The following is a 144,179-nucleotide window of genomic DNA, read 5'->3' as shown; positions in this document are numbered from 1 at the left end:
GGGCATATGATTATTATTTTTTCTGAGATACATCATACAGATAGATGCTTTCCTTTTAATTGAATATACGTAGTATTAATATGATCTTATTGATTGAAGTTGAAGTTGGTGGTTTTGTAGGGTGGAGATCCCAACTTTAAAAGGGTGAAGGGTGAGTCAGATTTTGGGAGTTTAGAGCAGCCTGGGAGTGCTAGATCTGTAAAGATGTCTGCCAGCGCATCATTTGCTAGACCTGGAAAGTCTGACTATGACAAGCTCCCAAAAGAAATGAATGGAATGAAAATTATGGAAGATAATGCTGATGACAAGGTAATAAATACAATCATAATATTCTAATGTTGACTATATGACATGTCGATACTCATGAATGGTGATTTGTGAGCAGGATTTCGAGGCGACTCTTGTAAATGGTAATGGTACTGAAACAGGTCAAATCATTGTCACTTCAATTGGTGGTCGAAATGGAAAACCAAAACAGGTACCTCATTTATTTACATCTGACATCTGCTGGAAGAATTTAAAAAATTTAAACAGTATGGCTTATGATATACTCCATTTTTAATTTTTTTGTGGTGGTGGTGGTGCAGACTTTGTCTTACATAGCGGAGAGGGTTGTGGGTACCGGTTCATTTGGTGTGGTCTTTCAAGCCAAATGTCTTGAAACAGGGGAAGCTGTTGCTATAAAGAAAGTGCTACAGGATAAAAGATACAAGAACAGAGAGCTACAAATCATGCGTTTATTGGAACATCCAAACGTTGTTCCACTGAAAAATTGTTTCTATTCAACAACCGACAAAAATGAAGTGTATTTGAATGTTGTATTGGAATATGTACCTGAAACAGTCTACAGGATGTCAAGGCATTATGTTAGGATGAATCAACACATGCCCATGTTGTATGTACAATTGTACACATATCAGGTCAGCTCACTCTCTTACTAATCTCTTTTCATCAACTTAATTAATCTTGTAATCTCATTTTATATATGTCTTTGTCTTTGTTGATCAGATCTGTCGTTCGCTTAACTACATTCATAATGTGATTGGTGTATGCCATCGTGATATTAAGCCACAAAACTTATTGGTAAGAATGGAAACCTGCTTGTTTACATTGATGCGTATTGGTGATGTGTTAAGTTTGTTAATAATAATAATAATTATATAACCCTTTTGCTTTTTCCAGGTTAATCCACAAACTCATCAGCTGAAACTATGTGATTTCGGGAGTGCAAAAATGTTGGTAAGTTTACAAAGTCTCTTTATTACGATGGAATCAGGAATGGAATGGGCAATTCCGGCACCCGTTCCATTCCATTTAATATGATGATGATGATGTGAGGTATTGAGATTTTATTGTGGGAATGTAGGTACCTGGTGAACCAAATATTTCATACATTTGCTCAAGATATTACAGGGCTCCAGAATTGATCTTTGGAGCAACAGAATACACAAATGCAATTGACATGTGGTCTGCTGGTTGTGTTTTGGCTGAGCTGCTCCTTGGACAGGTGCCACCTAACAAGTTATTTGATGTTTTTATATAATTGTTATTTCTAGTTCACTAAATTCCACTATCACACTTGTTCTAATACATACAAATAAATCAAAATATGCATTGCAGCCTCTTTTCCCTGGTGAAAGTGGTGTGGATCAGCTGGTGGAGATAATCAAGGTACCAAACTTCTCTTCTGTCTAATAAATTTTATATTTGAAACTCATTTTTAACAACCATTTTTTTTTTTATAGATTTTGGGAACCCCAACACGTGAGGAAATCAAGTGTATGAATCCTCACTACACCGAGTTTAAATTCCCACAAATCAAGGCTCATCCATGGCATAAGGTTTGTTCATAGATATAATCTTTATACTAAACAATCAATCAAATCATATTAACATTATTTAAATTCTTTTTATATATATTTTAGAAATGATAACAAAAATTTACTTTTTGGGAATGGTTTTTATCAGATATTTTACAAGCGCATGCCATCCGAAGCAGTCGATCTTGTCTCTCGCCTGCTACAATACTCACCAAAGCTGCGTTGTACAGCTGTAAGTCAAAATCTAGTTTTGGACTTGGTTGGGACAAAAAGTTACCTAAAGTATTTGAGAGTATTACTTTTTTGGTCTCTCAGTGTAGCTGGTTTTTTAGTTTTGGTCCTAAAAAGTTTTATCTTGCAAATTTGATCATTATTTGAAATCAGCTTCATTTACTTGATAAGAACCTCAAATCAGGAGGGTAAAAATTGTAAGAGGAAACTTTTTGGGCCCAAATTGTGAAATTTAGTTTTACTTGGGGACAAATTAAGGACCAAAATTAGGAGAGGTTTTTGTTTTTGAAACCAAAAATAAAAAAATCATTTATACTCAAGGACCAAAGTTGTAAATTACTCTAAATGTTGAGAAAAAACAAGGGATACTTATATGCGTTTTGTTTTGTTTTGTGTACAGTTGGAGGCGTGCACTCACCCGTTCTTTGACAACTTAAGGGATCCGACCACGACTCTACCAAATGGCGATCCTCTCCCTCCCCTTTTTAACTTCACACCACAAGGTACAAAAATACCATATATACTATTTTTTATTTAAATTTTTACAAGTTATACCGACAAATACTTATATAAATGTTTGATTTACAGAACTTGCTCACGCATCACCCGAACTACTTCAACGGTTGATACCCGAACATGCACATGCTAGAAAATAAAAATGTGATAAAAGGCGTTCCAAAAAAAAATTGGGTTTTTGAATACATACTAATTGCCCATAAAAAAAAAACATAGTCATTAATTAATTATACTTTTCTCTTTCTGTCTTTTGCTGCTACACTACAACACAATATCTAATCAAGTTATCGGCCTCGATCAAAGGGTGCAAATGGAGGTCAGATCAGGTCGGATCTGGTTCATATAAATATATTTATATATGACTCTTAACAACAACGATATGGTGTAGCTAAAGTTCGATTCATGATGGGTTGGTTGCTTACAACATGAAGAATTTATTTCTAATCAATTCATTTTTTTATTTCTTAGTTTCATTATCTTATGTTATGTTATGTGTGCTCCTTCATCCTTGTGCTCATGCTAATGGTTATATAGTAATTATTCTTGAGACTGCACAAACATGCAAATAAATCTTATAACATTGGATTTTTTCCTTTCTGTTCATCGTTGCTCTCTTTTGACACGTCACATCCAAATTAATCATTAAATCTCAACCTACATTTAATTTAATAAGTTATTAATGAATGCGAATTAGAGAAGGTCTAAATATACAAGTATCAAATTAATCAAATACGTATGTGTATGAGTATATCCAACTCTAAATCATATCAAACAAGAATATTGGTTTTCAATCGAGTGTAATCATCCATACCCGAATAACGAAAGATGAAAACATAAAAAATTGTAACTTAATTATAGTTTTATGGTATATTTTTTTCAAGTTTCTTTTAAGTTGTCATGTATTCCAGTAAATTTGCTTTAGGTCTGAGTCTAAACCTACATGGATGAATCAACAAGAATTGATCTCTTTTTAGATGAAAAACTAAAAATGTATTCCATTATTTACACAATTAAGTCAACATTATGTTAAACCAACAATATCAATCAAATGAATTTTTATAAAAAGATTGCTACAAAACAAAATTCATCTTTGCTTACCAATAATCTCCACAAGAACAAATTCCATCTTTAAAATGATGAAACCGATTCGAATCCCTCAAAATTATAACCCGCCCATAAAGACTCGATATAAACTTCATGGCGGTATGACAATCACCACAGACTCGCAAATTCTTAAAAATCCTTATCTCCCTTTCATGTGGCAACTCCAAAAGCCCAAAAGCCACAGCCAACTTCTCACTATGATAAGCAAGACCCAATTGTTTACCTTCTTCATCAATATTATGCAATGCAAAATTCATATCCGCAACATAACCCGCTTCTTTAATCGCCATCATAATCTCATCAATCTTTCCATAAATAGCATCCCACTTTTCATGCCTTCTATCTTCCGACATAAATGTATAAACTTTACTATTAATTTCCATCCAGCTTTTCCCCGGTTCCTTATTTACCCCTCTAGCTTTCATTAACCTCCGAATCCTTGCGGATTCTTCCCATTTACCCATTGAAGAGTACAAATTAGAAAGCACAATGTACGGGACAGCATCCTGAGGTGCCAATTCAAAAAGGGTATTCGCCGTCTTTTCCGCAAGCTCGACTTTTCCGTGGATTTTACACCCCGAAAGCAATGCTTTTAAAACCGTTGCATCCGGTTCGATAACCATTTCATTTAAAAGCTTTTCAGCCTCGTCTATCTTCCCGGATCGACTTAGTAGATCGATCATACACGCATAGTGATCCGGGCCGGGGGTAATTTGGTAAATTTTCATCATCGAGTCGAAGTATTCGCGGGCCTGATCCACGAATCCAGCGTGACTACATGCGAATAGTATCTCGATGAAAGTTATGAAATCTGGTTTTATTCCATTTTTTATCATTTCATTGTACAACTTTAAAGATTCGGTTGATTTACCGTTTTTAGCATACCCCTTGATTATCGCAGTCCATGTTATCACGTTTTTTGTATTCATTGAATTGAAGACTTTGTTGGCTTCTTCTATGGAACCACAGTCTGTGTAGAATGAAACAAGAGAGTTATCCACTGATAATGATGAATGAAAACCTGATTTGATGAAATCGGCTTGAACTTGTTGTCCGAAACCAAGAACAGTTAATTCTGCACATGAACTCAAGATGTTGGCTATTACAACTTGATCCGGTTTGATCCCAGAAATTCTCATTTCACAGAATAATTTTAGAGATTCTTCATGGGTATTATTGCAAGCATAGCCAGTCATCAATGAAGTCCATGAGACCACATCCCTTTCAGGCATTTTATCAAACACATTGCGTGCACATTGTAACTCGCCTTGTTTTGCATACATGTCAACAAGAGCATTGCCTATGAGAATGTATCCGTCAAATCCCGTTTTCATAGCCAAACAATGTATGGATTTTGAAGAATTTGAAGTATTGGGGTCGAGTAAGGAAGCAAAACAGTTTAGCACAGATGGGTAAGTGAAATCATCGATTTTCATGTTCTTGGTGTGCATTTTCTTGAATAAAAGAAGCGCATCTTGTTTAAAACCTTGCCTTACACAGCCCGAAATCATGGCGTTCAAAGAAACAACATCATCAACCTCCATTGATTCTAATGCGATTCTAGCATTATCAAAACTCCCACATTTTGCATACATGTTTACTAATGCACTTTCTACAAACACATTACCACTAAAACCGCCCTTCACAATGCAACCATGGACCTGTAAACCGAATTTAAAAGCCAAGCTATCACCACAAGCGGTTAAAACACTAGGAAAAGTATACTGATTTGCTTCAACTCCTTCAGCTCTCATATCACGAAAACACTCAATAGCTCCTATTTGATCTTGGTTTCGTGAAAATCCAGTGATCATTGCAGTCCATGTGACATGATTCTTTCCATAAGTCATCGATTTGAACAAATATTTAGCTTTAGACATCTGTCTGCATTGTGCATACATGTCAACAAGTCCAGTAACAACAAAAACATTTGCATCAAACTGAGTCTTGATTGCATACCCGTGAACCTGCTCCCCTCTTGATAACAATCGGTATATCGAACACATTCTAAGAACACTCCCTAATGTAAACTGACTCGGTTTATACCCTAAACACTGCATTTGGGAAAACAGGCTCAATGATTCATATTCGTATCCCAAATTACAATAACCGGAAATTAGTGAAGACCATGTAACGGAACTCTTATTTGGAGTATCATGGAATAACTTTTGTGCCTCACTTACTTTCCCTGAATTTCCGTAACCAGCAATCATGGTATTCCAAGTAAACTCATCTTTCTCAGGCATTTCATCGAACAGGTGTTGTGCTTCATTGATTCGACCTGATTTCCAGAGCTCATTCAGCTTCTGATTCGAGTAGTAAACAGGTTCTGTTATGGGTATGCGTGAAGTAGCAGCTTTGTAAAAGCTCCGCGCGGATTCTACACAAACATGTCGATGATGCCAAGCTTTGTGTGGAATAAACATGTATATGAGTTTATACTTGAAAATAACGGATGACGCCGCTCCAAATTTAAATCTTTTGGATAATATTCCCCCGCACAAGAAAGAACACAAATCGAAATCTTGAATAGTCAAAGAATAATTGTTTCGCAAAAACGCTTAAAATCGGTTTGTCAACAAAAAAAAGCTGTTATGTAAAATATAAATGGGGATAATCACTTTGAAAAACAAAGAACTTTGTATTTTGTTAATATTTACTCATTATTTTTTTTTCTACTTCGTTTATTCATAAATTATTTAAAATTATTTATATTTTACCTTTACGGCGGCTTACAACCAGTCATAGAGGTAAAATATAAACAAATTCAAATAAAACAGGAGTAACTTAAAGCACTAAAAAAATATTCACCGACTAAATGTAAACAAAATTAAAAATCTGTTATCCTTTTAAGTTATTATCCTTTTTATATTCATCCCTTAATAACAAAATTAAAAATCTGTTATCCTTTTAAGTTATCCCTTAATTATTTTGTCTATTAGCAGCAATTATTTAGATTAATGATTTTAATTTTAATTTGTTTTTTGTTGTGTTTACAAGGAGTAACATAAAATAGAAGGTAGCACATAAGCATGTTATAGATTATGCTTTTAATCCTACTCCATAACATAAACTTTTAGCTAAAGTTTTTTTTATTCCTTCCATGTTTTATGTTTTTATTTATAGTTATAATTAGACATCCTTTATCAAGCATGCAATTATATATATATATATATATATATATATATATATATATATATATATATATATATATATATATACTACATAAATTAATAAAAATTAACATGATTCATAAAAAAAATCCGAAAAAACATCTCAATAATTCATATTTACGATGATTTTGTTGATATTCACTAAAATTGTTTAAAAAATAAATTTGTTCTTGATTTACTTAAAAATAAATCATGATAGTGTTTTTTCGAAAAGAAAAATCTTATGAATCATCTTACTCTTAAATCATCTATGATTCATTTTGTTTGTTTCTAAAAGATATGTATACAAAAAATTTGTTATATTCCTATCAAAAATTTCGTTTTCATTTTATCTTGATTATATATATATATATATATATATATATATATATATATATATATATATATATTACAAACTGTTATGCTATTTTCGACGAAGTGTTCTACAACATTATTTGTGCGCATTATATACAAAACATCTGTTTCAAACTATATCAAAAGATATAAGGATGAGAGAGTTCAAACAAAGCAACATGAATGACATATTAAGTGCGACATGTCATTTGTAAAGGTAACTACGACAACTCTTGATATCTTTGGCGGCGACATATGTCGCTCGTTTATGCCCTTAAATATTGAGACAAACAAAATATCTAATCGTAATAAGTTATTTATTTTATTTTTTTGAAATTTTAGAAAATTATTGCCTATTTAAAAAATGGATAACGAATTAGAAAGGTTATATATATATATATATATATATATATATATATATATATATATATATATATATATATATATTGTTTATTTGTACACATCTGATTACTGAGTTTTTTTTCCACATTTTACCATTTAACTTGTTTTTTTATACATATTTAGTACTTATAACCGATTACTCCAAGTTAAGCCGAAAAAAAAACTATATAATAGGGTAATATAATTTTCAGTTTGTACACATTTAGTCTTTAATGTTTTTGTACAAATTTAGTCCTTATGACCGGTGTCTTCAGATTTTGCTCACGACATCCTACATGAGACAATCATTAATGAGGAATTCTCATTCGTGACTCGTGCTTCACTTATATCAGTAATCTAACTCATGAAGCGATCGAATAATGTTAGTACCCTAGTTTTCTCCAATCAGGAGATATCTTTACTTTAATTTCATCTATCTCCATAGGAGAAAACGAGATTCTTTGTCTTGGAAGTGCAAATTCAAGTTGGGAGGAGGCAATCACAAAGAATCTTGTTGTCTGCTATAGAGATAGAAGAAACTTTTTGCTAAAGTGTTTTTTGTCTTGGAAGTGAAAATTCGAGTTAGGAGGAAGTAATCACAAATAATCTCGTTGTCTTCTATGGAGATAGATGAAATCGAAGTCGGAGACATCTTCTGCTTGGAGAAAACTAGGGCACCAACATCATTTGACCGATTCGTAAATTAGGTTACGGATATAAGTGAAGGACAAACCGTGTATGAGAAAACATCGTTAATTATTGTCCCATGCAGGATGTCGTGAGAAAAATCTAAAGAAACCAGTCATAAGGACTAAATGTATACAAAAACATTAAGGAATAAATGTGTACAAATTAGAAAATATATTACCATATTAAGTCATTTTTCCGGGTTTCCCTGGAGTAGCCGGTTATAATGATTGGATGTGGATAAAAAACAAGTTAAATGGTCAAACATGGACAAAAAATGACAGCTATGAAATAATCACCTGCGAAAACGTTAGACGTGGCTTACGAAGTTATACGTTTTATCTGCATTGACAAATTCCCAAGCATCGTCGGCGAAATGGTCAAAATTACATGTGGACATGGCTTAATATTTTTATAAATTCTCTTACATAACTCCACCTAAAAGAATAAATTTGTAACACCGTAAAAATTTGAAACAATTTTTCACTTTTGAAAACCATAAAATATCATTCACATTCATTTTAAAAACATTGTATCAACATTGTATCAATACAAAACCCCAAGATCAGAATATATATATAAACTCCAATGTGTGTGTGTGTGTACGAATCATACCGACGCCTTCCCGTGCTCATCACTGGTACCTGAAACACATAACACAACAATTATAAGCATAAATGCTTAGTGTGTTCCTCAAAATACCACATACAACACATACGCCACTCGAGGCTATAATGCGACCCTCCGGTCGATGTGTCTCAGCGGGACCCTCCAGTCCCGTAGCTCGTTGGACCCTCTGGTCCGGTCATAGCTCGTTGGACCCTCCGGTACGGTCTATATCATCATACAACATACATATATCACACAGCACATAATCTCATACATAACACATAAGACCCTCTGGTCATCGCATAATACCACTCTAGGTAACGTATAGTGAGAATGCTCACCTCGGTGTCTCGGTAAATATCTGACTCGGAAGAAATGTGATCTAGCCTCCGCCTAATCACATAAAGTAATACTCTCATAAATACAATTGTACTCAACCCTAAAAGTCAACAAGGTCAACGGTCAAACTTTGACCCGACTCGTCGAGTGCACTAGGGCGACTTGGCGAGTCTACACGTGTCCACTGACTCTCTTAGTCCCTCTCTTCGCACGTCAAGTACTTCCCTTAACTCGACGAGTTCCACCTGGCATGAATCGCGGGGCCACCCCGACTCAACTCGCCGAGTCTCAAGAACAACTCAGCGAGTTCCGCCTTAAACTCCAGTCTCCCTGACTCTCCCTGACTCACCGAGTTATTTCCCAACTCGGCAAGTCCACTCACTGAGTGATTTACGGGAAACCCTCATCCTACTCGCCAAGTCTGTTCTTCGGACTCGGCGAGTTCATGCCATGCACAAACTCCATAGGCCTCCTGAGGTCAAATCTGTTCCATACATTCATAGATCTGGCCTTCCTAAGCATGATAATCACGTAAAGTTCATACCTTGACACTCATATAACATCTAAATGGTCTAACTTGGTGATTTAGCCCCAAAAATGACATCCCAAGCTCATGGCTCCTAAAATAACTCATAAAGCTCCAAGGGTTAAGGTCTCTGGAACTCTTTGGGTCCAGATCCAGAACATAGACTCGAGAAGGGACCAAATGTTCCACTTATTCATCCTCTAAAAGGGTTAGAGAACCCTAACACTAAGAATCAACATCAAAACTGAAGAAGTCCCGAGCAAAATACCTCAATATGATATCTAAGAACTCAGAAATCACCACAATCGCTCCTCCTTCAGCCTCCTCTTGCCTTGGTCACCTCCTTCTTGTAAAAACACCCACAAAAGGATCAAGAATGGCCTCTCCTTCCTCACAAACGCTCTAGATCTCTTAGGGTTTCTCTTTGGGGGTTGGTGGCCGCAAATGACGGCCCTAAGGGCCTTTAAATAGGTCTCAAACCCTGGAAATTAGGGTTTCATTAAACAGAGTGTACTCGCCGAGTCCACTCATGAACTCGCTGAGTCCAGCTGTGAACTCGCATACGAATCCGCGACCATACTCGGCGAGTTTAGACGCCAACTCCCCGAGTCTCCTCACAACTCCCAAAAATAAAAGAACAAATTAGGATACCTGGGAATCCGGACGTTACAATTCTCCCCCACTAGAATCAGACTTCGCCCTCGAAGTCTCATTCTGCAAACAACTCTGGATGCTGCTCCCGCATCTCATACTCTGGTTCCCAAGTCAACTCTGACCCTTTCCGATGCTGCCATTGGACCTGAACCAGAGGCACCTCCTTGTTCCTCAAACCTTGACCTTCTGATCCCTAATCGCTATTGGTCTCTCAACATAATTCAGGCTCGCATTCACCTGAATATCTTCTAATGGCACCACTGCCGACTCGTCGGCTATACACTTTCGTAGCTGCGACACGTGGAACGTGTCATGAATCTGACCCAACTCTGCTGGTAACTCCAAACGGTAGGCTACCCTGCCTACCCTCACGATCACCCTGAAAGGACCAATATATTGGGGCCCCAACTTGCCCCTCTTCCTGAAGCGAATCACTCCTTTCCAAGGAGAGACCTTCAGGAGCACGAAGTCGCTGACCTGAAACTCGAGCTCAAATCGGCGTCTGTCCGCATAACTCTTCTGACGACTCTGAGCGGTCAACAACCTCTGTCTGACCTGCTGGATCTGCTCTGTCGTCTGGAGCACAATCTCGGTACTACCCATCACATGCTGCCCTACTTCTCCCCATCAAATGGGGGTCCGACATCTCCTCCCATACAACAGCTCAAAGGGCGGCATGCCAATGCTCGAATAAAGGTGATTGTTATAAGAAAACTCCGCCAAAGGCAAATACGTGTCCCAACTCCCGCCGAAATCCAACACACATGCTCGGAGCATGTCCTCGAGCATTTGAATCGTCCGCTCGCTCTGCCCGTCAGTCTGTGGGTGGTATGCGGTACTAAAATGCAGTTTCGTACCTAATTCCTCATGAAAATTCTTCCATAACCTGGAAGTGAAACGTACATCTCGATCTGAGTCAATCGATATCGGCACTCCATGCCGCGATACCACCTCTCTCACGTACAATTCTGCCAACCTCTTCGCGGAAGAGCTCTCACTGATGGCCAGGAAGTGAGCACTCTTCGTCAACCTGTCCACAATCACCCAAATTGCATTGACACCCCTCGCGGTCCTTGGCAATTTGGTGATGAAATCCATGGTAATCTGTTCCCATTTCCACTTGGTAATCTCTAATGGCTGCAGCTTACCATGTGGACACTGGTGCTCGGCCTTAACCCTGCGACAGGTCAAGCATCTCTCTACAAACCATGCGACATCTCTCTTCATACAGGGCCACCAATATTCCTTTTTCAGATCCAAATACATCTTAGTGGCCCCGGGATGGATCAAGAATTTCGATCGATGAGCCTCTTCCATCAAAATGGTACGTGTTCCGCCCACGGACGGTACCCATATCCGACCTTGAAATGTCATAAGCCCCCGGCTATCGGTAACAAATTCCGATACTATCCCGACAACTCGCTCTCTCTTCTGGCTTTCTGGCCTCACAGCCTTAGCCTGGGCCCCACGGATAACATCCAACACCGGGGTCATCACTGTCAATCTCAAACAAACATCCCGCAATGGGGAACCCTCCGCCCTTCGGCTCAGTGCATCGACTACAACATTAGCCTTGCCCGGGTGGTACATGATCTCACAATCATAATCCATGACCACGTCCAACCACCTCCTATGGGCATATTCAGGTTGGGCTGATCCATCAAATACTTCAAGCTCTTGTGGTCCGTGTATATCGTACACTGAACCCCATATATATAATGTCGCCAAATCTTGAGGGCGAACACTACCGCTCCCAGTTCCAAATCATGAGTGGGATATCTCGACTCATGAGGCTTAAGCTGCCTCGATGCATACGCTATCACATGCCCCCTCTGCATAAGCACCGCTCCTAATCCGGATATCGATGCATCACAATATACCACAAAATCCTCCATCACTTCTGGAAGGGCTAATACTGGGGCCTCACATAATTTTTGGCGAAGTGTCTCGAATGAGGTCTGCTGCTTCGGTCCCCAAGAAAACACAGCACCCTTCCGGGTCAACTTGGTGAGTGGCACAACGATCTTGGAGAAATCCTTAATAAATCTCCAACAATAGCCGGCCAATCCCAGAAAGCTCCTGATCTCGGTGGGTGATCTCGGCACCTCCCACCTCATGACTGCCTCAATCTTGGCCGAATCGACCAATATCCCATTCTGGTTAACGAGATGCCCCAAAAATTGAACCTCTCACGGCCAGAACTCACATTTGGAAAACTTGACATAAATCCTCTCCGATCTCAGAACTCTGAGGATCTCCCTCAAATGCTCCTCATGCTGCTCTCTGGATCTCGAATACACCAATATGTCGTCGATGAACACGATCACTGAGCGATCCAACATCGGTCTACACACTCTATTCATGAGATCCATGAACACCGCCGGTGCGTTGGTGAGTCCGAAAGGCATCTCCACGAACTCGTAATGCCCATAACGAGTCTAGAATGTTGTCTTCTGGACGTCCTCCTCTCGCACCCTCACCTGATGATACCCAAACCTCAAATCGATCTTGGAGAACCAAGATGCTCCCTGAAACTGATCGAACAAATCGTCGATCCTCGGCAACGGGTAACGGTTCTTGATCGTTAGCTTGTTCAACTCCCGGTAATCAATGCACATCCGGTGTGAACCATCCTTCTTCTTGACAAAAAGAATAGGCGCTCCCCATGGCGAACTGCTCGGCCGAATAAACCCCCTCCCCAGCAGCTCTTGGAGCTGCGAGGATAACTCCTGCATCTCTGGAGGCGCAAGGCGATAAGGCGCCTTGGCGATAGGCGCAACTCCCAGAACCAATTCAATACCGAACTCTACTTGCCTATCCGGAGGCACACCCGACAACTCCTCTGGAAACACATCCGGAAACTCACGCACTATCGGAACCTCATCAACTGACCTCGGTCTCTCTGAATCGACCCTCGCATCCATCACATATGCCACAAATCCCTTACAGCCCTGCTGTAGACTCTGTCTCGCTCTGGCGGCCGAGCAAAATGCTGAACCCGTACGTGTACCCTCGCCGTACACCGTAAGGACTAGGGATGAGATTTAGAACCGGAAAACCGGACCGGAACCGGACCCATTAGAACCGGAATATATAGAACCGGGCCCGGTTCCGGGTTTAAAAGTTGGCTTTATCCGGGTTCCGAGTAATCCGGGTTTGGGTCCATTGGGTCCGGGTAAACCGGGTCTAAAATCCGGAACCGGTTTTTGGAACCGGGACCACTTTTAGGGCCGGAACCGGTTTTTGTGATACGTTTACAAGATGCATATCTTATTCGTTTCAACTCCAATTGACATACGGTTTTTTCCAACATGTAGTTTAGAGTTTGTACATGATTCTAAACTATAAATTTGTCATTTTTAGTTTTATATTCATTGACTTACAGTCCTCAAAAGTCGAGATATCAAAGCTAGAAGTTTTTAGTTTTTTAGTTTTTTTGTATTCGGTGAAAGTTTTAAAACATGCATATCTAATTCGTTTGAAGTCGGATTGACATGTGGTTTTTTCCAACTTCTAGTTTACAGTTTGTACATGAGTTTAGACTATAATTTTTTCATTTTTGGTTTAACATTCAATGATTTACAGTCCTCCGAAGTCGGGATATCAAAACTGAAAATTTTCAACTTTTCAGCTATTTGTTTTTGTACTTTGTATTATGTGAAAATATTAACACAAACATATCTCATTCGTTTAAAGTCGGATTGACATGCGGGTTTTTTCAGAGTGTATTTTAGAGTTTGTACATGATTTTAGACTCTAATTTTGTTAATTGTGGTTTTGTATTCAATAAGTTACAGCCCCCCAAAGTCGGGATATCAATATGAAAATTTTCAAAGTTCAACCCACTAAGTAGTAAGTAATTACCAAAAAATTCTGGTTTTTTCGGGTTTTCCGGTTCTAAACCCACTTTATCCGGTTCCAACCTACCCACTTTGATGTTTCCGGGTTTTCCGGTTCTAGACCCACTTTACCCGGAACCATACCCGGAACCGGTTCCTATATACCGGTCCGGTTTCCGGTTCTATAAAATCCCGTTAACCGGTTCCGGGTTTTCCGGGTCCGGGTCCATCCGGTCCGGGTTTGGACCCACTTTCATCCCTAGTAAGGACTCCCCCACTAGGGTCTCGAATTGTCACCAATTGACGCTCGCAGTCTATCACAACTCCATATCGGCTCAACCAATCCATACCCACTATAACATACACGTCCCCCATCGCGATCGGAACCAGATCTATCAGAAACTCCACACCGAAGATCTCAAGAACACATCCTCGAATCACATCTGAAGCATACACTGCTCGCTCATCAGCTATAGAAACTCGTAGAGGTCGATCCAACGCCTCTCGACGGATACTAATGTGCTGACTAAAAGCTACTGAAACGAACGAACGACTCGCACCCGAGTCAAATAATACCAAAGCAGGCACATAACTCACAAGAAAAGTACCTACGCACATCATCATATAAGCATAAAAACTCAACTCAAATAAAAGATGAAAAGAGAATACATACCAGCCACAACATCGGGCGCCGCGCGGACCTCCTCCGCGGTCAACTGAAATGCTCTCCCACGAGCCTTCGAGGTCTCGGCCTTCACCAGCCGAACCTCGGTAGCCCTAGCAGCAGGCACAGATCCCTGCGCTGACCCCTGAAGAAGCTGAGGGCACTCGGCCTTCCGATGGCCGGTCTGGTTGCAATGAAAGCAAACCGAAAATCCCTTGGGGCAATCCCTCGCGATATGCCCCTCCTTCCCACAGTTGTAGCATACTCTAGCCCTGTACGACCCCTCATGACTCTTACCGCACTTCCCACAAGTGCGGCCCTTCGCGCCCCCAGATCTCGAATCAGCGGGCTAGTGCCGGCTGAGACTGAGCCGGTCGTCGATCCGCCCTCTGTGACTCGGCCTCCTCCCTGGACTGAGTCTCCAACTCAATCTCCCTCTTTCGAGCATTTGCCTAGAGCTCAGCAAATGTCCTGTAAGTCGAGTTCGCCACGAACTCCCGAATGTCTCTCCTCAGCACACTCAAATAACAACTCATACGAGCCTGCTCAGATGACACCTGCTCAGGGCGGAAACGTTCTATATAAACAAGAGCTCTGATACCAATCTGTCACACCCCCAAACCAGAACGGCGGAATCGTTCGGCCGTGGATGACATCATGTGTAGTATCACAACAATTGCATCATAGTAATCATAGTAAACATAACCATTACACTAAATACATATATGAAAGGTATTTACATCTGTTTGACTCTTGTCTTTATACATCAAAAGTATAATCAAAAGAAAAAGACGTGGCACAATACGCTTTGTCTTCTCAAAACTCCAGGAGGTACCTGTCTACTGATTTCCTGAGAATACAAGCAGTTTTGAAAGAGTATCAGCATAAAGCTGGTGAGTTCATAAGATTGTTTTTGTAGTGAAAAACCATTGTTATCAAGTTCTGAAAAGTGTATGCATGCTTCCCAAGAAAATCCAATATTTTCTAACATGTTTGTTTGTTACTGTATATATAGTATGTTCTGTTTGAAAACCCTGGATACCACCAGTATGTATAGTAGTTTTATTAATTAAAATAAAACCGAGTAATGTATCCCTGAAATCCTCCAGTGTAACGTATGGTAGTTATATTAATTAAAATAAAACTAACGAAGAATGAAATCCCGTAAACAAAGGTTAGTTTATACTATTGTGAGTTCGTATAACCATGCTTGATATGACCTAGAGACCTTTACAACGTTCTTCGAGTGTCGGTTAAATGAGATTTGTCACCCTAGGCATGCCTACCTAACTGTAGCTAGTCGTTCAGTTGTGGGATTGTCAATCCCGAATAGATATATTCACAAATCTCATGCTCTCCCTCCAGGAGACTCAGGTTATACCAGGATAGGATTTAATTCAATACCCTGGGGGTACAGTTTTGAAGTAGAGCCTCACAATGTTGCACAATTTAGTTTACATGCAATCCTAAAGTGTTTTCTTGTATTAGAATCCGTTGAATGCAGTATACGGTAATAATTATACTTAAATAATTATCAAATGTCATGCCCTTGTAGTAAACAATACCATAAACTAAATCTGCCATAGTTTATATGTTTAGTGGCGAATAACTTTGAATTCGTAAAAGTTATTGTGACATCCCCAAAATCTCGGCCAGAAAGGACCGGTTTCATTTATGCTTTTTAAACATTTTCAGAGTAAATCCTTTTGATTTGAAAGAGTTCCAGAATTTGTTCCCAAAAACAAAATATGATAAAATAATATTTACCAAAGCATTTCATAAAGAAATGTATTTTCATTATGTAATCAAAACTTGGGATGTCATGTTCCGATACAGACCATAAAGCATAAACGATAACATTACAAGTCATTCAACAAATATATACATATACAGACTTGTAAACAAAATAACTTGATGGTTCATCCATCCTATGCCCTTGCGCCATTACTTGTAATACAAATAAACTGAGTGGGTCAGGCTTGGGAGCCTGGTGAGCATATAGGGTTTTCAACCCACAATAAATAATTATATTTAATTTCCACCAACCAACAATAACCCAATTACCCATTCACGTTATTCTCACTTCACGTCCCTAAGACAACTAGCATAAGGGACCTAGTCTAAGAATATTTCATCGGGGCGACGACACATGCTTCGGGGGTTCCTCAACAATATAAGTCAAATAAGGCAACCATGAGGGGGATGGAGTACAACGAATGAACACCCAAGTTCATTAACACCTACAGTTGGCGAACCTGCTAGCGTTCCACAGGACTGTCTAGAAAAGTCTGCGGTCGTCATCTAAACTCCGCTAGATGACTGAATCAAAAACAACATCGAGGCCCCTCATCTGTTTATCACACAACTATCTACCCATGTTCTACCCGACATATTAGTAGATAAAAATATATTTTTTTATACATAGTTTAAAACCTGTATAGCATTCTCATTCAATACATATTCCACATACCAGATGAGGCACACCCACATAACACGTATTTCATAGAGAATAAATCAGATCTATGAGATAGAAGAAAGTGAATATACATTCACACATATAACAACAAAATACTTCATAATTATGCGTTAGAAGAAGGTAACTACACACTCACTTGATCAGAAGATGATCAGACAGCACTACGGCTTGTCGAAGTACTATTCTTCGGCAGATCTGGAAGATCTCCACAAAAATCGAACTCCTCGCGGGCAGAGCTTCGGCTCGGGAATCGCACTTCTCGGGATCTCGGGAGCGTAAAACTTCCTTCTTAACTTGGATATGAGATCCGGGGTGTCGGGATGGCTTTGGGGGTTTACACGCAGAGCTTCGGCACGAAAAAGAGAAGAAATGAGCAAGAATACCCGGAACCCTCGCATCCTATTTATAGGAGGTTGCGGCCTCGCAGTACGCTGGGCGTACAGCCTTACGCGGGGCGTACGCCTTCGAAATCTTCACTGCATGCGTCATCCGAAGAACTCGAGTGCGAGACGTGTCATGCTTCGCTGTACGTTGGGCATACTTCGGATAAGTCCGGTGACTCTTCTTCGGATAATGTCGGACATAATAAATAAATTTAAATATTAATTATTTAATAAACTTTGAAAACTCATATCTTCGTCATACGAACTCCGTTTTCGATGTTCTTTATATCCACGCGTAGGTGAGACTACGGTCTACAACTTTCGTTTAGACTCCGTCGGCTAATTTTGAATTTATTTTATTATTATTTATTTTTAGTAGGCCCGGACAGGAAAACTTCGTTATAAATTCTTAACTTCTTCGTCTTACGTCCGTTCTCGCCTAAATTTTCATCGTTTTGCTACTAACAACGAGATCTTCGATTCTCGTTTAGATTGTTTCGGCTATAAACCGCTCGATCTCAAATCGAGTATTTCGGGCTGCATACCGCTAAGTCGAAACTTCATAAATTCATAACTTCCTCATACGAAGTCAGATTTGGGCGTTCTATATATATTCGGAAACCTCGTTTCGGTCGCTACAACTTTATGCAAAGATATCGGGCTTATCTCATACTTTAATTTTGACGCTTAATTTATTCTTAATTCATTAAATTATAATAATTAAGTAAATAAACACATAATTCACATCTTTCACATAATACTCAAATATTTCATCATTAATACTTCATAAGAGTTACAATGGTTAACCTAGACTATTACATCAACGAAAACTCCTAGCCTAGAAACGCGGGCGTTACAGTTATGTTTTGAAAACCTCAAACTATACCTATTATAGTTTACATGTATATGATGTGAATGTTGAATCTGAAAACTATGCAATTTTGGTTGTAAGTTGAATACGTCCCTTTTGCTCAACATAGTACAAAAGGGATAAGATATCTAAATATATGCAAATTGTTGTCTGAATCAATTGCATGATTTTTATACTTGTTAAAAGTTCTTTTGTATTAGTTCACAAAAACATTTGTGTTTGGCTTGTATTCCCCCCTAAAAAACGTTTAGAAATCGAAAAAGCGTAGGGGTATGAACTCACCTCGAGCGAGTGGTTTGTATGAAAGATCGATTTGAGATATTGAGTGTCAAGTGAAGCCTTGAACACAATTGGATCCTAATTATCATGTAATAACACATATATGATTCAAATTAGGGTATTTCACGACTAGACATGATAGAAAACCACCCTAAGGACTTGGAAACACTTGAACTAGGTGTTTAAACCATATGTGATTGAGTGAGAGAGGTGTACGACCATCCTAATGGTGTGTACGGCCATGGGTGCGCGGCCCATGAGTGTACGGCCGTGCACTCATGATGATATGTGCTTTTTAGGCGTTTCCAAGGTTCTAACTAGCATCCAAGGAGTGTTCTAGGTCCCATGCTTAGTTGTAATGCAAGTTTGAGCCCTAAAATGATCATCAAAGTGGGTTTACGACCCTAAGAGGTGTGTGCGGTCGTACACTCTAGGGTTTCTAGTCGTTTTTGGGCAGCCTCCTTTCTTCTCCTCTTCATCTAAGTTGCATAAGGTGTTTGTGACTCCATTAGAGGTGCAGCACTTGAGGCACTAAGCTTTTGAAGCCAATCCAAGCAAGGAATTGATTGTTATTGCAATATAACAATCAAAGGTAATTCTCTAAACCCTAATTCAGTTTATAATATGTTAGATCTAAGTTTATTAGTCTTGGATTCAAAGCATGTACAATAGAGAAACCTAGATCCAAGCATTAGGGTTTGTATGAGCACATAGGATTGTTCTTATGTCTAAAACCCATCAGTGGTATCAAATCCTTGATTGGTTTCAGTTGTATGTGATGCTATGTTGAATTATTACTGAAAAACGAATTTTTGGCCTCTGTCCGACCTGACTCGGCGAGTCAGTGGATGAACTCGGCGAGTCCAGGGGTCAGACAGAGGGTATTTCGGGATTTAGCTGCTGTTTTGACTTGGATTTGATGCCTAATTCGTTTTTTGAAGCTAAAATCCGAATTTTATCTTAATTAAATGTTTATCCTTGCCAAAACAATAGATAATTTCAAATCTTTTAAATATTGGTTGTTTATGTGATAAATATGGATTATTTAAAGTTATTTGGTAATTATCTAATGACTAAAATAAGATTAGGTCAAATGTAGATAATTATGAAATTAATTGTTTAATTTGAATTATTTGTTATTTGATCCCTAATGTTTTGAAATGTTTCAAAACTTGCCCTCAAGTTTTGGAATTTAAAAGTTGATTATAAGTTTAATTTTGAAATGTTAAATTCTAAAACCCTAGTAATTTGAAAAGTTCGAATCACACCCTTATGGTTTTGTTAATTAATTAAAGTGTATAATTAAAAGTGATTTAATAAACCCATAAAGTTTTTGGTTTACATTTAATTAAATTAAAAGTATAATTTACTAAGTTAAACCACCTAGTATTTTAAAAGTGTAAAATACACCCTATACTATATATAACATTAAAAGTCTAGTATTATATATGAGTAAACAGTCAATCTTACCGTTAGTAGGCCCCATTCACGAAACTGGTCTATAAGGGGTGTTTAAGGAAATTGCCTATAAAATGGCGATTGAATGGGTATCCACTCTTACCCACCGCACTCTTGACTAGTGGAGGGTCGTTAGCCGAACGGGTAGGATAGGACAGAAACCTTCCATTATAAGTATAATGAAGTACAAAGTAACTAAATGCTTTTTCAAATTCCCAAATCATAGTTACTTTAGGAAAAATGTGAAATTGTATGCTAATCCATAGAATTACACTTCGTACCCCTGTAAAACGTTAGTGGAGCGTGTGTGGTTAACCGACACACTAATTTGGGGATGACATTGGTAGCGAAGGGTGACTCGATGTTTGTCATAGATCAATGGAGCGTGTGTGGCTAACCGGCACATTGATTAGGTGATAGTAGCATTGGGTGCACCACGTGATTCGTATGGTTATTCACACCTTGTTTGTGATCCTCGGCATCCCAGTCACAAATAGTAGGGCATAATCGAGATTAAACATGTCATTGAAGAGTTCAATGAATCTCAAAAGATCTAGGAGTTTCAATTCATGTAAAACTTAATCTTCCTTTTCGTTTTTCATGGTGGAAATTGGTAAATCGTCATTTACCTACCTTCAAATATTTTGCAACTAGATTACGGCATCCCTTTTCTAGGTTGTAGAATATTGTGTTGGATCCTAGCTTGATGTTTCATTTGGGTGTTACATCAAGAATTCTAATCAACATAACTTGAATTTTCTCCCGTTTTGTAGATGTCTGAATCTTACAATGGTCTTCCTAAATCCTTTGGAACAAGCTTTCCAAATGAAGATGACGTTCCAAGATACGATTAAGGAAATGAGAGTCATGCTTCACTTCCTCCACCTCCTCCAATCGTTCTCCCTGACCCACAAGTTCAAAGGCTTGAAAAGTTCAAGCTCACTCAAGCCCTTTTGGCAAGTAAACACGAAGATGGGAAACCTGTGTGTGCACACGTCTTAGAGATGAAGTCACACATTGATAGGTTAAGCATGTTGGGTGTCGAGATTTCAAGCGAGTTGGCTGCTGACTGGGTTCTTCAGTCACTTCCTGAATCATATAGTGAGTTCGTTACAGAGTACTATATGATGGATCACGACGTGACCCTCATTAATCTCACCTATTTGCTTATAGCTGCTGAATCAGCAATGATTTGGCGTGCTGGTTAAGCAAACTTGTCTGGTGAATCAAACTCCCAAACTTCAATGGACACTGGCAACATTGGAAGTGCGGAAAGAACTAAGTCTGTGTTTGTCCGATGTGGTGTGCCAAAGGAGTCCATTTGCTTTTATTGCCAAGAGAAGGGGCATTGGAGACGAAGCTTCCCTAACTACCTGAGAGATCTAAGAGATGGGAGAGTCAAGACGTATGGCTCTGCTTCAGGTAAAATCCATTATCTAACTCTTTTGAGTTCCTATTCTAGATTCTTAATATATGATGTGATAAGATTACATTTTGATGTTTGTAGGATCGAAGAAACGAGAGGAAGCTTGAGGGAAGAAGTGAGCTGAATCTAATCATGAAGAAATGGAATTCGATCGCATTAGTTGAAGAATGGATTCTTGAGCTACTACTTGGAGTTAGAATAGATTGTTAAGAAATATGTAATAACATAGTTTTTCAATTGAATTGCATTGTAAGGACAAATTTTTTCCACAATAAGATGAATTTTGATTTTATCTTATTTATTTATCCTTGCGATGGCAAGTATGAAAAAATTGATGTTTGAATGTTTCTATTATTAGCAACAATGGATTTGATTCTTAATTATGTTATTTGTGGACATATCAAAAGTTTACCAAATAGGGAGAGTTTCTCATCACCAAGTTTCAATTGGACAGAAACTTGGAATCATGCAACGTGTATTGTATGATGAATGAAAAACTTTCACATTTGGGAAATTTAGACTAATTCTTTGACAAAGTGTCAATTGAAGGACTAGGAGATCGAGTACACTAGGTCGTACGTTGATCAAGTCTAACACAAGAGTGACGAAGATATTCGTCATGATTTACTAAAGTTTAGTAAATATGGTTATACTTATAAGATTCAGTATAATTCTGAGTTAACTGAAATAGTTTCAATCGATAGCAGAACGAATAAGAAGAATCAAGAAGGCAGAAAGATAAAAGTTTCTCCATTCTAAGAAGAAGGGAGAGTACCTTTTATTGTGTTTTATGATGAAGTCTTAATGATTAAGAACCATATCTCAATTGATCCTCTAAGTGAGTATTAGTGCATTTGCATGTCTAAGAAGAGGAATCGAGAATTGTAGAAATGGTTAAATCAAAGAGTCAATCATACTTCGTTCCAATATCAAGTCTTAGAGTCATACTCCAAGATTGTGACATTGAGTGACAAGTCTTAAGTAGGTTTATAACACTCATCAAATGTGGAATTTGGAAAAGTTTTCTTATTCTTGTACATTAGAAATTGGTAAGTTGTGATGTCTTGGATAAGACAAAGACCAACTAGGACCAATTTGTGAAGTGTTTTGTCTTGATAAGAACTACACTAACTCTTGAATATTTGCTTTGTCAAGAAATGTTTCTTGACAAGAGAATCTTATATGTCAAGGATTCAGTGAGAGTCTTAATGGCCTTGAAAGGTTTCAAGAACAAATCAAGAATATACCTTATCGATCATCACTAGCACACGACTTGAGGTTTGCAACCTATCGTGCTGACATTATTTTGTTTTTGTGCCATTCCAATTGAGTTAATTGCGTATGTGAGTTCTATGAGTTCTCATTTGAATGCATACTAGAGCCTTAGTCGATGGAAAGTACATTGATATGTAAGGACAAGTTACTAAACTACTTGGAAGACATGATGGGCACTCGTGTTACCATAAGGCAAGAATTCAAGATTAAGAAAGTTCAGTCCATATGAGTTTGGATTTGTCGCAAACTTTGGTTTTGGCAAATTCACATGGATAGGAACTCATACACCATAAAATCTAAGTGTCATAAGATTCCCTCCTTCATGAAAATGACTGTGAGGAAATGCTTTCACTAAAAGAGATTTTAAGAAGATAGCGATTGTGAAAATTGTATTCTCAAAATTCGATTATGGTTACGGCATCCCTTTCCATAGTTCGAATTATGAGATTTGGCAATTAGTTTCAACATTCGGAACTTAGTAACATAAGTTCTGAATTGTTTAAACACACATATGAGCTATCTAAGACAAAGGTGTATAAGGTTAAGAAGCCTAGATAAAGGCTTATCAAAGCATCATGTATTAGAAATATGAATTTCAGAAATTCAATAGGCATTGTTTTCTGAAAGTTCATTTGTTTTCTGAATACATGTCAAAGCTAATGGGAGCATAAGTGTTATGCTTATATGATAATAATCATCATGATAGTGGGAGCATAAGTGTTATGCTTGTATGATTATTATGGCGAGTATTGCAAGTTAGCAATATTAATTATAGAAAAACAAAGATTCAATTTGCAAACTTGCAAGGGTTGAAAAGTTGTTTTAATATAATTAAAGGAGAGAATATTATACTTCGTTTCAAAATCTAAAGCTTAGATTGAGGAATTTTAATATTTTCAATCAAAGGATACATTGTGTGTTCTTAAAATTCGATTATGATTACGGCATCCCTCTTCATAGTTCGAATTGTGAGAACATAACACATAAAATATTATGGCAAAAGATTGATAAAGTATCATATCTTTATGTAAGACATTATGCATTGTGTCCCATACGCTTCGGGTATAGGATCGATTGAAAATGCTATAATATTTTACCATTCTAAAATTTTCCAAATGTCTAGCACATTAAGAGGGAAAAAAGGACTAGAATTGATTTTGACTAAAATAATTAAACAACTATCAAAGGATGATCCAAAGTTCGCTGAGGATTGGTCGCTTGTGAGTAGTTGGAAGTATGGTATTGGATGGACCATATCGACATTATTATGAATAGATAAGATTCTATTAAGAATGAGTTGTCATATGGCAAATGTGGAAATGTTTCCATATTGGGAGTTGGATATTGAGATTCTATGCCTAGATTAGAAATTTTTATGCAGGAAGGATGTTCAAATGAATGTACTTTGAATGTGAGACTTCTCGTCTATGGAATTGTCTTGTAACAATTTCTGATAGAGTACTTTGTAAATTTATTGGCCAAGTCTTGGTGAATTTTGTGCTATGACATTACAAAAGAATCGTTGCATAAAATGTTAGAATCTAGCATATTCTAGTAGTGGCAAGAACCTTGTGTTCTTACACTAACAGTTAGGATTAAGGAATTGTGAAATGAGCATCGTTGGAAAAGATTTTCAATTGATCTATTTCACAAAGTAAGGACCATAGGAAACAAAGTGTGCATGCTTGAAGCATGGGAAAATTGTTGTAATTCAAGTAATGAGTTGATTATCCGAAACGTTAAATGATAAATAATGAGTAATCAATATGGTGGATAAATAGAAGTGTTTTATTTACTCTCACAAGTTTGGGGCCATATAGGATTAAGTATTATTGTTATGTTTCAGTTTGCATGTTTTGACTTCCAGAATAACTAGGTTATTCAAACATCCACAGTCGGTCATACGTTGGAAGTAAGTATGAAGGAAGACTGTCATGAAGAGTCTGTAGATTGTCTGAAAGGTTTAGACATAGCACAAGTTTGCTGCAGAGTTCATGAGTGCTTTGATAAGATTAGAGTATTGGATTAAACCCACACTCACTTGGATCACTTCATAGGTTTATCACGAGTGATTAGTGAGACGATAATATTGTATATTCTTGAAACCGAGACATGTGAGTTGTTATTTGTTGGTCGGTTGCACATTGATAATAAGTAAACGCACCAGTAACTTGGTGTTATAAAACTTATTGTTGTGTATGATTCGATCAGTAAATACAAGCGAGCATTTGAGTCGAAGTTTGTCCATTCCTTTTACCCAAAGTGGGATAAAAGCGATATATGTGGACCTCTCGATGATTTAGTGATGTCACCTAAGCGCTTGGCCAAGCCGGGACTAAGTTGATGTGTTCAATTGTAGTCTGTTATCAGTCATCATAAATCGGAAGTCAGGAAACAGTATAGAGAGAATGATTGAAATTCATGTCTTTTGTCTATACGATATCTTGAGAATGGAGGAATATATAATCCCTTATCTAGAGGACACGCTATCTGAAAAGATCAGAGTTGACAGCGGCTTTTGAAAGCTACGATTGCTGATCAGGTTCTGAAGTCATACGGAAAATAGTTATTAGACTTATCCAAGTGGGAGACTGTTGGATTAGTGTTTAAGTCCATAACTATTTTGGTATGTACTTGACCCGATTATGAGCATGGTCCTTTTGGGGTGCCTTCACCATAGCAATATGTAGGATGATTTAAGGAGAGAAAGGTTTAAATATGATTTATTAATATATTATGAGAATAATATATTAAAGGAGAAATCATATTGTTTAATTAATATTAGTCAAGAATTAATTGATAATTAATTTTGTGGCTAAAAGAGATTAATTAAATTTAGGGGACTGGACTGCAATTATTGGATAATTGAGTTATTGGGCTAAGGAATGCTAAGGGAATAAGGGGTGAACGAAATTATGATGGAAGCCCATCATATTTTCGTCCATGGCCTTATCCAGAAGGTTCCATGGGCTGCTTAGAGTTTAAGTTGTCCATTAGGGTTTTGACTGAAACCCTAGCAGCCCACACAAGTATATAAAGGACCCCTTAGGCCCCAAAAACGTGTGGAACTAATTCTCTAGGGCTTCTAGTCGTTTTTGGGCAGCCTCCTTTCTTCTCCTCTTCATCCAAGCATAAGGTGTTTGTGACTCCATTAGAGGTGCAGCACTTGAGGCACTAAGCTTGTGAAGCCAATCCAAGCAAGGAATTGATTGTTATTGCAATATAACAATCAAAGGTAATTCTCTAAACCCTAATTCAGTTTATAATATGTTAGATCTAAGTTTATTAGTCTTGGATTCAAAGCATGTATAATAGAGAAACCTAGATCCAAGCATTAGGGTTTGTATGAGCACATAGGATTGTTCTTATGTCTAAAACCCATCACTTTCAAGTCTAACAAGCTAGAGTATGGAATACTCGCGTTTTTTAAGCCTTTGAGAGTTCACGGTTGAAGAAACTTGAGAGGGAAGAAGTAGTGTGCAGCCAAGAGGAGAAAGGAATGAAGGAAGGGGGTCTACTCCTATATATGGGGGTGAGTGTGTGACCATGAGGGGTGTACGGTCGTACACCCATGTGTACGGCCGTACACACCTCCTAAAGGGGTGTATGGCCCGTTTTGCTACTTTTATGACTTTATAACTCTTCCCTAATCTCAACCTTGGTTGTACTCGAGCCTAGAACACTTAAATGAGCCCTTAAACGGGGCTAAAAGGTAACTAATCGAGTTTGACATTGATAGAATTGATTAACTATACAATATAGAAGTTCCGGGTTGTCACACTAAATGACTCCCTAGGTCAGAAAGTTGTCATCTTGGTGGTCTTAATGGGTGCATGCAAGAGTTGAGACCACTTTCATGGAAGTAGAATATCATTTTTGGAGTTTGGACTTGTTTGGGGCATGCAAAGCCAAGTGACTTTATGGATTAAGACATTGAAAAGGACTTGGATTTGTGATTGTAGCTTCTGGATCTGAGTATTAAGCACTTAATGGGAAAATGAATTAGCAGAGGAGTACGCTGAGCGTACATGTACGTACGCCCAACGTACACACCATTTGGCTAGTATGCTTAGCGTACATAGGAGTACGCCCAATGTACTCATCAAATTTGGGTCTTGCGAGTTTTGGGCATCGGTTTGGGCCATGCAAGGGATTTTGGTCCTTTGGGCCTTAAGAGGGCCATCAAGAGTCAGATAATGTGGGCCAAGAAGATGTTTAGGCTTTGGGTAAGGCCCATTAAAGGGATTAGGCCCAATTTAGCAAATCGGGTTGTTAGTGGGCCACTAGTGGGTTTGGGAAGCCCATCTAGTGTTGGGCCTTTGTATATTATGATTTTGAGCCTTAGATATGGACCAAGTTGGACTAGGGTTAAAATGGTCATTTTACCCTAAGGAGGATTATTGATTTGGACTAAGTGATATTTTGGGTTTTGATAGCTCAGGGAGTCGAAAGATCAGCAGTTCGGGGTTCTGCCAGCTAATAACGAGGGGTTATTCGCAAGATTCAACAATCAGCCTTGTGAGGTGAGTTTTCTCAAGTAGGAATGGGTCTAAGGCACCAATGTCGCCCCATTTGTGCATGTTAGTGTATACCGGATTTAGATCCGATGCAGGGGTTAACCCGATGCAGTTTGTATGTTCCGAATTTCGGTCTGATGTCGAGTGGTACGCGAGGCAGTAGTGTATGTTTAGTTATAATTGTTTTCTTTGTGATACTTGTATGTGCCTGGTAGGGAGATGAGTGTGGGCGGGGTCCCGTATCTCATCACTTGCTGAGTGTGGACGGGGTTCCATATCTCATTAGTAGCAGAGTAGGGGTGGGGCCCAAGATAGGCGGGGCCTTGAGAATAGCAGTTATAGAATAGTGATTGTTTGTTATGTATTATCATGAATATATGATAGTGTTTGTATGTGTATAGCGGGCGGGGCCTAGAGACAGGCGAGACCTAATAGAAACAAATCTGTATACCGATCCGGGCTCGATGCCAGACGGGGCCTGATGTCGGATTCGTCCGATGTCAGGTGGGGCCCGATGTAGCGGGCTAGGCCCAATGTTTGCAATATGTGATTATGTATGGTATGTGGTAGACTGGGGAGCTCACTAAGCTTCGTGCTTACAGTTTTCGATTTTGGTTTCAGGTACTTCCGGTAGTGGAGGGAAGAGCTCGGGATGACTGCATGGCACACACCAAGAAGTTTTAGCCTGGGATGTTTACTCTGATAAAAAGAATATGTTTTGAGATGATACTATGATTTGATATAACGATTTTTGTTTATGAATGAAATGGTTGATAATTAGAGTTTTTATTAATGATTTAAAATGAAATTTTCGGACCATATTTTTGGGATGTTTCACGAACCACTCCAACTTCAAACAACCATAACTTCTTCGTTTCAACTTCTTTTTTGACGTTCTTTATATCCACGAAAAGGTGGCGAGAAGCTCTACACATATATCAACTTATCCTCACCACAAAACCTTCCAACAAAAATCCAAAATTCATAAAGAGCTCGAACTGGCACTTTACCGATTTACCCCTTGGCTCCAAGGCACAATCCAACCTCCCGGATCACCTCAGTTACATCGTCTGTACCTAAATGGGTCTAGATCTCTCTTCTCCAAAGGCCTTAAGCCTTATGATAACCTATCTTCAGGCCACAATATCAAATTAGGAAAGCGATTTGGAACAGGGCATTATAGTAAAAAGGGTCTTTTACGCTAATTTGGAATCTTAAGGTGAGTCTGGACCTAGTTATTATTGATGGATGATTATTTTGGTTATTTTTAGCATGAAGATTTTAGCGAGGCAGTGGCCAGAGATCCTTTTTGTGAGATTCGGCAGTGCGAGGTGAGGTTTCCTCGCTGTACTTACGGGTCGAAGGCACTAAGGTCGGCCCTTTGGATTGATATCCCGGTTTACCGTATGTTGCTATGTTGTAGTGATCTATTAGATCTGTATCCTGGTATATAGGATGTTGCTATGCTTTAGTGATCAGTTAGATTTTTATCCTGGTATATAGGATGTTATTATGTTGTAATGACCTGTTAGATCGATATCCTAGTATATGGGATGTTAGCATGCAGTAGTGATCTATAGATCTGTCTGTTTTTTTGTTGACTAGTTGTATGTTTATCTGTTATGTATATATCGACATGTTATGTGTGGTTGGGTTGAGGCGGTCCTGCTTTGTGCTGAAGGCCAACACATGCGGAGTGGACCAGATAGACTATAGGCCCTGCAAGGCGGTCCGGTCGGACCGAAGGCCCGGAGGACGGTCTAGATAGGCTAAAGGCCAGGCACGATGGTCCAACCATTTTGAAGGTCCTGCGAGCGGTTTAGATAGGCTGAAGGCCTGTAAGGCGGTCCTTTCATGCTGAAGGCTCTGTATGCATGTTGTTTATATATGTATTATTTATCAGCGTGTTGGTACTTTGGGGGAAACTTGTTAAGCGTTGGCTTACAGTTTTAGGTCATGCTTTAGGTACCTCAGATGATCGCGGGAAGGCGAAGGCATGATCGGGCACCTGCTCATGTTTTGGACTTATGATTTTGGGAAAACTTTGATTTTAAACATGTTTGAAAACTATATTGTAAACTATTATGATTTTTGGGATGGTTTTAAAACTTAAAAATTTTCATGAATTTTATGGATGTTACAAGTTGGTATCAGAGCCTTGGTTTGAGTGAATTGGAGGAACATTCATGTGAATCCAATATCAAACTAAGGAAAAATATTAAAAAAAAAACAATTTTCAAATGGTTTTCAAAATAACCCGGGAGGATACAGTGTGTACGATAAGTCAGTAGACCCTAAATTACCACACATTTAATTGAGGTTATGTTATGATATGTTAGAACAACATGCTAGTAGTAGGATAGAGATCTTTAGGAATTGCATAAAAGAATTGTCTGATATATGATACCTTATCTCTTGTAAAGTACTTGATTGATTGTTGTATGACTCTTTCGCGTGTGAACTGACTATTGAGTGAATACGCTAAGTCACACACTACATGGGTTAAATGATATTAGAATAATGGATTTGGTCCTGTTGTGCAACTCTTGTCCAAGTCTAACCATTGTAGGATTGAATCTTTTAGTCTAAGATTGTTTAAGCTGTGTGTCATGTGATTGTATTCATGTAATAGTTATCTGGAACCAATGGAGGTTCGTGTGACAGTTAGTGGTAGGATGAGTTGTGTGGGGCCAGCCGGCCAATCCCGTGATGTGTAGTCTTCCTCTAGGATATGAGGATTTCATATGTACGTATGCTAGTATGTATTGTTAGGGTTGTTTTGATGACAAATTCGGGTAGATGAGGAAGGTAGTATGGGCACGTACCACTGAAAGCACATGACCCATATGCATGTCAGGGAAGTCACAACCCCTAGGGCTTTGTTGGAAGTTGGCTCCCCTGGTATGGTACATGTTTCATCTGATATTTTCCTGGTTTATGTTCAGTTTGGTGATGACGAGACGATTGGGGTCGGGATCTAGATCAGGATCAGGAGCTAGTGGCTAGGATAGGCCGGTGTGGTCTGTCGACCAGATGCGGGAGATGATTTATGTGGAGGTTTTCCAGATTTTGCAAGAAGAATTGTCCAGTGTCGTAAATCGGATCACTGGCAGGGTAATTGCCAAACTCGAGGAGCAAACTACAACTTTGCAGACTCTGAGAGACGCTGCTAATGAGATTGCTGGTGGAAATCTAGTCGTGGAGACACGACAAGGAAAAAGGATGAGGAGACTGAGGTTGCTGACATGGGTACTGGAAGTCAGGAGAATCATGAGTTGTGTGGCAAGTATAGGGGAACTCATGGATTTTATTGTCACAAGTTCAGGTGTTTCAAGTGTGGGGAAAGTGGGCATGTGCAACGGGATTGTAAGAATTAGCAGATATGCTTTCATTGTCACCAGCCAAGTCATTTCAGGTCTAGCTGTCCTCCTTTTAAGGCGGAGGGGGGAGGGGGAGTTCAGGTCCCGACGCTCTTCATTCCTCTAGAGGATAAGGTCGAGCCGTCAGAAATCTCTGGTATGTAATTTGAACCCCAATTTTGTATTGAGTTTGGTGGTGAAATTGTTCTTGATCAGTTTTGTATTTTTGTAATGCTCGTAGATCTAGGCTAGTCAATTTAGAGACAATTAGCATCAAAAATGAGTTTTTGATGAAATTTTATTTATAAGGATTAATATTAACCAAGTTATAGCATATGATACAAGGGTTCCGTACATATAAAGAATGCCGAAATTCGAGTTATAACGAAGAAGTTATGGCTCGTCGAAGTTTCGCGGCAAAACCGGCACGACACCGGGGAGCGTAAAAAGTGAATATATGATAAAGAGATTTTTAGCCTTAGCAATCTAAACGAAAGTCGTAGAATATGTTAAACCGAGAGCATCCATAAAAATAACGCCCAAATCTAACTTCGTATGAGGAAGTTATGATTTTTCGAAGTTTCGGCTTAGCAATGTACAACCCGAAGTTCGAATATTAGATCGAGTGGTTTTTAGCTGACACAACCTAAACAAGAATCGAAGATCTCGTTAATAGTAATGTAACGATAAAAAAAACAGATGAAAACAGACGTCGAATGAAGGAGTTATGAATTTTTAACGGACCAACCTTGTCCCGGCCTGTTAAAAAATATAACTTTTAAATTAAAGTCAAAATTAGCCGACAAAGTCTAAACGAAAGTTGTATAGTACGTTCTCGCCTATGTGTGGATATAAAGAACGTTAAAAACAGAAGTCGTATGCGAAAGATACAAAATTTTGAAGTCGGAGTAAGAATTTACGAAGCCTGATGCGAACTCGATGACGTGGTTGAATCCCAGCCGTCCGTTGTTGATCATAGAGCTCGCTTCGGATCATGACATGTCGCCTTCGCATACACCCAATGTAGGTCTTCGGACGCCCAACATTCTCCTTACACCCCGCGTACGAGGTTCGGAACGCCTCGCGTACTGCTGTCTTCTGCGAACCAAAACAAGCCACGTTGCCCCCACCGAAGTGTCGCCACTTGTTGGTCTTATCCGAGGCTACGCCCCACGTCCAAGGCTACGCCCAACATAGTCCGAGGACCTCCGCTATAAATAAGTTGTGAAGGAAGCACCCACTTCACACCGAATTCAACCTTTCTTTCTCTCTCTAGTTTCTCTCTCTAGCTCCTTAAGCCCCCTAAAGCCTAGGTAAGCCCCCTAGCACCTGAAGGAAGCCCTGAGGCTCCCAGAGTCTCGAGAAAAATGGTCTTTCGGTTCGGAAATGTTGCTCCAAGCGAAGCGCCCGGTTTTTGAGAAAACCCGCTTTAAGTGAGCTACACCTACCTAATTTTTAACATAGCTTTTAATTAATTATAGTAACGTTATTAGGACCTTATAATAATTATTTAGGCTATCATTATGAGTTATATAAGTGTCATTATAATATCTTTTTAACCACTCGCGGTACGGGGAATCTGGTTTAAAGGGCCGCATAGGGTTGTTGGATTTCAGAAGTGCTATATGCCAAAATGGTCCTGCCCTCCGGTGTTTTATGTTTGGCCCCTGTCTGTACATAGTGGGTGAAGAGTATTTTTTAACGCTTATATAATAGTAATAATAACTAGACTATTACTAAACCCTAGTGGTAATGATACTAGGTTTTGTCGAAGGAAATTGCTTTAAGAGTAACGAAGCGTTATCCAAGTTCGGAATCACCACCTTAACAGGTGAGTGCATAGTTACTTTCATCTTACACATAAATATGAAGTATTTAATATAAATTACATGCTATGTGTGCATATTGTATGTATACTTGCTGTCTATGCTGGGTGAAAGATTTTTATACATGTTTTAAATGATTTAAACTGTATATGTATTTTAGATCTACAAAATGTGTTGGGTAAAACATGGGTAGATGTAATAGTTGTTGTGTGACAAAGTAAAATAACGAGGGGCCTCGTTATAGATGTTATTGATGATCCAATCATCTAGCAGAGTATAGATGACAACCACATACTATTCTAGATAGTCCAGTGGAACGCTAGCAGGCTCGCAACCTGTAGGTGTTTATTTGAATTGTGTGCTCACCAACAATACTCCATCCCCCACATGGTTGCCTTATGTGACATGAATTGCTGAGGAACCCCTGAAGCATGTGTTGTCACCTCGATGAAAGTCCTTAAACTAGGTCCCTTGTGTTAGATGTTTTAGGGACGTAAAGTGAGGATAACGGGAATGGGTAATCCGGTTTGTTTGGTTTGATAAAGTTAATAAACTTAATTGTTGTGAGTTGAAAACCCTATGTGCTCACCAGGCTCCCATGACCCACTCAGTTTCTTGTATTACAAATAGTGGAGTACGAGTATAGATATGATGTTTGGGATGAGAGATTACGGATATAGGCCTGTAGATATGAATAAATATAGTAAGGCTTATATTGTACTGTTTATGCTTTTTATCTGTATCGAACATGACATCCCAAGGTTTTTTATGAAATACATTTCTTTGGAAATGCTTTGATAAATCTTTATCATATTTTATTTTGGGAAAAAATTCCGCAACACTTTCATTTACAATGTTACTCTGATTTTCAAACAAAGCATAAACAAAATCGGTTTTTTCTGGCCATGAAAAATGAGGATGTCACAGTTGGTATCAAAACATTTGTTTAAGCGAACTAGGAATTTGTAGGATTTTGTAGCACCTGGTTTCTGGTACGTAAATCTTATTTGAGTATTTCTCTTCTTTTAGCCTTGGACTCGGCGAGTCATAGGTCCGACTCGCCGAGTGGATGTGGGACCCGGGACACGTTTAAGTTGGCGACTCGGCGATTCCATATCCTGGACTCGGCGAGTCACAACTGTTGGATGAAACCCTAAGTTTCAGGGGTTTGCACCTTATTTAAACGACTTATCTGCCCCAAGCCAGCCCCCATTCACCCCCAGAGCTTCCAACCCTCGTTCTAAGTTGTTCATTTAGAGTTTGAAGCAATTGTTGTGTGATCTTGAAGGTTTTGAGGCAAAAGGGAAGTAGATCAAGAGGAAGGGAAGGAATCCAAGCATCTTTGTGCGCTCTCAACAGTTCCTTTAAGGTATAACCCGTTTTCCCCATGTTTCTATGCTTATTACTTCATTTAAGTCATTCTTGAACCAATCCCCAAGCTTGTATGTGCAATATAAGTCGTAATAAGTTGATTGGCCTCTAGATCTAGGCAAGATTGAGCTCCAGGAGCTCAGATCTGTTACCTTTATGGACCCATGTTGCTAGATCTACCCTTTTGAGGCATTTTGAACCCTAAAATCCATATTGGTGAATATCTACACGTAAAGTTGGAAACTTTACGTGTGATTCGTGTCCTAGAAGTCCAGATCTGTGAATGGCATGGACTGGAATCGAGCAAATCTGTGTATTTAGTGGGTGCATGGGAACGACTCGGCGAGTCGTTCATGTGACTCGGCGAGTCTGTTCGCGAGTCTCCGAGTTTGTCCCTTTTTCGTAGTGTCGAGTGAGCAGTGAGTCACGGGGTGTGACTCAGTGAGTCGGAAGCTGAACTCATCTATGGAGGTACTCGGCGAGTCAATGCCCTGACTCGGCGAGTTCAAGGCAATCTCCTTAGATCAAGAACATACTCGGAGAGTTGTTCATATAACTCGGCGAGTCGCAGCATAAGTGTTCTTCGAATGAAGATGGACTCGGCGAGTTGTTCATACAACTCGGCGAGTCTTAGCATAAGTGTTCGTCGGATGAAGATGAACTCGACGAGTTGTTCATACAACTCAGCGAGTAGGATGAAGGACTTGAATATCAGTTTAGAAGGTGAACTCATCGAGTCGTCGCCTAACTCGACGAGTAGGAACGGGATTCAGGGCAATCGTTTGGGTAGGGACTCGGCGAGTTGGAAAGCCAACTCGGCGAGTCGGGTCAACTGAAAGTTGACTCTGACTTTGTTTGATGATATGATCAGGGGTAAAATGGTCATTTTACCCAAAGGACAGTTAGCAGTGTTTGATTGAGTATGTTGTGGGAATTGCAGCCGGAGGATTTCCGGAGCAGCAGCAACAGCAGTAGACAGTCAGTTCCCGATCAGATCAACAACTACTTTGAGGTGAGTTACCTTCCAGTAGCAGTGGGTCTACGGCCACAATGCCGGCACACCAGTAGGAGTTATATGTAGATGTTTGTCTCTGTGATATTCATCTAGGAATTACTACTACCTGTGTTATGTTATGTGCTAGTATGATATGATGCTATGTGTTAGTGACAGTAGGGGGAGATAGTCCCCGAGGTATCCGGTCGGTAGGACTAAAGGGGAGGCCAGCACCCAGATATGCTAGGCAGTATCCGGTCGAGAGGACCGAAGGGGAGGCCAGCACCCAGATATGCTAGGCAGTATCCGGTCGAGAGGACCGAAGGGGAGGCCAGCACCCAGATATGCTAGGCAATGTCCGGTCGAGAGGGCCGAAGGGGTAGGTCGGGCACCCAGATATGCCTGACAATATATGTATGTTATGAGATTATATGGTATGTGGTACGGTGGGGGAACTCACTAAGCTTTGTGCTTACAGTTTTCAGTTTTGGTTTCAGGTACCTCCTCAGCTAGGGGAAAGGAGCCGGTGCGGTAGCAGCATGTCACACACACACTCTCTGGTTTCCGCATTTACGAGATTCTCTGGGATTTATACTCTGATGTTTTGATTGGTTGTATGATTTGGCTTTTAGACATGGTTTACGTTGTGTCATGGTTTGATCAAACAATGTTTTTAATTATTAATGTTTTCTAAAGTAATGTTTTAAAACGAAATTTTTAGACGTGAAAATTGGGTCGTTACAAATTTATAGATTTAAATTTAGAATGCTAAGCGATGATTGTGAGGTGTGGGCACTAGCTTATTTTAGGAATTGTGCCTAAAATGCTTTTATGTGCTAAATGCTTTGTGCCTGATATGCTGTTATTTGTTCGGATTTATGGTCTGTTGCCGACTGGATCTGGAAACCTTATATGTTTAGGATTCTAAACGTACGACTACGATATTAGAACTAACATATAAACGTTTTAGAGAGATAAGGATAAATTAAACGTCTATCCTACATAAAGATCTAAATTCGCCCTATTCGATGTAAAGATCAAAACGACGAGAACCTGTAGTGGAGCAAAGAATGCAAATGGGAAAAGGAATCAACCACCAGTGATTGAACAAATACCTGTTGTAGCAGATGCTCTTGAGCCAATTACAATGGCCGGAGTATAAGCCATGATATAGGCTATGTTGGCTGAACAACGGGAAGATATGAGGCAGATGTTGCATGAGAATAGGGACGAACCTACAATGCCAGTTGAACAGTCCGAATTGAACAATGGGCAGTCAGAAGGAGGGAACTACAGTGGGACCGTTGGTCCTGCGACGTACCTGTCACATATAAATCAACAACTATAAGAAAATACCTTAGTGAGTTCCCCAAGATACCACATATAACACAACATAAATAAACAATTATGGGTTATCCGCAACCCTAGGGCTATCAGCAGTCCTGGTGAGTTAACAACACGCTCGAAAGGTTATCAGCAACCTCAGTCACATATAATTATCATATCATGACATAACATAACAGCTAGACTCCACCTAGTCACAAAATAATTAACCTTAATTAATAATTAAGGTCCAAAACCACTCACGAGTCCAAATCCCACGACCAAACCTACTAAGGGAAAAAGGACCATTTTGCCCTTCCCTTCGTCCAAAAACCCTAAACTTTGACCAAAGGTCAAAGTCAACAAAAGTCAACATCCGACGAGTACACTGGGCGTACCACACTTTACGCTGGGCGTACAACTAGATCAGTATCCATCGAGGGAAAATCAGACTATGTTGCGCGTAGTCAGGAGTACGCACGGTGTACTCCACAAATCTCAAAATCCATCATTTGATGTCTTAATCCGTTAAGACAACCATCTCAACTACAGAACCTGACTAATTTAAAGCCTCTTAATCCATAAAGTCGTGGGCTTTAAGCCATTGCATGGCTAGGAGATGCTTAAAGCACCATTTCATCCATTCTAATATACTTTACTCATGCATGAGTCAAAAAGGAAGATCAAACAAGCATTTTTATCAATCTAGATGTCTTAATATGCATGAAAGGATAACTTAAACCCTCTGGAGCATTAGATCCCCCACTTGAAACTCTAACTCAGAGCATCGCTGATCCGCATAACTCTTATAATGGCTTTGCGCTATTAATAGCCTCTAGCGAACCTAGTGTATAATCTTAGTCATCCCGAGCACGACCTCTGTGCTCCCCATGACCCTCTGTCCCACCTTGCCCCAAAAAATAGGAGTCCGACATATCCGACCATAAAGGAACTCGAACGAGGGTATACAAATACTGGCATGATGGTTGTTGTTATACGAGAACTCATCCAACGAAAGATAGGAGTCCCAACTCCCACTAAAATCAATAACACAAGCACACAACATATCCTCAAGTGTCTGAATCGTCCGTTCACTCTGCCCGTCCTTTTGTAGATGGTACGCAGTACTGAAGTGTAGCCGGGTACCCAACTCTTCATAAATTCTCTTATAGAATGTGAAAGTAAAGCGCACATTCCGGTCAAACAAAATAGGCGTCGACACCCCATGTCGAGCCACCACCTGGCAAACGACCAACTTCTCTATAGAAGAGTTCTCACTAATGGCTAAGAAGTAAGCACTCTTCCTCAAACGATCCGCTATCACCCAGATAGTGTCAAGACCCCTCGCACTCTTCCTCAAATCTTCCACAACATGTTCCTACTACTTTTAATTAAGGAATCTAACAAACACAAATCGTTTCCTAATCTTTGAGATCTTTCGGGCAATATACACATCAACCACTGCACCATGTCGATCACAAAGATGTCAAAGATCATTCACAGTTACTGTATCTGGGAAATTCGTAACATACACATTAACAGATAAATTATCGATATTCTTTAAATTCGATTTCATGTATCCAACACCAGAGCTTTTCTCACATTGCTCGTCAAATCGAATTTGGTGTCTCCTAATTTTCCACTGCCAACGTTCATCCTTTTTTTTCAATCCCATTAAATCAAGACATGAACTCCAATTGGAGTGAACAGAAGAGAAATTACGTACCGAAAATTTCAACGACGAGAATTCTGAAATCGCCGGAGCTCTAGTGTTTAAACGATTGAGAGCACTTTCCCATTTGTGTAATAGTCCACATGCATCATGTTCTTAGTAGTGTCCACTGCAGAAACAACCAACTCATGCCCCTAGCACATGGAGTACAAATAACACAAACTAGTGAATCCTAGTCCTAGTTCTTAATGAGGCTGAAGAAACACCTTTGGGAGGCTTGAAATCTAGTCATCATATCTCAAATAGCCAATTCCAATGATATTGCCATCAAATATATCTTCCCAAACGCATATTATGGGTTTCGTTGTCGGAATTTGCTTATGAACTTAAGATCTAGGAGAGGAAGAAATTGTTAGGTGGGAAGTTTGTTTTGAAGGCATGCAACTCATACATAATTTCTAAATTTGATGACAATTTATCTATCCTTAAATGTGTAATTTCTAATTAACGTGACTAGCTTCATGATTTTGTTAATAAAACAATAAGCAAGGGCATGATTCCCTAAGTCGTTTTTCAATATATTGATTGCTAATCTTCCTAATGTCATGTATAAGTTATCGATATGGATGTACTAATATGGGCGCTCATTGACGTTTGTTGTGGCACGACAGAACGTTGGTATTCTCAACGCATTAACGCTGAAGGTACAATTATAAATATTGATATATTTAACTACTTTTTAACATCGTATGAAGACGATTCTAGTATATCTTAAGTAAAGAATTTATTTGTGTCCTTTTATATTCAACGCACGTTTTTGGTGCACTATCTAGATATATGATTTTATTATTTATACCAGTTATTCATTTAATGGTTTGCTTAATTAATTTAGACAAAAAAGTTTTAATTTATAATGAAAAAAATGTGTATCTCATGTAGTTTTCAAAAGTTTTAAATAGTAAAAAAGAAACCATCAAATTTGGAAGTCACATCATCTACATAAAATCTCATCAAAATAGTCCAAAATATGGCTCTCATCTATTTTTCGTTTGAATGTTTGATGATAAGAACATTAAAATGAAATTACTTATGATGACACATAAAATGTAATTATTGTCCATCAAAAAATAAAAAAATATTTGTTTTAAAACATAAAAGTTGAAAATGTAATTTTGTTGATGACATTGTAAAAACTAATATTGATTTTTAATGGATTTATGGTTTGACCTCAAACTATTGTAAAAACTAATATTGATTTTTAATGGCTTTATGGTTTGACCTCAAACTATTCGTCATGCACTCATTTAGTTTTTATGAAAATTTTCATATGCCTAGTCATATAATTTAAAATTTTGCATTAAGTTACATCTTTGTGACATGTAATTAGTGTTTTAAAAGGCGTACTGACGTGAGACGCTATTTTGCCGTTTCAATAAGCCTTATGATGGTGTTGTTAGGAATGACGTATGACAAAGCGTGACATGTAGTGTTATGAGACTATACTTTTTTTTAACCTAGATTTTAACAAGAATTTGAGTGTATTTTCTTAAGTGTGTGTTATTGAATGTGTATTTTCAAGTGTTTTGACCTACACATTCATGTTTGCCGGCTAGGCGGCTAAGTCTGTAATAGTCGATTATAACAATGTTTTTAAACACGACAAACAATTTCAATAATGATATATATATATGTCATGTAAATGATGACCAAGGCAATAATGCTTAGTTGGAATTAGGGTGAGGAACCAATCTGAACTCGATTTGGAACTGGACCGTTTTACACCAATGATGAGAATCGGTAATTGGACTAGTTAACTACGTCGATGTCGGTCCCAGTTTTCGGTCAAATACTCGATTGGAACTAGTACATGTTCTTATGGAGTTTGTACAACTAGTTATTGCTTTGAGCCCACATAATTAAAATATACCACATCAACCAACAAAAACTAACCCAATTTATAAGAAATAAAGTGTTTATATAGTTTAAAATGAAATACAAACAATAAACTCAATGCTGAAACAACATAAATTTAGGTTTGATACCATATGTTATGGGTTCTATAACTAAATCAATATGTAATAAAAATAAAGTGTTTATATGGTCTAAAACGAAGTACACACATCAAGCTACGTGTTGACAAAAAATCATAGTATTTCGATTTCAAACGAAAGAGTTATAACAATTTAAAGAAGATGAAAGATTCAATAGGACCGATTCAAACTAAAACTCCTTTTGTACAGACTTAGTAGAAATATTGTTCAATGATAACATAAAAGAGGAATTCATAAGGATGTAACGGGGGATGTAATGATGTAATGTAAATAATATAAATAGTACAAACAAGTTCAATGTTAGATAAAAAAACTTAAATAACTAAATACGAACAAAACCTAAACTATATCAACTAACCCAACCAATTATAAAAATGTAATATGAGCGGTCTAAACAAATTCAATAGTAAAATAATTAAAGATTAAATATAAAAAAAAAAAACTTAAACTATCTTATTTTATAAGTAATCATCCCATTAAAAAAAAGCAACCGACTTTATACAGTAGACGAAATTTATTATCTTAGAGTCATTAAAAACCAATATTATTTTTTATATATAAGTTTTTAGGATTAACAAACCAATTTCCTTGTAATAATTTTCAGTGATGATTATTGGAATAATCGAAACTGTGATGCACCTCCAATCCATGACACATTGAGAGGGATTCTTCCAACTCTCCAATCAACCGCCGTGCCCCATTTCACCCAACAACCCAATCCATGGCCGTCCGTTTCATCAACCAACTGTCTTCATCGATAACTTTCTAACTACAACTGGGGTTTTTCTACAATCTCCGTTACTCGATCCATCGATCCAATCGATAACCCTTTCTGTCAATTTCACCATGTCGACCACGATGCCATCTCAATCTCCGTCATCTTCCTCCGAAGACACCTCCACCACCATCGATTCGACGCCGTTGCTCAGCCCAACTTCCGACGGCGCCTTCCGCAGCCGCCAATTCGTCAGAGGCACTCCCTCCCTCCGTGGCGCCGCGAGATTCCTCCGTCGCGCTAGTAGCCGACGGATGCTCCGTGAGCCGTCGATGCGTGTGAGGGAATCGGCGGCTGAGCAAATCGAAGAACGGCAGACCGATTGGGCTTACTCACGCCCGATTGTGATCCTAGACCTAATTTGGAACCTTGCGTTTATTGTTGTTTCGATTTCTGTACTGATTATGAGCCGAAAGGAGAATCCAAAGAGGCCTTTGAGGCTTTGGATTGTTGGATACGCGTGCCAGTGTTTGCTCCATATGATTTGTGTGTGTGTTGAATACAAGCACAGATACCAGCAGCGTTCATCGGATTATGGTGGCAATTTGAGATCGGAAGTTAATAACGGAAATCGAATTCCAAATTCGAGTTCCAACTCTTCGAGCTCAGGGAGCGATGAAGGGGAGAATGCAGATTTTCCATCAAATAGTTTGCAGAATGATGATGATACCAGGTACAATCTTCAACCAACTTTTCCTATTGTGTTTAAGAAACACAAACACCAGTTTTGTATGAGTTACTTCTTGCATAACGCTTCAAGTTCATTACATTTACCTGTGGCAGTGTGGCAAAGCATTTGGAGTCTGCTAATACAATGTTTTCGTTCATTTGGTGGATTGTTGGATTCTATTGGGTGTCTTCCGGTGGTCAACATCTTACTCTGAATGCACCTCAATTATACTGGTTTGCCTTTTTCTATTCCTTTTTCATCCCAATAAAGTTCAATGTAAAAATTAATGTTTTCTTTTCTTCATGATGATTTATACATGGCTTCTTTTTCAGGTTGTGTATTACATTCTTGGCATTTGATGTGTTTTTTGTGGTTATCTGCGTTGCTGTGGCATGTGTTGTTGGAATTGCTGTTTGCTGCTGTCTACCTTGTATTATTGCCATCTTGTATGCAGTGGCTGATCAGGTAATTTCTTGTTGTAGTGCTGTTTCTGTTTTCACACAATAAACATACTTAAAATAGTACAAGAACAAGTGTTATATCATTAGAGTTATACTATTAATAAAGTTTACTATGAATTTAAGCACCAAAAAAACTGATAATCATACTTTTTTCTGATAGAAGTTCACAAACTCAATTGGAAACAAGTCTTTTCATGTTGTTGTTGCATTGTTTTCACACAATAAAGAAACTTGAAATAGTGCAAAACTAATTTCAGTATCTATAAAATTATGTTATATTACATGTACTATGAATTTAAGCCCAAAAAGAACCAATGAGCATACTCCTTTGTAATAAGTCACAAACTCGATTGACAAGTCTTTCGTGCTGTTAATTGTTATTACACTGTTTTCACGCATTCTGACTAAGCAAACAAACTTTAAATAGTACAAGACTGGTTTTAATTTTTTTTAAAGAAGTTTACTCAAAGGTTAAGCACCAAAAAAAGTGATAAGCTTTCTTGTTTAGGATAAAAGGTCACAAATTCGACTGGTAGCAAGTCATTCATGTTATGGTAGAACTCCTTTCACACAATAAACAAATTTAAGTTAGTGCAAAAGTGCTAAACTAATATCTTTAGAACTATGTTATATAAGTGAGTGTAATATAAGTTTAAGCACAAAAAAAGAAAAAACTGATAAACATACTACATAATAAACTTTATTATGTCGTTGAATTTTACTATGAATTTGAGCACCAAAAACTGGTAAACATATTCCTTTGTGATAGGTTACAAACTTGTAGCACTTTTTTCACAGAATAAACTAAGTTACAATTGTGCAAAACTAATTCTAATATCTTTAAATCTATGTTAATTGTTATTGAAGTTAACTATGAATTTAAGCATGAAAAATAACTGAAAAGCATATTCCTTTGTGATAGAAGGTCACAAACTGGAATGGTAACCGGTAAGTGGCAACAAATTTGTAGAGTTGTTTTCACACAAAGAAGAAACTTAATAAAATAGTGCAAAATTAATTTCATTATCTTTATAGTTATGTTGTTGAAGTGTAGTATGAATTTAAGCACAAAAAATACAGTTTGTGATAAAATGTGACATGTCCGATTGACAACAAGCTGCAAAACTACTTATAATAGTATCTTTTAAAATTATGTATTGAAGCTTACCATGAATCTAAGTGATAAATACACAATAAATAAATTTCATATTTCCCAAAGTAATTTTATTAATTTGAATTTTGAAATAGGAGGGTGCAACCAAGGATGACATTGAACGACTCCCTAAATACAAATTCAAAAGAATCGATGATTTTGAGAAACAAAATGGGGAGATTCAAAAAGGTTACGGTGGAATAATGATAGAATGTGACACCGATTCCCCCGTTGAACGCGCTTTATCCGAGGAAGATGCCGTAAGTCAGATTGATTATCTGTGAAAAGACATAAATAGCCCTACAAAAGCCTGTCCAGTTCACCATCCTTTTTTTTTTTTTTAATGATTGTAATATTTATAAGTTTTTTTTTTTTTGTTTTGTTTTACAGGAATGTTGCATTTGCCTTTGTTCGTATGATGATGGAACCGAACTCCGTGAGCTCCCGTGTTGTCACCATTTTCATGCCCCGTGCATTGATAAATGGCTGTACATTAATGCCACCTGTCCTCTTTGCAAATTCAACATACTCAAAAACACTAACCAAAGTGGCAGTGATGAAGTATAAAAAAATATACTGATAAACCTTTTTCTTCATCCTTAAAAGCCATCTCTTTGGTATGTGATAAAATACATATTAGTGTAAATTTTTAATACAACAAAATCTTCCCATTTTGGCATATTTTACTTGGAGATGTAAAGTGACGTGTTCATGTTGTAACTTGTAAGGTGTAGTTTAGTTCATCCGTGTGCATTATGAGTTGTACTCTATGCATTGTTATGTGTAGGTTCTTGAGTGTGGCTTTTGCATATTGGTTGTAGTCTACTTACTATATGGAGAAACTCTGGGATTTCGATGAAGAAAGTACAGCGTTTGATTGCAATTTACAATAAAGATTCTTCATTTCTAGTTTAAATTTTATTTATGTTTTTACTTTTTAGTGGGTGTTATTTTAAGTTATCTTGTTTGATTGCTAATTTGCTAGTGTGTTGTGTTGGCGCAATTGTTGACTATTTGGGCTATGTTTATTAGCCGATCATATGCCTGGTATAAATCTTGTGTGTATATTTGATTAAGTAACAACCATAAATATGATAAAAAACCGACCGTAAAGTGGATTGAACATATATAATTAAGTAAACGGTTATCTTAAACATTAAAAAAAAACTTTATTTTATAAAATAAAATGTCTTTAATATCGACAAGTAAAATCGACAAAGACGTGAATCACCTTTATAAAGTTCTGAATTAGAAAAAACCAATCCAAGGATTTGAACTTTGAAGTAGGAAAAAATATAAGAGAGAAATCGGAAGAAAAATTAAATAAATATTTGAAACATTTGGGATTCAAATTTGAAAATGGGTCCAACTCCAAAAAGAACGTTTATGTTATTAGCTGTATAATTTCCAAGTGAATGAGTCTAAAGAAAAGTATTCACAATTTAGCTGTAAGTAGCAATTATCACGATTATGGTATGTACATGATATAAGGACCACATAAAATTATAAAAATAGACTACATGTATTATATTTGTAAATTGTATTATAATATGTTCCTCTTGAATAAAATTTTCTAGTATCATGGAGTTAAATGTTTACTAATGAAATTTACTTATTTTACTATACAGCATTGCTTCTGTTAAACAATAGGGCGTAAAAGGAAGAACATCAAAATTTTGGGTTTGATTTTTGTTGGATCGAAAAGAGAAAGGCTGATAAAATTATAAAACATCCAAAACATGGGATGTTAAAATTGTAAAAAAAAAAAACAAAAGTTAAAAGCTCAGAAGAGCCTTCTTTACATGAGATTCACGTTAGGCTGATGGGAGACCATCCATCAGAAGAGGCTTATCATCATAGCTTGAAATGCACCAGCCGGGAATCGAACCCGGGTCTGTACCGTGGCAGGGTACTATTCTACCACTAGACCACTGGTGCTTTACAATTGTCTCCTCAAGTTATATATTAAAACTATCAGTATATTATAGGAATACATCATTATTTTATTTCAAACAATTTAAACCAAACAAAATTTCATATAATTATTAGCTGATAACATAAAAAACACTTGTCATAATAATTATTTAATTTTACTTTTTGTTAAAAAATTCATCGTTCGGATATATTTTTTTCGCATCCATAATAACCTGGTTTTATTCATATTTTTTTTCTAAAAAATACTCATATTAAAAAAAACACCATCATCATTATCCATTTTTATTTTTAACAAAAAAGTTAATGTATCAAACCTAAACTCTAAATTTCATATTTGTCCTTCTTAATGTTTTAAAATATCAAATTTGCCAAAATCAAGTTTTTATTAATTTTTATTATTTAATAATCAATTATAATTTTAAACCATTAAAACTAAAAAAATAATAATAACTAAATGGTCCATAACACCCTTCCATTCTAAATCGCAGGAATCTTTTACACTAAGTTTTATCAGCTCTCGTCATTAGTTTATGATCAAACACAAACATAAATAATTACCTGTTGCTTATTAGCTTAGTAAAAATTGATCAAAAGCAGGAATTGGGATGGAGAGAGGGCAAATGGGAATATTGAGGAATTACAATTACCTACTGTGAACAGTTGTTTGTAAGAGGAAAGGTGCAACAGGGGAAGGAAGAGGGTCATACGATCGTGTTATTTAATTGCCAAACCATTTAGATGGTAAGGACATTATTGTCCATACAGTGTTTTTTACAATGATTTAAAATTATTGAAAAAATTATTAAATAATAAAAAGTTAAAAACTATTAAAAAATAGATTTGGACAAATTTAATATTTTAAAACATTAATAAGGACAAATATGATATTTAAAGTTTAAGTCGTACAAATACGATAGTAACTCGTTTAATAAGGGTATATAAAAAATTATTGTCATCTAAAATGTTTCGATATTCACAATTACATTATTTAGTGGGAGGTTCCAATCCATGCACCCCATTTCCTTAAGATTCTGTGAATATTTAATAAAATAAAAATGATCTGTCACACCCATGTGACGTGTCTACCGTCCATTCAACACACGCATAGCGTGCCACGTATGTAGGTGACCGGTTGAACTTATTAAAAGGATAAAACCGAAAAAAAACATTGCAAGTTTGCGGTATAAAATTTTTGTTAAATTCCTGACAAACTGTCTTTTCTCGTTGTTCACATAACGATGCCCACTCAGCACGCATGCGGATGACCGGTTGAACTTGTTAAAAGGGTAAAACCTACAAAAATTGCAAATTTGCGGTATAAACAAATCAAAATTCTGTCAAATGGTGAAACCGCAAATTCCTGACAAATTATCTTTTCTCGTTGTTCATATAACGAAACCCACTCAAAACACACGTGGCGGTGACCGGTTAAACTTGTTAAAAGGGTAAAACTGAAAAAAAAAATTGCAAATTTGCGGTATTAATGAACCAAAATTCCTGACAAACTGTCTTTTCTCGTTGTTAATATAACTCTTGTTTGCAAGGATGTTTGTGACTGTAGTAACAATGTTATTAAGCTTCACTTAATAAGTGCCTTTCCCACAAAAAACTCCTTTATCCTGATGTCATTCAAGCGTTACACATGTTTTTTTAACTATGTGTTTGCCTTCAATGGCGGAGCCAATGCAGGGGCATGCCGGTGCACTGCCTCCCCCAAGAGTTTCAATTTATATAGCTGTAAAGCCTAATAGCCATAAACGTATAATCTACATTGACTGGTTGTTAATTCATTTAAGCCCGTTGCCCACCCCTAACACTTTGAATAGATTTTTTTATATATTAAATAATTATGCATTCTCTGTGTATAGAACTTACATGCCCCTTTTGTGGTTAAAGAATGGACACGCCCCTTTATCTTTCAAAATCATTTTTTTAAACAAATTACAAATTAACAAATAATGACAGACAATTATCGATTTTTGTTATCAGGTTTTCATTTTATTCAAAAAGTTATCACAAAAGATAATCTGAATTTAAAATTCAAAGTCTCAAAAATCATAATTAGAAATTTGACTCTACCAAAAATTTAAAATACTTATGTTCAAGAAAACACATATCGTTTTTTTAAACCCACAAAATGTTAAAGAAGAAAAATCTCAAATTAAAAAATATAAACACTAACCACTCTATGTCATCTCCGCATCAACCATCAATCCCTCGTAACACCGATAATAATTCTCCGTTCGTAAATCGTTACTCTCTGTAGACGTTGTCTTATTGTCTTGAGATCTCATCGGTTTCCATCTTGAACTCTCGACCTCTCGTTGTATGTAACTCTCTCTCTCTCTCTCTCTCTCTCTCTCACACACACACACACACACACACCTTGGCTCTATAGCTCTATATTTGACTATGTTTCTATGTAACTTTTATGCCTTAATTGTTCTTGAGTTTTTTGGGTTGTTGGTTATATATATATATATATATATATATATATATATATATATATATATATATATATATATATATATATATATGAGAATAGTTATATGGAAAATGAATGATTAGGACAACACATATTTGAACCAATGAAAACATGACAACACATCACTTCCACAATAACTTCCACAATACATTACTTGTGAAGAAAAAAATGGACACGTGTCATTTGATGATTGGTTCCGGTAGATGTTGCCCTAGTTATTTGTTTTCTATAGAACTCATTCCTATATATATATATATATATATATATATATATATATATATATATATATATATATATATATATATATATATATATATATATATATATATATATATATATATATATATATATATATATATTCTGATCTATGACTTGATTATTAACTTACTTGTTTATATTATTGTCTTTAACTTAGAATTGTTAATTCTAATATTGCCAAAGAAAATATAGACGTAAGCCCCCTTTATATGAAACTTCTGCTCCGTCCCTATTTGCCTTCATGGCAGCACATTCATTTTTTTGCATGAGAAACAGTGTAATAATATTTGGTGCAAATAATGATTTGTTTGCAAGGGTGTTGAGACATTTGACTGTTGGATACTTCATACTTGGATGTGTAATCTCAATTTAGCTATAGCCTATTTATAATTTTTTTTGTTCTAGATTCTTGATAGTTTTTTTAATAAAATTCTGTTGTTCCATAAAAACGTTTATTTTTTAACTATTTAATTAAACAAGTTATACAAAAACCAACATTTGTTATTTTTGATTCGATATCAAGTAGTAACGCATGGTTCCAACTATTTTTTAAACTTAATTATCAACTTTCAAAACATTTGTCAGTTAACTGTGTCATGTGTGTTGGAATGATGTCTCTTCTCATGCTGTTGATTGTACCCCTTCCATGGCAGATAAAAGATGTAGATTTAGGAATATGGTTAGATAAATATGTGTTAGCCGTTCTAATAAAAGATTAAAGTAGCTTTTGGAAAAAAAATTCATTTCTTTGTTGGTGAATGATCCAGGTTTAACTTTGTTTTAGTAAATTACAACTTAGCTTCAAAATATATATACTAACGATGATATAAGAAAAACAAAAAATACTTAGCTCTTATAATGATATAATTTGTGTATTAAGAATAAGCGTAACATATTTTAGATTTGAAAAAAAATCATCTTATATATCCAAATAATGTTAAACTAGTATGTACAAAAATTGAAGAAAGGCACGAAGATAGGTTTAGTGGTTTACACATTCATTGCAAAAAATACTATTCTACCATGTTATGTGAAGTGGGCGTAGATTAAAAAGAAAGAAAGCAATAAAAAACCGACTGGAGAAAACAACTACACAAAAACGGGTGTTAAAGCTGTTACAAAAAATTAAGCTCAGAAGCGCCTGCTTTATCATGTAAGTACATGACAACCTGATAGACACCCCCGCCATCAGAATAGGCTTGTCATCATGGCTTGTTATGCACCAGCCGGGAATCGAACCCGGGTCTGTACCGTGGCAGGGTACTATTCTACCACTAGACCACTGGTGCTTTTGTGTTACCATCTCGCTATTTTCTTTAGTCTCTGTTACACGTCGTTAGTCATCTTTGAAAAATGAATTTCAAGTTTTTATTCACGAATCTTTTAGTTTCTTATCAATGATATTGGAATACATTCTTGAGAATACTAAACATTTTTTTTAAACGGACAAATCTGATGAAACACTAATATATGAAAAAGGAAAAAAGAAAAAAAGATCTCCCCGTTCTTGGTTCTGCTTATGCTCAATCTTCTTATTTTCTCCGACGACAATATAAAAGCGATCATATCATGTAAATGGAGAAGCATGATTAGTACTAATAGCCATTTTGGTTTTGTCGCTATGGAAAGAAACATCACCAAGCATCATTAGTACTAACAGCCATATTTAATTTGATTTTATTGATAGTATCTTGACCTCTTGTGATCTTGTTGTAAATAAATAAAAAGAAAAAAAAATATTGAAAAAGGAAAAAAGTTGAAAAAAGGATCCCTCTATTATAATCACTAGAGATCGGAGATAGGAGATAGTTATTCTTCCGACCGAGTATATTTATTTACAACATTTGGTCCGCCTCTACGGCGCAAAGATTTTGATCCCCCGGTTAGGGAGTCATGAAAGCACCTACCTTATGTTTAAGGACTGAGCTTTTGACTTTTGTAAAACAATTTATGTAATTTTGTCTATGTATTATAGTTGGACTAAAAAACTACATGTTTGCTAATTATAACATCTTTAGTTCAAAGGTTTTGTATCTTACAAAGATTGTCCCTAATCCAAACTAGATTTGCACTCTCCATCCCTCACCCCAACCCCAACTGCCGTTATGTGGCTTCCATTTAACTCCTCCTCATATGCCTTGCACATGTGACATGAGGGCATTTTGGTATTTTCACACGCTCACACATCCATTGTTATAGATTCTCTCCCTCCTCTTTGTTTGTATAAGGCTATATAGAAAACCTTATTATAAAAGAACGTACGTGTAATATTCCTCACAGGCTTGCAACAGGCATGTTATAGAAGGTAGCACGACACAAGTAAGTCAATATTTCCTTATCCTTTAGCTTGAACTCTATAGCAACTACTGTCAAATTCCTTCCACTCCTCACCACAGACGCATCAATCATCACTTCTGCCTGTTCATTCATATACAAACAATTCGCATTTCAATATCATATCAACACTCAATACTCGATAATCACAACAGCTTTAATTGGATCAAACACATACTTGGTTCACAGCAGCAGCTAGATAAGAGACGCTCAATTCACCAAGAAAAAGCTCTTTATCTTTGTGTACAACAGTTCTAGCACAAGCTATGGCCACAATCTCTGCTATTGATCCAACTGCTCCTCCATGTAAAGTGTTATACCTATTCTGCACAGAGCCAAACACCCTTTACACAGATAAGTGATTGAAGAGATTCCAGAACTATAGAGCAACTAAAATTGGGATTTCAAAAGGGTTTTGGAAGTGAGTATCGTTCTTTTACGTTAAATTATATCGATCGTATCAACTATGATCTTGATCTATACTTTGACCAAATTCGAACGTGTAAAAGTAACCACAAATTACACAAACAAAATTCCAGGTTATCGACTAGAATAATAACGCAAACAGAAAATTTCACGGAATAAGTGAAATCACCGCTAGAGAAAGACAGAGAAATTACGCAAACGTATGGTTTGACGGTGAAGATGCAGGTTACACGGCCACGATGGATATGTTGAACTTTGAGCAGGCTGCGGATCAAATCGGAGTGGACTCCCTCACCTTCGTACTTCGCCGGAAGTACGAAGCTATCGCCGGCGCTTATGATGATTCCGTTGACCTTTGCGATGGTTTCCGAAGGCATCTCTCTAGATGCGACGCTTGCCGCCATTTCCCCAAATGGATTTTCCCTCTTGCTTGACAGATTTGCCGTTTGCGTCTACCACCAAATCCTTTACTTTTATTTGATGTGCAGTTCCAGTTTTTCATATTTTAGACCATCCGTCAATGTCATGGCCCCAAAATACGATAAAAGAAAAAAATCAGTCACACCAATATATAAGAAAAAATGTTTCATAACATAAAGTAAAACAAAAATACAAAAGTTGTGAAAGCAAATTTCATAATGTGAGTTTAAAAACTCGTCATAACATTCTTTTAGGAATTGCAGTAATTGTAAAGATAAATATTTAAAGGGATAATGACTTAGGAAGGTAATAACGTTTCTTTTTTTGTCCATTTTAGGTCCCTAACGTATTTTTTGTGTGTATTACACCATTAAGGTTATTATAACCGTTTACAAATAGTCCTTTTAACAGGAAGAAGCCGGTAAAAGGATTATTTATAAACGGTTATAACAATCTTAATATACACAAAAAATACGTTAGGGACCTAATATGGACAAACGGGAAACATTATTACCCTCCTAAGTCATTATCCTATAAAACTAAAAACCCCTATAATAAATTTTTACTTTTTAAATAAGAAACTTATAGGTCTTGGGGTTGGTAGTTTGGATGTTTTTAACCTTTCTTTATAAATGGAAGTGTCGGTTTCTTAATGACAATGGAGCTCTTCGGGTTAAAATTGTCAAATTTTGTCATGGGGAAGGTGGTGTTTTTCGGACGATTCGAGAATAGGAATTGGAAGGGGGTGTTTGGCAAAAGATTGTAGGATCCATTAATCACCTCCATGAGAATGGTTGTATTCCTTCTAATTACATGTATAGAGTGGTGGGCGATGAGACTCAAACGAGGTTCTAGAAGGATGTTTGGTGCTTAGATATTCCTCTTAAGGAGCGGTTCGGGAGGCTCTTTGCTTTGACCTTTAATCAAGATGCTCGAATAAGTGAATAATGGGATCCCGGGGGGGGGGGGGGGGGGGGGGTGTAATTTTCATTCGCGTCGGGGGATTAGAGGAGGAGCTGAATTGACCCAATTTGATTATCTTGTAGAAGGATGTTTGGTGCTTGAATATTCCTCTTAGGGAGCGGTTCGGGAGGCTCTTTGCTTTGGCCTTTAATCAAGATGCTCGAGTAAGTGAATAATGGGATCCAGAGGGATGTAATTTTCATTGGCCCAAGAGCCTCCCGAACCGCTCCCTAAGAGGAATATCCAAGCACCAAACATCCTTCTAGAACCTCGTTTGAGTCTTACTCCCACCACTCTATACATGTAATTAGAAGGAATACAATCATTCTCATGGAGGTGATTAATGGATCCTACAATCTTTTTCCAAACACCCCCTCTAATTCCTATTCTCGAATCTTCCGAAAAACCACCACCTTCCCCATGACAAAATTTGACAATTTTAACCCTAAGAGCTCTCTTGTCAATAAGAAACCGCCACTTCCATTTATAAAGAAGACCAAGGTTAAAAACATCCAAACTACCAACCTCAAGACCTACAAGTTTCTTATTTAAAAAGTAAAAATTTACTATAGGGGTTTATAGTTTTATGGGATAATGACTTAGGAGGGTAATAACGTTTCCCGTTTGTTCATATTAGGTCCCCCAACGTATTTTTTTGTGTATATTACACCATTAAGGTTGTTATAACCGTTTATAAATAATCCTTTTACCGGCTTCTTCCTGTTAAAAGGACTATTTGTAAACGGTTATAATAACCTTAATGGTGTAATACGCACAAAAAATACGTTAGGGACCTAAAATGAACAAACAGGAAACGTTATTACCCTCCTAAGTCATTATCCCATATTTAAAGGCTCAAGAGAATTGTCTTTATATCTGTTTATCTTCTCATGGTTTTTGTATGCCCCAAATCGCTTCACTTTTCTTTTCTTGGTATTCTGCAATCAATATTTTCTTTTCAAAAGCCACCAACATCTTATATACGGTAGGAAGTTTTTATCTATTGTATTTTAGGAGGTGTTTGACTTAGTTTTTCATAGTCCAAAAGTTCTTTTTGCAAAAGAAAAAAAGCAAAATATGTTTGGCAAAAGTTATTTTTTGAGTTTTATACAAGGAAAATGAACTTTTTGGAAAAGTCAGGAAATTCTGATTTTTTGTAACTTTTCCAAAAAAGACTTTTGGGCTGTGAAAAGCTAAGTCAAACACCCTCTTAAATTGAAAAGACAAACAATCATATTGGCAAAAATAATATTCAAAATTATATGTTGATAGTTGCAGATAATAAATCCAATGATTATTAATATAGTTATCAAGTTTCATCTTAAAACTAGATCAATCATCCGCGATCAGATCTGATTATAAGAAATGTAAAAGAAAGATTGTTCTGTTGTTGGACGAAATTAAAATACGAAATAGTAAAGTAAAACCAACCTCATAGTTGTTGATGACGACTCGTGTAAGACTTCACGAAGGCCAAAGAAACCAGACCTGTTGAAAATACCTAATACCCGATTACCCGACCCGACCCGTTTTGAATTCGGGTAGATTAGGTCGGGTAAATTGGGTTTCGGGTTTGAAATTCGGGTAATCGGGTAACCCGATATTTAAATAGGTCGTTTATTGGGTATGTTTAAAAAAATTCGGGTACACCCAAATACCCGATTTAGAAAAAAAAAAAAACTATAATAACTATTAAAGTTGTATCATTATTTTACATAATTAGTGTTCCTTATAGTTTAAACCAAATGTTATATGGCTTCGTTATTTGAATGGTATATAATAAATACAAAAGAAATTGTTAAAAATGAAATCAAGTTTTGAACAAAAATATTACAACAAATATAACGAAAATTAATAAGATGTTAGATTCTCTTTCATTTTCTTTGTGCACTAAGGATCTATTTCTTTTTTTCAACTATGTACATGTTTGTTTTGTTGTCATTTTTTTCTTTGTGAATTGAAATATAGGTATATAATTGGTCCCTGCGATTTAAATAACATGCTAAATTTGTTTATTTATAACTTTTATGTATTCATCTTTTGCATTAAATCATATAACATGTTTGGTTAATTGAAATTTGATCAAACATTGATCATGTACTCCATAAACAGTTTTTTTTTATCAAAATTTAAAATGGAATGCAAAAATCACATAACTTATTGTAATGAATTGTATTGTTATCGTATATGTACTTGTTAATTGTATGAAATATTTTGTTACCTAATTTTTTATTAAAGCAACTGAAATGTAAAAAAGAATTTTTAAAAAAATCAAAAGTGACACTTAAGTAATTTTCGGGTATACCCGAAAATACATGACCCGACCTAAAACCCGAATACCTGAAACCCGCGAACCCGAATTACAATATAGGTCGGGTATCGGGTATTATTATTTTAAGGAAATACCCTAACTACCTGACCCGTTCTACCCGAAACCCAAAAGTTTTACCCGAGCAACACCCCTAAAAGAAACTCCTATCCTTAAAGGTTTTTACGTCGCTCTAAGGTTGTAAGCTTCAAAGTAAAAGCCAAGATTTGATGCAGAATATCCCTCGTTCCAACAACTATAGAATAAGAGATAAACGCAAAGCGATTAATCGGATAACAAAAGGAACTGGATTTTGTGTGTGGAATACAGATCCATGAGAGCTATATTTATAGCTGCAGACACCCTAGAAGATAACAAAATAGTTGGATATGTGATGAGGATAACCCTATCACGGTTGGCCATGTGTCATGTCAAGTCTCTCTTCATCTACAGCTGCTTGCTTCACTTGATAAAATGGGTGACTAATGGTTTCAACAGTCTTACACAAGTCGACATCAACAACTATGAGGTGACTAACGGTTTCATGAATGGGATTATGCCCTCACTTGATAAAATAGGTGACTAATGGTTTCAGCAGCGCTTCGCTTCACACTTTTAAAGAGGCCTATACGTATAGAGCACTAAACCTTAGTCTAGTTTTATAATCCTAGTGACTATAATAATTATATGTAACATCCATAAATTTTACGTCAAATTTAAACTTTTTCAATCATAAATAAAACCGTAAAGCATCGTTTACAAAATGTTTTTAAATCATTTTCCATCAGAGTGTCCCAAAAATCATAACATAAGGATGAGGAGCGGTACGGTCACGCCTTCGCCTTTCCATGGACTCCTGAAGTACCTGAAACAATAAACTGAAAACTGTAAGCCCGAGGGCTTAGTAAGCTACCCTGAAAATACCAATACCACACTGACAATACCATATCAGTAATAATCAATCAATCATCATGCATACTGGGCCATCGGCCTGGCTGGACCGCCCTATCGGGCTTACAGTCTGTCTGAATCTATCCCGAGCCTTCGGCATGACTGGTCCGCCATCGTGGGCCTACAGTCTCCCCGGACCGCTCATAGGGTATGTTAGCCTTCAGCACAAAGCAGGACCGCCTCAACCCAACCAACAAGCAAATAACCATGTGCGCATAGCTATCATATACTAGCATATACAAACATCAAGCATATCTATCTCACTGATCATAATCATAGAATTCTCCTGTAACTAGAGTACCGACCTATCAGGTCTCTAACACACCAATCTCTATGGATCATAAAAGCATAACATATTGTCTACCTCGATTTTGAACTAACAAATCATAACCACATGCAACATACCATAACAATAACAACTAAAGGGTCGGCCTTGGTGTCGTAGACCCTATCGATATAGTGATGATAACTCACCTCGCAGATGTCGACACGAAAGGTAAACTCCAACTCTCGGATCACTTAACATAGGTTCCACCACCTATCATCACAGTACATCATACGCATAAGTCCTTAACCTTACGAGGTACTTCATAAACCACTAGTCAACCCTTGGTCAAAGTCAAAGTCCTCAATCAAGGTCAACAGTCCATGTTGACCTTAAATCGCCGAGTACCCTTGGCTACTCGCCGAGTACCCTTGGCTACTCGCCGAGTTTCCCCGAAGTACATTCCAACTCGCCGAGTCATCGGAGTGACTCGTCGAGTTCCTTTGATCCTCGATCAAACTTAAGGTCACACGTAGAGTTCCCTCCTTGCAACTCGACAGATACATACGCATACATAATTTAGGGAAAACTCATCCGACTCGCCGAGTTGTTCTTCAACTCGTCGAGTCTTATGGTGACCTTCATCGGGCTCGCCGAGTTGTTTATCCAACTCGTCGACTTCACGACCATCTTCATATGACTCGCTGAGTCATCTTGCGACTCGCCGAGTCCATTCAGTTCTTTTTACATACAGACTAGATTTGAGCCATGCAGTGGCCCCAAATCACAGATCCAAGCTTCTAGGGCATACTTATCACGTAAAGTTGCAAACTTTACGTGCATGCATGGCTATAAAGGCTCTAAATGTCTATTTTAAGTCGTTAATGAAGCTTCGAGTCTAAGAGGGACCTCAATCACAACCAATACAACAACTTTATGATTCTAGCATCCAGGGAGGGTCCAAATTTGAAGTTACAACCTCAGATCTAGCCCATTGCTCAACCTTTCAACTTAATACTTCACCAAAAACCCTAAAACTCAACAATGGAAGAGATTCACAATAAGAAAGGCGATTTGGTTACCTCCAGAAGACGATGACTGAGATAAGAGCTGATTTCCACACTCCACTTACTCCAATACCCTTCTCCTCTAAGCCTTCTCTCTCCAAAATCCTCTTTTCAAGCTTCAATCACACAATGGAACACACACACACACGTGTCTTCATCTGCCTCTTCTAGAAGCTGCCATGTGTCTCAATCTCGTGGTGCCACGTCACATTGTCTCGCAGAGAATGGAACAACATAACATGGACACGTGCCACCTCCAACAGCTGCCACACCATCAGACTAAGTAATTTTTGCACATCTTGGATGGCTATAACTTTTACATACGAGCTCTACAACTTTCCTTTAGATCACAACAGCAAATTCTTACTCCATTTTAAATTCATATTTTAATAGAGATTAGACTATTAAAGTTCATGCGAAAATCATAACTCTTTCATACGAACTTCATTCTTGACTGTCTTTATATCAACGAGTTCATATTTACGAGATCTTCAATTCTCGTTTAGATTGTTTTGGCTAACACTCAACAAATTTAAATTTCGATATATGTGTCGCACACTGCTATATTGAAACTTCGAAAAATCATAACTTCCTCATACGAAGTCAGATTTAGCCGTTCTTAATATATGTACGTTTTCGCTTTTACGAATACTACAACTTTCATTTTGTTTACTTACGATAATAAGCAACCTATCTTCGATTCACTTTTTATGACGCACATATATGTGTTGGGTTGATCGTGAAATTTCGAAGAAGCATAACTTTTTCATACGAAGTTGGATTTAAGCGCTCCTTATATCCACGAGATATTAATTACGATACATCTGTAGCTAAGATTATTTATTATATCTTAAACGTCTAGCCCGAAATTGCGGACGTTACACCACATGGCTGCCATTGTGGTAGCTGACTGAGCTTAATGGCTGACGTGGTTTTCCACCCTCTCACATTGACCCTTTATCTTCTCTATCGTTCTTCTTGTTCAACATCTATCTTTCTTAGTTGCATAATCAAACATCCTTGCCGCCATCAATAGATCTTCAATTTACTCACTTCTTCCCTTTTCTCCCCCTTATTCTTCCTTTCTCATTCAGAAGGATCTAAGATGCCATAAAGCAGGTTTCAGAAGGGTTCAAAAAGATGGTTTCAGTGACGTTTTTAGATTGAAAGCTCTTTTAATCCTAGATAAAACACTCATCCTTTGTATTTGACTTTTTTCCTTGTACTCATTTGATGGTGATTCGAAGCTTAAACGATAACCACTTAATATATTAAAAACTCAAAACAAAATACATTTCTAAACCTCCAAAGCCAACAAAAACTTTATGTGGAAATGTCATATTCTATAACTGTGCTTCTTAATCTTTGGTTTAATTATTTATAAATAGAAGTTAAGCTATAGCTTATTGGTTCTTTAGTTAACAAGAGGAGTTAAGGGTCATTGTTAGGGGAGAAAGGTCTCTATGAAAATTTTCTTGGTGCTAGAATGCATTAAAATGTTGATATATATTCTTCATCGTGTGAGTGAACCTTCAACACAATATGACCCTTGACAATTATCCCCAACTTAAATTAAATTTAGTCCCAAATGTTTGCTAATTATAACACCTTTTAGTTCAAATATTTTGTTTCTTGCAAAGTTTGTCCCTTTGATGGCTTCTTGGTTAACGAGAAGAGTTAAGGGTCATTACTATGGGAAAAACGTCATTATTATGATTTTCTTGGTACTAGAATGCATTAAAACATTGATAGATCTTCCTCATCGTGTAGGTGGACATTCAACAGGTAAAACCACAATATGAACCCTGAAGATCGTTCCTAATCCAAACTAAAATTTGGTCACGGATGTTTGGTAATCATAACACCTTTAGTTCAAAGGTTTTGTTACTTGTATTATATTATAAATTGAGTTACTAGTAGTTCCTGATATATATTAAATTTGATTTTTATGTTTCAATAACTTAAAACACAATAACATGATGAAATAAAGCACATAATTGAGATATATATTACAATTAATCTGTAATATTTGTATAATATATTAATATTCCTCATAGGTTTGCAACAGGCATGTTATAGAAGGTAGCACGACACAAGTAAGTCAATATTTCCTTATCCTTTAGCTTGAACTCTATAGCAACTACTGTCAAATTCCTTCCACTCCTCACCACAGACGCATCAATCATCACTTCTGCCTGTTCATTCATATACAAACAATTCGCATTTCAATATCATATCAACACTCAATACTCGATAATCACAACAGCTTTAATTGGATCAAACACATACTTGGTTCACAGCAGCAGCTAGATAAGAGACGCTCAATTCACCAAGAAAAAGCTCTTTATCTTTGTGTACAACAGTTCTAGCACAAGCTATGGCCACAATCTCTGCTATTGATCCAACTGCTCCTCCATGTAAAGTGTTGTAAGCGTTCTGAAGTAACAATGAACATGACATTACAGCATCATAAACCCAAATTTCAACACGAGTTTGGAAGTTAATATCACTTTATTAGGTTAAATTCGACTATTCATATGAACTGAATTGATGATAGAGATTCCACCATTTATAGAGGAACTAAATCGAGATTTCGACTGAATTTTCGAACTTATTCCAACGATCGTGTGACCTCGATCTATAGTTTGACCAAATTCGAATTTACCAAAATAACCACAAATTACAGAAATAAATAGAAACATTGAGGGAGGGAAATAAATCATTATCAAAGAACTGTAATCACAGATAGAGGGAGAGAGAGATATATATAGAGATAGAGGGAGAGAGATAAATTACGCAAACGTATGGTTTGACGGTGAGGATGCAGGTTAGCCGGCCACGATGGATGTGTTGAACTTTAAGCAGGCTTCGGATCAAATCGGGGTGGACTCGCTCGCCTTCATACTTCTCTGGAACTACGGAGCCACCGCCGACGCTCATGAAGAATCCAGTGACCTTTGCGACGGTTTCCGGAGGCATCTCTTTCGATACGACGGTTGCCGCCATTTCCCCCCAAATGATTTGTTGCTCTTTCTTGATCAGATTTGTATCAAACAACCTACGGTGATAATCAGCTCTAATTTTGTTTAATGTGCAATTTCAGTCCTTTAAATTTTAAAGCTATGCTGTGATTGTCCTTATATAAAATATGCTTAACATAATTGGATGTTTGTAATGACAATCAAGTGATCAACAACGTTTTCTTACTTTCAATATACTCCAAAAATGTATCAATATCTATAAAATCTAACCATTTTTTTCAAGACACTATATAATCATTTATAAAGTAGCTGCTCACATGGCAATTTTAGTATTCGGTAGGTTTGTTTTTTTTTTATCCACCTAAATTTTCAATATTTAGTAGAAATTGTATACCTAAAAAACTTAAGACTGGCATAAAAAAAATTAAAAGACTATAGCTGGACAAACATTATTTAATTCAAGAACATATATTTATAACGTATAGTTATTCTAACTAATAATAACGCATCATTAATCTATTCGATAGTAATTTTAACAAACGTATCACAATATTATAATTATCTATTTTTTAATAGGCTCATATTAATTATCACCGTACAACAAATAAGAAGATAAACGGGTAACAAGTTGCGCCACTAAGGAGCTGTTTGTTTACCTCTTAATTGTAAAAATTAAGAGGCAATGTCTTAAAAATTTAGATTAAGATTGTTTGTTTGCCTCTTAATATTTACCTTTTAAAACTCTAAATACCTCTTAATTTTTCAGATATTAAACATCATTTGAATTTAAACAAAAAAGACGCGTTCCCAATAAACCCTAACATCGACCCTTCACCAAAACACGCCTCCTCTTCTCCTCCCCCTCTGTGCGATTCTTCTTCCCTTCACAACCTGATTCGCCCGCGAAGCTGCTCCCCGACTACACCTCGACGCAACCTCCGACTACATCTCTCTAAGACACAACCTCCGACTACACCTCGACGCAACCTTCGCCTGCAGCATCTTCGCCTCCAGCTCTGATGATTGCAGGTCCGCTTATCGTTCTTCCTTTATGAACAATTTCTTTGATTTTAGTCAGAGCTCTAACTTCCGATAATCGATTGATTGATTATGCAAGTTTCTTATTGATTGATATAGGGTGATAATCTATTGGTTAAAATTACAGATTTTGATAATCGACTATCACAAAGACACAAACTTGTTTCTCTTTGGCAGGTACATGAAAACCGATTCTTAGAAATATATAGTTTTCTTCTACAAATCTCAAATTGTTTATATTACATAGAAGATGATAAAATTTGATAAAACCTGTAATTACTAGTATCAAGGTTCAAGAAAATATGATTATTGTTTGAAATCTTAAGATAGAAGATGATAAAACAACTAATTGTTTGGGGAATCTGAAATAGACCACAAAGATACATATGTTTGGTGAATGAAATTGTATATTTGATCTGTGAACTTTAAAAAATCAAGTTTGAAAAATATGTTGTTCTTTAAAGGATGCTTATACAGTAGGATACTGTTGGTGAAGAAGGGTTCAAGACAATCACCAGTAGCTAACAACATATCATTGATTTGGAACACAAAGAATGAATGGGGTTGTATACATGTAATGTGATCCATATAAGCATAGAGTTCAAGTTGTTTTCATAGCTATTGTAAGATTGTTTTTGTAAGGATTAAATACATGAACTAGCAATGTACTTTTATTGATTTATTTATTATAACATCATACTTTCATCTCTTTATATTAGAGCATTGTTTGATTTGATTTTTGTCAAGTATTTATGTTTGATTTGATTTTTATTTAATTTGGATTTTGTATTGTGTTTATATTTTTTTATAATTATGTAAGAAGTTGGTTTGGTTATTTTATAAATATAAACTTTGAATTCAACAAAAAAAAATACACTGAAGGGTAAAATGGTCATTTTATAATTCATCATAGAAATTCAGAGGTTCCAACCAAACAACATGTTAAAAATTCAGATCTTAAAGTTTCAGACCCTCTTAGAAATTCAGACCTCTTAAAAATCCAGATCTTAAAAATTCAAATCCTGCGAAACAACCCCTAAACCTTTTTGTATGGTAAAACCAATTTTTTTGAAGATTACATCCATAGATCTAGGAGATATAACATTGTTATACATGATCTATTGTACTATACTAAGAAACTCTACTGCATCCATAGATATAAGAAATATAACATTGATATGCATAATCCGTTGTACTTTACTAAATAAATGAAATAAATAGGAGATGATGTCTTATAAATAGTAAAATGAGAGAATCCTTTGAAATAATTTTGTGGTTGACGGTTTTATAACTCAACTAATGAATTAAAAGTGATTAGTCGGAGTGCATTTTTAATTTTAAATTGGTTGTTGTATGTTTTTTTTAAAGATTCAATATATATGCTTATAAAAAATGTTTTTTTAACGGTTTAACTAGTCTGATTGAACTGGTTTTTAGATAAATCCATTTCGTCACATTATGATGTTGAAAAATTGATTGTGTTTGGTATTTATAAAATTGAATTCAGGGGGAAAAGGAAAGGAAAACACTCTTAAGTGGTCCACTTTTAAGGGTCATCGAGCAAACACACTTTATATAAGGTTATTTCAAAGGATTCTCAGGTATACTCACAACATCATCACATCAAATTTGTTGTCACGTCATCATTACATTCACACAATACCATTATAAAATATTCACCACTCTATATCACCATATTTATTTATTTATTAATTATTTAAAAAAAACATTTTTTAATTGATATAAAGACAAGAAATAGATATAAAAAATAATAGAAAGAAAGACACATAACAGGGCAAACGAGTGTTCCTTTATGTGGTGTAAACCACATTTCACCACAGTGTGCGGTGCCACGTCAAGACAGAGGTGGTGTGCATCTTGTCACCTCATCGCAACCCATGCGGCGTTGCAAAATATATTGAATGGCCTAAACAATAAAGTGTGAGGCATAAATGACAATTTCTGTGTGTACCATGTATATGTGTCAAACACAAATTTACACGATACGCACGGATAAACACATTTTAACCGTGTTATACAAAAACACAGATAATCATTACATTATGCGGATTTAATTCATGTATATATGTTGTGTCGTGTGTTTATACATGTTTATATGTGTCGCTTGTTCATATTTAAACAAGTAAACTCATGTTTAAAACGCGTAAGACACGAAACACAAATTTAAAATTCATGTCCACACAATTAGACACAAAACATGAATTTCCAAAACTCATAAACGAAAAACTTGTGTTGTGTATCAAATTGTGGCCACACCCATTGGCTTGAATATATATATATATATATATATATATATATATATATATATATATATATATATATATATATATATATATATATATATATATATATATATATATATAGGGTTGAGTTCATGTGAGACGACCTAATTTTGTGAGACCGTGAGATGCATTTTTTTTATTTTTTTTAGTTAATTCAAGTTCCGAAAATAATATTTAAAAAAATAATATTTGGATTTTACCATTTATTTTGCATTTCAAAATTATTTTTTAGAATATGTACAGTGTAATATTCTATTAGAAAATTTCACATACTTTTCAAAAAAAATGGAATTTTTTTTATTTTTTTTAGTTAATTCAAGTTCCGAAAATAATATTTAAAAAAAGAATTTTTAGATTTTTCCATTTATTATGCATTTTAAAATTATTTTTTAGAATATGTTAGTGTAATATTCTATTAGAATATTTCACGTATTTTTTAAAAAAAAAAGGATTTTTTTTATTTATACAATATTTAAAAAAAAATAGGATTTTTTTTAGTTAATTGAAGTTCCGAAAATAATATTTAAAAAAAGAATTTTTGGATTTTTCTATTTATTTTGCATTTTAAAATTATTTTTAGATTTGGTCTCACGGTCTTACAAAATTAGAATGGTCTCAAATGAACCTGAACCTATATATATATATATATATATATATATATATATATATATATATATATATATATATATACTAATAAAAAATACCTCTTTTGTCATGTGTCATCATATTAGACATTTTAATTAATGTTGCCACTTGTCAATTTATTAGTTTTCCATTTTAAATTTATTAGACCTCCTCATTAATGTGATTTTATTTTAAATTTTAAATTTTAAATTATTATTTTCATTAATTCACAAATAAAAAATATCTAATATATATTAAAAATTAATTTTATATATTTATTTGAATCAATGATTACAATTTCACATAACTAATAAAAATATCTCTTAAATTAATATTTTATTTAAAATAACTTATTAATAATTTTGAGTTTTTACTATAAAAGTTTGATTAATTTTATAACCGTCGTTCTCACGGGTTATAAACTAATATATATATATATATATATATATATATATATATATATATATATATATATATATATATATATATATATATATATATATATATATATATATATATATATATATATAGATGGATGGTAATTTAGTGATTATCTTGATAAGAGTATCTAATAATATCTTTACACATGTAATCGTATTTTAAATATATATAAAGATGGATGGTAATTTAGTGATTATCTTGATAAGAGTATCGTATAATATCTTTACACATGTAATCGTATTTTAAATATATATAGAGATGGATGGTAATTTAGTGATTATCTTGGTAAGAGTATTGTATAATATCTTTACACATGTAATCGTATTTTAAATATATATAGAAATGGATGGTAATTTAGTGATTATCTTGGTAAGAGTATCGTATAATATCTTTACACATGTAATCGTATTTTAAAAATAGTAAGTATTTTTTTCATCTCGAAAATCAAACATTAATAACACCAGCATTAAATTTTGCAATAAATACCTACAACTTTTACATTCCTATAAATATACCCAAAACTTACTTTCCCATGCCATCAGACAAGCTTTAATCTACAAAATAGTCCAACATTTTGGGGCAACCTGAGAATACGAACACAAAAACGATCAAAAATGGCTAAACTAAAGTCAATCTTGCTTCTGCTAATGGCGATGGTGGTTGCATCAATGGAGTTCTATCAATCGGCGGCAAGAGAGCATGTCGTCGGCGATTCCTTCGGGTGGATCGTGCCACCAAATGATGACTTCTACATTATTTGGTCACTGCACAATGTCTTCAAATTCAATGACGCGCTTATCTTTAATTTCGCCAACGGATCTCATACTGTTGCAGAAGTGACGAAGGAGGCGTATCGGAACTGCGACGCCGGAAACCCCATCTCGCTCCATACCACCAGCCCCGCTAGATTCACCATTAACAGCCTTGGCAACCATTTTTACATCTGCACAATAGGCCCACATTGCAATTCCCATCAGAAATTAGCGATTAGGGTTACCCCCACTGCTAACAACTCGTCTGCATTGTTGCCGCATTGATTTTATATGTGTTATTGAATTAATACGAGGAAGTTCTACTTCGATAATTATACATTTTCATATCGTTGTTACTAGGCGTTGATGATGGATACAATAAAAATATGGATAAAATATGATTCTGTAATGGTGGTGAAGTTAAAAAGAAGATGGCTCCTATATCATTTTTAATAATTATAATTAATTAAATTAAATGAAAAATACAGTGGTTAAATTAGTCATTTTAATCTCAATATAATCAAAACCAGAATAAAGCTCTGTTTTTTGCAAAACCAGACACAGCCAAAGAAAATTTATCATTTTATTTCAATAAATTTCTAAAATCTGACCCTAGCTACACTCCTAGATTTTATGAGGTTTTCCATTTCAAATAGTAAATTGAAATAAATTTATCCTCTCTTTTTTTCACTTCTAAAACCACCGAATATGTCTCACGACCTTCAATAATACAACACACATAAATATATATATTTGAATTTTGAAGCAGTCTTTTCTTTCATAGAGGAGAAAAACTCCCAAAAAAAAAAAATCGAAATCTTGTTATCTTACCATTAATCATGCCAGAAGGAACGCTTGAAGTTCTTGTCGTAAGCGCCAAAGGCCTGGAGAACGCGGATGTCCTATGTAAGCCCTTTCAAATAACAGATTAATTTAAATTTGCATGTTAATTTATAGGGATCGTTTAATTATAAAAGAAGAGTATATATAAGTTGATTAATTTGTTGCAGGCAACATGGACCCATATGTTATTATAACGTACAGGAGTCAGGAAAAGAAAAGCAATGTTGCATCAGGCACGTATTTTTTTTTATAGGTTTTTGTGATATACCAGAACGAATGTTTAAAATATATATAAAAAACATACGTATATGTTAATAATATGTAGGTAAAGGATCTAACCCTGAATGGAACGAGACATTTTTGTTTGATGTTTCGAGTAAAGAGACAGCGGATTTAAAGATCAAAATAATGGATAGCGATACCGGTAATGCAGATGATCTTGTTGGCCATGCTAGGTAAGTTGCATATATTCTTTCATTTATTTACATATAATAATAATAATAATGATAATAATAATAATAAGTATAAAATTTAAAGTTTGGGTTTTCTGCACTCCTAGGGGTTTGAGGGCGAGTGCAAGGCCCTGTTCTATTTTTTTGGCGAATTTTTGTCCTATTAACATAAGTCAGTTCAATGAATGTTAAAGGCATGTTATGTCTTGTGTTACAAATTGGACATGAAAAACCGGATTGAATGTGTGATGTTGTGAACTTGTTTAGTATCTCGTTGGATGCATTGTTTCATGATGGAGACATCCCAGCAAAATCATATAATGTAATGAAGGACGATGCATACTGTGGAGAGATTAGAGTTGGCCTTAACTTTACAGCCCAGGTTCATGTTGTTCATTACTTGCAGATATTGTAGCATTCACATGAGCAATAATGAACGATTTTTTTTTAAATGTTTCAGAGAAGTCGAGATTTTGATCCAACAGATGGGAATATGGGTGGTTGGAAGCAATCAAGCCATGATTGAGCATGCATAAAATTGTGATTGTGGTTGTGATCTTCCATCAGAAATGTAATTTGTTTCATTAATTCAATGTTAAAAACCATATGTAAGTATATATAGGTACAATACAAAAACCATCATGTAAGACATTTTGCTCTTGAATTTTATGTAACTTGTATATTATTATGTTAAAGACAAGTCTATACAGCCTATTGACTTTAGCAAAGTGTTGTTGTCTTGAAAGTTGGAAAGGAAAGAGGAGTTCAAATGCACCTTATATTGATCCTCTAAACTCTAAGACTAGAGGGTGTGGGGTGCGGTTTCAGCTGATGTGGCATTGAAACACCGCCCCCTCCCTGCGGTTTCAAAATGCGGTTTTGAGACTGCGGTAAGAATTGGGAGCGCTCCCTTTCTCTCTCTCTCTTCCTTTATCTCTCTGTCTCTCTCTTCTTTCTCTCCCTCTTCCACTCCTTGGGTGTTGTAACAAACTGTAGTAAAAGGAGGGAGTGTGGCACCACTCCCTCCGGTCTAAGGCGTGCATCGGATCAAGACTAAAACCAATGACACACAAATTGCAATTTATCTTCTCACCCAACTAAAATGATAAAAAAAAAAAGGTATTCATGTATAACGTATTTTGCTCAAATAAGAAATTGCCGCACTTTGCTACACCTTTTTTGAGTGGGATAAAAAATAACAGTTTTTTCATTTCCAATTTTGTAAGTCCAATGCCAAACCTAGTACAAGACAAGATAGTCATGCTCTGTCATGTCATGTTAAAGTCTATTAACGGGCCTTAATTTTCAAATTACATCCTAAATTGCTAATCACATTACAATCAAAAGGTCAAAAAGATAAATACAAGTTATCACACAAAGAATTGTAAATTACAAGATCACTAATAAATAACAATTCAACGAAAACGAATAAAGAGATGCAAGTCAAGAACAAACGAGCAAGACATACATAAACAACTTCATTATGCACCTTTCCAAAGGGTAAATCCGTCTTTTTTACTCGGAGTGGTCAACCCGAGCTCTTTACGTTGTTCTTCATTCGGGACGGGGCTCACGAACCCGGTCCCTACAAAATGCATAAAAGCAGATGCGTCTTCAAGATTCCTATTAAAACTCAATGATGATGTCATAAAACTGGTTTTGGAATCTGATTTTTTGGGTTTCTTTTCGGGCGCCTTGTTTAGCTCTGCACAATTCAGAAACCTTGTGGTGGCAGCATCCCATGAGAGCTCATGCATTTGTGAATCGGTCAGTGGGGCAGGTTGTTCGGTCAGCGCCTGGCGTGTCACTTTGACGAAACTGTCCCCGTCCTTGAAGGTTCGGCAATTGGGAAACTGCTTGAAGAATTCGTTCGAGACGTGATCTGCGCAAATGACGATTTTGCCCATGGCCAATGCTTCTGCTGTTGTTGTGCAGACCACGTCGGTTGTGCTTGGGTTCATGAACACTTTGTAGCTGTCATACCAATCAGATTCAATAATTTAAAGAATTGTAAACAAAGAGGGTAAAATGGTCATTTTACTTACTCGTGAAACAAAGGGTCTGCATGATCACGTCCGGGATTAACCCTAATGGTTAAATTCAATTTCTCAGCAGCTTCTTGAATCTGAACAGAGTCTTCACCAGTGCCAAATAAATCAACTTCAAGTCCATCAAGTTCCTTTTGATGATCACCAAGAAGCTCAAGCAGCTCCTTGTAGCCTTTACTCCACACCATTTTCCCAATAAAATATGCACCTTTTGAAAACGCCTTCTGTTCTTCTCTCTTTTTCATCCCAATTTCAAGAAACTTAGGGTTAACACCATGAACATTGCAGATAATTGATCTTGGGAGATCCTGTGTAGCACCAGATAACCGTATCACCTGTCACAAAGATTTGTGATGTGTCATCAAGAAACAGTCATTGTATATACATAAAGCTTTGTTTCTTTTCTTCCAACAAACAATTTTCAATGTGAGAGGAGTTGGGAGGAAAAAAGAAGGGAAAATACATTAAGTAAAAAAGAAAGAGGCCCAAAGGCAATCAATCTATGCAAGAACATGAGAAACTATGTTTTTTCCAGTAATAATTACCTTGTGACAATATATATCGACCACCCATCTATTCATGTACTTGAGAAGAAATGCATAGGCACGTCCATTTTTCTCTCTTTTCACATACTCCAAATAATTCGTATGAACAATTCCTATAACAAGGCGGAATTTAATCTTCCATCTTTTACCATGGTGATACCATGTTAAATGCTCGGGTTCCTCAAGAACAGCAATATCTGATTCTGAATCCGGAATGCTCTCTGTTATGTCCCCAAGAGCAAGAATGCTTCTTTTACTTCTAGAAAACTTCAAAAATCACAAAAGTATTTACTCAAATTAGTTCAAAAATTAGAGTAAAAAGTGAACATGGTACCCTGAAGTTTGCAATTTTCCTTGGTTGGGTCAAAAAAGGAATCTTTTTAATAAATACTTCTTCTTGACAGGTTTCATTCTGGTTTTGGTTTTGGTCCTTGGGGTTAACACCGTTAATTATGATCCATCAAGTATGTATAAAATGACTATTTTACCCTTCCCGTCATTTTACAAGGATTTAACAGACTTAAACTGAAGATGTTGTTAAAGTCAGGTACCAAAACCAGAATAAAACATGCTAATAAGGACCATTTTTGAAAGGAAAAAAAAATACATTTTTGGACTAAAACCAATAAGAACTGCAAACCACAGGGGCTATTTTTGAATTATCATGGAAAAAAAACTCTTTGCAGAATTTACCTTCCCTGGATAAAAACGTATATCAAAAGTACACAAAAGGTCAGTCCTTTTTTCAATCCATTCACGGACATATTTCTCTTGTTCTTTGGGTGTATCAAAAGTTATCTTGTCAGGGTATAGATATTCTTGATCATTCTTAGATAGCCATGGAATGACCAAAGTAACCTTTCTGTGTCCATCTTTTGCAAGATATGCAGCACGGAATAGAGGATTAACAGACGTTCCAGTCATCCATGGAAGACTTGCTGTGGTAAATATCGCGATATGCTCTTTTTTATCCATGTATATTCATTGACTTTATATACTATCAATAGGTTTTAGGTTCTAGATGTTGTATATAGGATTGTAGAACAAGTCCAAGACTGATAAATTGCTTATTTGAACTGCATCACAGAGTAACAATCAAACAAAAGCATTTATAACTTTTTGTAGCATATTCAAAAGTCCACATACAGACACAAATTTCAAAAATACTTACAGATAAGCTGGAATCATGAACAATTGTTCCACTTTACAGACATCAAATTTCAAAAGTAGGGAGAAAGTTATCCTTCTTGTATGCAACTAAAACTAATGATGTGATCAAAAAACTTGTACAAATCAGTCGACATGAATTGGAAATAAAGTATAAAGAACCAGCTTTTTTCGTCAGAAATAACTCCTTTTGAATTAACATTTGATGGCATCAATAAATCTGATTAAAAACAGCAGTGTAAATAATAGCACTTAAAAAGAAGCCTCGTTTCTGTAACTTTTCATGTCTACACAACAATTAATCTCAAAAACTTCTAATAAGAGACTAATGATAAACACACGTGGATTTTCTAATTTCTAGATTCCAAAATAACAAAGTATTCTGGTTTTCTCCTTTTACGGAACTGAAGCTAAAGTTTCATAGGAGCAAATTCAAGATTTATGAATCATATGGAAAACCCTAAAAACCCTTCGTTTTTGCATCATATAAACATTCCAAAACACAGACTCAATTTGAAGTTTACTTATGCTTAAGCCGGAATCATGAACAATAGTCCTGATTTAAGAGCATAGAATTCCAAAATTAAAATAGGAGAAAATTTATCAGTCTGCAAACTATCAAATATTCGAACAAATGACTCCATATGCAAATAAAAAGAACGTTTTTATGCATCAGAAAAACTCGTTCTTGCCTTTGTTTTCATGATGAACTAACATATGAGGGCACGAATAAGCAATCAACCATATAAACAAAATGGAATAAAGAACAGCAGAGTAAATGAAATCAAATCGGAAAAGAAGATCCAATCATGAAAGAAACGGTCTGTTACAAGTGAGATAAAAACGTACCTCTTACGGGAAACAAGGCATGGTTGGTAAACAAGAAAACTGTACGCAGCTTGATGAAGAAGACGAAGGAAGAAACGGGAACAATCAACGCTTAATGAGATGTTAAAGCAAAAGATGCGAATATTCAAAATAGAATTTCCTTCCTTTTATTGAAAAAAAATTGGTTAAATCAAGAATCCATAATTCCACATTATTGAGTTATATAATATAATATTATAATAACAAAAAATCGAAAAAAAAATGGTTAAATCAAGAATCCACAATTCCACATTATTGAGTTATATAATACAATATTATAATAACAAAAAATCAAAAACTTGACAATGATGCATCACAAGATATTTTTTTTTAAATACATTCCTTAATATAAAAAATTAAAAGTATAATATCATACTAAATAAACAAAAAGATAGTATATAAATAAATACAATTATATTGCTATTTTATATATTTAAGTATTTATCTATTTATTTGCTAAATTTAAATCAAAAGAAATCGTGTTAGTATTTGAGTTTTTATAGCTTATAAAGGGTGTTTGGGATTGCTTTTGAAATGGTCTTTTGACTTTTTGGAAAAGCTAAAAGTAAAAAAAGATGTTTGGTAACTTAAGAAATCATTTTTAGATCAATTTTTTGTGACTTTTGGCAAGAACAAAAATGAGCCGTTTCAAAAGTCATAAATTAGTGACTTTTTGTGACTTTTAGTATTTTAGCTTTTAACTTTTCAAAAGATAAACCAAACACATTTTAAAACCATCTTTTGTAAAAAGCCAAAAGTCAAAAAGATCTTTTGTATAAAATGACTTTTTAGCCTAAAAAGCAACCCCAAACACCCCCATAATATGTTTGTGATTGAATGACACGGAGAGGTCAATTCAAGTAAAAAAGAAAAAATGTTCACGACCTCGTTCATGGTTAATTTTGTTAAAGATTATAGGGAATATAATGTATTAAGGTAATTAACTTTTCAGTATATCCATAGGGTAACTAAGTAACAAACTTGTTTTTTTTAACTTAGATGGTCTTTACTGTTTATTTTTGTTGCACGTTTGGTAACTGTCTTGCCTAAAAAGACTATTGTGCCCTTATTAATTTATTTTTTAATTAATTTTCTTATTTATGTATTTATTTTTTACATATTTAAAAAAATTAATAGACCACAAATATTTGTATCTTCTCGGATGATCCCTACTGTTTAATTTTAATTAATTAATTTTTTTAACTCGAATGATCCATACTGTTTATTTTTGTTACGCGTTCGGTCTGTCTTACCTAAAAATACTATTTTTCCTTTTTTTTATTAATTTTTTTAATTAATTTTCTTATTTATGTATTTATTTTTTATAAAAAAATTAATATACCCCACATATATGTTTCTCCTCACCGTAAACCTAAAACCACATTTGAGAATTTTAATTTAGGTCTTACCGGTCACCATCTCATCCTCCCCATCTTCTATTTTTTTCTATCTTTAGTAACATCGACGTCTTCACCATCCTTCTTATTTTGGTACTTCAATTCTGGCGAACCAACACCATAACCTACTGTCTCTTCATCTTTAGTGGGTTGTGGTTTTGATTCGACGGAGTTGAAGGACTGAAAAAAAAAAGTGATGATGAAGACGTCGATATCACTAAAGATGGAAAATAAATAGAAGTTGAGAATGATGAAAGATGGGATGATGAGGAGATACAGATATGTAGGGGTTTACTAATTTTTCTTAAATATATAAAGCATAAGTACATAAACAAGAAAATTAATTAAAAAAATAATAATAAGGGCACAATAGTCATTTTAGGTAAGACAAAGACCAAGTTCGTAACAAAATTAAACAGTAGGGACCATCCGAGTTAAAAAATTATATTAATTAAAAAATAAATAGTAGGGATCAACCGAGGAGATACAAATATGTGTGGTCTATTAATTTTTTTAAATATGTAAAAAATAAATACATAAATAAGAAAATTAATTAAAAAATAAATTAATAAGGACACAATAGTCTTTTTAGGTAAGACATGGACCAAACGCGCAACAAAAATAAACAGTAGGGACCATCCAAGTAAAAAAAATAAGTTAGGGACCAAAAACACAAATTCCCCGAAACCACAAGGACCATTCGTTTAATTTAATATTTACTTTTCATTTTGTTCATATTTGGGTAACTATTTCTTTTGTACACATCTATGTAACGAACTTGTTGAAAGCATTCACATCCAGGATTTAACCTGCTATAGCAGGTCATAATGATCATATGTGAACACTTCCAATAAGTTTGTTACCTACATGTGCACAAAAAAAGATAGTTACCCAGATGTAAACATACCGAAAAGTTAATTACCTTAATAACTCATATTCCCAAGATTATATCCGACTTTAAACGAGCCAAAGCGTTAAACAACTAAATTTAAGAGGTCTTTTTTTCAAAATCATCGTCTATTAAAATGTTGTATACACAATAACAATTACAATGAATCTTAATCCAATTTTCTACCTTAATAAATAAAGATCTTTTTGTCAAATGTCATATTCTTATTTATTTTGTCACATGTAATTTTATTGTTATTTTAAATTAATTTTTATTTCACATGTCATTTTATGGTTTATTTTATTTTATTAAATTTCACATATTATTTAAATCTAATAATAAATGCATATCAATTTCATTAATGAATTTTCCTTCTGATTTCAAATTTACTAAATTAAAGTTTCATTAATTTCTTTTATTTATTTATCTAATTTATTTGTTTAAATTGAAAAGAGAAAAAAGAAAACACTTTAGTTTTTATAATTCAATATTTTTCTTACTTTTCTTATAAATTTAAACTTTTCAAATATTTTGAATTTTATATTTAAACTTTCTTTTAAATAAACATTTGTAATACATAGGTCTCACACCTAATGTAAAATATAATAGGATAACTGAGATTTTTCTTGAAGAAATTTATTATGGAAATTCGCTTTGGCAAGTTTGCAACTTTTAGCTTGTTTTTAGAGGCCTATATAATACGATGATTAATGAATGTATGCTTTTAGCTTGTTTTTAGAGGACCTGTATAATACGATTATTAATGGATTTAATATACATGTTTTATTGTATGAACATGGACTTTTTTAAAGTAAAAGATTAGGTGTTTTTACAAACAAAAAACTAATATACTCTAATAAACGAAGATTTTTTTTATCATTTGTCACACTCTTATTCAATTTGTCAAATGTCATTTTGTGGTTATTTTGAATTAATTTTTATGTCACATGTCATTTTATGTTTTCTCTATTTTATTAAATTTCACATAGTATCTAAATGCAATAATAAATTCATATTAATTTCCTTAATGAACTTTCCTTTTAATTTCAAAATTACTAAATTAAAGCTTCATTAATTTCCTTTATTTATTTATCTAAATTATTTGTTTAAATATAGAGAAAAAAAATACTTTAATTTTTATAATTCAATATTTTTCTCATTTTTCTTATAAATTCAAAATTCTCAAATGTTTAGAATTTATATTTAGTGTTTTCTTTTAACTAAATTCATGTAATACATGGGTCTCATACCTAGTTTGTTTTATCCAATATACATCTTATTAGAAGATATTATCGTGTATCATTTTCTTGCTTATCACACTACTAGAAAAAAGGCCTTTTACGACGCCCATTGCGCGTCGTAAAACGCTCAGACGACGCGCAAATGCGTGTCAAGAAGGCCCTGTCATAAAGAGAGACGACGCGCATTTACGACGCGCGGTTACGACACGCAATGCGTATCAAGGAAGGCCCTGTCATAAAGGAAGACGACACGCATTCGCGTGTCGTAACTTTACGACGCGCGTGTTAATGACACGCAATGCGTATCAAGAAAGCCCCTGTCAAGAAAGGCCATGTCATAAATGAAGATGACATACATTTTTGCGTATCGTAAATTTAAATGTTTAAAAAAAAAATTTATATATTTATTAATTTTTAAATTAAATTTTCATTTAATTTCTTATAACAGAAATAAAATACCATATACAAAAAATACAATCCATTGCATAATATAAAATAAATTGCACAAATTATAATGTCATATAAAAAATCATTCAAATGTTAAACAAAAATAATACATTGCTAACATGTGTTATACATTCCTATAAAACTAACAAATAATCATACAACTCTGTTTCTTACTGGAAAGGAAAGCCAAACATGATTACAAGTCTCCCTTAATCTTGAACTTCGCCACCACCGACGTAAGAAAAAAACTGCGTATAAATATCAAAAAACAAGATATGAGCCAATCATTCTATGACTCAAGGAAAAATATCATTAGAGAAATGTGAAAAAAATATGAAACAAATGAATGAAAGTGCATTGCTATTTCTTTAATACTTACTGCATAGAGTAAGACTTGGACATCATCTATAGTTTTGAAGGACATTGATGTCTCCCTATGCTGCACATATTAAAAATAAAAAAGAACAAAATTAAGTAACATATGGATTCATATATCTATCAATTGTATTGTAAATTGTAAATTAAATAAATAAGCATGCTTATTTATTTTTGCTTGTGTCTCGTTTCCTCCAAAACTTCTAGATACGTTGTGAGCATGCTATAAAAATTGATTAACATGCAGGTTGTGAGCATTAAAGAAGCTTTTGAGAAAACTATAAGACAATACAATTGTGAGTTTGCTTTTGTCCTCAACCGTGCTTCCAATCTTCATCTTGTTGAGGTTTGTTTCAGGGAGGGAAAAATATATATTTTTATATTTACATAAAGGAAAAAAGTTTGGATTAGAAAATGACATGTTTACCCTTGTAATGAAAAGTTGTGTTTCAATTTTGGTCCTTATTTTTGAGGTTCTTGTAAAGGTTTTGGTCCTTGAGTATAGCTGATTTTTTCCACTTTGGACCCAAAAATAGTCATTTTCGTTGGAGAAGAGGCCAAATATGCAAAAAGGAAACTGTAGGGACGAAAAGAAAAAAGAAATCTATATTTAGGGACTAACAATTGTAGTTGGTTCAACTGAAGACTTTGATCCTTCAAAAGGCAAGACTTTAGTTGACCTTCTAGTCCTTGTTGTTTCACTTTGTTGTGATTTTGGTCCCTCTTACTCGCACCGTTAGTAAAATGACAATTTTACCCCTAGCCCCTTTCTTATAAACCAAAAAAAAAGCAAACCATAACTTACTTGTGTAAAAATTCAAGACCCCTTACAGCTCTTGATTCAGTTCCCATCAATTCAATTAATCCTTCCCATTCCTGCATATATATATACATAAGGTATTAATAAAAATCATACATACATACATACATACATACATACCTACATACATACATACATACATAAGTGAAGAGGAGCTGAGAGGTGGAGGGGAAACACAGACCACACCAAAGCACCTACAAAAGTCACGATTTCATCTCTAAGCAGGAATGGGAATGGGAATACAGAAGGAGGAGCTGAGAGGTGGAGGGGAAACACAGACCAAGTGGGGCCCAGCTGGGTTGCAACTAATATTACCCTCACCAATGTCCGGTAACTCCAGTTGTGGGGGCCGCATGTACCCAGCAACCAATGGCACGCATAGGATTGAAATCTCTATTCGTGAACCTGTATACATTAAGTTTATTTTTAGACAACAAGGTTTCGAAATCAAGATATAAAATTTATTAATTTATTAAATGTTGAGATATTGAAAGAGGATTTGGATTATAAAAGGTTAGTAGTACCTTGCTTTGTGGAGAGAGGTGCATGGCCTCGCTTCCTCCCAGCAATCATCCAGTTTTCAGAATTTGCGTTTATTTCATATACTACCTCATCCTGTTCGCAAATCAAATATATGATTTAACATTTAAGTCATTTTTACTTTTTTATTGCCAAAAAAAAAAAGTAAAAATTTTAGAAACTTACGTATTGTTCGTCCTCGAGATACTTCAACCTTTCAACTCGCCACTTCATAGTAAAAAGCTGGCCGACTCTAAGGCCTTCTGGAGGAAGGGGAAGAAAACCAACTGCCAAACAAGGTTCCAACACTGGTCTTTGTAAAACAAGAGCACTCTTAAAAGTCAACATCTGTGAAGACTCATCCTCAAACATAGGAGTATGCGATCCATGATTTCTATCCCCAGATATTTTATATTTTATATTTAATATCGTATCACTATCAGGATTCATATCTTTCGCTTCATCTGTAAAAAAAAAAAAAAAAAAAAAAAGAGAGAGATTGATTATTTTTTCTAAAGATGAGTGATAAAATGAGAAATAAAATAATGCTTGCCATTTGTGGGTTGGGATATAGTGAACAAGATTCCGACTCTTGATGTAGAAGGAACTACAAGTGGAAAGAAGGCGGATGTTGGTCTTCCATTACTTTGACTTTCACCAGCAAGGGTAAAACCGTCTTTTAGGTCCAGCCAAGAATCGTGTATGGTTAAGTTAGCCTTCACTTGTGAGTGGAGTATCACCTGGGAATGTGAGTAAATAATTTTTTTTTTTTTTTTGCATTTAACCCTAACAAGACTTGAGATCAATATACCTACAAAAGCAAGGTGCCATCACTGCATTTATCTGCTACACGTGTGCTGACATGGAATGGGTTGGTGAAGTGAACAGCTATAGTCCTACAAATAATGGCAAAAATGTTCAGGTGCTACATAACCACTATTCCTGCAAAGATTTAACATTGGTTATTGAAAATTTACTTTAATCAAATTGAATTAGTAGTTAAGTTATATGTACTTTTAAACATACAAAGTCCCTGAGAATTTTGTGCTAAGATGAGTCGTATCTTCTGGTAGCAGTCTTATAAGCCCAAAATTTGCTATTTTTTGCTGCAATTCTCTATCAAGTAGAATGTTGCTAGTTCTTATATCTGTATGGATGATTGGAACATGGTACTTTTCATGTTGATATGAAAGACCCCCTGCTTCCTGTAAGAAAATCTTTCTGGTACCCATATATAAAAGAGCTTGATCGTCAATGTGGAAAGGGACAGCTAGCTGTTGAATTACCACTCTTATGGTCTGAATCTGAGCTCAATTATCTACAGGAAGTCCAATAAAGGTATATATATGTTCCTATCCTAAGTTTTGAATTTAAGAATAGACACCCCTGTGTTGTTGAATATAACAAACACATTACACATACATCCCTCCTATCAGGCTGAAGTTGTTGAAAGAGCAGAAGGCATCAGAAAAGAGTATAATGAGCTTGACACTGTCTGGTTCATGGCTGGATCCCTATTTCAGGTTGTTTAGCTTTTTCCTTGGTTCATTTTAGTTATTACTAATGCCTCACCCTGTAATCACATCCAAATTCATAATCAAAAATAAATAACTAGAATAAAGAAAGTAAAAGAAAATTTTAATATTATTTTAAAATCAGCTTCACCATGGCATTAAAATGCACGCTGGGATCTTCTTCCAAACATAATTATTTGGCTTAAATAATGCATACCGACTTTGCTAGAATATATATGGCCAGGTACTTGAACAAATCCAGCCTGAATAAATCCAGCCTAAGAAAGAACCTAGCCTATCAGAATCAGGTACTTGAAAAAATCCAGCCTGAATAAAAGCAAAAAAAAAAAATTAGAACTAGTTGAAATAAAAAGTTGAGTGGGAAAATAACAAGACAAAAAGTTCTTCATCATGATAGAAATACAAAATACTAATAATGTTAAAAAGGAAAAATGATCATAAGATGTGAAGGAAGATCAGGAAAACAGTCATCGAGATGATGCTTGGACCATGCTATTTGGCACCCAACAAACCTACATAGTCAAAAACACATTAAGGAAGAATTCAAGGCATGATACTATTGGAACTTAAATGACAAAGATCAATCCATGCAAGAGCATTCTTAGAATGTAGAGCACAAACCTTCAATGAAATCAAGCCTCAGGAGCTAAAGAAGAAAGAAGAACAAAAAACCAAGTTGAGGTTGTGTGGCTCTGAACTTATGTGCTCCTTCAACAACCATTTGTCAAACCACATCCTGTAATAAAAAAAATACAACATGTTTAATTTGAGTAACAATAGACATGGTCTACTAACAAAACCTGTAAATAAAAAAAATCAAACCTAGTATAGATTGCAGATCAGTGCAAAAGAAGAGTTGAGGTGTCAAGTTGATACAGGAGAAGAAGACGTCGACTTAGTCAAACCATTTATAGTGTTTCCTATTCATGCCCTAACCTAATTCACCCTAAATTTCAAAGAAATTGATCAAATTCTAGCATAACTATTAACCCAATCGGGCACATGAACTGGTGGATAAAGGAGAAACCGAAGATTGAGAATTCTAAATCACAAACTAAGATCAAAATCATATGGAAAAAATCTGAAATCATAAACTCATATGGGAAGAAATATGTGAAAAAGAATTTTGAAGAAAGAGAAACCGAATATAAACATTACCAGAATCAAAAGAGAAACCAGAGGAAGCGACAAATTCTCTCAATCCCTCCTCCGATTTCTTAAACTCGTGCATCATTGTATCGCCACTGGAGATAGAGACATAGAGCCTCAGGCTGCCATTGCTGCTTCCCAGCATGCAGTTTCACCTCGATTTGGAAACAGAGCACGAAACCAAATATGGCGGAGATCATCTTTTGGGCCGAGAGTTGTTTCTTCTGCTACTGAAGCGAGAACTGATCTCACGGAACTCGAAACGCAGGTGAAGAAATTGGTCAGCGACTTGAGCAGCGCTTCCATTGATACAGTCAGGAACGCCACCGGTGAACTCAGATTACTTGCGAGACAAATGAAATTGAAAGGTGAACTCAGATTACTTGCGGGATCAAAGATTTGGTGATATTGCGATTTTGTTGTGGGAGAAAAGAGGATTTGTGATGATATTAGGGTTTTTTTTGGGTATTAGAGTAAGAGAGATAGAGAAAGAGAGAGAGTGAGTGAGAGAGAGAGAGAGAGAAGAAAGATGGAAATAAGATAGAGGATAACAATGGCGGCATTTCAAACTTTTGGGATTTTCTTTCCCCCCAGCTGCAAAAAAATATAACGCGCCTTTCATTTAAAAAATATAAAGCGACATTTCTAGACGACGCCCATTTTTAATTAAGTGCCCTCCGTGTTTTTAATTTTTTTTCTTGGACATTAATTTTAGGGCACGCACAAAAGCGTGACCTCTATCCTTCAAAAGTTTGAAGAGATGACATTATTTTTAGAGCGTGCGCTTTTGCGTATCGTAAATCACCGCGTGTCATTGTTTGCGCGTCATTAAAGGCTGTTTTTCTAGTAGTGTCATTATATTTATCTTTCCCTTTATTATAGGGATTACCATATGTATTGTATATATACTCATGTTCTAATGAATGAAAAGGCAATCAAGATTACAATCCATATTTAGTTTGTTTTATGGTATCAAAGCATGAATATATATACAATACATATCCCTATATTGAAGGGAATATAAATACAATGATAAACAAGTAACTGATACGATAATAGATTCTAATATATTTTTTATTAATATTTACTAGTTATATTTTAGAGTTAATTTTTAAAAAATGCCTACAATTTTTAGGTTTTCTCTGTTTAAACCAAAAGTATATTTTACCAATAAAAAACAACAATTTTTCTAATTTTATTGTTCATTTTCTTGGATTTGCATTTTTCTAGATTACCTTGTTGTAATATATAACTATTTTTTTTTCTTAAAAAACATCATATTCCCCTCACGTTTACCTAATGACCAAAAGGTTTGAAAAAAGTTACATGCCCCTGTAACATTTTGTAATGTTCATAAGTGATCTTTAAAGTTTCATTTCTTAGCCTTTGACCTCCAATTATTTCCGAAACTTCTATTTAGGGTTAAAATAAGCAACATAAGACTAAGAAAGTTGGGGGTTTGTGAAAGATATTTTAGTCATTTTTATCCTTTTGAACATATTATTGGGTGATGATTAAGAGATCATTTGACCATATAAGCAAAATAAATTAGAATCATAATCTATTGAGGTGAGTATTACCGAATACATGTCCCTGATACAAAGCTAAAGATGATTTCACGACTTAAACTTATTTAAATGTGTTACCCTTGTGTGCTATGTCTTATATTATATTTACATTTATATGCATTTATAGAAATGTGTTTTATAAAAGAATAATGATTAAGAGTAAGCGATATAAAATTTGAAAGGTTTTCTTTATTTTGATTGTGCATCTACTCTAATAAATAAAAATGACTTTACCACATGTCTTTTTCTCATAAGATTAGCCACATGTTATTTTGTCATAATTTGAAATATATTTATTTTCCACTTGTCATTACTTTAATTTTCATTTTCAATATATCATTGATTTACTTTCCATAAATTAAACATACACTATCAAATTTTAAATTTCAAATTCAATTCCAAATAAATTTACAGTTTAAACATTTATGTTTAATATTTTGTTACAATTAACCCGTTTAGTAGACACTAAACTCATAATTTTAATTAATTTATTCTTTGCATATTTTTTTCTCATAATTTTCACTTATTTCAATTTCAAATTCAAATAAAATTTCTATTTAATCGTTCGTACTTAACATTTTGTTTTAATCAACCCGTATATTATACGGGTCTCACAACTAGTTTATATAATTTGGTCGAAAGATTAGTGTGTGTCATACAACTCCATTGCAAAAGAGAACCAAAGATAATAAAGATAACGTGTGAAAAAATGACTAAGAGATAGACAAAGATTAGGGATAGAAGCATAATACATTGCATCTTCTATTTGTGAAATTTTTATGATTGTTATCTGCTATGTTTTGGACAAGATTTAATAAAGAATTTTATGGTTTAAGACGTTTTACTTAAAATCAAGGATGTGTTTAAGATTTTAGGGTCAAGCGTTTAAATGGAAAAAAAGATATTTATACTTTAAATGTTTTAACAGTATTATTACTTAATAGTTTAAAATATTTAAAATGTTTTATGATTAAAGGACGTTTAAAGATTTAAAATATTTTTAAGATATAAGGTGTTTTAAATAGCTTGATTATTTTAAATATTTATGACGTTTGAAAGAGTATGATTGAGTTAAAGGTTATTCGATTTCAAAGTCTAAATATTTAAAAGTTTTCAAACTATTTTGGGAATTTCTCATTGGTCAAGGGATTTTGTTAATTCCTTTGGACTTTAAAGATGTGAAATTTTGTTATTATCCACCAGGCATTCACAATGCCTAACTGATATTTTGATATGTATTCATGTTATGAGGATTTAATCTCTGATTGTATTTCATGTAAATCAGGTACAATATATACACATACAGATATAACAGCTAGCCCTATAACAAAGGAATTTAAATAATACAAATACAATCTTATCTAAACTTAAATTTTATCGCTATCGCTAATACTCCCCGTCAATCGGAACGGTGGAGGTCCAACACGAAGCTTGATGCGAAAACGTTCAAAGATTGGTCGCGGAAGACTCTTAGTGAAGATGTCGGCTAGCTGCAAGTGAGTGGGAATAAACTGTGTATCGAGTTTACCAGAGGCCACTAATTCACGAATAAAGTGATAATCGATATCAATATGTTTGGCACGTTTGTGGGAGACAGGATTTTGGCTCAAGAAAAGCGCACTTTTGTTGTCACAAAGAAGTGTAGGAACCGATGGTGGCAAAGCATGCAACTCGTGAAGAAGGTGAGTAACCCAAATAATTTCTGAAGCGGTGTTTGCCATAGCCCTATACTCGGATTCAGTGCTGGATCTGGAGACAGTGGGTTGCTTTTTGGCACTCCAAGACACTAAATTTCCGCCAAGAAATATGGAGTAACCATAGGTTGACCATCTTGTTTCAATGCACCGTGCCCAATCGGCATCAGAATATCCAATCACGGAGGAGGAATGAGGCCGATGAAAGTGCAACCCGTAGGAAATGGTACCTTTAACATAGCGCAAGATCCGTTTTACAGCTTGAAAGTGAGCATTAGTTGGAGAGTCACTACTAGAAAAACAATCTTTTACGACGCTCATTGCGCGTCGTAAAAGGCTCAGACGACGTGCAAATGCGCGTCAAGGAAGGCCCTGTCATAAAGAGAGACGACGTGCTTTTGCGCGTCGTCTATAGACGACGCGCATTTACGACGCGCGTTTACGACACGCAATGCGCATCAAGAAAGGCCCTGTCATAAAGGAAGACGACACACATTCATGTGTCGTAACCTTACGACGCGCGTGTTAATGACACGCAATGTGTATCAAGAAAGCCCCCGTCAAGAAAGGTCATGTCATAAATGAAGATGGCATACATTTTTGCGTATCGTAATTTTAAATTTTTTTTTAAAAAAATATTTATTAATTTACTTATTTTCATATTAAATTTGCATTTCATGTCTCATAATGGAAAATAAAATACCATATACAAATAATACAATGCATTGCACAAAAGGTAATGTTATACAAATAATCATTCTAATAGTAGACAAATGTAATACATCAAATGTGAAAAAGATGAAAGTCATCAACTAATAATAGTTGAACTACAAGAACTTGTTGCCCACCTTCACAACATCCGAGCTACTTTGCTTGACATTATGCACATAAACAAGACCTACACATGGCAAATCGGTAACTTAACATGCAATACAATAAAGAAATATGTTTAAAAATTTTCTATTGTTTTGAACACCTACATGACCAGCAAGCTTTTTTATACTCGGTAACTTAACATGCAATACAATAAAAAAAATATGTTTAAAAATTTTCTATTGTTTTGAACACCTACATGATCAGCAAGCTTTTTATACTCGGTAACTTAACATGCAATACAATAAAGAAATATGTTTAAAAAATGCGTATAAATGTCAAAAAACAAGATAGGAGTCAATCATTCTATGACACAAGGAAAAAATATCCCTAGAGAACTATGAAAAAAATATGAAACAAATGAATGAAAGTGCATTGCTATTTCTTTAATACTTACTGCATAGAGTAAGACTTGGCCATCATCCATAGTTTTGAAGGACAATGATGTCTCGCTATGTTGCACATACTAAAAATTAAAAAGAAAAAAATTAAGTGACATATGGACTTATCTAGCTTGCTGAAATAGACATACAAAAGATTTTGTTGTACTAGCTTGCTGAAATATACATACAAAAGATATAAGGAAAAGACCAAAATGCCCTTGTGTGAAAGTAGCGGGAAAATAAAATTGGTAATTTTTTTAATCAGCTAGCCTAACAAGAATTAAGGCAACTGTTATGCAAGATCTAACACGACAGAGAAGTTACTTACCAGAATTTCATGATATACAAATGTACGAAGAGCCTCCCCTGTCACAGCCTTAATCTCAGGCCTGAATTACTTGACTGAATCCAGATAAGAAAGATAAACACGCCGATGGTTTGGCTGCGGACACTCTGCTCCAAATTCTTGAACATACATACCAAAAAGACACACTTCTACACCTTCAATTTTCTGAAACAACAGAACCACCTAAAACAACAAAGCCTAGTTTTGGAAATAAATAATGTTTGAACTAAAAAATGCTGAATGTTGGGTGGATATACTCACCGTATCAAGATCCAAGCATTGTATAAAGACCAACTATATCCTCATCAACAACAATGTTGATGTTGGGATCCACAGACACAATATTACCTCGTTCATAGCAAGCCAATGAGTTCATTCAAGCCAACAGGTTACAAATAAAAAATCATAAGTGCATACGACAAATGTAAAGCATGCAGTTATATATTATTGTTCTAAAGATGTAAAGTGGAATACTTTCTTTAGCTCTCATGAGGAGAAGAGCAGTTGTAATTGCAATTCCAACAGATAAAGTTGGGTGTTCTCTTATAATTGTAAGTTGATCTGTTAAGACAAAAAAGTATGAGAGAAAACTAATCCAAGAAATATCAACTTATCAAGCCTCTACAATAAGGCATCACTGTTGATTTTTTATCATAAAATAAATGTTTGGTAGTTGTAAAAAAGAAAAATTCACCTTTGATCTTACTGAACACCAAATCTTCATAACTCCTATACTGTGTTGTGTATTGAACTACATGATCCTGAAAATGAACATGAAAAGTAAGACTTGCCAGTGTCTTATAAGAAATTGAGGTGCGATGTTAACTGATAATCACACGGAACAAACTAGAAGGGTAATAAAGTTACCAATCAGAGAGCATAAATGAAGGAGAAATAACTAATTTGGCTCCAACTTATGTTGCATAAAACTTATATTCTTGAGAAGAATTGCTAGTGTCTTACATTAAATTCATATTCTAAGGGGACAATTCTGATAATCTAGTTGAGTATTTAAGTAGTATGCTGAAAAGAGCTTCTAATGTGCACCATCTTCTTAACCTACCCGAAATATAAGCATGTATACACAAACTTGAATCACGCTGAATCATTTATGTATCAATCTGTCTCTTGTTTACATATAATGGAGGTATGTGATTACATTTAGCTAAGTTTCATACTAAAAACAATAGAATCTCAATGACAAGCAATCATCCCATAGATGAAAAAGCCACCTGAAATAGCATGCAAAGAGATACAGATACACATTAACGCATACGAACAGCTAGACTATATATCAAAATACCAGATTTAAATTATCATACTAGTCTTTAATAAAATCCATCATAGAACGCACGCAGATAAACATTCATCGTATATACGGAAGCCCTAACTATAAGGAAAGCTGCACAAGAAATGAAACGCACCCGAACATGAGACATAGATATTGATAGAGTACCTAAAGAGTTCGAATATAAGTGGACGAATTCTGCTGCAGCGACCAGGCGGAGCGAACGGCGGAATCAACAGATTCCTGAACCGTACGAGGTAGATCCTCGTAAATGTAGGAATGCCATGGCTTTTCTTGCTGCTGATTCTCCGCTGTCTCGTTTGCTGTATTGGATGGTGAATTAGCGGCAACGTCGCCGATCATGTTCTCCTTGCTCCTCCGTTTCTCGATCTCCCAATTTGTTTCAGTTGATTCCTTCTTCCACCTTTTGCACTTTTCTTCTCAGCCTACCCAATCCCATCTTCTCCCCAAATCAGTCAAAACCGTAACCCCTAATTCACTTATTCAACAGTGGGATTAATTTTGTATTTACGGGAAGATAGAGAGGAAGAATATTAATACGAAAGTAAAATAAGCGCCATGTTAGGCCCCATTTCATCTGTTTGTATTTGTGGTTCACCATCTTCAGATATGAATCCCATTTCATCTGTTGTTGTCATAGAAACAAATCATTAAAAACATCAACAAAGATATATGAAATATTAGAAAACCAATTGAATTCTTCTGGAATCAGGGTACTAATATTCTGATCATAGGAAAACAGTTCATCAATTTGACCAAATCAAGGTAGCCTCAATTTCGTGCTTCATATTTCATAAACCATATCAGTAAGAAGAAAGTGATAATATTCAATTAAAAATGAAACAAGAACCAAAAAAAGTTAAAAACAAAGAATGAAAGGGAGACGAAGGAGACAGTACCAAATCTATTAGGTATAAACAGTTCTTTTTTTGTTGATTTGTTTAATTGAGGCAATCCATCAAACACTTGGTATGCATTTTGAATAAAGAGAAACCATGAGACATCTATTATCACTTACATACTTCCAACTTACAACCCACTCCATCAAAAACAATCATGTTAGAAATTAAAAGAAATAGATTGTATGGTATGTAATCAGATTTAACAAGACTAATTTATTATATCAAGAACAAAGTCAAACAATCTTGATATGAATAAATGGAATAAATATTACCTAGCATAAATAATCCCAATGTGGTTCATATGTTTGACCATTTTCATAATGAAATATTTGCATAGCTTCTCCATTTTCAATAGGTAGAAATGTCCAAGCAGAAATCCTTGATTCAATTCCAGCAACAACTTTATCCTTCAAATCAAAGATTAAACATTACATATATTGTTTAGAATTCTTCATTGATGTTACATATGTTTAGGTTTGATTATGAACAGGATCACAGATGAATCGTTTTACCTGAGCTTTGTTGAGAAACTGTCTCTAATTGGGGACCATTGATGCCTGATCCTTGTTTGTCTTGATCCACATTCTCGCTTCCATGTTGTAAATCATCTATCTTCTAGACTATGGTCTCGTCAGATTCATCATTTTCTAGGTAAACGATTCCATCTCCTTCTCCTTGCTTCCCTTTACCAACATCCTCACTTACTAGCGGTAAATCCTCTGTGACCTTATCTCCACCTGCGTCTGGTTCACCGCCCTAATTTATCGCGTTATTCACATCACCTACTACAAAATTCTCCAAAACTCTTCCACCTTGATCATTGATTCGGAAGAAACAGCAGGAGATGTAGTTGATACGCCATCAATTTTATCACATTTTTTGCACCTTATAGCCGTCTTTAGAGGAGGCATGTCTGATTTGTATATGACCCAACTTCAATGACTTGTTTGACGGGACGAGGGTTAGGGTTCTTGTAGCTATTAAAGGGGATTAAAGTACCAATCGATCAACACACAGAGAGAGAGAGAGAGAGAAAGAGAGAGAGAGAGAGATAAAGGAGGCATGTCTGATTTGGTAACTTTTTTGAAGATAACTATTGTTTAGGGCTATCTGTAGCACCGTCGACTCTGCTACCACACTGTAATAAACAAATCGCCTTTGAAGGCCCTTCATCATCTTGCACTACCCTTACTTCCTCCAGTGACAATTTCGAACTCGACAGGGAGAGGCAATTAGTCGACTCAGCTCGCTGACGATGAAGGTTGCCGATGAGGAATGGAAATCGTTTTGAATTATAGGGTTTGTAAACGTGGGGAGTCGTTGTAGATGGAGTAGGGTAGAGGTGAAGAGGAGTGAGCGGGGTACTTCAAAATTTTGGGGGATTTTCCCCCTTTAGCTATTAATGAAGGATCAGACTCTCGTTCTTACAACACAGAACGAAGCCAACATAAAACCATGTTTCTGGTGGTGGCGGCTGCTAGGTTTTACAGAGAGAAGGAGGGGAGAAAATGAAGGTCATCGGCAAGTGGAGAGGAATGAATGAGCGGGTCCTCCAAAATTTTGGGGATTTTTGTCGATCGATCATTTCCCGCCTAAAAGGCGTGTTTCATTAAAAATTTATAAAGCGACATACTTACATGACGAACATTTTATAAAAGGCGCCCTCCGTATTTCTTTTTTTTTTCTTTTCTAACACTAATTTTAGGGCACGCACAAATGCGTGTCTTCTATCCTTCAAATTTTGTAAAACTGACACTATTTTTTAGGGCACTCACAAATGCGCGCCCTCTATCGGCGAGTGTCATTGTTTGCGCGTCATCAAAGGCCAGTTTTATAGTAGTGAGTGTAGAAACTGGCTCACTTGATTTACTGCAAAAGACAAGTCAGGCCTGGTAATAGTTAAGTATTGAAGGGCTCCAACTAGTGAACGATAGAGCGTGGGATCCGAGAATGGAGTGCCGGTTGTGACCAAGTAGTCGGTAGTGGACAATGGTGTGGTGACAGGTTTGGCCTCGAGTAACCGGCTCGAATAAGAATATCATGCGCATATTTGGCTTGGGTTAGAAAAAGACCATCATCCGTATATGTAACCTCAAGACCAAGAAAATAATTTAACTGACCCAGATCTTTAGTGGCAAATTCATTGTTTAAGCGTGCAATGAAAGTGCTAATGAGAGATGGGTTGTTACCAGTGAGGATGATGTCGTCAACATAGAAAAGTAGATAAAGCAAAGTGGCGTCTCTGTGAAAGATGAATAATGAGGTGTCGGCTCGACTACAACTGAACCCAAGACTGAGAAGGAAGGTGCTAAGGCGGTGAAACCATGCACGGGGTGCCTGTTTGAGGCCATAAAGAGCCTTGCGGGGACGACACACATGTAAGGGAAACTTTTCATCTATAAATCCGAGAGGCTGCTCCATGAACACCGTATCTGAGAGTTGACCATTCAAGAATGCATTTTTGACATCAAGTTGGTGAAGAGGCCAATTTTGCATGACAGCAAGAGAAAGGACAATTCGAACAGTGGAAGCCTTGACCACCGGACTGAAGGTATGTGAATAGTCAATGTCGGGTACTTAAGTGAAGCCTTGAGCAATGAGGCGTGCTTTGTACCTGTCAATGGTGCCATCAGAATGAAACTTGGTACGAAAAATCCATTTGGAGCCAACAATATTGGTGTTGTGAGGACGAGGAACGAGCTCCCATGTTTCATTAGAATGTAATGCAACCATTTCTTCTTCCATAGCCATTAACCATTGTGGATTCTTGGCCGCAGACTTGAATCCTTTAGGAGCTGAGGTAGTGAGTAAGGCTTGAAAGAGAGTTGTTGTGCCAAGAGATGCAAAATCTGCTCTATATTTTGGTTTAATAATACCAGCCTTGCCCCGAGTAATCATAGGATGAGTGGCTGGTGGAGGTGAGGGTGGTGGTGACGGAGAAGGTGTAGTCGGTGGTGTGACTAGTGGCGTAACTGGAGGTGTGACAGCAGGGGACTGTTGCGGCGTCTCGGGTGGTGAAGTGGGAACCTCCGGCGGTGGCTGAGCAGTGGAATTGGCTAAGATAGGAGCAGACATAGAGCAGGAGCTACAAGGCTCCGGATCTGTAGCAGAAAGCACCTCGGCAGGAGGCTGGGGAGATGCGGTTGTGGCTGCTGAAGTTGAGAGTGATGGCAGTCCTTCATCAAATGTTGAGATGAAAAGTTTATCTAGATCCGATGCAACTATGGAGCATGAAAAAGGAAAAATATGTTCGTCGAATTGAGCATTGCGAGTGGTGTAAATTCGATTTGTTGTAGGATCAAGACAACGATACCCTTTGTAGGCGGAATTATAACCAATGAAAATGCACGGTGCACTTCTCGGAGCCAATTTGTGTGGTGAGTAGTCGCGTAAATAGGGAAACACATGACAACCGAAAGTTCTAAAAATTTCATAATTTGGCACCGTGCGATATAAGAGCTGAAATGGACTTTGATTGTTGAGGAGCTTGGTTGGAAGACGATTGATGATGAAAACCGCGGATGTAAATGCATCAACCCAAAGAGAACCTGGGGCGTGTGCATGAAATAACATGGCAAGACCGGTTTTTGTGATGTGGCGGTGTTTACGTTCGGCTCTACCGTTTTGTTGCGGGGTATAAGGACAAGACACCCGCTGATGTATTCCTTTTTTGGCAAAAATATCTTTGACACGATGATTAAGAAACTCTGTGCCCCCGTCGGTTTGAAAGTTTTTAACTTTGCAAGAAAATTGCGTTTGCACATATGTGAGAAAAGTGTCAAGGATTTGGGCAAAGTCGGATTTTTTTCTTTAACGGATAGAACCAAGTGAACCTGGAGAAATCATCAATAAAAGCTGCATAATAGAGATATCCATTTGTAGATTCAATGGGGGGGGGGACCCCATAAGTCACAGTGAACAAGATCAAGCACATGTAATGAACGTTTCAAGTTATCATCAAACGGTAATTTTTTACTTTTAGCAAGTTGGCAAGGTGAGCAAAGGCCCGGTTTAAGGGAAACAGTAGTAAGAGATTAAGAACCCAATTTTTCCAATAACGTAACAATGTCAAAAGCTACATGTCCTAATCTACTATGCCAAATTTCAAAGGAAGCACTAGTCCTCTTATTTTTTAACACAGCTAAAAACACCTTATTTCCTTGCTCAAGAATCTAAAGCCCCTCTTCACATCTACCTCTTGCTATTATATCCTTGGTGCTTCGATTCTGAATAGCAAAATATGTATTAGAAAATAAGATATCTACCGGAGAATCATGAGTTAACTTGCTAATGGAAAGCAGATTCTTGGTAATATAGGGCACCACTAGCACATCTAAAAGGGTAAGGTTATGGGAAATATGAGATGTACCAGTACCAGAGATGTTTAATAAATTACCATTGCCAATAGCAACATGATCGTTGCCTGTGTAGGAAGAGGAACTGTCCAAATTTGAGGCTGAATTTGTCATATGTGTCGAAGCCCCAGAGTCTACATACCAATCAGAATTTGTGTTGCACTTTGACTGAAATTCATGAGCCAAATTAGCATCAACTGTTCCTCCTTTTGCATATGACGAGAGGTCTGGACAAGAAGACGCATAGTGTCCGTTGGTCCTACACAATTGGCAGTGAGGAGGGCGGCGGCCACCACACCCTCTGCCACCTCCACCTCTAGAAGTTTTTCCACTACATCCTCTATAGTTGTAGTTGGTGGGATTGCGAGGAGCTGTAGTAGTATTGGTTGTAAAAGCAACTAGAGTAGTGGCAACATTACTGTGAATTGAAGCCATGAAAATTTCGTGGCTCTCTGCATAGGATAACAGGTTGCGGAAGGAGGGGGTAGGCTTGACAGCCCGCTGGGATGTGGAGAAAGTCTCGAACCCAGACCCAAGTCCACAAAGGAACCAGTGGGCCTTATCAGTCTCTTCAACTGGATGGCCCACAGCAGACAATTGATCACAGACTCCCTTGAATTTTCGGCCAAACTCTGATACGGAGGAGGATCCTTTCTGCATTTGCCTAAGTAAATCTCGCAGAGTTTGAACCCTCTCCATGGAATCGTGACTATAAGCTTGCTCCAAAGCTTGCCAAATTGCGTGTGAAGTAGAAAGATTTAGCGTCTCTGCCATGGCCTCCTCAGATAGGGAGGATTGGATAATCAAAAGAGTCCGTTGATCTGCATCAATCCAAGATTGATGGGCGGGATTTGCGGCAGATTTACCATTGGTTTGAATGGTAGCAGGTGGGCATGGATTTGCACCATCGACATGCTCAAGAAGACGTTGATAGGATAAAAGGGGTTTGATTTGATTCTTCCAAATTAGGTAATTCGAAGAGGTAAGCTTTATTGTGAGCAGATGCAAAATTGTGGCAAGGGGAAGTTCTGAGGAAGACGACGCCATGGAGGGAGGAAGACGACAAGCAAGATTTGAGGTAAGATTAGGTTTTTACGCAACCCACTCTGATACCATATGAGGATTTAATCTCTGATTGTATTTCATGTAAATCAGGTACAATATATACACGTACATATATAACAGCTAGCCCTATAACAAAGGAATTTAAATAATACAAATACAATCTTATCTAAACTTAAATTTTATCGCTATCGCTAATACATGTAACTTAGTGATTGAGACGTCGAAGAAACTTGGAGATTTAAGAAGGTGACATCTATGTAGTGGACTAGCGGTATGCTTAGCTTATGTTATGATATGATGCTTATTATCTTCTTTTAAACTTAATAATGATAAATCTTTTGAAAAGATACTATAAGACCGTTTTCCACAAAAATGATATATATATATATATATATATATATATATATATATATATATATATATATATATATATATATATATTTATAAAATGAATTTCAAATGAATATATATTGATAAATTGAATATTGGTGTTTTAATTTGAATTTCATAAGAAAATAGTAAGAAATTTGAAAATTCAATGATATTTATAATAGCTACACGTTTATTTAAATACAATGATTCATTCAAAAAAGAAGATCAATCATAACCTTTCTTTAGGTGATTTATGTAAACATGTTTTTTTGGAAAAAGATCCGTAATAAAATAAACACGAAAAGTAGATATAGGTCAGTTTTTTTTATTTACTCCCTCCGTCCCAATATTATTATCCACAGACAAAAAACACACAGATTAAGAAAATCATTAATTACCACTAACTTTATATAATAAAATGACAATTTTGTCTTTATTTTGCATTTAATGTTCCATTAAATGCTTAGTTTGTTAAGTAATAATGAGGGGGTATTTTGGTAAAAATGTTATTTATTTTTAGAAGTAGACTATTATTTTGGGACAAACCAAAAAAGAAAGATGAACTATAATTTTGGGACGGAGGAAGTATTATTTAGGAAGTGATATTTTTATTTAATAAGTTGATTCCTTCACTTGAAATATATGTTTACTAATCTGGACGATAACTGCAAATATATTGTACCTCATGTGGATGAATGAATTTATTTAGAAATATCAACTTCCATTTTTTTTTATGTCTCTGATCATTAAATGATTCAATGCTAAGAAAAAAAGATTTTTGAATCCTTTGATCATTTAATAAATTTGGGGATATATATATATATATATTTTAGAAAAAAAAGAAGATTATTGAATCCTTTGATCATTTAATAAATTTAGGGATATGTAATATTGTTTTTAGAAAAAAAAAGATTTTATAACATGTGTCATATAAGTATTCATAAAAAAACATTAACTATCCAAAATCTCGACACAATTAAATATTATGAAATACATTAATTATAAAATATATTTTTTATAATTAATGCATCTCATATTTATATACTAATATTTTTTTTATAATTATGTGGTTCTAACTTATAACTAATGGTTAGGGTATATATTAGAAAATATAAAAAAACTTTAATAATCTTAAACTACAAATCGACAAAAATAATGAATATAAAATATTTGCTAAATTAACCTATTTTTTATTTAAATCTTATTTATTTGCCTAGTTTTGATTGACAGATTTTATTTAAAGAGAAATTAAATATTTTTTTTTCTTTTCTATGTATGATAAAATTAATAATCATACTTTAATAAATGAAAATTTGTTTTCTCACTTGTCACACACTCATTTAATTCGTCAAATGTTATTTCGTGGTTATTTTGAATTAATTTTTACTCCATATCTCATTTTATAGTTTTTCTATTTTATTAAATTTCACATAGTATTTAAATGCAGTAATAAATGCATATTAATTTCCTTAATGAATTTTCCTTTTAATTTCAAAATTATTAAATTAAAACTTTAATAATTTCTTTTATTTATTTATCTAAACTATTTTTTTAGTTTAAAGAAAAAAAAAACTTTAATTTTTATAATTCAATATTTTTCTCATTATTTTTATAAATTCAAAATTCTCAAATATTTAGAATTTTATATTTAATTTTTTTTTTATAAATAAACTCATTTAATAATATACGAGCCAGTACGTATTTGAATACACTTTTATTAGAAATGGATATTTTCGATTTAATCCCTCACATCAAAGCTTGGATTTTTCTCAAGGCGCCTGATTTATCCACAGATTTTTCTAATCCATCCACAGAAAATAAAAGTTTATGGACAAATATACCCTCAGTTTAATTTCTAGGTATTTAATTAAGAGACAAAAAAGCCCATATGTTTGGAAACTCTAAAAAAACATATGACGGCGTTGTTTCTTCAACTTTCGTTCCTTCCATTGGCAACGTTATTTCAGCCAAAACTTTTTCATCCGGCGCTGCTACTTCACCGACTTCTTCTTCAACCCATTCTCAACCGGTAACTCTAAAATTGATGTTTGATTTAATTCTGTCAAAATATTTACCATGACTATTGATTTTTATTTTGTTTTGCCACAAACGAATTATGATTGTATCTTTACTCGACTTTAATTGTTATCTTTCATCTCAAAGCAATTAAACCATTATTACATTCACAGTTTACGTAAGTTCATGAGAGTGCATGAAACATTAATAATTTAATATTCACTTTGATTTTTATATAAAGTCATGTTGCAATATTTAATTAATTATCATGACAAACCATGTTATATCTTCCTGTGTGAACAAAATCTAGAATTTTAATTGAGAAAATTAGGATAATCATATATAGGAGTAATTATCAGTTGAGTTAAGTTAAAATGATAAATTGATTCTTTTATATGTTAAAACCAATATGTTAAAATGATAAATGGATTCTTGAATAAACAAAAGGGTTATATGTTTGATTCTTGGAGGTAATTGTTGGTTGTGATAAAATTGATTAGCAGGTGGGAATGGATTCATCAAGTCCTATGATGCAAAATGAAGAACTCTTTTTAGCTAACTCTAAATTTGAATCATATGATGAATTATTAAAGAGTGTACGAGATTTCTATTACAGTAAAGGATATGGGGTATCTATTCGAGATTCAAGCAAAGACAAATATGTCACGTTGCAATGTGATCGAGGCGGTTCCTATCGAGATAGATTGTGTATTGGAGATAAAAGAAAGAAGAACACTGGATCTCGTTTGATTAAATGCCCTTTCCAGATTGCAGGTAAAAAGGGAAATGATGGTGTTTGGGTACTTAAGGCAAAAAACTTGACTCACAATCATGAACCGGCTATAAATGTCTCTGGTCATCCATCATTCCGTCGATTATCACCGAAGGACGTACAAAGTGTCAAAAACATGAAGCTTTCTGGCATACCCCAAGGCAAATTCTTTCTTCTTTACGTCAGAAAAATCAAAACCTTCTGGCAGTCTCTCAAACCATATACAACTTGAAGGCAAAAATCCGCAAGGACAACTTGAATAACCGATTAATGGTTAGTGCCTTATCTGAAGAGTTTGAAAAAGAAGGATTTGTTTATGATTATTTACATAATCCACTAGGGCATATAATCCATTTGTTCATTGCACATCCTTTGTCGATTAAACTTGCCAAAGTCTTCTCAAATATCTTTGTAATGGATTGCACATACAAAACCAACAAATATAACATGCCTCTCCTTGATATCATTGGGGTTTCATGCTTTAATACCTCTTTTTATTCTGGGTTTGTTTTTCTGGAGAGAGAGGATGAAGATAGTTATATTTGGGCATTAAGCGTGTTTAAGAAGACCCTCGAAAATCATTGGCATTAATGAATGCCATAAAGATGGTATTTCCGAACACGACAAACCTTTTGTGTATTTGGCATATTGAAAAGAATGTGTTGGCAAATTGCAAGAAGCATTTCACAAATACATAAGAGTTTGACATATTTATGTCAAATTGAAATAATGTAGCATATTCAACAACAACAGCAATTTTTGAGCAGAATTGAGGTGAATTTGAGTTGCTTTATCAAACAAAGCAAGTTGCAATTGAGTATATAAAAAATACATGGTTGCCCTGGAAAGAAAAGTTTGTTAGTGCTTGGACTGAAAATTATTTTCATTTTGGAAATCGTTCATCTTCAAGGGCCAAAGGTGCTCATTCCAAGCTTAAATCGTATCTACAAGTATCTATGGGTGGGTTTCAAGGTGTTACAGAAAAGATTTGTCTTGCAATCAGACATGAATTCAATGAGATTAAAGTGAAACTCGCAAATAAGAAAATCAAAGTTCTTCTTAAGTGTGACACACCTGATTTTAGAGAGCTTTTGTATAATGTATCTCATTTTGCATTAAAGGAGATACATATACAATATCAAAAAGTAAAAAAAAAAGATAATGTTTACAAAGATATATAATTTTACATTATTGCACGACATTAAGTTTTACATTAACCTTTAATAACTATTTTTGTTTTTTAGGTACAATGGCTCCTTACACTGGCCATTTTATGGCAACATGGGTCTTCCTTGCGCTCATAAGATACAACATTTGAAGGGAATGAAACTTTCATTAGATCTCATTCATCCACATTGGAGGATTGATACATTGTGCCTGGATTCAGAAGATGATTCACATAATGATGGTGTTAACAAATTTGATGAGTTGCTTATTGAGTTGTCTTCAAGATACCAAATGTGGCCTTTAAGTAAGAAAGAATTTGCTACTTCCATGATTAATAAGCTTTTGACTGAATCTGATACGTTGTTTGAGCCCATGATCCGTCGACCGAAGGGTAGACCTCCAAAATCAAAAAAGAAAAAAGGAATAAGTTCTACCACACGAGACCCTTCAAGATTTGAGCTTGTGGAATCATCTCAAACACCAAAAACTTCGAGTTCTACCGGTGTCTTTCGAATTAACAATGAAGTATATGATAATATTAGTTATATAAATAATGAAAACAACTTGTTTGATTTAAATGCATATCCAACCTTTTCAAGTGATGATATGACATATGAGTAGTTTAAAAATTTGATATGTATTAATTTGAATATTTGATACGTATTAGTTTGAATATTTGATTGTTATTTGCTAGCATTATTTTTATGTTATATTTTTTTTATATTAAATTTTTCATTGTGTAGTAGTGTTATAATTAATATGTATAAACTTTTAATTAAAAATTGAGTTAGTGATGTGAACCGTGAACAATAGGTAACGAAGAAATAAATAAATTAAATATTAAAATAAATGGTATAAAACTCTAGATAAATATTAAAATAATTGTTTTTTTTAAAATTTATAAATTAATAAATGATGTATAACTGTGGTGGGGAATGCATCCGTTTAGAATTTCTAAAAATAGGCTATTTATCTTTAACATCTAAAATTTAATATAATTGTCCACATATTATTCCCTCCTTGGATTGATAAAAAAAACTCAGTGGATGAATCATCCCCCTTTTCTCAAAGATGGATTCCTCAAGCTCAGTATTTCACCTCTTTTGAAGCCTACTTTAACCTTGTTCCCGAGTTCTACTTTAGCAGAAAAATGGGAGGATACGGAGGGAAAGTGAGGGGTGTCGAAGGAAAATCGTGTTCTCGAGTTTCATTAATGGAAAGAAAGTGAGGGGAGGGGAAGGATTTTAGAGTCATATTTTCCTTCCAAATTTTCCTCCCAAATTGGGCGGATTTGGGAAGAAAGTGAGGGGAAGGAAAATTTTAAGTTTTATTTTTTTTTCCTCCTAACTCGGGAACACAAAAACTAAAAATTTTCTTCTTTTTTCCTTTCATTTCCTTCGAACTCGGGAACACAGAACAATTAATATTTTTCTTCACCACCCTTTCTTTCTGTCAAAATTTTCTTTCCCTTCCCTTTAATGAATTTACATAAAAAAAAAAAAAAAAAAAAAAACTCGGGAACAACTCGGGAACAAGTACTGTTTAACACCCATTTCTATCGAAAAATCATACTATAATATAAGGCCCCACATGAACAATAAACATCTGTTACCACAAATCTTTGATTCAAATTATTCAAAACCTTCGTAGATGGTCGAAGCGTCTCGTCGCAAACTATCGATATACCCGAAAATTTTTCAGGTAAATGATTGATTCGGTACCTTCTTGCTCACTGTTTTATATGGATTTTACACATAGTTAGACACTGTGGTGTCGGTTTGTTGTTCATTTAACTGATAAATCGGATGAAAGTCGCTGTTGTTATTGATGAGATTCGTTGATGAACATACTGATCTTGTTTTGAGTTGGGCATCATTTTATTAGTGGAATTGCATGGTATTTGATTTGTATTTAGCTTACTATTGAGTAATACAAGTATTAGAAATGTTGACAATAGATGGGCCTGTTAGGGATCCTATCATCGAGAGAGAATTAGGGATGGTAACTTCACGTTCACACCCCTTTTAATTGGTATAAGAAGAGATATGGTAATTGCTTATTACTACAAATTCTATGAGTTTATGGTCATAGATTTGAATTATTACTACATAGATGATTGGTGGATTGTGAGCATCCATAAAAGAACATAAGTGATAAGTGTTTGTATCAATTGGTGGCTAACACCATCTACAATATTTAGATTCTTGGGTTGAAGGATGTTCTTGGGTCATACAGATGGGCTGCCAAGAGTGGGGTCTTCAAAGGAATTACCTCTTGCTGACCCTGTGTCTGAACTGGATGGTGGGGATGATGTATCATGGGAGATACTATATTCTGCCTCTTTTGAAGAATTTGCTTCAAGCATTGTAATGTATGACACTATTATATGGATTTCCATATCACTTATCTTGGTTTTAGCTTGGGGAGTTGGCGTCATCATGCTGCTCTATCTTCCCATGAGATGTTATGTGCTCTCAAAAGACATATCTTCACGACAACTCTATGTTACTCCTTCTGAAGTAGTTTACAAGGTACTTTGAAAAGTTACACTCCAAATTTCAGATTTTCATCTTAATGCAAAAAATAACCACGCCCTTTCATTCCTTGTTTCATTTCTTTCTATTACAACATTGTACTTTGAAGTAGTTTACAACGAGCTTTCATGGATTTGTTTATTATAGCATCCTACTTTCATTTATTCCTATTAAGCATTTTACTTTGAAGTAGTATACAACGTGTTTTAATTGATTTGTTTAGTATAACATCCTACTTTCATTATGCTGATTTGTTTATTATTGAATTCTACTTTCATCCAAATACAATGCAATTTTCACTGCTGCAATTGGGTATACTTTTCTTAGTATAATAAATTTATTTATAATATCCTAACAATAAGAAATTTTGAAAGTACAATACTATAACCTAGTAGATTTCTCAAAGTACGTTGTCTTATTAAGAAAGCAATTAAAAGTACAAAGATGTGATCGAAAATAATGAAATCCGGATGCTATAATATCCAAAAAAAAGTAAGTTGCTCTGTTTTTGCACGTAAGCCTTTGATTTATATGGAGGGTAGATAGATAGATGTTAAGGAGAGTTTTGGTTTTAATTTTTAAAGGTGTCAAGACCATCATTTATACCTTTTTGGGGGGTTGTAAATTCTGAAAGGCGTATACCTCTTGCTCGAGCAATAGATATCATTATTGAACAAGGTATGTATTAGTATTACATCACCCTAAACTCTCATCTCATCTCACTTGTTTTATGACTTATTCAACATGGCAATTATGTAATTTCTTACTAGGTTGCTTGCAAGCCATGTTTGGAATCCATACCTTTAGACTCGAAAGTGTAGCACAAGGGAAAGCTGCTTATGTTGATGAATTACAAATTCAAGGTGTTTCTAATCCTCAACTTTTAAGAAAGGTAAATGCTTTTTTTCCCATTAAGTGGCTAGCACGATGTCTGTCTTGGCAAGAGAGAGAGAGAGAGAGATTAAATGGCCATTTTACCCTTACTTTTCTGAAAAAAGTAATTTCACGCTACATATCATTTTAAAAGTTGAATTAATGCCATGGTTTTTAGGTGATAGTAAAAGAAGCTTCAAAGGTTATACAAATACAACAAGATGGTGGTACTGGTAGGAGTTGGAGACATGGTAGTGAACCACAAATGAGATCCAGATCTTTTACAGACGGATCAAATGTTTTAAGATCAGCATCAAGAAATTGGAAGGTAATCAATCCACTAATTATGTAATTTTATAGTCTTTAAACACCAATTAATATTTGTTTTTTTTTTTTATGCCACTTGGAAGAATTCACCTCGACCTCCTCCACAAGAACAGAGAGGGTTGAATCGTACAGATGTCATAATAAACAAAATGGACCAACTCAGCAAATCCATCAAGGTACCTTTTTTTTTTATTTATTTATTTACGCTTCTAAAGAAAATAGTACAGTAATAATAAATAGTATATTTGTACACAAATAAATGACTTGAAACAAAAACAAATTTGGTAATGTTATTGTTGGTTTGTTTTGGCTCTAAATTACCAGAAACTGGAGGGGATTGTAGAAAAAACTCAAGCTACCGATGATTATGAAAGCAGCAGGTAGGTAGGCGAAAGATTGGAGAAATAGAAAACGGGTTTCTTGTGAATTCAAGGGCTCGGATTTTTTGGAAGTGTTGGTAGAGCGTAGAATTAAACCTGATGATGTATGATTCATTTACAATGAAATAAAAGAATTAGATCTATTGGGAAAAAGGGAGTCTCTTTGTTTTACTTTGATGATGTATAATTCTACATTTTATTTAATTAGATGGTTTATAATTAGATCTATTTGAATCAATGCTTTCAGAATTTATTTCTTTATAAATATGTATTTACGGTTCATTGAATTCCTCAATCATTTATCATATTTTTCTTTGCTTGTGAGAACTCATTCTTCAAAGCCATAATCGAATTACTTACACTTTTAAATATCTCTGTTATAAATAATCTAAGTTTTTCACTCAAATGTGTATCTATATATCTATATCTATCTAATATAATAAAGATCAAAAATACTCTAACTATGTTTATTTAAAACCTACAGAAATTTTCAACTTCTTTTTTAGTTAGCTAGGTGAATTCCCACACATTGCGCAGGTTAGAATTTTGTTGTTAAAATATTGAAATTTTATATATTTAAAATGATTATGCTATTGACATTAATTTTAACATAATAGTTTTTCCACTAATTTTATATATAAAATCTCAACTATTTTGAACAATATCATTCAATGGTTTCTATTGTTACTTGCTCATAAATAAAATTAAATACAATTATCGATTTAGTGCTATTTTTAACAATTATTATGATCGATTAATTTAAGTTTTTACTTATGCAGTCATCTTTTAATTTCGATTATAATGTTTATTTAGTGCTATTTTTAACAATTATTATTTACATTTATTGTTCATTAATTTTAAAATCATTTATCATAAGTTAAAAAAGACTTTTTAAGAACCACTAATTATTATTGAATCATTACACATATACTATAATTAAGTGATAAAATAGACAATTTGCATTTTAAAAGAGACTTGCATATACCTAATATAATTTACATTAACGACAGGGGCGAAGCATGACCATTATGATTAGGGGGCCGAAACCAAAACATCAAAAAGAAATTTATATAAACAATTTTTTGTACCGATTTACAAACCATTCAAGAGTATATTGTTTATTTATGTTGATGCGCAATAATACATAACAAAATTAATTAACAAAAGTTTTCAACCTTTATATATTCTAAACGTATATTTATAATGTCATAACAAATTGTTTTATTTATTTGCTTTTGTACATTGACAACCGGTTTTGATGATAAAAAGAAAACACAATTGTTAATACAACATATGTATATATACACATTTGACTTTATCCGTTTCACTTTCTAACCAATAAATTGTAATAGATGTTAATGATTTTTTATTGTTTACAGAAATCTTATATACACGTAATAATTACCGGAATGAGTTGATTTTTTTTATAATAAAGTTTGCAACTTTAAGTCTAAACTTTTGTATGTTTAGTCTTTTCATGTAGAAATACGATTATTTAATAATTGTGAGAGATAGAAAGATATTGAGAGGGAAGAGATAACTTACAACTTCTGATAGAGAGGAGACGAGAGAGAAATTCAAGCGGCAGCAAGCATAGTTGAGAGAAAGCTCACGAAGAAAGAAAGAAATATGGCGACCGGTGGAGAGGAAGCAGAGAGAGCGCATGGAGAAAGGTCAAGACATGAACTTTCCGATGACTGTGTTATTCTTCGGGTAGGTTTCAGAAATTCTTTTCCGATGGTACCAATTATTTTTTAGGGTTTACTGATTTATTTAAACTCAAAGCTTGAGTTAATTGTAAACTAGATACGATTATGGTTTTTTGTAGAGTTTAACATTTACATAGTTGAAAGAAGGATTGTTTTGATTTGCTATGATTTTCCGATATATTTGTAATTTTGTTAACGAGTTATATTGTCTTCGGATTTGGTTGATAACTTTCCAAAAAAAAAATAATAACTTATATGTAAAGCTTACAATCAAGGGGCCATTAGTTATTTTGATGAATTTTTATTGTTAAATAACGATATATGTACCTGTTCTAACCCTTAAACCCAAGGGGGCCATGTCCCCTTCTGGCCCCTAAGAGCATTCGCCACTGATTAACGATTCAACCACAACATACAGTGATTGTATTAAAAAAATATTAAAACCAATAAAAATATAAAAAAAATTAGTATATAACAAACTTACAAATTAAAAGTTTTAATATGATAACAATGGCTTGAGAAATGGTTAAAAGACTTCAAACCAACACAAACCTTTAAGCTTGTTTTATTTGTGAATTTTGTATTTATGTCTACTCAAAAAATTGTCACTTTTACAGTAAACTATTCATTAAATGTTTATTAAATATATATATATATATATATATATATATATATATATATATATATATATATATATATATATATATATATATATATATATATAAGTTATAGAACATTTAAGTGTTTAATCATTATTAAGAGATTTTTGAGTGATATTAAACACTTACAAATCATATAAAAGGAATATATATATATATATATATATATATATATATATATATATATATATATATATATATATATATATATATATATATATATATATTCGCATAGTCTATCATATAACATAGGCAAATTTACTTGTACCAAATTGATTTGAAACTTCCACTACAATTCAATAGTTTTCTATTTTATGTGTACTTATGATTTCAAATTTAAAGTAACTAATTACTACAACTCAATTTTTTTTAACTTATAGTTATTAATTGGTGATGACTTTTTATTTTCCTCTAATTTATACCCATTGTAGTTATATTAATAGTAAATAAGTAGGTTTTGCGCACCAAAAAATTTATGTGTTTATATATATATATATATATATATATATATATATATATATATATATATATATATATATATATATATATATATATATATATCAACATGCATTTAATGTATAGAAACAATAACCTTGTTTTTCAACTATTCATACTTAAATCACAAATCTCATCAAACACATAATTTTTTTGGTGCGCAAAACCTACTTATTTACTATTAATATAGCTACAATGGGTATAAATTAGAGGAAAATAAAAAGTCATCACCAATTAATAACTATAAGTTAAAAAAAATTAAGTTGTAGTAATTAGTTACTTTAAATTTGAAATCATAAGTACACGTAAAATAGAAAACTATTGAATTGTAGTGGAAGTTTCAAATCAATTTGGTACAAGTAAATTTGCCTATGTTATATGATAGACTATGCGAATATCCACGCGTTACACAGAATAAAATTATATAGTTAACCTTTTAGTGATAATATGCCTTTGAAAATATTTTTTTCGTTTATATTAACTAAAAAATAATTATGATTAAATTTAGACATTTAGTTAATGTAAACATTATAATTAATTTAAACAATACATAATATAACACTTATTAAAATCGAATCTTTTAATGTCATCTACTCACTCTTTACATGTGTATACAATTAGTTACTAAAATCGAATCTTTTAATGTCATCTACTCACTCTTTACATGTGTATACAATTAGTTACTAAAATCGAATCTTTTAATGTCATTTAATTACTAAAATCGAATCTTTGGAATTGTAGGTTGGCTTCCTCCGTATGGTGCAAGGTGATTGTGTGGGTACTGGGTAGATGTTGAATCGCCTATGTGTGGAAATTTTTGATTGGATTGATGATAGTCGACTTTAACCGGCTAAAAGATTTATTATAGTTGCTGGGTTGTGGGTTCTTTGGCGATTTCAGAATGAATATTTTTTATGTTTGAGATAAGCTTCTATTATGTCAAGTGATGTTTGATAGTATAATTGATTATTCGAATTTGTGGTTTGTTAGTAGGAATACCCAATTTGGATGCTTCTTAACCTTGTGCCACATGTGGGGAAATTTTCCCTAGAAACTCCTATGAGGGCTGGGTTTGCCCTGTAAAGGAGCTCGTTGAAATATATGAGTAGGCTTCTGTTTAATCATTTGTCGTTTCAAAAAAAAGTAGGAATACTAAAATTAGCGCTAGTTAGAGCAATTGGCTCTAAAATCCTTTATTTTAATAAAAATCCATAACATAGATAGGCCAAATTTTAGAAACCTAACACATGCACGAAATCAATTAGGGTGCTATCAACGACACTTGAAAAAATATAACATAATAACATAATAGTAAGACTAAGAGTCTCTTTAGTTGGATAAAATTAAATGAATGGATGAGGTGATGAAATTTATCGTTATTATTATTCGATTTAAATGTGTGGATGCTTTGTGTCGATGGATTAAGTAATAACACATATTGTTTGTTATGCATGAAAAAACGAATGAAATTAAATAATAATGAAATGTATATCATTTAACAAGCTAGATTACATTCAAGACTATTTATGGAACAAACAAAGAGAATAAAGAATTCAAAAGTTGTTTAGATCAGCAATGCATTGTTTTCATCATCTTATCATTAGGATAGTAAGTAGGAGTAATATAAAATTAATGAAATAATAAATAAAATATATAATGAATTTAACTAAACCACATTAAAGAAACCCAAAAATAACATTATTTAATTGGTTGCAACTTTTGTTTGAAGAGAAGGAACTCATGGCCTAACGATTGGGGTCCCTAAATCAAGAAAAACTTGTTGAATTAATGGCTAATATGGAAGAATGTTTTTTGTCCCATATTTGTAGAAGGTTGAAATGTTAAGTAGTCTCAAACCTATAAAAAGGAGTTAATTCGGTGTCAAAGTGCTCTGATCAAATTCACTTTTTGTAGTTGATTCTTTGTTTTTCTTCTCTTACATACTTAGAGTGTAGAATGGTGTTTGTAAAATCATTGGAGAATGTATGTGTAGGTAGGGGGCTTGAGAGATTAGTCTATGTGAGTGTAAACGATCAACATACACTCATTCGTTTTAGAGGCTAGTCATTTTTACTTGATTTGGTAGTTTTCTATGCAAAACAAGTCCAGTAAGACAAATAGGGTTTTTATTGCAAAAGTTAAAGTAGAGTTAGTCAATTGTATGGGGTCTCCCTAACAACAGTTCCTCTTATTATAAAAAAAACGTTAGATCTAACAGTTGTATGGGGTCTCTCTAACAGTAGTTCCCCGCCAATTCCTTTTTGGTATTATTCTCCAACCCCCTTTACTTAAGTTGTGAAAGCCTTGCTTCCATGTTTTGCTTCTCAATTAATACAGCCTAAAAAATAACTCAAAATTAAAATCAAGAAATATAATCCTAAAAATATGATTTTTAAACTTAATCATGATTACCTGAAGGGTATATTCTTTTTCTTCACATAAATATCTAATCTTATTATAATCATATATGATAGTTCATTCACAATTTTCTTTTTTGATCTCCACATATTTTTTTAATGTCTTCATTTCTTTTTGCATGTTCATTTCTTTCTTTTGTTTCTCATTTAATTCTTCTGATAGAGCTAAGTTACCATATTAAATAAATAGCAAGTAAATTACCAATATATTAATAAAACTAAATTTCAATTTCAGTCTTTATGTTTTACTCAAAATCAAAAATTTGGTCCATTTTTTGAAAGTGAAAACTTAAAGATGACTTTAGTAACATCTGCAACAAAGTGAAACCTTAAAGATGACTTTAGTAACATTTCAAAACATAGGGAATATACTTTATTAATAAAGAAACCAAATTACTCACTTGCTTTACAGTTTTTTCACATTCTTCAAGAGCTTTTGACAAATCTTGTACACCAAAATCTACAGTTAGGGAATTTGGTCAAACTTGTTTAATTTCAAACTTAAATACATGCAAGACGACAACAACTCTCATCTTGAAAAGCATAGCAGTTTTACTGCTACCCAATTGCATTATTTCTCTTAATGCAGTAGAGTGTATAAATTCTTTTGAAACTGAATGAAAAAAGTGAACCTATCTATGCAAAAACAAAAAATTGTGTTCACGGTGTGTGTGTGTATATATATATATATATATATATATATATATATATATATATATATATATATATATATATATATATATATATATATATATATATTAGGAAAATTATATATAACCACATTTTATTCGGAATGAAAATTATGACTTACCCCACGTTTATTAAACCCAAGTATCATGTATGATTCTTTCAGGTAATTGATAGTTTCGTTTTTATTACTTCTTTTCATAGTTTATTTTTAGTTAAAACCATCTCATTTTAGTCAATCTTCATGCATATTTTCTCTTTTTGTCATTTTTCTCCTTTACCGGGTGCTTTCTAGTCTTTTGAGCTTAATTGCAGGATTTACCGAAAACTATTTGTTATTGGAGGCTTAGAAGGATGCGGGACTTATGAAGGAATGTGATTTGCTTGTGGACTTGAAGTGGTGCGATTGGGCTAGGTGCTTGCGTAAAAGAAGATCAATTTGGATCTAATTTGTGGACAAGGATGATGATGAGGCGACGCGGAATCGAGCTACAAGAAAATTTAAGGAGTATTGGGTCAATCATTAGAAGGCTTTGGAATGGAAAATGGGTCCTAAAGAGTTATGGTTGTGGGCTGAAGTTGAAGAAGTGAAGATTGGGCTAAAATGCATGATTAATGACCCAAGTCTCACATTCAGCGTGACCCACGCGGTCTGCGTGAATTGTTCTGAGCTGATTCCGGGTTTGACTTGTTGACTCTATTTGTGGAAGCTTGGTGGGTGACTTTTGGTACCCTTTTTGAATCCGGAAATCAACCCCCTTTCGATGGAGATTGGAGCCATTTTGGTGGGGGGATGACTTGAAGAACACACACCATATTCTCTCAAAAGAGCCTTGGAAGATTTGAAGAATTTTTGGAAGATTAGTGTAATTTCCTTTCATCTTACATTTAAGACAATGTTTGATACTACTAAACTATATTGTTTTTCTTTTACTTTGGCCATGATTGGCTAAATTTTCATTTGGTTGATTAGGGTTTAACCCATGGATGATTATTTTTACAAAACAAGTTTGTGATGTTTAATGGTTTTGAAATGTCTTAAAAAGTTTAAATTTGGAATGATTTTTATGGATGTTACAACCTAGAGAACTGTGAGACAATACTTGGGACGAGTATGAGTAGGTGTGAATGGTATTAGAGACCTATACTACCAGAAGCACAGGACTGGCACTTGGATCAAGGAAAGTCATATGGTTACCAAGAAGTTCACCTTGGGGAGCCCCGATTCTGTTAGTGAAGAAGAAGGACGGGTCTCATCGTATGTGTATCAACTATCGGGAGTTGAATAAGGTAACGGTGAAGAACCGTTATTCCTTTCCGAGGATTGATGAGTTGCGATCGGGTTATCATCAGATGCGGGTCCGGGACGAGGATGTGCAGAAGACAACTTTCCGAACTCGATATGGTCATTATGAGTTCGTGGTGATGCCTTTTGGGCTCACCAATGCTCCAGTTGCGTTCATGGATCTCATCAACCGCACGTGCAGAACAACGTTGGATAGGTCTGTAATAGTATTCATCGATGATATCTTGGTCTATTCCAAGACTCAGGAGCAGCATGAGGATCACTTGAGGGAAGCGTTGGAGACACTGAGGGAGGAGAGACTTTTCGCAAAGTTCTCCAAGTGCGACTTCTGGTTGCGTGAGGTGCAGTTTCTAGGGCACCTTGTTAACCAGAAGGGTATTCTAGGCGATCCGACCAAGGTCGAGGTCATGATGCAGTGTGACAACCCGAAATTTCTATTATGTACAACATTTCCATTCAATAGAAATCAGAACAGTTTCTGGAAACTTTCAAGCTTTTTGGAATAAGTTTGAGTATTTTAGGATTAACAACTTAGGAGATATCAGGAGAGAGGATGCCCTAAGGATTATTGTGCAACAATAAAGTCTCGACACATCAAAAGTTTAGAGTTTACGGCCTAAACAAGGATTTTACGGCCATAAACCCTAAAGGAAAGTGGTATAAAGGTGACACTTAGTTATTTTTACCATTTTTCCAACTTTCAAGAACAAAAACTCAAACTCTCTCAAGTATCATCCAAAGAATTCTTCAAGATCTTCATCTATTAAGTGTTTCTAGCCTTTTAAGTTAATATATCACTTAATCTAATGATTTAACACACTTCTATCCATGAAATCTTTCCAAAAGGTTGATTCTTCAAGTTTCACCAAGAACACACACTAGTGTTCTTGGACTTTTGGACCTTTTCAAGCTTCTATATTGTAAGTACTTCTATCCTAGAGTATGTTAAGGCTTGATACACTTATTTACATCAAGAAAACACCATTGAAACCCAAGATCAAAGGTGTTTATGGTCCAAGAACACCTTGGACCGTAAACCCTAATTTAGGGGCCAAAGTGACCCTAGTCCCTTCACAAGCTTGGGAAACTAGTCTAGACTCATTCCTTTATATGTTTAGGACTTGAAAACATCAAAATACCATAATCCATAAGGGTTTACGGTAGTAAACCCAAAAGGAAATGGTCTTAGGGCCGTAAACTCCTCAAAGGAGGGAACTTGTGCCCTAATCTCTTCCAAAGGCTTAACCATCAAGTAGAAATGCTTCTAAAGGACTTGTAGGGATTCAAAACAAATCATGGTCAAAGGAGCATGAGTTTACGACCGTAAACTCAATGAGTGATGGTCACAAAACCATAAACTCATTTAAGGGGGTTTCCTTGAACCCTAAACTCAATAGTAATGTCCTACAACACTTAGATGCAATCTTTGGGACTTATAACACTTATATAAGGTGTTTAGCATGTCCTAGGCTGTTTTAACTTTGTTGATTAGTTGTTTAAAAACTAATTGGATACATATATGTGTCATTATATGTTAACTAGGATCCTTGTGTGTGCTCAAGTCTTCACTTGATACCTAGCAATCCTGTTTCATCAGTTCATCCATACCACTCACTACAGGTGAGTTCATACCCCTTTCCACGAATACACCCACCGTACCACCTTCTATCTTTCTTTCTGTCTCTTCTTCTTCTTCTTCTTCTTCTCCTCCTCCTCCTCCAAATTAAAAATAAAAATGTGCAACAACCACCCAACGTTGTTCCATTTCATTTTCTCTTTCTCTCTCGTACAAAAGCCGTAACTCAAGAAAAAAAATTAATAACAAAAAATTTGAATGCGAGTGCACTTCGTTAGAAACCAAGATCTCCGGCGAACACCATAACTTCAATAAGCACCGAAACTCCAAGATCGCCCCTGCAATCATCCCCTTTGCATTTCACATGAAAAATCTTACTTTATCTGCATCATCTTCCATTTCTCTATCGACATCTTCCTGATTCAAAACTCATATACACTAATGAACCCACATGCTTAGATACACACACAAACACTATACAATCAATTTGCAAGTTTGAATCTTAACTTTACAAACCCTAGATTTGCAATATCTATGGCACTGAACCCCATATTTTACAAGACCCGTGTTGAATCAATTCATATGGCTCTGTTGGACCTTAACCTGTTATTGGAGGGTAAGACTTCCATTTCTCTCCTATCTTCTTATTGACCAAGAAACCCATCTGGATTAATCAAATGAAAGATTTAGAATCTAGCCACTCCATAATGCATTTATAGATTGAATCGATTTGAGCGTGAGATGAATAGATATACTTGGGTTTAGAATCGCCGCCAGCTTCAAATCGTAAAGATGGAATAATGCCAACACCCACAGTCGTGGATTGAATCAATTCTGGTGAGTTATGGCATTCGAGGGCTAATCGGGACAAATTGCGAACCAAATGGGGCTGCAGCAGTGGCCAACGATGGTGCCAATGACCATGGGTTTAGAAGATCATGGTGGTGTCATTGGGTTTAGGGTCCGGAGTATACAAAAGGAAAGAAAGAGTATAGAGTCGTAATCTTCTTGGTCATTGGAGAGAGAGAGAGAGAGAGAGTCCATTCTTTTCTTTTCTATTTTTATATGATAAAAAATTAAAATTAAAATACATAAAATACAAAAAAGAAATTAGAAGGGTAAAATCATCCTTTTAGGTTTCTCTAGGACCAAAAACACAAAAATTTCTTAATTTTAGAACTAAAACTTCAGAAATTATTCGATTTTGTACCTTCCATACAAGTCAGAAACTTTTTACACCTTATCCACAGATTTCCATAAACCACAAGGACCAATAAACAAAAGACGTTTAGTTACAGTCTAAAAATAAACACAAACCAGAAATAGTTGATCCTACTCAACAACTTCCATGTCCAACGAAGACGACTTGCTAGTCCAAACAAAGACTTCTTTTGCCAATTTAAAAGATAAACTAAAGGGTAACTTATGAAAAAATAAATTATTAGAGGTTCCATCGGAATAAGTTATTTTTATCCAAACATTTTTTTAATTATAGTTGTGTGGAACCTAATAAGTTGTTTTAAAAGGTTAGCCAAACACCCGCTAAGTTTTAAAAAATAACCAACAATTATGTACCTAAAAATAATGGATTATACAAATATCCAAAGGAGACCTAAAAACTAAAATATATTTATCTCCAAATAGTAATGAAAATTTTAGAGACGCATATTTTCTTTATTCGATCAAAATTGAGATAGGTAAAAACTAAAAGAATATCCTAACTTAACATTACTGTCTATTCATAGATGGATTTAACAAATATAAGAACGTTTATGAAACATGGATACCATGTCTCTCAATGGAAATGTTTTTAATGTTTGTTTAAAGGGTTAATGTCGAAAAAATCCTTAAGTTTTTAAAGTTTTGTCGGTTTTGCCAAAAGTTAAATTTTATGTCCGTTTTTACCTTCACATGTTCCAAAAAAATGTTCGGTTTTACCCTTTTACTGGTGATAACAGGTTTTTTAGGTTACCGTTATACTATCTTCGCAAAAAAAAACCCTTAAGTTTACAGTATTTTTACATTTTTACCCTTAAGTTTATAATTTTTTTATACTTTACCCTAAATATTTTTTTCATATTATACATATTCCTGCAGAAAAAATCATATTTATATACGAAAAAAAAAGTTTAATTTTATATATATATATATATATATATATATATATATATATATATATATATATATATATATATATATATATATATATATATATATATATATATATATATATATGGGTATTTTTTACCTAGATAAACCGTTTAAAATGTAATAAAAAACAAATTAATATGTTTTTTTTTTGGAAATGGAACTTCCCTAACGAGGGTTTCCTGGCCAGCTTACGCGCACCGACTAATCCCCCGTTGCAAACATGAGACTTTGCCTCATGTCCTGGAGTCACTGCAGGCGAACCTCCATGGCCACAAGGGCTGAGTAGTGTCAGGATTTGAACATGGGTCAATAGGTTATAAATACATACTTTTATGTATTTAAAAATATACATATCAATAACAAAACTTGTTCAATCATAAACGTGTTTATATATAATATTAAAAAAATATATAAATACAATATTTATTTAAACATTTGTTTTGTTTATTAACACGATTTTTTTTGCATGAATACGTATATTATGAAAAAAAATACTTAGGATAAAAGTGTAAAAGATTATAAACTTAAGGGTAAAAACGGAAAAAAAACAGTAAATTTAAGGGTTTTTTGCGAAATTAATATAATGGTAACCTATAAAACTTGTTATCACTGGTAAAATGGTAAAATTGAAATTTTTTTGGAAAATGTAAGGGTAAAAACGGACATAAAATCCAACTTTAGGTAAAACCGATAAAACCCTGAAAAATTAAGGGTTTTTATGACATTAACTCTTGTTTAAACTAACTCTTATATATTTACGTTTTTCAAGGTTTAATAATTAGAAACTTAGGGGCTGTTTGGTAACCTCTTAATTGTAAAATTAAGAAACAACCTCTTAATTTTTTAGATTCAGTGTGTTTGGTTACCTATGAATAAAAGCCTCTTAATCTAATTAAAAACCTCTTAAACTTTCAGACTTTAAAGCGTATCTGAATAAAAAGAAGAGACGATCATTCCTCTTTTGACCTCGTACTCACGCTTCCATAAACAAACACACCCACCTTTCGCTGGATTATCCTTCTAGTCTTCTGCCACCTCCTCCATCATCGACCTCGCACAGCACCGCCGCCCCCATCGTCGCCTCGCCAAGCTCTAACACGCCGGTAAACCCAACCACAACTGGAAAAGAAGAAACCAGGCGAATTTTTCTATAACGACTCTTTTCATTTGAATTTTCGGTTTTTGAGTAATTGGTCGGTTGAAGTAAATATTTTGTAACGAAATCCTTACCTTGATCTGCTTTATTAGTTCTAGGTCATTTTCTTCTCTATGATTCGTCTTCTTAATAAAGCTGGGAGAGTCAACATGTCTCATACATTTTGTATCTTAACCCAACAACCATGTAAGTCTCAATTGATTTCTTATTGTTCCAAGTGTTTGTCAAAGTGCTCCGGTGAGTTGAATTTTACTAAAAATATGCTTTTGTGAACTTTTTTTGAATTGATTTCTTATTGTTCCAAGTGTTTGTCAAAGTGCTCCGGTGAGTTGAATTTTACTAAAAATATGTTTTTGTGAACTTTTTTTGGGTACTCAACAGATTTCTTATTGTAGAATGTTGGGAGTGAGTTATAAGCATACTATTGGTAGTTTTCTTACACTCAATTGGAGTGTTTCTTTAATCTGAAATGATAAATTTGGTAAAATTATTATTAGGGTAAATTACACCAATCGTTTCTCGCCCAAGTGCCGAAAAGCACGTTTAATCCCTATTTTTGAAAATTAACTCAGATCGTCCCTCGTTTGTTGTAAATGTGCATGCTTCGTCCCTAATATGTGACTTTATTGTGACTTCAGTCCTTGCCATATTTTAAAGGACCATAATGCCTTTTATGTATTTATTTTCTAATTAATTTTATGTTATTGTTATTATTATTAATTAACAAATAAAAAGAATAAAAAAAAAATATGGTCCCAATTCATATCCAAACCCATCTCCCCACCCAACCCACCTTCCCTACAACCATTCATCCTTAAGATGAACCCTCTCTGCATCCATCACCATCTCCGGTGAACCCTCTTTGCATCCATCACCATCTCCGGCAAACCCTCTCTCTCTGTCTACTGTTTGAAGAACACTTAATCACCACCGTCAATGAAAATTAACACTACCACGGTCTGAACCACCACAGGGAGACTGCAGAACCACCGGAAACTTACCTTCCTCAGCCTTGCAACTCTTCACACTCACACACTTCCACAACTGATCTGCCCCATAAAACCCCTTTGTAAACTGAATAAAATTTGTTCCTCCCTAACAAATTCGACACGAAAACCTCAGGTAATACTCCAACGAAACATACATCAGATCTAGGGTTTGGAACTGAGGTAGAGGTGGAACTAGGGTTTAAAATCAAAGATGAAGGTAGAAAATAGCAGATTTGTTCTTCCTTTTCTATCGGTGAGGGTGAGGGAGAACACAACGACAGTGGTGCAGAGAAGAAGGGTTTGACCGGAGTTCAGATGAAGGGTGGTACTTCAGGCGTCGCCTGAAGTGAAAGGTGGTCACATATCTAGCTTTCAGTAACACCATCGCCGCCGCCTCTTAGGATTTCAAACCTACGTATGAAGTCGTAGATCTCATTCACTTATGCACTGCCATCGATCTCCATTGGCTAGGGTTTCTAGATCGACGTTGCTAAGACCGATCTCCTTCACCTGTGTTCATATTTATTTTCAAAAGGTGTAAAGTTTTTGAATTATGTTTTAGTGAGAGAAGGTATTGGAGGTGAAAGATGGTTGTGCTCGAGGAGATGAAGGTGATAGGTGGTGGTGCCTGATGACATGACGGTGACAGGTGGCGGTGTCGGAGGTGCAGGCGGTGATAGGTGGTGGTGGGTTATTTATGGAGAACCTTGTTCCAGAGATGGGGAAATGAAAGACAAAAGGAATATTTGATTTCTTTTTTTATTTTTTAAATTTAAAACTGATAAGTAATTAAAAGAAAATGAAAAAAAATACTAAGGGTAAAATAGTCATTTCATGTCAATAAGGACCAAGCAAGCAAGAAATAAGAAACTCAGGGACGGTCCGAATTAATTTTTAAAAATAAGGACTAAAGATGCTTTCCGGCATGTGCACTAGGGACCAATACTGTAACTTACCCTTATATTGGTGTAACTTACCCTTATTATTATTTGTGTGTTTACAGAGGAACCATGTACATATTCTTAGAGATTCAGCCTCTTTTGGAGGTTCACATCAGAGTCATTAGCTTTTGGAAAAATGGTCAACATTTTTTCATAAACGCTATAGTGAAGAAGACAAGAGTTATGCCCAACCTATATTTTAAAATTATGAACATATGGTGGTTTAAATGTTTATAAGTAAATATCAATTTCTCAAAATTTTGAAAGTTTTATTGGATATTTATTATTATTTTTAATCAGAAGGTAAAATAGTCATTTTTATCATTCAACATTATACTTACAGAGGTTCCGACGAAACATCTTAGAAGTTTCAGATCTTAAAATTTAAGTTTATAACCTGTCATTAACGGTTGATTGTTTCATCAATGAATGATTTAAGTCATGTTTGATGATAAAGAGAAGGACCATCAGAAACCAAATATTTATCCCCAAATGCTAGTTAAAGCCATACGGTCCGCATCATGGTTTGATAACTCCTTAGAGAAATCCCATCATCTGGATCCTCTCTTGTTCAATCACAGTCAACAAAAAAAAATTAAAAGGAAAATATCATTTATCAAACAAAAATAGGCATGATATTTTAGTTTAGAATAAAAGAATGGGCTCAGATACAAAATATGGGTAATGAGAAAGTTTGTCGATCACAATGAATATCAGAGTGGTGCATGACTTTCCTAGTTTATCATCACTGCCCCCTATCTATCAATCAACCTTTGCATAAACAAAATACAACTCGGAATACGTTGAACTTCGCTTTTCAATATTAAAAGTACTACAACTGCTCAGACTTATGAACTACAATCTCATTGATTCCTTTATTTAAAGGAATCTCTGAAGTCTGACATGTGATTGGTTTCATAGATCATCAAAGCAGATAAATTTTAACAAAACAGACATAACTCATTGGATTTTGAAAAGCCAAAACAATAAAAATACGCCCAAAGTAACGAGAAAAGGAAATAAGATCGAATATGGAGAATGGAGATCAGAGTTTGGTTAATAAGTTGTCGGTCACGGTAAATTCAGAAACACGGACCAATGAATTGATCATCATATCTCCAATTACACGAACGATGAACGTAAATAAAAATAAGATCATAAACACAAATCTAATCAATTGTTCAACATCAGAGACTTAAATACTATAGGTAATCACGAACACAAAGTTCGATCATTTTGTTGCAGTTATTTCTCTCATCACTTGACGAAAAGAACAAGAATAATACTCCATCTATCTAAAAACATCCAGATTACCTGTAGACGGTAGAGCACGACACTGTATGAGCTGATGAAAGCTGAAAACGCCGGTGGTAGGTTTTATAGAGGAAACGTATGGTTTATGGTGTAAAACTGTGAATGAAAGAAACCCTAGACCCTAGTTGATAAGTTAGACTGGGCTTCTGGCCCACTGTAACCTGTTGCATTTGAACGAATTTTATTTTTTAGAGTCATAAAGCGATAATAGATTAACTAAGCCGTTTACCTGCGTCAAACGACGGGTATGGATATTTTATTCAAAAATTAAATTGTAGAGACGATTAGTCGATTAATTCTTTTGCATAAATAGTTTACTACATATAAACAATTATCAGTATAATTAAAATAATAATATATAAATATACACTCTTGATTACAAACCCGATTATGTCAAACTGTGCAAATGTTAAAATAATAATATATAAATATACACTCTTGATTACAAACCTGATTAAATATTTGTTTTTTTAGTATAATTATGATTTATGTTGTTTTTTTGTCACAACAAACAAGTAACAGATAAATCGACACTTAGGTAGCCAATACATAACTCACAGGAGCTCGATCCACTCCAAATTTCCCATATTTTTCCACCTTTTCACTTTCTCTCACCTTTGACTTTGACTTTGACTCTGACTCATTAACAACCCTTAAAATCCCCCTTTGTCTCAAACTCTCCTAAGAAACAACTGTTTTTCGTTTAATCTTATGCCCCCACACAACACTATCCTTATCCCACATTATTACCTCATTAAGCAACAAGCTTTCATTCTCTTTCATATCATCTTTCATTCTTGGAACAAAAAATTCCGGTTTTACCCCTGCCACCGCCATTCTTGGAACACCCAACACGTTCACAAACGAATAAGGAACATCATGTCTTTTTTTTCCATTTGAAGATGAAAAAGCGGACAAGAAAATATCCTTAACATTTCTCATGTGGATCCCCGTTTGACTTTGACTTTGACTACTCAAGGTCCTACTACCTTTTGAAAGTCCAACCACTACATGACCTGTTTTACGCCTTAAAGATCCACATTTTTGTCTTCTACCATTCCGGGAATTAAAGAGAAAGAAAATTGACCTTTGATGGAGATGGAGGGTAGAATCTTGGGGGTGGAGTGAAGTTTTTTTGGAGGGAGTTGACTTTTTTCAGGCGGTCAACGGCTACCCCTTCGACCCATCTGACCACTGCGATCCGTGAAGTGCGATTTGGTTCGTATTTGATTCGTTCAACTACACCTACTGATGAAGTGTTGCGTTTTAGGTCAATTGTTCTTTGTGACCGTTTTGCCCCTCCCCCTTTGTGGAAAATTATGATACGACCCTTTGAATTTCTACCTGTTGACTTGTCTTTACCTGTAATGAATTGCCTAAGTGGCCTTTCAGAGCTCACATTTTGAGCACCTGTAGGAATATGATAAAGTCAATAAAATTGTTTTTGTTTGGATAAATCATAGATGAATTCCAGATAACAATATAATCAGTAATGTTCAATTCTTAAGCACCACATCTCTACAATCAAATTAAGAAAGCTAGAAATGACATCTCTCTGGTACTGATTATCCATCTTGAATTGAAAATATGCAGGTTTAAATACCAATTTCTTTTTACTTTATCAACATATGATTCATTCTTTCAATGTATTTGCATTTTTACATGTACAAATAAGTGTTTACTGAAATGTACATGAACAAAATCAACTCTTTTTTATTTAAAAGAGTATACCATGGTCTAGGAATGCCAAAGAAAGTTCCGCTTCTGATGTCAAAAAGGTTGTTTCTTATTGTAAAGTTGAAGTTAGGGTTCAACAAGAAGAACAACAAGCAAACAAATTCAAAAAGTCACATGTTTCATCAGCAATTCATAAAACACGTGTTTTCAGCATTACTATTACCAAATTAACACTCTGAGAGAACCAATATCCCAGCAAAGCTGAAAGCTCAAAAACAGAACTTTGTCTTGGGTGACTATCGATACCCTTAAGCATTTTGACCTTATACAGACGTGGGTTTTAAGGCTAGAGACACACAGACGACACTCGAACATGTAATAATTTGAAAGAGCTAGGTTTGACATCAAAACTGTAACAAAGAATCTGTATTTGCACATTAATTTCGACATCAAATTCAATATTCATTGAGCCCCTTTTTCAGATTCATTTCTCTTGAACATGACAATTTCAACTTCGAATTTGCATTTAAAAAAAAAAAAAAAAAAAAAAAAAAAAAAAAAAAAAAAAAACTTACGGCTGATAGAGTGCTTGGATCTCATCTGAAATTTGCTAATCCTCGAAGTAATCTCAAGCGAGTGGTGCAAGTGTAGAGGTTAGAGGATATAAAGAGAGAGTGTGGTGGCTTCCTGTCACCAAAAAAGTGTTGCGAGAGCACAGTAGGTGGCGGCGACGGCGATCAGATACAGATACAGTGAGTGGTGTGAGGTTGGAGAGTGGGTGGTGATTCACTACCGATGGTGATGATGACGATAAGTTAGGCGGATGAGGTGCGATGTTGGCTTTTCAAAATAGGGTTTTTGCTATTTGTTTGAGGGAAAATGCGAGTGTAAAGGACAGAGGAGAAAAATAATATGTTTACTTTTTTATTCAATTTATGAAACGTCAATGTTAATGTCATTAATTTGTCAAACGAAAATGTGAATATTTAATGCAATTAATTTGTAAAACAGAAATGTGATAGGATGTGTAGTACCTCTTAAATTTCAAAAAATGTACAATATCCTTAATAATACAGTAAAGATACGACGAGTTTTATGAAAGGAATAACCAAATCTTCAGCCAATTCTTAATATTTTTGTACAATCTATAAAAAACATTTTAAATTATATTTTATTAACAAAAAAATTCTGATAATCAGATAAAAAATTCAAATCAGCTCTTTTTTACTAGTAAATTTTTTTTTTCTAATTATCTCCAAAGTCTCGTTAGTTTGATTTAGCTTTTAAAAAAGTTTCCAGATTTTATTTTACTTCAACTCTTTTACTTTTTTTATAAAAAATCTAGAAATTTTTTGGTTTTAAAAAAATTCATTGTGTTTACCATTTGTTACACTTTCAAGACTATTTTTTATGATGTAAACTAAAAAAGACATTGTAGTTTTTTTTTTACAAACAATATCGAAAGCAAGTCCATCATTGCATCATTTAACATAGTATAAAATCACAATATTTAACATAGTATAAAACCACAATGCTATATATTTGTATGTCGTCTAAATACAACTTCATTTTAAACATTCATGTGAAACCAAAAGTGATAATATAAGTAAATCGATAAAAGGACATTGTGTTTCTTACATTCCTGGTGTTTTGGAGCTCCAAACTTTAAATTTGTAGACACGTGAAGTAATTGATTTATGGAATAATTGTTGATATATGCTTAAGATTTAAGGATAAATTTATGCTCTTTTTTATAATTTGTACAACCTCACTTAATATACTATTGTATTGATTGGTTTATGATCGATCAATGATTTAACCTACTCTTAGATAGATTATAATAAAGTGTTCAATGCATAATTTGAATATCTTATAATACTTCTTACATAAAAATGTGTGAGAAATAGATAATATGGACGATGATGAGTTCAAAATGATGCTAACGTCATTGTTTTGTGTCAAATAATTGGTTATAGATGACATTGATCCTTAGTTTAAAGAGTTTAATGACGTTTATTCCTATTCGTAGTTTGAACCAAGAAATTTTCAGATTTTTAATGAAAAAAAAGAGTTCAAGTAAAATATCGAAACTTTTTCATAAATTGTGCCAAAAAAAAGTTTACCAGTAAAAAGAGTTGATTTGAATTTTTTATCTGGTAATCAAAGTTTTTTGTTGTCAAATAAAATTTGAATCTTTTTCATAAATTATACTAAAATATTGTAACAACGTAATTTTCAAAACAAATTTTTCCTTTTTCAACAACCAAAATTACATTTAAAATCATTCTCAAAGGAGTATTTCACAATTGTTATTACTCAAAACACATTCCCAAGATCATAGACAAATATCCACTCTATGTGTATGTTAGGCGTGTCAAACCCAACAAATAAAGGGGTACGATATACTCCAAAATAATCCCACTATATTGCACTAAAAGGTAGTACAAGGCAAGCAGGGTTTATCCACAGAGACACGAGATAATTAGCCTATACCTCTTTGCACAAGGTACTATGGTCACTAACAGTAATAAGGGGGGTTTAGAATGCAATGACTAAACAAACAATTTTAAAACACGAGTAGACAACTAAACGAATGAATTAAGTTCAGATTTTGTAAGGACTCCAACTCCATGTATGACAATTTAGCAATGTGACTCAAAGGTGACACAGTATTCGTTCAATTCTATCTAAGTTGGTACTTGAAAGTGCTAATAAGCTCTAACACTTCCCATTCACCGCATTAATTAACCAAAGCAAGCTCTTTGATTAACCCTAACCTTATTAACCTAATCTAAACAAGCTCTTGGAATTAGATTATAAGATTGCATGAAGCTTTATGTGAATGTTCCCAACAACACCCAATACTCCTCATAAGCTCGGGAGTGTAAAAGTGTATGAATAAGATTTACACTAAATTCATTAAATAGAGATCAATTTAATGCTTGTTACTTGTTCAATTTCACAAAACAATTACGGATTTTGTAAAAAAGACAACTTGAATGACCTAACCCTAGTTCAAATGTCCAATAAGAATCACAATTAGAATCAAACATTCGATTGAAGCAAAATCAAATTCATTAGATAGAAGTTAAGAACAAACATCATGTCATATGATTGAAGTCACTACCAAGAAGTCAAAACATGAAATTGGAGAAGTTAGGGTTCTAGCCACACATGGCTAGAACAAGATCACAAGTCTAAAAGATGAAATTAAGTGTAATTACAACTTACAAAAACAAGAATTAATGTTTCCAAATGATTAACGGATAAAACCTTGCAAAAACCTTCAAATTCTCCTCTCCAATGGTGCTCTGATATGTTGTGTGTGTGTAAAAATGACCCTCAACCCGTAATATGAAATATAGGAAAACTGCCAAAAGTTGGTTTTTGGGTCGAACACGGCCCGTGTTAAAATAGGCTAAACTGACACGGGTCGTGTTCAGCAACACGCCTCGTGTTTATTTGCACTAAACTGACACGCCTCGTGTTCAACATAGTCAACAGCTCCCATTTTGGTCAAACACGCCCCATGCCCACTTTTCAGTGTAAATTCAAGACGCCCCGTGTTCCCCTCTGACTTCGAATCCAAACTTGATTTTTCCAACTTTTCCGTTCTTCGCCCGATCATCCCGAAATCTTCACCAATGCTTCCCGACATTTCTCAAAGCGCGTTCCAACCTCCAATTTACCTGAAAAAGACATGAAAATGTGCAAATAAGGTTGTTCTAGAGACTAACATAAAATGTGATTAAATTCAAGACAAATGAAGGACAGTTATGCTAAATAGATGCATGAAATGGGACTAAAAGGTGTGCAAAAAGGTGCACAAATTGCACCTAACTGTGTATGGTTCACGTCGGCGCCTTCCTGCGGTCCTCGCTAATACCTGAAACACATAACACAACAACTGTAAACATAAATGCTTAGTGAGTTCCCCAAAATACCGCATACAACACATACGCCACTCGAGGCTATAGCATGACCCTCCGGTCGATGTGTCTCAGCGGGACCCTCCAGTCCCGTAGCTCGCTGGACCCTCTGGTCCGGTCATAGCTCGTTGGACCCTCCGACCCGGTCTGTATCGTTGGACCCTCCAGTCTGGTCTATAAAATCATACAACATACATATATCACATAACACATAATCTCATACATAACACATAAGACCCTATGGTCAACACATAATACCACTCTAGGTAACATATAGTGAGAAGACTCACCTCGTGTAACTCGGAAATCTCAGACTCAGTGAAATACGACCTAGCCTCCGCCTAATCATATGAAATAAACACTCGTCATCAACATATTTCCCAAGGCTAGACCATTCCCTCTAATCACTCTTGGGAAAGGTAAAAGACCATTTTACCCCTTACTTGGCTCAAATACACTAAAGTTGACCAAACCCTAAAAGTCAACAAAAGTCAACCCTCCGGGTTACGCTGCGCGTACCAAATATGTACGCTGGGCGTACCCGGAGCCTTCACAGAATCGGGGTACGCGACCCCTTACGCCCACCTCATTCAGGTCTTAATCGGTTAAGACTTGCATCTAAAATTCAGACCCGACTCCTCTAATATGACTTAATCCATAAAGTTGAAACCTTTAAGCCTTTGCATGGTTGTAAAGGTCACTTTGTTCTCAAAACACCTTTCCTCTTTCCATAGTGAGACTATAACTCATGCATGACACAAGATCCACGTCCAAGACTGGATTTTTATGAATCCTCAACACAATATACACTAGAAAAGGTCAGATCTAAGCTCATAGAGACTCTTTGCACACAAAGTCTCCAACTTTGAACCAAAAACCCTAAAATTGGTCCAAAAGCAAAACTTATGAAGAACAAGGAAAGCTTTGAGTTTTCACCTCAGAAGGGATCTCCAACCACTGTAAAACTCGGATCTACACTTGTTCTTCAACTTCTAGCTCCAACAATGGCTCCTTCTTCTCCTTCTCCACCTTTAAAAGATAACTTCAAGCTCAAACACACACACACACAAGCTAAAGCACAGGTCTCAGCTCTCTAAGGACTCACTCAAGGGGATATGGTGGCTAGGGCAAAGGACTACACGTTCCTTTTATAGTGCACAAGCCAGAAATTAGTGTTTGCATCTAGGCTCACTACGCCCAGCGTAACCCCTGGGTACACCCAGCGTACCCGGGCGAGTCCGCGTTCAATTTAAGCGCATGAGTACGCGCGGCGTACACCTTAGTACGCCCAACATACTCACCAATCCAACATACAACTTTAAGGGACTAATTTGCCAACTCTCCAAAATAGAAGGGTCATAAAGCTTACCTGGATTTCGGGCTGTTACAAATATTATGACTTAAATTTTTTTGGAGATTTCCCGATGAATAATCACAAAAACCACAACATCGTTATAGATAAAAATAACAAGAGATGTTACCTAGTTTTATATATTAAGATTATTATTTTCATATTTTTTCATAGAGGCTTGTTACGATTGTGAATCTCTACAAGTTACGAAATAAAATTCACTATGTTCTTGCAAACTACTTTGCATCAAATCATTATAAATATTTTCCCATAGATGTAGTTTAATTTCTTTTTGAGTTGGCGTTGATATCGGTGATAAATAACAATATAACACGAAGTGTGTATTTTTTGCGGTCTAAAATGTTTAACACCACAACTTATTGTCTGGTTGTCTTCTATTTCATAGTCATATAAATTCATTATTGATTTAAGTGGTCGTATATAGAGGTGTGAATAGATCTAGCAGGAATATAATGACAAAAAAAATAATTTGTCATTTTGAATTGGTTGCAAATTATTATAATATTTATAATCTTTGGAACATGAACGTTGTTACCGGTGAACATAGTCATCACCTTGCATGGAGGGTTATTTATTTGCAGATCAGCTGATTAAAAGGAGTCACGTCTTTTATATCTCGCTATACTTTTGATGTATATAAATTATGTATCAAATATTATCACTTAAATTTTTTTGGAGATTTCCCGATGAATAATCACAAAAACCACAACATCATTATAGATAAAAATAACAAGAGATGTTACCTAGTTTTATATATTAAGAGTATTATAGATAAAAATAACAAGAGATTTCCCGATGAATAATCTCTTCCAAATATCTCTCTGTATGTGAAATCTCTCCAAGAATGTCAAATCTCTCCCAAATCTCTCTAAGTATGTGAAATCTCTTCCAAATATCTCTCTGTATGTGAAATCTCTCCAAGAATGTCAAATCTCTCCCAAATCTCTCTAAGTATGTGAAATCTCTCCCAAATATCTCTCTGTATGTGAAATCTCTCCAAGAATGTCAAATCTCTCTAAGTATGTGAAATCTCTCCCAAATATCTCTTTGTATGTGAAATCTCTCCAAGAATGTCAAATCTCTCCCAAATCTCTCTGAGTATGTGGAATCTCTCTCAAATCTCTCTCGAAATCTCTCCCAACTTTCTATAATCACTCGGGGCATTCTGACCCTCGAATTTGGCGAAAACAGCTCAAAAACGGAAGTCTACGCGAAAAACGGACCTAAGGAACCGAAACCCCTCTTAGGAACCGAAACCGAACCCCTCTTAGGAACCGAAACCCCTCTTAGGAACCGAACCCTTCTGAGCCGAAGGCTGCTCAACCGAACCCGAATGTTCGGCACCTTTCGGTTTTGACCTCTTCTCTTCTAATGGCTACCGAACCTTCTCTTCTGAGGACCAAGGACCGAACCTTCCCTTCTGACCTTCGGACCGAGCCCATCGCCCTCGTTCCTTCTTCTGGCTCAGCCTCTCGCTTCCGAATCAGCACCATCCTGACCGAACCTCGGCCTAGGACCGAGAGGCCTCGCTGGGAAGCCTTTTTCTCCCGTTTTTCGATTAAATTCGCGTTTTAAGCCCGTTTTTAATTGTTTTAACACGGGATTTTCACCCAAAACTTTATTTTAACATATAAGACCCCTAAATTAATGATCTAATCACATTTTAAGGATAAAACCTTATCCAAAAGAGAGTAGGTAGAGTACAAAGGTAGAGTGTTGACTTTACCTTATTTTATGACACAAGCAACCCCATACCCACTCCATGATTAATCCACACTCCTCCCCACCATACCTTGTCACTTCCTTGTACTTTTTACCCCTCTCACAAACCATCCCCACGTTTTTAGGGCTGGTCACTCAACCTCTCTCCTCATTTTCTTTCAATCACTCTCATTCCACCAAAGATCCAACTCCAACTTTTCTCTCTAATTCAAGATCCCAAGGTTGATCATCAAGTGTTCTTCCACTCTTGGTAAGTGTAATTCATCCTCCTTGTGATTTTTACACTTCATTCTACTCAAATCATTGATAGCTTATACAAACTCCATAACTATGATGCTAGATTCTCAAAAATCTTCAAGGCATCTCCAAGTGTTCTTGAGTTAAACACCTCCATTCTTCAACAATCATCTATTGAAAACACTTAAGGTGAGTTCATACCCCTACATTTTCATGTTTTCTCAAGTTTTTTTTTTTTTTTTTTTTTTTTTTTGGGGGGGGGGGGGGGAGGGGAATACAAGATAAAACACCAAGAACATAACTAAACTTTTCTAACAGCCTTCATCAGAAAAGTTCAACTCCATTCACAGACTGTTTTAGGTGCATGTAGTTCCACTTCTTAGCTTTAAAATGACTACTTGCACATCTCCATACGATTTTTCTACAATTTATGGTGATTTTTACAAAATTGCCTATCATTTCAAACATCAATTCGGACCAGTTTGTGATTATGGACTTTTTCACACAAGTAAAAGGTCATTAAAAATTATAATAAAAATTATGAACAAACTAGACTCATTCTCCAAACTCTCGGAAGTTACAGAACTTGATTTGGACATCTTATGATTTTTCTACAAATTTTCCAATAACAGTTACAGAAAACGTTATCAACAGAAAAACATTATAAATTTCATTTCACCTTGTAACATGTTGAGCAAGGTATACATCATTATGTGATTATGTGTTGTTGCAATATATGACAATTTTGTATTCTTATATAGACATACATCAGAAAACAAATGGATTTTTACCTCCACAAGTATGGCAAATATATAAATGATATTACAAGGCTATATCCATTAAAATATAAACATTGGTAAATTTTGACAAGTAAGGCTTATGCTTACTACCCACACAAATAATTAATAATCTATAATAGGTATAGTTTAGGGTTATTTTACATAACAAACACATGATTAAAGGTTTTACACATACAAAAGAGTTATTACCACTATGGATAATTATGATAAACTATAATAAGTATAGTTAAGCCATTATACCCCCACAAACGAACACGCTAGTTATAATCGGTATAGTTATGGCATATATATATTACAAACAAAGTGATAAACTATAATAGGTATAGTTTATGTTTCATCTACCCTATGAACTTAATTACAAGAAAGGAATTCACCATCACCACTACTTTTTGTAACACCGTGATTTCCAAAAACAAAATTTTCATTTAAATAATCAATTTAATATTAAAAACACTTGTTTAAAATCTTATTCACATTCGAATTACAAAACATAGTTTCATTTTCATTATAATAGTAGACCAGGATCCTCCAAAACACAACTCTTTCTTCGGTGTGTACAATCGAACCGTTGCCATCCCGCGTTACTGTAAGAACCTGAAACAACATAACATAAACAACGTAAGCACGAAGCTTAGTGAGTTCCCCAATATACCTTACGCACATACGCCTTCCGGCCCGGACCTTTCGGTCCACATAACATTGCCTTCCGGCCCGGACCTTTCGGTCCACATAACATTGCCTTCCGGCCCATAAGATAACTGCCTTCCGGCCCATAAAATAATTGCCTTCCGGCCCATACACATATGTAACACATAATACAAATACCCTAACACATAAAGCACATATATCATATATCAACCTGCCTTCCGGCCCGTAACATATTCTAACACATAAAGCACATACACCATATATCATACCTGACCTTTCTGTCACATAATACCTTGCCTTCCGGCCCATATATAAGCATGTATATCACGCGTAGCCGCTAACTTTCCATTTATAGCATATAAACATAACACATAACATACTTGACCTTCCGGTCACACAATCAAACCCTTCCGGGTGAAGTATAGTGAGAAGACTCACCTCGCGGACACTGGAAGATAGCAACTCCTAAAATCCCTTGCACTTGATCCTCCGAGCTACAAGCTCCCTGTAACATCATATAACCCTTATTAATACTTCTATCTTCCACGTTAACTGACCCTAAGAAATCACACCAGTCAACTCTGGTCAACAGTCCATTGTCAGCTCGATTGGACTCGGCGAGTTCCCTGGCGACTCGGCGAGTCTGGTCGTCCTTCAATCCTCTAAGATTCCCCTTCTACTCGTCGAGTATCCTCTTTGACTCGACGAGTCGCTCCTGGAAGAATCGCGGGGCCACCCCGACTCCACTCGCCGAGTCTGAAGAACAACTCGGCGAGTCCCAGTGAATCTTCAAGCTACTCGCCGAGTCTGATCATCCGACTCGGCGAGTCCACGCCATGCAGTCGATCAAACTGCTTCCTGAGATACATATTTTCCCGAATATACAAACATAGTACCTTCTGGACCTCTAAGGATACTAATACAGGGTTATAAACGTTGGATAACAACACAACAATCCATCTAATCTCCAAATGGGTTTCACAAGCCCTAAATCCATGCACACATTCATATAACAGAAAATAATCCGAAAGGTTACCTGAATCATGCACTCTCAGTGTCCCCAAACCTCAGAACTCGACCCCCTTGCTCTTCCTTTGGCCAAAATCCTTCCTCTTCTTGCACCACAATTCCTTCAAAGTCAATAATGGCCTTCAAGTTTGCTCTAGATGCCACAGTCGTTTAGGGTTCTCCACAATCGGCCAAAAGACGTGAAATGACGACATAACAACCCTTATATACGACCCAATACGAAACGGCTAGGGTTTCCGCTGAACAGCGTCGACTCGCCGAGTCCAGACCTGGACTCGTCGAGTCCGGTCGCGAACCCGCGACCAAATCTGCGACCCTACTCGGCGAGTCTTGCTCCAACTCGCCGAGTCTCCCCTTTAAAACACCCCAAAATGCAATTTAACAATACTTGAGATTTTGGGCTGTTACAATTCTCCCCCACTAGAATTAGACTTCGCCCTCGAAGTCTCACTCTGAAAATAGCTCTGGCTGCTGGTCCCGCATCTCACGTTTCGGCTTCCCTAGACACTACCGATCTCTCCCGAGACCGCTACTGAACCCATACCAGAGGTACCTCCTTGTTCCTCAGAACCTTGATCTTCCGATCTCCGACGGCCACTGGCCTCTCGACGTAACACAGGCTCGCATCCACCTAATCGTTCTCTAGTAGAACCACTGCTGACTCATCCGCTATACCCTCTTCAACCGCGACACATACCAGTGTCATGGATCCGTCCCAATTCCGTTGACAGCTCCAAACGATAGGCCACCCTTCCTACCTTCGCACCTTCACGAAAAGACCCAACATACCGGGGCCCCCCATTTACCCCTCTTCCTAAATCGAAGCACCCCATCAGAAATACGAAGTCGCTGACCTGAATCACATGCTCGTAATGGCGTCTGCCTGCATAACTTTCCTGTTAACTCTAGACGATCACTAACTCTCTTTAACCTGCTGAGTCTGCTTTGTCAACTAAAGTACGAACTCTGAACTGCTCATCACTCTCTGTAATCGGAAATTACCCACGATGCACTCTGCTCCAAATCTCAACGATCACTCAACCCATAAGGGTTAGGAAACCCTGAACCACCGGATCCCCGATCCAAAGCCCACTTTGCCCATTCTGGACCGACTGAGAGATCCGTCCTCCCTCTCAGATCAACTCTCACAAGTTCCCTCTTGCCATCACATACACCTACTGAACTAGTCCCAACACCCGCAGTTGGAAAGACCCGATACACTGATGATATCCTCGAACATCTCCCAAGATGAACCACTACATCCACCCTACACTCTGATCAGATTCACACTGAGAATTTAAAATTTTCTCTCTCCATGCATCCCTTCTGAGCCTCAACAGACATCCCAACCGGATGGGTTCCTACTCCACTGCCGCGAACACGATGCTCAAAACCATACTCGAAATACTCTAACCATAACTCTGCTCTGCAGCTTTCACTTTCGTGAACTTGCACCCCCTTCGGAGTTACATACCCTCCTCTTTTCCTTTTCCACGGAACTCTCTTGAACATAATGCCACCCCAACCGGTGCCACGGTGCTCGCCCCAAGCGACACCACCCTTTTTGCGTAACTGCTATTCACATACTCTGGTTCTCATTGCAGGGCTCTCAATCCCACGCACTCTCTCCACTCATCAAAATCACTGCCTCCGCTAAACAAGATCAATAACCCGGGGCCAGACCTTCCAATGCAATCACACTGCAACATACGCGATCCGCAAATCCCGAGCTAATCCAGCGATACCAACAGAGTCTCCAGTATGGCTGGACCGACTCTCATAACACATACTAGCCACTCGAGGCTATATCCCTGTGGGTCCGTACACCCAAACTCTGCGAACCCTCAGGTTCTAACTCTGGGAACCTTCCGGTTCCAGCTCTAGAAACATGCACAACATAATCCCGTGGGATTAATGCAGTACAACCAATCACGTACCTCAAACGTACCAATACTCTGATCGCAAAATTCCGATTACTTACTCAAGCTTGATCCCGACCTCCTCTCAGGCCTCCACAATCAAATGCCCTAGGTCTGTATCTCGCCCCGCATACTCAACACTCGCTCTCGTCGGCCTATACTTTGCGCTGACAAACACTGCTGAATCCCAACAGCTAAGCACCCTTACATACTCATCGATCTCCCGGAGAATTTTACAATTCTCCCCCACTAAAGCACTGACTAACTGCCACCGATCGTCATTAACGACCTTTCAGAACCATCCTGCACAAAGAGAACATTTACCCACTGACTGCTTCCCACAAGCGTAAACAACCCTCAGCAAAACACATCTCCTCCCTGATCAATCCGCTCGAAAGAATCCGATCTTTCAATTATCCACTCCACAACTGCAGATGCTACCCATCATTCAACCCAGTGCCGCATCTCCACTATCAACCCTCACGAACGATGACCACAGGAATCCTCGACAATAACCCATAACCAAACTCACAATCTGCCCAAAGGTTGAACACCACATCGAAAACCGCACAAGACTACTGACATTAAAACACCAATTATAACCATACCCAACCATCAGGGAATAACGAATGCCAAAGCGAAAACCTGGAGCACCAATCCATAACCATGCCAGACCCGCGAAACAACGAATACCGCATCGAAATCCATACAAGATACCAGCACAAACAATACGCCTAATCAATGCCAGACAATTAAGACATCATGAAAGCATCATACCCGCAGCTGTCTCCGGCACTGCTCCGTCTCCCTCTGTCGCACGCAGATAAACACGACCCTGAGTCCTCTGGGGCTCCGCTTCATCCTGTCCTCCTCAAATCCCGAATTGGCACTGACTGCCAACTATCCCGTGCACAGTGCCCCTCCTTTCTGCACTTGCGGCATGCACCACTGGGCCAACAAGCTCCGGTGCCATCTCTCTCACACTTCCCACAAGTGTGACCGCTCCGATCCCCCATTCTAACGTCTACGGTCATGGACCGTTTCGGCGCCGACTGCGACTGCATCGGGGCCTGCCTCATCTCACGCAACTGCAACTTAACCTCTAACTCACGCCACATGGCGGCCTCCTGCGATACCAACACGGTCTCGCGCCTCTGCGCAGGCACGAACTGTTTGATACCCCCCCCCCCCTTGAGCATACTCGGATATCGGGACATCTGAGCCTGCTCCGAAGCGAACTCAGGGCAAAACATCGCCCTCTCAATAAACATCCCGGTGCTCTCAGTCACCGACTCCAAATCCTGCTTCAGCTTAAGGAACTTCCGAGCCAATTTCTCCTTTTCATCCCGCGGAACATAGCGAGTACTGAACATCCCTCTGAATTGATCCCATGAAACCGCAGCCCTCTGCGCATCGGAAAATGACCTCGTGGTCAATCTCCACCAATCCTTCGCCCCGAGCCTCAACAGGTTCAGAGCACACCCCACCCTCTGATCAGCAGGGCATAAACTCGTGGAGAAACGCCCCTCCATGTCCGATAACCATCTCATAGCAACAATCGAGTCCTGAACTCCATCGAATGTGGGAGGCTTCGCATAATAGAAATCCCGATACTGAAAACCCGACTAGCCCCTTTCTTTGCCGTTGCTACAGCCGCTGTAACCGCCGCGGCAGCCGTCTCTGCGAAAGCCGCATATCGCTCATCAAACTACTTCAATCATAGTGGTCCTGATCGACCCCAAACAATACTGGCGACTCAGCCCGCAACAATGCAGCAACCTCATCACGCAGGATCTCGCGAATCCTCGCATCCCGCTCGCTCGTGCTCGTCCGATCGATGACCGGATAACAAGATAGCCACAAGCATCATCCACTACGAACCATGGTACTCATCCCATGACATTCCTCCTCAACATGCTTCAGTGTATGGTACCTGAACCATAGCACCACTCCTCAATCTGCTCCAATGTATAACACTCGGACCACAACATCTATCTCAAACTGTTCCGATGTATTGTGCCCTGACCATAACATCACTCTGTATCCGCTCCGATGTATGGTATTCGAACCATAACATCACTCCTCAATCTGTTCCTTAGGACCTTCAAAATGCCCCCTGTATCAAGTATGGGTCCTCTGCTTTCAGTAGTACGGGCCCATACTACCTGCCACATCTACCCATACTTTCCACACGGACCATCCCAGAGTTCCTAAGTAGCTGATAAACCTGCTCTTTCACCCATCTCATCGCGCGTGCTCGCTTTCCAGCGAAATCCTCTACTCTACCAGCGCACTCATCTGGCTAGGTTTACTCCCTAGTCCCTTCTGCTGTCCTCCCACTTCTTTGCTATCAGCTGCTGAAGAGTTCCTAATGATGCCAGCCCTCTGCCTCCTGAGTATCGTCATACTCACTTGGTAGCTGACTCCCATCATTGATAACTCCACAAAGCACAAAGCAAGCAGCATTCGAGCATTGAAGCATACATAGGACTCCCCATCTGTGGTAGCTCCACCTTCTCGGCTCATCCTCGGAAGTACCTCTGTACCCCGTAGCTTTACCCCTTGTGCGTTCTAACTAGATACTCTCACTCATCACATTCACACAAAAGCATAACGCACATATAACAGCAAACCCTAGACTAAGGCATCACAAATCAGGCCACTCTAGTCCTAAGATGTGAAATACCTAGCCTGTCTCTAGCATGCAATAATGTCTCATAAAGTGCATAATAGATATTTCATAATACAAAAGTAAGGGTATTTTGGGAAATCACCGTTTGGCTCTGGCTGATTGTACACACTGCTCTTTCTTGCTTTCTCTTTGAACTCTTATTCACTTTTAGAAAACCATTTATTTGGAAAACTTTTTCTTACTTCCTCAGTTTGAGTCCAGATTTACCCGTAGGTGCGTCCGAATCCCTCAAACCAAGGCTCTGATACCAATTTGTAACACCGTGATTTCCAAAAACAAAATTTTCATTTAAATAATCAATTTAATATTAAAAACACTTGTTTAAAATCTTATTCACATTCGAATTACAAAACATAGTTTCATTTTCATTATAATAGTAGACCAGGATCCTCCAAAACACAACTCTTTCTTCGGTGTGTACAATCGAACCGTTGCCATCCCGCGTTACTGTAAGAACCTGAAACAACATAACATAAACAACGTAAGCACGAAGCTTAGTGAGTTCCCCAATATACCTTACGCACATACGCCTTCCGGCCCGGACCTTTCGGTCCACATAACATTGCCTTCCGGCCCGGACCTTTCGGTCCACATAACATTGCCTTCCGGCCCATAAGATAACTGCCTTCCGGCCCATAAAATAATTGCCTTCCGGCCCATACACATATGTAACACATAATACAAATACCCTAACACATAAAGCACATATATCATATATCAACCTGCCTTCCGGCCCGTAACATATTCTAACACATAAAGCACATACACCATATATCATACCTGACCTTTCTGTCACATAATACCTTGCCTTCCGGCCCATATATAAGCATGTATATCACGCGTAGCCGCTAACTTTCCATTTATAGCATATAAACATAACACATAACATACTTGACCTTCCGGTCACACAATCAAACCCTTCCGGGTGAAGTATAGTGAGAAGACTCACCTCGCGGACACTGGAAGATAGCAACTCCTAAAATCCCTTGCACTTGATCCTCCGAGCTACAAGCTCCCTGTAACATCATATAACCCTTATTAATACTTCTATCTTCCACGTTAACTGACCCTAAGAAATCACACCAGTCAACTCTGGTCAACAGTCCATTGTCAGCTCGATTGGACTCGGCGAGTTCCCTGGCGACTCGGCGAGTCTGGTCGTCCTTCAATCCTCTAAGATTCCCCTTCTACTCGTCGAGTATCCTCTTTGACTCGACGAGTCGCTCCTGGAAGAATCGCGGGGCCACCCCGACTCCACTCGCCGAGTCTGAAGAACAACTCGGCGAGTCCCAGTGAATCTTCAAGCTACTCGCCGAGTCTGATCATCCGACTCGGCGAGTCCACGCCATGCAGTCGATCAAACTGCTTCCTGAGATACATATTTTCCCGAATATACAAACATAGTACCTTCTGGACCTCTAAGGATACTAATACAGGGTTATAAACGTTGGATAACAACACAACAATCCATCTAATCTCCAAATGGGTTTCACAAGCCCTAAATCCATGCACACATTCATATAACAGAAAATAATCCGAAAGGTTACCTGAATCATGCACTCTCAGTGTCCCCAAACCTCAGAACTCGACCCCCTTGCTCTTCCTTTGGCCAAAATCCTTCCTCTTCTTGCACCACAATTCCTTCAAAGTCAATAATGGCCTTCAAGCTTGCTCTAGATGCCACAGTCGTTTAGGGTTCTCCACAATCGGCCAAAAGACGTGAAATGACGACATAACAACCCTTATATACGACCCAATACGAAACGGCTAGGGTTTCCGCTGAACAGCGTCGACTCGCCGAGTCCAGACCTGGACTCGTCGAGTCCGGTCGCGAACCCGCGACCAAATCTGTGACCCTACTCGGCGAGTCTTGCTCCAACTCGCCGAGTCTCCCCTTTAAAACACCCCAAAATGCAATTTAACAATACTTGAGATTTTGGGCTGTTACACTTTTGGTAAACTATAATATGCATAGTTCATGTTCACTAGTCACTATCACTATTTGATGAACTATGATATGTATAGGTTATATTCACCATCACCACCACTTTTGGTAAACTATAATTTGCATAGTTCATGTTCACTAGTCACTATCACTATCCGATGAACTATGATATGTATAGTTTATGTTCACAGTCACTATTACTATTTCATACACTACACTAGGGTTTGGTTCCGGTTTTTGGATTTAAGTCCACATTAAATTTTCGCATTGTTGGACTTCAACTATAACCGTTGAGCGTATATGCTTGAGTCATACAAGAATTTAGTCTGGATTGGCTTAGAATTGGTGGTGCCCGCCTCATCTCCTGTTCCTCGTTGGGTTGTGGACCTAGGGCAGACCGACTATATTCAACGTTTATCTAACTTAAATCTTATATAACTTATATACGCTGGACGATTATAGGGGAAATCTACGGGTCATTCTAGGGTTCATTAACGCATCATATAGAAATATTCTGTTCATACTTAACTTAGAAAATATTGGATTTTATGGAAATCAAACTCTATCGATTTTACAAGGAAAATGGTTTCTACTTCAAACAAAACTCTTATGAACTCACCAACTTAATTGTTGACACTCTTTCAAAACTACTTGTATTCTCAGGAAGTCAGTGAAACAGGAAAACTTCAACGCTTTGAGGATGGGACGTTATAACGTCAACAATTTATTTTTGTCATCATAATGTAATAAATTTTGAAACATGTAAACATATACTTTGGTGTAACTTTTTCAATTATATTTATGATGGTTGTATTTACTTTGAGCACTATTATACACGTTGTTGTGATACTGTACATGAAGTCCTCCACCCCCGGACGTTTCCGCCATCCTTGGTTTGGGGGTGTGACAAAGAATATTCTCAAGTACCTGCGAAGGACTAAGGATTGGGTTCTTATTCTAGGTGGGAGTGATGACTTGAGAGTGACAGGGTATAGTGACGCCATCTTTCAGACCGACGGAGATAATTTCCGCTCTCAGTCGGGCTGAGTATTTACCCCGAATGGAGGAGCAGTTACTTGGAAAAGTTCCAAGCAGGAGAATGTAGCTGATTTAACGTGAGAATCAGAGTACATAGCATCAAGCGAAGCGGCGAAGGAGGCGATATGGCTGGAGAACTTCACCGGAGACCTTGGAGTTGTACCATCTATAAACGAGCCTATGGAGATTTTCTATGACAGCGACAATACGGTTGCCTTAGCCAAGGAACCAATGGATCATGGTAGATCCAGGCACATTGAAAGAAAATATCACTTCATAAGATACAAGATAGAAGAAGGACTCCTCGTAGCAAAGAGGGTATCCTCAGAAGAGAACCCAACAGATCCCCTCACAAAGGGACTGAATAGGGTTAAGCATTTGCAGCATGCGAGGCACATCAGGTTGAAAGACGATATTAGTTTTAATGATTAGATAGCTATTTCTGAAACTTGTAATAGATAAAATGTAATTGACATTTGATGATTAAATAAAAGTTGTTGTTTATTTATGAGTAAAGTTACTATCTTGTGTCAATTGTTTACTATTATTTCTATTTTGCATGTTTTGACTTCCGGAATAATAAGATTATTCAAACAATCTACAGTCGATCAGACTTTGGGAGTAGGTATTGAATCAAGACTGTCATGAATTTGGCTTGTAGATTGTCTGAAATGGTTAGACATTGCCATGACATTCTTGAGTGCTCACAAGTTCCGAGTATTGGATTAAACCCACACTCACTTATATTACTTCATTGAATTCATCTCGAGTGATCATGAGACGATAATATCATACATGTCTTCAAACCAAGAGATACGAGTTGCTGACTATAAGTTGGTTGTGCATTGATAGTACGAAAACACATCAGTAACTTGATGTTATAAAACGTACTGTTGTGTATGCTTTGGCGAGTAGTTAGTACAAGCATATGAGTCGAATTTTATCTGTTCCTTTTATTCCTTGGAGGATTAAAAGCGATATCTTGGGCCCCTCGATGATTTTGTTTTGACTTATGTGTCGGGCTCGGTTAGAACTCAATTGATGTGTTCGATTAAGTTCTATGTCAAACAAATCGGAAATCGGGAAACAAATAGCTGGACAATAAGTATGACGTTGTTCCATGTATTTGTCTGGATGATATCTTGAGAACAGAGGATTATATGATCACTGTCTAAAATGGCGCGTCTTAGTTCAACAAGGTTTTAAAAGCTACGATTGTTGGTCGGTTCCTGAAGCCATGCTTGCAACTATAGTTATTAGACTTATCCAAGTGGGAGACTGTTGGATAAGGTGTCTAAGTCCATAACTATATTTGGTATGTACTTGACCCGATTTAGCACGGTCCATTTGGGTTGCACTTCATTCGAACAATTTGGACTTTTGAGAATAGGATATTTATGATTCATTAATACATTATGATTCATTAATATATTATGATTCATTAATACATTATGATTTAGCATGGTCCATTTGGGTTGCATTTCACCCCAATTCGTCGAGTGCATCTAACAACTCGTCGAGTTCTTTCAGAGTCCAAAAAACCCGGACAAACCCTAGCCAACTCGTCAAGTTCACTCATATCCAGTAGACGGGGAAACCTGATCCAACTCATCGAGTTTTCTCCCTATTTGCACATTCGGATGATACGTCGATTACATGGACTCTAGGGCTTATATCTGAAATCTAAAGGTGTCTAGAAGGATAAAGTTTCCAATTTTACCCCTATAACCACTCTGAATGCTCTAAAACCCTTAACAAAGGTTAGAAAGCTCAAAAGCTTAGCCATATGGTTCAAGACTCAAGGGATTTGGAATCCCTCCTTTCCAAAATAGGTTATAGTCCTCAAAATGTTCCAAAGATGGAGACTTTATGGACATGCATGTCTAATGCATGTCTTGAAGTCAAAATGGCCAAAGAGGGAAAAATATACCCTAAATTCCATGCATGGCATCCATGCTTGACCAAAAGCTAGATCTAGCCCACTATGAGACCATTTTGCCCTGAAGATTCATAAAGTTGCAAATGTTATGAACCCCATGCATGCAATCAACAAGAATAATAAGAAATGAAGAGTAAACTCAAGATCTAGCCATCTTCTAAGATAAAAATCGAATCTTGAATGCTTACAATAGTCCACAAGATGGTTAAGCTCAAGATTGAGGGTTTTGTTTGCTGGATCTTCTTCTTCTTCTCACTCTCTTCTTCTTCTTCTCACTTTCTTCTTCTTCTTAAGGTCCAAAAGTCACTCTAGCTCACAACATGAGAGAAAATGGAGATTAGGGTTTAACACAGACGTTCTTAGGGTTTGGAGGCTGATGGAAGGTCAGCCTCAAGGTTTTAAGGAGATTATATAGGGTGTAAACCCCAAAAATTAGGGTTTTCCTTTACAACGCCTACTCGTCGAGTTGGGCCTTCCAACTCGTTGAGTAGGTCATGAATTCCGCGTCCCACAATTGATCTTTACTCTACGAGTTGAAGCTCCAAACTCTTCGAGTTCTAGTCTAAAACCCTAACATTCGAAAAGTGATTTGATATCTGAAACAAGCGTTACAAAATATAGGTACAAAAAGAAAGTTTTAGAGAGTGTTACGAAGTAGTTGATGGTGTAATTTTGAATATATTGATTGATATCATCAAACTAACTAAACTCTTTTGTTACCCAAGAAACTATGAAACCATTTATCGACCTATTTTTTAGAATGCATGCCATTAAATTTTTTATTTTTAGTTAAAAGATTGATGCTATAATTTAAGACGTCTTATTTAAGGTTGAGATCTTTTAAAACTTAAAAGTTCAATATACCCTACAACATTTAATTCTCAAAAAGATATAAAAAATAAAGATAACATTTTAATTTTATTAAATATGCAAGGATAGCCGATACGCGGCGAACCCTAAAACATTCCTCCACAATCTAAACAAAAAACGTGTGAACCTCCTTTTAAAGACTATTTCCATCCTATAAAATCCCCAGAAAGCCCTCGATAGCGACAAACGGACAAAGGGTATCATATCGGGCAGTCCATCAACCATTCACTCACCTGCCCGGAATTCGATTCTTTCCCATTCGTCCCCCATTCCCTGCCCGCAAATCTCGGGCAGTCTTCTCTCGAACAGGCTTCCTTCAACTGCAACACGACAGTGGGATATCGACCTATACGTACAGACTATCATGTATCTATATGTTATATTTATATAGATTTTTGTATCTATATATATGAACAGCTCGCCAATCATACATTCCCTGTGAAAATTGACATCACTAGACGAATTTTTTGGAGCTTCTGTTTGGTGTAGGGAGACATGTGGAGGAAGACGGTGGCTCGATCGGCAGCGGTGGTGGAAAACCTCCGAAAGTCACGGAGTTTTTCTATCGCGGCGTCGACGTCTTCGATTCCTGGTCCTTGCATTGTTCATAAGCGTGGAGCTGATATTCTTCATGATCCTTGGTTTAACAAGGTTTGTTGATTTTGATATACGTAATTGTGTCGCATTTTTAGTTTCTCTTCTACCAATTTCGCTAAAATTGATGCATGGTGTACAACTTATTTCTGGTAAAGGTAGCACTAGTTTTATATTACAAACAGTTTGTAGTTTTGCAGATCTTCAAAATTTCGTAGTATTTGTGCTGTAATTGTGATGAATATGTGTTATTGAATTGGTATTTAGATTTGAGACTTTCGTGTTTTGAATGTTCTTGCTCCGAGGAAAGGGTGGCGTTAAATTGTGATAGATTTGATTTTTAAAACAACCACACACACGAAAGAAAATAAACATGCTGTGAACAAAATAAGGGGAAAACGCTGGTTTACAACACTTCAGTAAAAAATTTGTATTGAGTTTGGTGGCTGTCATAAATTACTCTCTTACACCATTCTGCATGAAACTTTGTTTGTAAACAAACAATATTCTTGCAGATTTGCAGAAAATAGAGAGAAAAGCACAGTAAAAAAGAACACACAAGTTGTTAAAAAATATGGAATTGTGCCCATCTTTTTAAAAAGGAATATATACCCCTTTTGTTCAAAATATAGAGATACGTGCAACTTTTCCTCACTTCCAAACAGAGGGCTACATTGTTCATTGATTGTGATATCAAAAACTAACCCTGAAAAGGTTCTTGTTCTTATTCTTTCACATCTCTGTTTCAGAAAGCAGGTTGGAGGGTTGATTAAATTAAACAATATTTCATTAACAGACAAATAGAAGCTCTTTATGACTATAAACTAAATGCTAATATTTTAAAAAGAATTATTAGTCATATATTGAGTTTTGATTCTTGATTTTGCTTTACCTTCTTCCTAAGAATAAATGGTGATACCTAATATAATTGTTTTTTCATTGTGTCTAAGTCTAACTAATCATTGCTTGTGGAATATCCAAGAACAGGATACTGGATTTCCTTTAACAGAAAGAGACCGACTTGGGCTTCGTGGTCTCCTCCCACCTCGTGTCATATCTTTTGAACAACAATATGATCGTTTCAGTAAGTTGTATATTTCTTCCAATTCTGTTTTTGTTTTTAAGTCTTTACATTATTAGTAATTACATATACTCAATTTATTGTATTTGCTTTACAAGAATAGCATTAAGTTTGTAACACTAATGTCTATATGCCTATTGTTAGTGGAGTCATATCGATCATTGGAAAAGAATACAGAAGGTCAACCAGATAGTGTTGTATCCTTGGCAAAATGGAGAATCTTGAATAGACTACATGACAGGAATGAGACATTATACTACAAGGTATATGATATATATATATATATATATATATATATATATATATATATATATATATATATATATATATATCATACATTATTATATGAAAATGATCAAACAGATGATAATAATGTAAAAAATGTTTGAACTTGTCATCACTAGGTACTGATTGATAACATCAAAGATTTTGCTCCAGTGATATACACTCCCACAGTAGGTTTGGTATGCCAAAACTATTCAGGATTGTTTAGGCGTCCACGTGGCATGTACTTTAGTGCCAAAGATAGAGGAGAGATGATGTCAATGATTTATAACTGGCCAGCTCAAGAGGTTATATGTGTTCCATGATTCCATTTTAACATAACTGCTCAAATATAAGTCATTTTTCATTATAGTTATTATTATTATTTTTTTAATTTTGACTAAATTTAAAGCAAATTAAATTATACATACAGGTGGACATGGTAGTGCTGACAGATGGCAGTCGTATACTTGGCTTAGGTGATCTTGGAGTTCAGGGAATTGGTATTCCAATTGGGAAACTTGATATGTATGTTGCTGCTGCTGGTATTAATCCACAAAGGGTATGTCAAAACTTGAATTTATTTTTCTTTACACACACAACTTTATGATCTATCCTTTTATATTGTAGGTCCTCCCTATTATGCTTGATGTTGGAACCAACAATCAAAAGCTGCTAGAAGATCCTCTTTGTAAGTAGATACATTACACATACAACATAACCGTTACTTTGCACCGGTATTTACAAAATTGCCCCTTCATTTAAATTTGATTGACAGATTTAGGGCTACGAGAACAAAGGTTGGAAGGAGAAGAATATATTTCAATAGTGGATGAGTTAATGGAAGCTCTTCATGCACGTTGGCCAAAAGCTGTTATCCAGGTTCTTTTTTTTCATAAGTCTGGCTTCTTTTATCTGTTGTAATGATGTTTTGTCTTGTTTTATTTTAAAAAGGCAATTCAGTCACAAAAGAGTAACCTTATTGATTTGATTTTTGGAATGGTGATGTGAATCAGTTTGAAGATTTTCAATTCAAGTGGGCTTTTGAAACTCTTCAAAGATACCGAAAGAAGTTCTGCATGTTCAATGATGACATACAGGTTAGAGCATTTTTTATAGAGTTAAATGCAAGAAACAGAAATGTACTTTCATTGATTGTTTATTATACTTTCATTTCCTTCTACTACAACAATGTTATATCAAGCATTGAAAGATTTGATTTTGTGCTAGTATTCGTTTGAAAAGTATGTGCCAGTTTTATTAATTTACCCTAAATATATATATATATATATATATATATATATATATATATATATATATATATTTTTTTTAATTAATGTTAGGGAACTGCTGGTGTTGCATTAGCTGGATTACTTGGAACTGTTAGAGCACAAAGTCGACCGTTGTCAGATTTTGTTGACCAAAAGATTGTGGTTGTTGGAGCTGGAAGGTATTTATTATAATCTTAAATGCTAGAAAATAGCAATATACTTTTGTTTATTGTAGATAGCATTCATTCTAGTTTCATTTCATGTTTTCATAGCTCTCTACTTTAATTTCTTCTCATTACAGCATCATCCTACCTTGAATTGAAAAATCTCCCCAAATACAAAGCAATTTTCAGTGTGTAGGATGCAGAAATAAATGAAAGTAGAATGGTGTATTTATTGGGTTTAGCAGTTTATTATATAAAATAGAAGCTCTTAGTCTGTATGTTGTTTTGATTCAGTGCAGGGCTTGGTGTTCTTAAAATGGCATATGAAGCTGTGGGAAGAATGTCAGGAACAACACCAAACCCTCAGTTTTTCTTAATTGATAAAGATGTATGTACTGTAGTGTTTTATATTTTAATTTATATCCATGAAGGAATGGAATCTGGAATCTGAGACGTTTTGGTGTTTGTATTTTGGTTGCAGGGTTTGATCACAAAAGAGAGAAGTGGTGTTGACCCAGCAGCTTCACCATTTGCAAAATCCATTGGAGAGGTTCAAAGTATTGGACTCCAGGAGGGATCTGATCTCCTTCAAGTGGTACATTACATCTCTTTTTCCAAAATACTAACTGCTAAATGCTACTTTCATTTCTTTTTTCTTATCAATGCCCATCTCCTTGAATTGAACTGATACGTCTCTTTTTCAGTTACATACCTTCTTTTGTTCCTTTATTTTAACATTCTACTTTCATTTTTTTTTTTGTCTTGTTACTCATGTCCTTGAAGTGGTAGGTTTTTAAAATAAGAGCAAGCTAAATTCAAGAAATAAGAATGCACTTTCATTTATTTGTTTACATTAACATCCTACTTTCATTTCTTTTAGTTACAACATTCTACTTGCTAAACTTTTTCTTATTAAGACATCTCTATAAACTTGTGCTTGTGCTTGTGCTGTTCCTTTCATACAGATTTTGATGTTTTACATTACAGGTCAAAAAGGTCAAACCTCATGTCCTTGTTGGTTTATCTGGAGTTGGAGGTATTTTCAATGAGCAGGTGTGTACTTACTCTTTTCACTGTATTTTAATCCTAACCCGACTTAACTTTAATGTATCTCTTACTTCTGTAACTGTAAGTCTAATCTTTTCAAATCTTACAGAAAGCTCCTCGTAATTGATATTTTTTTCCTTCATATGATCAGGTGCTAAAAGCCATGCGAGATTCTGACTCCCCAAGACCTGCTATTTTCGCCATGTCAAATCCCACGAATAATGGTTTGTTTGTGTTTATGAAATGCAATTTTCTTTTCATGGATTATTAATTATATATATGATATGATTTATGAAACAGCTGAATGCACTGCTGCTGATGCATTTAAATACGCTGGTGACAACATAGTTTTTGGAAGTGGGAGTCCTTTTCAGAATGTTGTTCTTGGTATGTTGCATTTCTTCACCTAAATTTCATTTTCCTTTCTTTTTTAATAATCACTGTCTGACACTTATTGTTAACAGGAAACGGGAAATCTGGCCATGTAAATCAAGCAAATAACATGTACCTCTTCCCCGGGTATGTATGTGCTTATTTTGTTTCTATAGGGCAAATTGGTCATTTTGCATCTACTTAACAACGTTTGCTTATTTTAGGATTGGTTTGGGAGCTCTGGTTTCTGGTGCTCATCTTATAACAGATGGAATGATGCATGCAGCATCTACATGGTATGACTATGAAATTAAACAAAACAAAATCATCTTCAGACCTTTCACAACAAAATAATTTCTTTTTTCTTTGTGTGTGTGTGTGTGTCCAGTCTTGCCTCGTATATTACAGATGAAGAAATCCAGCAGGGAATACTGTATCCATCTATCAATAGGTACTGCTGTTTATTATAATTACTAAGAAAATTTTCATTAAACAATTTCGAGTTTTTAAATATATGTGGCTGGCAATGGCAATCATTATTGAATTGTAGTATTCGGAAGATAACTGCTGAAGTAGGAGCTGCTGTGCTTCGGGCAGCGGTCAGTGAAGATCTAGCGGAAGGGCGAGGTGAAGTGGGACCCAAAGAGCTCGCACACATGTCAAAAGTATTGTCAAATCTCCATACTTTCATGTTTCTTTTTTTGGCTTAATGGACTAACCACTTAATCTGGACAGACAGAATGACCCACCCAAAAAAACCCCGACTTACCAACTCCCTTACATGACCTATCTGTCCTCATTTTTTCCTCCTACACGTTGAAATTGATGCTAGGGCAAAATGGTCATTTAATCTCATTCAATTTGTTATGGCTTATTTAGTCTTAAAAAGAAACCGACTTTATGTAGTATACAACATGTTATCCAAACATACATCATTACCCATTCAGTCACGGACTTAATAGGGAAAAAACGACCCCTAAGGCGTCATTTGATTGGACATGACAATACACTTGTTTGGCTAGGACTAGTAGGACTGAGACTGATTTTGTCCCACATAAAAAGGTGTAACAAGGTAAGTGGGTCACTCTCGACCTCTCGTTTATGCAAAAAGACATAGATGCCATTCTCATTCTCATCATCCGTTTAATTATTCATAAAAATTGTAATGTTACGTGTATGCAGGAAGAATCTGTGGAATATGTAAAGCGTAACATGTGGTATCCGGTTTACAGTCCACTTGTTCATGAGAAATAATATGGGTGTGCAGATGGTGACTCATAAACTTTATTATTTAGTTAACATTCATTGCATTAAAAGAGGGTTATGATTAGAGGCTATAAATACAAGGCCCGTGCCTGTTTTTGATTTTGATTAAGTAACCGATACAAATTTTGATTCTTGATGAGCCTTTTGTGGCCATCCATGTAGAATGACACCTTATTGTTTTCATTATCAACTTTGTTTATGTTTCTCTCTTAGTGAAAGGGTTCACTATATAATTATATTAGGGGTATGTTTAGTAAAACTAGCGCGTAGCCCAGGAAAGCTAAAACTTGTCTTTTATAGCAAAGGTAGTAAGTTTTTACAATTTGCAAAATGATATAAAACATAAAAACTAAAAGTTTAAAGCTCTTAAAAGCAACAAGATCGTACTCCCGGAACCACTTTTTTTTTTCTTAAACTAAAAGCTTCAAGCTCATACTCTCGAACGATAACTTTTTTTTTTTAATCTGATTTTTTTCCTCGTAAAAGCTAAAAGCCAAGGGGATATTTGTTTCACCTCTAAATAGTTCCACTTAGAAGCTCTGAATGGCTAGATTTTAAAGCATTTGGTTCATTATATTTATGCTTCTGAATGACTGAGATTTAGAACCACCGGTAAATGAAAACTTGACCCCTTTAATTTGTCCCTTTGCTCTAATCCAGCTTTCTCCTTAGTTACCATTGCTCAACCAAAAATTGACTCCTCTCCTCCCGTTTATATGCTCCCTCGCCAACCCTCCCATCGATGGTTTCCAATTGAAGGTTACTTCCGTCAAGGTTCCTCCTTACCTATTAGTTCTATATAAAATTCCTATCGGTGTCTTCTTATGCAATTCCAATCAATGTTTGTATGGGCTTTTGAAATTATGTATAAATTTGTTTGTGTGTGTTATCTTGATGTTTGTAATT

General features: G+C 35.6%; 9 protein-coding genes, 6 non-coding genes and 1 pseudogene across 18 annotated transcripts in view; 5 read left to right on the top strand and 11 right to left on the bottom strand.

Annotated features, from left to right (window-relative positions):
• The window catches only part of LOC111912877 (shaggy-related protein kinase theta), a 4,239-nt gene extending 1,069 nt beyond the window's left edge, over positions 1 to 3,170 (top strand). Inside the window, exons 2-12 of one of the 2 annotated variants that reach the window (XM_023908612.3) lie at positions 121 to 309; positions 386 to 478; positions 588 to 920; positions 1,009 to 1,083; positions 1,183 to 1,239; positions 1,367 to 1,507; positions 1,621 to 1,671; positions 1,746 to 1,841; positions 1,969 to 2,052; positions 2,452 to 2,554; positions 2,640 to 3,170. In XM_023908612.3, coding sequence (XP_023764380.1) covers positions 121 to 309; positions 386 to 478; positions 588 to 920; positions 1,009 to 1,083; positions 1,183 to 1,239; positions 1,367 to 1,507; positions 1,621 to 1,671; positions 1,746 to 1,841; positions 1,969 to 2,052; positions 2,452 to 2,554; positions 2,640 to 2,707 — 1,290 coding nt within the window. In that variant the 3' untranslated portion in view covers positions 2,708 to 3,170. Of the gene's footprint in view, positions 1 to 105; positions 310 to 385; positions 479 to 587; positions 921 to 1,008; positions 1,084 to 1,182; positions 1,240 to 1,366; positions 1,508 to 1,620; positions 1,672 to 1,745; positions 1,842 to 1,968; positions 2,053 to 2,451; positions 2,555 to 2,639 lie in introns of both variants that reach the window. The other variant, XM_023908613.3, reaches the window with a different exon arrangement.
• Positions 3,171 to 3,565: 395 nt separating this feature from the next.
• LOC111912878 (putative pentatricopeptide repeat-containing protein At5g52630) lies at positions 3,566 to 6,464 on the bottom strand. Its single transcript, XM_023908614.3, has one exon. The coding sequence runs from the start codon at positions 6,095 to 6,097 to the stop codon at positions 3,662 to 3,664; it is 2,436 nt and encodes an 811-aa protein (XP_023764382.1). The 5' UTR covers positions 6,098 to 6,464; the 3' UTR covers positions 3,566 to 3,661.
• Positions 6,465 to 40,741: 34,277 nt separating this feature from the next.
• LOC111912879 (E3 ubiquitin-protein ligase At1g63170) lies at positions 40,742 to 44,132 on the top strand. Its single transcript, XM_023908615.3, has 5 exons — positions 40,742 to 41,605; positions 41,716 to 41,835; positions 41,935 to 42,067; positions 43,312 to 43,476; positions 43,607 to 44,132. The coding sequence occupies exons 1-5, from the start codon at positions 41,004 to 41,006 to the stop codon at positions 43,781 to 43,783; spliced, it is 1,197 nt and encodes a 398-aa protein (XP_023764383.1). The 5' UTR covers positions 40,742 to 41,003; the 3' UTR covers positions 43,784 to 44,132.
• Positions 44,133 to 45,083: 951 nt separating this feature from the next.
• TRNAG-GCC (transfer RNA glycine (anticodon GCC)) lies at positions 45,084 to 45,154 on the bottom strand. The gene has a single exon. It is a non-coding gene; the product is annotated as a tRNA-Gly (tRNA).
• A 3,958-nt stretch (positions 45,155 to 49,112) lies between these two features.
• Positions 49,113 to 49,183, bottom strand: TRNAG-GCC (transfer RNA glycine (anticodon GCC)). The gene has a single exon. It is a non-coding gene; the product is annotated as a tRNA-Gly (tRNA).
• Positions 49,184 to 58,613: 9,430 nt separating this feature from the next.
• On the bottom strand, positions 58,614 to 59,678 carry LOC111912880 (uncharacterized). Its single transcript, XM_023908616.3, has 3 exons — positions 59,425 to 59,678; positions 58,918 to 59,064; positions 58,614 to 58,823 (listed from the first exon to the last, which is right to left on the bottom strand). Exons 1-3 carry the CDS (start codon positions 59,632 to 59,634, stop codon positions 58,680 to 58,682), a joined length of 501 nt encoding a protein of 166 aa, XP_023764384.2. The 5' UTR covers positions 59,635 to 59,678; the 3' UTR covers positions 58,614 to 58,679.
• A 4,870-nt stretch (positions 59,679 to 64,548) lies between these two features.
• Positions 64,549 to 65,099, top strand: LOC111912822 (umecyanin). Its single transcript, XM_023908545.3, has one exon. The coding sequence runs from the start codon at positions 64,630 to 64,632 to the stop codon at positions 65,050 to 65,052; it is 423 nt and encodes a 140-aa protein (XP_023764313.1). The 5' UTR covers positions 64,549 to 64,629; the 3' UTR covers positions 65,053 to 65,099.
• A 2,236-nt stretch (positions 65,100 to 67,335) lies between these two features.
• Positions 67,336 to 70,830, bottom strand: LOC111912882 (digalactosyldiacylglycerol synthase 2, chloroplastic). Of its 2 annotated transcripts, XM_023908619.3 has the most exons (6): positions 70,672 to 70,826; positions 69,827 to 69,918; positions 69,349 to 69,731; positions 68,656 to 68,922; positions 68,108 to 68,445; positions 67,336 to 68,036 (listed from the first exon to the last, which is right to left on the bottom strand). In XM_023908619.3, exons 3-6 carry the CDS (start codon positions 69,628 to 69,630, stop codon positions 67,544 to 67,546), a joined length of 1,380 nt encoding a protein of 459 aa, XP_023764387.1. In that variant the 5' UTR covers positions 69,631 to 69,731; positions 69,827 to 69,918; positions 70,672 to 70,826; the 3' UTR covers positions 67,336 to 67,543. The 2 variants fall into 2 exon arrangements, with proteins under 2 accessions (XP_023764387.1, XP_023764386.1); XM_023908618.2 differs by lacking the exon at positions 69,827 to 69,918 and having other exon boundaries at positions 70,672 to 70,830.
• A 5,230-nt stretch (positions 70,831 to 76,060) lies between these two features.
• LOC111912843 (trafficking protein particle complex II-specific subunit 130 homolog) lies at positions 76,061 to 76,862 on the bottom strand. The gene is made up of 3 exons (XM_023908565.3): positions 76,564 to 76,862; positions 76,383 to 76,473; positions 76,061 to 76,263 (listed from the first exon to the last, which is right to left on the bottom strand). The coding sequence occupies exons 1-3, from the start codon at positions 76,825 to 76,827 to the stop codon at positions 76,076 to 76,078; spliced, it is 543 nt and encodes a 180-aa protein (XP_023764333.2). The 5' UTR covers positions 76,828 to 76,862; the 3' UTR covers positions 76,061 to 76,075.
• Positions 76,863 to 97,441: 20,579 nt separating this feature from the next.
• On the top strand, positions 97,442 to 100,225 carry LOC111912884 (uncharacterized). Of its 2 annotated transcripts, none has more exons than XM_023908620.2 (7): positions 97,442 to 97,584; positions 98,084 to 98,414; positions 99,002 to 99,095; positions 99,188 to 99,309; positions 99,469 to 99,618; positions 99,701 to 99,793; positions 99,942 to 100,225. In XM_023908620.2, exons 2-7 carry the CDS (start codon positions 98,100 to 98,102, stop codon positions 99,999 to 100,001), a joined length of 834 nt encoding a protein of 277 aa, XP_023764388.1. In that variant the 5' UTR covers positions 97,442 to 97,584; positions 98,084 to 98,099; the 3' UTR covers positions 100,002 to 100,225. The 2 variants fall into 2 exon arrangements, with proteins under 2 accessions (XP_023764388.1, XP_023764389.1); XM_023908621.2 differs by having other exon boundaries at positions 97,452 to 97,584; positions 98,119 to 98,414.
• A 14,518-nt stretch (positions 100,226 to 114,743) lies between these two features.
• On the bottom strand, positions 114,744 to 114,837 carry LOC111912900 (small nucleolar RNA Z221/R21b). Its single transcript, XR_002857374.1, has one exon. It is a non-coding gene; the product is annotated as a small nucleolar RNA Z221/R21b (small nucleolar RNA).
• Positions 114,838 to 114,918: 81 nt separating this feature from the next.
• On the bottom strand, positions 114,919 to 115,020 carry LOC111912899 (small nucleolar RNA R64/Z200 family). The gene has a single exon (XR_002857373.1). It is a non-coding gene; the product is annotated as a small nucleolar RNA R64/Z200 family (small nucleolar RNA).
• A 104-nt stretch (positions 115,021 to 115,124) lies between these two features.
• LOC111912901 (small nucleolar RNA SNORD18) lies at positions 115,125 to 115,202 on the bottom strand. The gene has a single exon (XR_002857375.1). It is a non-coding gene; the product is annotated as a small nucleolar RNA SNORD18 (small nucleolar RNA).
• Positions 115,203 to 115,265: 63 nt separating this feature from the next.
• On the bottom strand, positions 115,266 to 115,350 carry LOC111912898 (small nucleolar RNA Z199). The gene has a single exon (XR_002857372.1). It is a non-coding gene; the product is annotated as a small nucleolar RNA Z199 (small nucleolar RNA).
• A 581-nt stretch (positions 115,351 to 115,931) lies between these two features.
• On the bottom strand, positions 115,932 to 137,580 carry LOC111912844 (60S ribosomal protein L2, mitochondrial-like; annotated as a pseudogene).
• On the top strand, positions 137,371 to 143,485 carry LOC111912885 (NAD-dependent malic enzyme 59 kDa isoform, mitochondrial). The gene is made up of 19 exons (XM_023908622.2): positions 137,371 to 137,865; positions 138,796 to 138,892; positions 139,034 to 139,152; positions 139,294 to 139,461; positions 139,587 to 139,715; positions 139,784 to 139,844; positions 139,932 to 140,035; positions 140,170 to 140,253; positions 140,497 to 140,603; positions 140,883 to 140,976; positions 141,070 to 141,183; positions 141,576 to 141,641; positions 141,787 to 141,859; positions 141,936 to 142,022; positions 142,100 to 142,154; positions 142,232 to 142,303; positions 142,396 to 142,458; positions 142,558 to 142,672; positions 143,190 to 143,485. The coding sequence occupies exons 1-19, from the start codon at positions 137,710 to 137,712 to the stop codon at positions 143,259 to 143,261; spliced, it is 1,836 nt and encodes a 611-aa protein (XP_023764390.1). The 5' UTR covers positions 137,371 to 137,709; the 3' UTR covers positions 143,262 to 143,485.
• The last annotated feature ends 694 nt before the right edge of the window (positions 143,486 to 144,179 follow it).

Source organism: Lactuca sativa, chromosome 7 (assembly GCF_002870075.4).
Source record: "Lactuca sativa cultivar Salinas chromosome 7, Lsat_Salinas_v11, whole genome shotgun sequence".
NCBI lineage: Eukaryota > Viridiplantae > Streptophyta > Magnoliopsida > Asterales > Asteraceae > Lactuca > Lactuca sativa.
Note: the sequence above shows the minus strand (reverse complement) of the source record. Positions and strands in the feature narration are given on the sequence as shown.

What these genes read in the sequence shown, in the direction of transcription:
- LOC111912882 (XM_023908618.2), bottom strand. Translation starts at nt 69,630, where the DNA reads ATGGATAAAAAAGAGCATATCGCGATATTTACCACAGCAAGTCTTCCA. An exon ending in TCGATATATATTGTCACAAG is followed by an intron (nt 68,446 to 68,655) that starts GTAATTATTACT and finishes TCTTTGTGACAG; the next exon opens with GTGATACGGTTATCTGGTGC. An exon ending in GCAGACCCTTTGTTTCACGA is followed by an intron (nt 68,037 to 68,107) that starts GTAAGTAAAATG and finishes TTGGTATGACAG; the next exon opens with CTACAAAGTGTTCATGAACC.
- LOC111912885 (XM_023908622.2), top strand. Translation starts at nt 137,710, where the DNA reads ATGTGGAGGAAGACGGTGGCTCGATCGGCAGCGGTGGTGGAAAACCTC. An exon ending in GCTGCTAGAAGATCCTCTTT is followed by an intron (nt 139,845 to 139,931) that starts GTAAGTAGATAC and finishes TTTGATTGACAG; the next exon opens with ATTTAGGGCTACGAGAACAA. An exon ending in TGTTCAATGATGACATACAG is followed by an intron (nt 140,254 to 140,496) that starts GTTAGAGCATTT and finishes AATTAATGTTAG; the next exon opens with GGAACTGCTGGTGTTGCATT.
- LOC111912879 (XM_023908615.3), top strand. Translation starts at nt 41,004, where the DNA reads ATGTCGACCACGATGCCATCTCAATCTCCGTCATCTTCCTCCGAAGAC. An exon ending in CAGAATGATGATGATACCAG is followed by an intron (nt 41,606 to 41,715) that starts GTACAATCTTCA and finishes TACCTGTGGCAG; the next exon opens with TGTGGCAAAGCATTTGGAGT. An exon ending in TGTATGCAGTGGCTGATCAG is followed by an intron (nt 42,068 to 43,311) that starts GTAATTTCTTGT and finishes ATTTTGAAATAG; the next exon opens with GAGGGTGCAACCAAGGATGA.
- LOC111912880 (XM_023908616.3), bottom strand. Translation starts at nt 59,634, where the DNA reads ATGGCGGCAACCGTCGTATCGAAAGAGATGCCTCCGGAAACCGTCGCA. An exon ending in CCGTCAAACCATACGTTTGC is followed by an intron (nt 59,065 to 59,424) that starts GTAATTTATCTC and finishes TTGTTACTTCAG; the next exon opens with AACGCTTACAACACTTTACA. An exon ending in TAGCTGCTGCTGTGAACCAA is followed by an intron (nt 58,824 to 58,917) that starts GTATGTGTTTGA and finishes ATGAATGAACAG; the next exon opens with GCAGAAGTGATGATTGATGC.
- LOC111912884 (XM_023908620.2), top strand. Translation starts at nt 98,100, where the DNA reads ATGTTCTTGGGTCATACAGATGGGCTGCCAAGAGTGGGGTCTTCAAAG. An exon ending in CTTCTGAAGTAGTTTACAAG is followed by an intron (nt 98,415 to 99,001) that starts GTACTTTGAAAA and finishes TAATTTTTAAAG; the next exon opens with GTGTCAAGACCATCATTTAT. An exon ending in AACTCAGCAAATCCATCAAG is followed by an intron (nt 99,794 to 99,941) that starts GTACCTTTTTTT and finishes CTAAATTACCAG; the next exon opens with AAACTGGAGGGGATTGTAGA.
- LOC111912843 (XM_023908565.3), bottom strand. Translation starts at nt 76,827, where the DNA reads ATGAATCCTGATAGTGATACGATATTAAATATAAAATATAAAATATCT. An exon ending in ATCTCGAGGACGAACAATAC is followed by an intron (nt 76,474 to 76,563) that starts GTAAGTTTCTAA and finishes ATTTGCGAACAG; the next exon opens with GATGAGGTAGTATATGAAAT. An exon ending in ACCTCTCTCCACAAAGCAAG is followed by an intron (nt 76,264 to 76,382) that starts GTACTACTAACC and finishes TAATGTATACAG; the next exon opens with GTTCACGAATAGAGATTTCA.
- LOC111912822 (XM_023908545.3), top strand. Translation starts at nt 64,630, where the DNA reads ATGGCTAAACTAAAGTCAATCTTGCTTCTGCTAATGGCGATGGTGGTT.
- LOC111912878 (XM_023908614.3), bottom strand. Translation starts at nt 6,097, where the DNA reads ATGTTTATTCCACACAAAGCTTGGCATCATCGACATGTTTGTGTAGAA.